Source organism: Nuphar pumila, chromosome 1, assembly GCF_984573655.1.
Source record: "Nuphar pumila chromosome 1, dmNupPumi1.hap1.1, whole genome shotgun sequence".
NCBI lineage: Eukaryota > Viridiplantae > Streptophyta > Magnoliopsida > Nymphaeales > Nymphaeaceae > Nuphar > Nuphar pumila.
This window is the reverse complement of record NC_143249.1, coordinates 24,232,503-24,376,681: the sequence shown is the minus strand read 5'-3', so window position 1 is coordinate 24,376,681 and position 144,179 is coordinate 24,232,503. Positions and strand designations below refer to the sequence as shown.

Sequence of the window (144,179 nt, the reverse complement as noted above, 5' to 3'; positions counted from 1 at the left end):
TTGTACATTAGTTTAGGCTTTTCCATTCCCATGGTGGCTTGACCAGTGTTATTTAAACTAGAATAAGAAGGATGATGCAAGGAGTAAAAATATGGTCGTGATGGATCAAAGATGATGCAAAAGTACATGGATCTGTTCAAAGTTCAAAGTGGAGTGAATGGCTTTTACTCGAAGCTTGAGATTAAAGATGCATAGTTGCCCTCAGCAGGACAGTGACCACTTTGTTAGGAATATACACCAGGGACGGTCCATAATTTCACCCCTAGGCATCGATTTAGTGGCAATAATATAATATTTGTATACTTGAGTCCTTTATATGTGCTTGCCTATTATGAATACCTTGTGATCTTCATTGCATGTACTGGTTATAAGATAGTTTATAGGCAGGACATTAGCTCCAAAACTATATTATATATAATAACATTGAGAGGTGCTGCCAAATCTGTCATCAAGGACATGGGAACTGCCTTGTGTTTTCTCTCAATCTTCTCTTCCTTCTCCATTCTCTTCTTCTCTCTTGGCATTTGTTATATACTTTTTTTTATTATGGCATTTATTATATACTTGAGATGATGAATAAAACACAAGTCCAACCTTAAAAAAGAGTTTTGACTCCTTACTCAATTTGCTTATTGCATTATCTAACATTTAAGTAGTCAAAAGAGCTAGTCAGAGCCTAGGCACCAGTCTTCCAAAAGGCTTAATTGACATCTAGACAGGACTAGTTGCAAATAAAAAAACAGAAAAATCAAAAACCAAAAATTTATAATAAATTCTTAAAATAGAAACTACATATTCAACATAATTTATGAAGATAAATAACTGAAACTAAAAAAACACATAATTCAGAAACAAAGTGAAATAATTAAAACATAATTACATGTCTAACATTCAAATCATTTAAACAAATATTTGTTTAGCCACATTGCCATTGCCTAGACTTACAAAAGAACAGCCATTTAAAATAAAACTAAATAACTTAATATTTTAAAATACATAACCTGTTTTAAATATTATAAATATATTCAAAATATCAACCTTGGTGCACCCAACCTAGGTACTCGCTTAGGCACGTAGGCAGTAGACTTGTGCTTGGATAGCCTAGGCAGAATTTTGACTACTAAGCCTAACGTCAATAGTACAAGTTATTTTGAATACAGCAACCTCAGTAATTAATCAATATTTCATCAAAAAAATAAAGGCGAGGCTGATGAATGAAAAAGGGTATTCAAAATGGCACAACAAAAGACAAAAGTAATTTGTAATGGTAATGACTTGCTTCAAGGGGGTTATCTGTTTTTATAATTTTAACTTTGTGACCTAGGCTCAATTATAACCTCCTATGGTGTTGCCACTAAGCTCAGTCTAACCAACCACGTACTCTCCAACTAGGTTTATTCGTATGGAAATGGTTTTTGTTACTTTGTTAAAATTGAAAGGCCGATAACCTCGTAGTTATCAGATCCTATGCAGTTGAGATAAGTGGACACTGCATATCTTAACTGCATGGGCCCCACACAAATAAGGCATCAATGACCCTTTTAGAAATGTAGGCTGACATCTCCTACTTGGCCATAAAAGTCAAACTATAATGCAGTGTTTTTCCTCTTACCATTCAGCAGTTTCACTTGCATTTAAATCTAGCAATGAGGTTTGACATGAACAGGCTTATTCATCATAACTAGATAATTTAGACATATCTTAAGCTCATGTTTAACAAACAATCCATCAGGCATGCCTTTTGTCAAGGGGTTAGCAATCATATCAGAAGTAGGCAGATAACCGACTGTAATCTCAGTTTTTTAATCATATCATGAACATAATAATATTTTACTATTATATGCTTGCTTTTAGAGATATCTGCTCCACTTTTCATCAAACTAATAGCAACTTGGTTATCACAGTAAACTTATATTGTCCGTCAGCTATCCAGCTTCAAATCCTTAATAAGCACATTATCCAAACAGCAAATATAGCAGTCATATTGCATGATACATATTTTACTTAATTAATATGTTGAGCTACACATCCTTATTTCTTGCAAGACCAAGAAATTGCACATTCTTAAATAGAAAAATGTAACCTAAAGCATATTTGATGTCATCCTTGTTACCAGAAAAATCAACATCAAATCATTTAATTAATTCTAAATATGCCTAATAGCAAAATCAGCATCAAACCATTTAAGTATTTGGTTAATAAATCTTGTCTAACTTAGACATAAAAGTCTAGATTTTTTGTCCCATGTAATCTTTATTTCAAGAACATAGAATGTCTTTCCCATGTCCTTCATTTCACATTGTGAACCTAACTACGTCTTGGTTTTGACAATTATATCATTGTCATTTCCAGTCAGGAGTATATAACCAACATAAAGAGATAAATTTTTCTCCCATTCTTCCAGACATATACACATTGGTCAAGTATATTAGCCACATAGCCAATATTAGCCTACATTTCCAAAATGGCCATAGTGTCTCACCTATGAGGGGCCCATACAATTAAGATAAGTAATGCTCACTTATCTACACTGCATAGGATCCGATAACTATGAGGTTATCGACTATCAAATTTTAATAAAATAATCAAAAACAATTTTCAATATGGATAGACCCAATTGAATAGTGCATGGATAAGGGGGAGCCAATTACACTGGGCTTATCAACAACACTAAAAAAGGTTATAAATTGAACTCAGGTCACAAAGTGAAAACATAAAAAACAGTTAATCCCTTTGAGGCAATCCATTTACCATTACAAATTTACTTTCATCTTTTCCTGCTCCATTCTGCATACCCCTTTACATCCTATCAGTGGTACACCATCTAAAAAAAACAAGGAAGCAGCTGATTTTAATGTGCAAGAGGTGTGACAAATTATTCTATTCCTTTTTTTAGGAAAGCATTTGCCTTAATACATTGATATTCCAGTTTGCATCAAATCAAGTGAGAGCATCAACTTTTTTCTTTTTTTATTGGCAAGCTGGGTTTACGCAAACCCTGACCAATTACAACTAATGATCAATCAACAGAAATCACAATTTAGGTTTGGGAACCAATCAGGATGTTATCTTTCCATACATGATCCTCCTGAGTGATTTCCAACTGAGCAAGACACCCAACTTTGCATAAGTATACTGCATCAACAAATGCCTACCAGGTAATAAGAACACACCATGTTGTACACAACATTTCACTACACCTTGGAAATGAACTCACCACTTTTAAATTGTAGTACACACTATTTCATGGACGCTTTGGATGATTTTAGACTATAGATTTATCGTCAGTAGATACTAATGACAAGAAGCTATAGGAATGGTACAAGATAAAATCCTTTTCAAGAGCATGACATCAATGTTGGTCGTTTTGTGCTTGACCACATACGTCTTCCATGATATCACATATTGTCATCTCAGTGCAGGCAATGCAACGCTCTCAATTATGCACTTAGAACCAATTGTCCAAGGAGATTATTTATAAATAGTGCTATTTGTATTTCATAAGGATATCATGGTCATTTTATCAACTCAATAAACCTTATTTTCTAACCAATTGCAAAGTTTAAAATTATCACTTGAGAGAAGAAAATACATATACAAACCAAAGTATGATATTTTATTTTCATTTGTGCCACACCTTTAACCCTCACCAAAAATAGAAATAATCCATGTTTTTTCATATTCCTGCTTTGCTAAATTTTGTCGAATTTTGCAGCTTTCCATTTTGTCATATCAATTTACTGGCCCATTATAATTAAAAAGTTATTTCTCTCTAGCCCTAGCATACAGCATCAACTTCTAAATCAATAGAAATAACCAATGTTTTTTTCTTATTCCTGATGAGCTAAATTTTGTCAATTTTCACATCTTTCCATTTTGTCATACCAATTTAGTGGCCCACTTCCCTTCAAATTCTACTTTCTCTACTAGCCCTAACATACAGCACCAACATCTAATTCAATAGAAATAACCAATATTTTTTTCCTATTTCTATTTTTTGTCGATTTTCACAGCTTTCCATTTTGTCATATCAAATTTACCGGGCCCTTATAATTCAAAATTTAGTTTCCTCTACTCGCCCTAACATACAGCATCAACTTCTAAGTTCTAACTCAAACAACTTCAAGCAACCAGAAACAACAACATCCGAACCCCTTCAGTAGCTTGCTTCCATCACAAAACCCAATTCCGAGATATCAGTTCATATAACGGAGAAAATTTAAAACTTCAAAACCCTAATGAGTAAATAGCTGTGCTTCAATCGAATTCTAGGCCATAATTTCTTGAAACCGAGGCTTGCAAATTCCTAAGGAATACAAGTTTGAAGAAGTGAACTATAGGGCATGTTCATCATCATCATCATAGCAGATCTTCGTTTTCTCCTCCTTACTTTTAGCGCACCACTTACACCCGAACAAGGGGAAAATCGTGACAAATAAAACGCCTAAAGAACAAAATCGAACAAAAGAAGGATAAGGAAAGGAATCCCTACCGGCGTAGGCGACTTTCCGATCAAGATGAAGAGAAGACTCGTCGACGAGCTTGACCTTGAGATCTTGCGACCGGAGGATTCTGGCCACGATCGAAGCTGCGGTCGATTTCCCGCTTCACGGCTGGCCGCACATCACAACGAGCGCCATCGGTCGAGATCTCTCCCAAAGAAATTATGGCGTCAACAGACGAGATTCCCGGCGACGCCCAAACGTCTCACAGGAAGGCGGGAAGGAATTTGAGTTTACGCAAGCGGAGTCGCGGGAGCAGTGTTATTTACACGCGACTCTGCGAGGTTTAAATAAGCCCAGAATTTGCGTGAAAACTACGAAGATGCCCTAAATATTAGGAAGCGGATTATGTGTTTGGAAATCGAAGAACAGCCAGAAATTTCCCGGATTTCTAAAGTTCTTATGGATTTTCCAAAAGAATCAGAAAATCGGGCATATAAAATTTACTTAACGTTCAATTAAAAAAAAAAAGAAAAATAAAAAAAAATATTCAAAAATAGAACAATACCAAGAAAATGATGGTATAGTCCTAGGGATGTAAACTATTAGGATTCAGATCAGATGTGGCCAATATCATATTCGACTAATGGGATGTTGTCTAGATAGATCGGGATTAGGATGATAAAAAGGTCATATTAGATTTTTTTTTTTTTTACATGTAAGCGGATTTGGATACCAATCAAATTTGGATATCTGTCAGATTTGGCAGGGAAAAAACAAAACCATATCTGCATCCAATTATAATAAGATATAGTTTTGGCTTATCAAATGCAACTAAACGGAATTGAATTCTGTCACATTGGTAGGTTTTCTCTGAGAGATCAGTCATGCTAGAAATTAAGGGGAGAGAGAGTGTGTTTGTGGGTGTGCTCTCCTTGGTATCTACTCATGGGATGGTCACCAACTGCGGCTCCGCTTTTCTGCTGGAGCAGTTAGTGCACGTCACCTTGTGTTGGGATGTTGCAAGTTCGAATCTCAATGGTATATGATTGTATAATTGGCAGGGGTCGGCCTAACCCCAGCTTTCTCTTTCTGAAAAAAAAAACTCATCTTGTTTGCTACGTAAACAAATATGTTAAACTATACATTTTTTATGGCAAAGGGAAAATCTCATGTCAATAAAATTTTGATTTCTTAAAAAAAAAAAAAATCAGCACGTATAAAACTTTGAAAATTCATGAAAATCTAAAAATATAAAAATACACAAAAAAAAGTGCTTGAATTGAACAGATTCTAATGTTTTACAGATAAAAAGAACAGCTAGATGGGATTACCTTGAAGAAGTGTCAAGCAAAATGCAAAGGAAATATAAAAGAGGGAAGAGCGAACCAAAGCAGCCATGGATAGATGGGTTGATGAGGGCAAGGGCGTGGAGTATTTATCAATGTTGTCAGTATCGGTATTGGACTTGAATAGTTGGGCGGCCGATTCAGCTGTATGGGTCGATACCGATACTCAGCTGAATCGTTCTGTATCGGCCCAAAAATAATAAAAAATGATTGTGTGTCAATCATAGTGTGGCACGTGTTGAAACTATTAAAATAATTTTAAAAAAAATGGTACTTTTTATATCTATTAAAAAATGGCCGATTCAGGCCTGCAGCATATCGAAATTCTGCTGATACAATGGGTATTGGCTGATACGATGCGTAAGTCGTAACGGTCGATACGCACAGATACTAATAACATAAGAGCCAAGCAAAATGCAAAGCAAAGCAGCCATGGATAGATGGGTTGATGCTATGGGAGAGGAGGGCAAGGGAGTGGGGTATTCATTGTTGAACAAGTACGTATGAGAAGAAGTAGGCAATTCTTGATTCATTGCAGGGATGCATCACATACCTTTCTCACCTGGGAGCATACATGATGTGTGGCAAGATTACACCCTGATTTTTTTTCTACGTTAGCCAAAGTTGATAAAGCATGTCAAGAAGAAATCAAATCTTTCCATGCATAGGTTGAAGGATTGATGCAAGAGCGGAGTAGAAGACCCGAGGTCCATAAGGAGCGTTTGGATCCACTTTGATCATTTGGATCATTTTTATGATCTTAGATATGATGTTCATATTTTTAATAGATTAGTTATATTAAGAAGAATTTTATATTTTTAGGAGTTTATCATATTAGGTAGTTTATTTAGATTGAGATTTGGGAGACCTCATCTATAAAAAGATTAAAAGGCAGTCAATTTCAAAGTTGAATTTCAGAAATTGTTATTTCTAGTTTATTCTAATTGTCTTCTATTTTAGTTCATTTTCAGCAATTTTCTAGTATTTTCTTTAAATTTCTTGTTTTTTCTATGGAATGTTTTTCTTCGCGTATATGGAATAAATTTTTTTCTTAAGGAAATTGTTTTTTGGAGAGTTGATATTATCAGTTATTGGTGGGATCCTATCCCAAAACTAGCTCGAGTTCTTGACGAGGAGGAGATCACAATTTTGCAACCATGTCACAGGGACACGGTAGGGCCATGTGTTTAGTGAACGTGTCAAGTCACGTGGACATGCCATACCAAAGGCTATGACACGTCCAACATTATCTTACAATTTTGAAAATTGTTTTGAATAATATTTTTCTTTTCAATGGCTAAATAATAAAAAGTGCACTTGCAGACTCTACCCTTTTTTTTTTAAAGGCAAGCTGGGGTTTGGCAGACCCCACCAGTTATTATTCAACATACCACTGGGGTTTGAACCTGCAACGTCCCACCACAATGAGACGTGCACTGACAGCTCCTACCAACCATGCGGAGCACCGTTGGTCAGGAATAAGTCATGAACATCACCAAGTTGAAGGAACGTCATGAGTTCAAAACCCACGATGCCTGACCCTTGCTGCAAGACTAAAGTTGGGTGTATCTCAGGTGGGTAAAGGAGACCAGAGTTTTTTACACCTACGAGTCTCATTGGTGAGGTTGTTTTCCATGATCATATAATAATAATAATAATAAATGTGCCCTCGTGTCATAATTTATAAAAGATTGCATAATCGTCATGCTTGGCATTCTCGAAACTCCGTATCGGATCGGCTACTTACAACAGGCGAGTCAAGTTTTTTTTCACTCAAATTATTAAAATTAATCATAAACATAGAAATTAAATACCCATCCTACTTAAAGGTAATCAATCCCGTCTAGCTGTTTCTTTTCTGTTTATATGGTTATTCCCTTCTACCATAATGCACTGGAGGCAGTTCAATTCTTAATCACTTTTTTGTGAATTTTTATATATTTTTTATTTTTTCATGAATTTTTTAAGTTTTATACGTTCTGGTGTTTTCAGAATTTTTTAAGAAATAGAATTTTTTATTGACATGAGATTTTCTCGTTGCCAGAAAAAATGTTTGGTTTAACATATTTGTTCCCGTAGCAAACAAGATAAATAATTCGTATGTTTATTATATAGTTTTAATATGTAAAACGTATGATGTTAGATTTTTGAATGCTGAATTTAGCTAAACAGGAGTCATACTTAGGAAAAATTTGTTCTTTTTGTCTTAATAATAGTTTAGGGTTTTAGGCTATTTAATTGTTGTTGGGTGGGTTTATAATTTCTATGTTTATGACTTAATTTTAATAATTTAAGTGAAAAAAACCTTAACTCGCCTGAGTCACCAAGTTGCTAGTCGATCCAATACCGAGTTCCCAGAATGCCAACCATGACAATTATGCAATCTTTTATAAATTAGGACATGAGGACATAATTGTTATTATTATTAGATGATGATCGATCAGTAGCGGCGACTCTTTTCCAACGAGGAAAAAAACTCGCCGCTATTGATCAAGCAATAACAGCAAGGTTTTTGTTGCCGCTAATTGATAGCTAATAGCAAAGACATAAATATCTTATTGTTATTACTTTACTACGGCCATGAATCTCAACACTATTAGTTTTATTAATAACGATGAGCTAAATATCCCTTAGAATGCCTTGCCCTTGCACACATATCGTCATTAAAGACATATATATATATATAAGGGCGAGATTCTCTAGTTGTTAGATATTGTCATTAAAATACTTTAACGATAAGAATATTGAGTTGTTGTAGATCAATAACGATGAGATATTACTCTCGATGTTATAGGGTTTTACTCTATAATGACGAGATTCTTTGGCCATTAGATATTATCGTTAAAATACTTTAATGACTATATTTAACGGCAAGAAGATCTCGTTGTTATAGATCAATAACGGCGAGATCTAGCTCTTTCCATTATCGGTTTTAACGACGACAATTATGTTGCCATTATAGAGTGATTTCTATTTAAAAGGCCCAACCGACTCTTTTTATAATTCTCTCTCTCCCTCTTCTTCTTGTTGTAACCATCATACCCTACCACCCCATTTGCCAAACCTTATCATTGTCGTTGTTCACCGAGCAACCCCTCCTTTTCATGTATGTCTCTCTAACTCACTCTCTCTCTCCATATCTGAAGCCCTCTCTCTCTCTCGACTTGACCCAACAAAAACTCATATTCTAAATGTATTTGTGAGTTCTGAAGCTTGTATAAGGTTGTATCCTGGTCATTTTTTAGTAACCAATTGACTGAATGTGGTTTTTACAAGTAAGCATAAGGTTTGGTGAATTTGAAGTGTTTTTTAGGGAATGTTTGTGACAGTAGACTATTCTTGGGTGTTTTTTGGCTATGGGTTTTGGTTATATGCACTTTCTTGCTAAGTTTTTGGCTTGATAATTCAGTATACTCAGTTTGCAGCATACTTGGCATGTTTTGACCTAATTTTGTGTTTCTTGGCCCTCAAATCAAGTGTCAATAAATTGCATTTCTATTTTACTGTGATTTTGAATAGGTGTTCTAGTTTGTTTGAACCCTAATTTGGTGTTTCTCGGCCCTCAAATCAAGTGTCTGGTTTGTTGTGTTTGTTGATTTCACAAATCAACAAACACAAATGTGAAAATGTTTAGAGTGAACTATGTTCTACTAGTTGCAGCTCTAGCCTTGGTGTCCCGCTCTCTATCCTATATTGTGGTATGGTTTATTGATTATAGTTTGTTGTGTTTGTTAGTGATATATAACTAGTGTGTTTGTTGATCCAATTTAAGTTACATCCGATTTAGCTCAATGGTGATATTGGGGCAAAGGACCACCAATTATAAAAAAGGGCTTAGAAGAAAATAATAAGAGTGTTAATGTAAGATTTGGAGATGCAGGGTATCGATTCTTGTACCCCCAACAATTATTATTCAATGTACATCTGGGGTTTTGAACCTTCATATTGTTTGGGTTGGGTTTGAGTTGACTCGAACATTATTTGGGTCAGTATTTTTTATGCCCATACCTAATCATTCGAGATTAGGGATAATTTATAAATTGGCACTTTGTTTTTTGGGGAAAATAAAAATATACTTGCATTTTAAAATTTTTTAAAATGCATCTCAATTTTGTTGTGGTTAATAAAAAATTCATGGTTGTATCATCCAGTATGATATTATTAAGAAAATTGTTTTAGAAACCATAAATGTTTCAATTTCTTAAAAAACTAGTCCAATAACTAGTGAAAACTCATTTATATGTATTATAAGTGTTAAACTTGTTCATATTACTAATATTGTACATGGAAAAAGCAATTATTAATACAAAAAACACTATTTTCATAAAGATTTTCAATTATTATGATAAAAACAAAATACAAATGATTAATCGAATGTGCATATTTAACTATCGTGTGTTTTTATTTGTAAATGCCACTGATCAAAGATTCTCTTGTTGAATATAGTGGGTCACCATCTATGAATATGGATCAATCATGGATACATATTTACGGCAGAAGTTTTGAACCTTATACATCTGAAATTAATTGATTCATTGAAGCGTCACGTGATCATGTTGATTCCGTTGATAGAATATGATGACCATGTCGAGACTGCAAGAATAAAAATTATAAAGTTCTAATATTGATCAAATTATACTTGATTGAACGTGGTTCTACCATGAAATATATTCAATCTCATGTGAGTGTGACCCAAACCCACGTAGATGTAGTGCATGTACATTATGATGAAAGCGAGAATACGATAGAGGTTCATGATCAGGTTGAATAAATTTTGAACAATATTATTATAGGAACAACATCGGATTCAATTCCAAACGATGAAGGCAAACACAGACCCCTTCAAGACTTAATGAATAATGCTTAGAGTGATCTATATTCAAGTTGTACAAAGTTAACAAAACTAGCTTTCATTCTCTGTTATATATCAAATCAATGAACAATTAGAGTAACAAATTGTTCGACATGCTGATTAATTTGTTGAAAGAGGCTTGCCCGAGTGAAAAAGATTGTCGAACTCTTACTATGAGGCAAATAAATTTGTGAATCGTATCGGTTTTGATTATGTGAAGATAAATGTATGCGTGAATAACTATGTGATTCTTTTGGAGGAGCATTAGAAGAAAGAAATATGCCTAAAATGAAATGTTTCAAGATGAAAACCACACAAAGGCAAAAGAATGAAAGTTTTTCAAAAAGTGTTACAATATTTTCCCGTAAAGTCAAGGTTTCAATGCTTTTTCATGTCAACGAAAACAACATCAAATATGAGGTGGCACAAGACAATGAGAACATACTAATTCATCCATTAGATTTTATATTGTGAAAGAGTTTACCAAAAAATATATATTATTCTTGGCAGAATCTCGCAATGTCCGTCTCGACTTGGCAAGCGAGAGTTTCAATCCATTAAGAAATATGAGCATGTCATATAACATATGGCTCGTAGTATTATTGTTGTATAATCTGCCCCTATGAATGTGTATGAAGGATCCTTTTATACAGCTTTCCCTACTCATTCATAAACTAAAGGCACCTGAAAATAAAATAGATGCTTACTTGCAACCGTTAATCAAAGATTTGCAAGAGTTATATGATGAAAGCATTAACACGTACGTCACATAAACTATAAAGATATTTTAGATGTGAGCGGCGGTAATGTGAACTATCAATATTTTTTTAGCACATGTCAACTTATCAAGGTAGTCTACGAAGAGAAAGCTTGTGTATTCAGTTTACAACGTTGATACAAGGTCAGATAGTTTAAAGTTTGGCAAGAAGTATTACATGACACACTGTTGATTCTTACCAAAAGATCACTCATGGTATTATTAAAAGGAGCTTGATGATAAAGTGGAATTTAGAGAGCCACAAAATAAATTATCTAGAGGTGAACTAGATATACAGTTAAGTAACATTATTGTTGATTTTGGAAAAATATGAGTTAGTGAAAAAAGAAAAAAACGTGGTGACAATAAATGATATCTAAATTAATATATATATATATATATATATTACTATCATATTGGTCATTACTGAAGCTAAGATACAACTAAGATGTGATGCATGTTAAGAATAATATATGTAATAATATCTCATATACACTACTCGATATGAAGGAAAAACAAAGGACAATGAAAATGCATGGAAAGATTTAAGACTCAAAAGGATACATCATCACTTGCACTTTGAGAGAAGCGATGCAACACCGAAGAAACTACATGCATAATACACATTTTTTATCATATATAAATTATATATATATATATATATTACTATCATATTGGTCATTACTGAAGCTAAGATACAACTTAGATGTGATGCATGTTAAGAAGAATATATGTAATAATATCTCATATACACTACTCGATATGAAGGAAAAACAAAGGACAATGAAAGTGCATGGAAAGATTTAAGACTCAAAAAGATACATCATCACCCGCACTTTGAGAGAAATGATGCAACACCGAAGAAACTACATGCATAATACACATTTTTTAGTACGCATAAGAAGAAGTTTCTTGACTGGTTAAAGGATGTGAAAATTTTTGACGGCTACACATCTAACATTGAGCGATGCATAAATATAAACGATGCTAAATTTTTGGGAATAAAGAGTTATAATAGTCACATCTTCTTCCAATGCCTACTTCCTATTGCAGTTCGCGGATATCTAAAAAAAGCAGTCAACATGCCTTTAATCTGTACGAGTGATATGTTTATACTGTTGTGTGCAAGGACATTGAGAACATATGCTTTAATGAAGATGAAAAATATTTGAGTAATCTTATGTGCTTTGAAGAAGATATTTTCACTCATATTTTTTACCATCACGATGCACTTAGTCATTCATCTACTACATGAGGCCAAACTTGTTAGACCATAATAATATTGTTGGATGTATCTGATCAAGAGATTTTTTAGTAAATTAAAGTGAACTGTGAAAAACAAAGCACAAGCAGAAGCTTTCATTGCTAATGCATATATTTCAATAGAATGTGTGACATTTTGTTCAATATATTTTAGTGGTATTGATATTAGATTTAACCAGCGGGATCGGCATGATGACAAGCCTAGCACGACAAGGACATCCGATTTATTTGTATTGTCACATGACATCCGCATAAAAGTTGGAGGTGATTTACCACTTGTACTTTTATATTCAGAATATGCGAGAGCTCATCAGTATATACTGGACAACTGCGTTGAATGTGAGTCATATCTAAGGAAATACAAACAAATAATTCACATCTTATGCAACAATGTTGAGGAAGCTATAATTCAACACGACCAGGAATTTGCAAGATGGTTTCTACAAAATCATGAGGATGGTTCTCCAAAATTATAAATTCTCGTAAGAGGACCTGAGCGTGAATCACAATTCTATCAAACTTGTGATGTGAATAAAATAAATTTGTGTACATTGTCTTACGTTAAAGACCATAGTTCTCATAATCGTAGAGTAATGGTTACGTGTGAAGGCGATATAGGGAAGCCTGATGTAGACTATTATGATATTTTAAAAGATATTATCAAATTTAAGTGTATATAGCGAAATTGAGTGTATTCATTTAAATATAATTGATTTGATAATTGGTATATATGTAAGGACAAATACTTTACATGTGCCAAGATGTCTCACCCAACATACTAGGATAATTCTTTTATTTTAGCCTCTCAAGCTATGTAAGTATTTTATATTAGAGATCCCATAAAGTGCAAAATACATATAGTGCAAAAGATAATACAAAAAAAAGTGTACAAGATTCTATCATCTTCATTTGAACGGAATAAAGAGCAGGACAACGATGTGTATTAGGATAACGATTGCAGAGGGGTTGATTCATTACCTCTCCAACACCATCGACAAAGATCCTATGATGTTACACGAAGATGATTAATAAATATTCTGATGCATAATTTCATGAAAGATAAATAGTGCAACAAAATTCAAATATCACCATAACTAGACCCACTTTTGTACATCAGAAGCAAATAAAACAACAAAAGGCTTTAGTAACTATCAAGCTTTACATGTTCTCATACCTCTAAAGGTATCATACGAGGGTAAGTTTATTATTCTCTAAGAATATATATATGTTTTATATAATATAGTGCTAAATATGTTTGATCTAATAGATTCTTAATTTGCTTGTTGCAGACTTGAATGGATCGACAAGAACCGATGACGAGTGTGTTCTGTAAACTAGTGAATTATTTTTGTACCTTCAAAAATATCATACAAGGGTAAATTTCTTATTCCCTAAGTTTATTTTTTTTATATATTATAGTGCTAATTATGTTTGATCTATAGATTCTTAATTTGTTGTTCACAGGCTGATTTATGTAATTATTAAAAGTGTATATATTTTTTGCAAACTTGAAGAGGATGTGGAGAGTGTAAGGGGTTTATATTCAAAGTGTGTTTGTTGCAGACTTGGAAGGGATATAGTGGGTTTGTATTTTTGAAGTTTATTTAAAGTTTTTGTTTAATATATGTTTGAAGAGAATGTTTAAGGATGTAGTGTGTACTAATTTGAAGTGTATTTGTTGTATACTTGAAGAGGATGTAGTGAGTTTGTATTAGAAGTGTGTTTGTTGCAAGCTTGAAGAGGATGTGGGAATGGGGTGTATTTGAAGTGTGTTTATTGCGAGATTGAAGAGGATGTAGGAGATTTATATTTTTTAAGTGTATGTATATTTTTTGAAGTGTATATATGTTTTTTAAGTGTATTTGAAGTTTTTGTTGAATGTATGTTTAAAGTGAATGCTCGAGAATGTAGTGAGTTTGTATTAGAAGTGTGTTTATTGCAGGCTCGAAGATGATGTTGGGTGGGTTGTATTTGAAGTGTGTTTGTTGAAGGCTTGGAGAGGATGTAGTGAGTTTTTATTTTTGAAGTATATTTGATAATTTTGTCGAATGTTTGTTTGAAGTGAATGTTTGAGGATGTATGTTTGAAGTGTATATATATTTTTTGAAGTGTATTTCAAGTTTTTGTTGAATATATGTTTGAAGTGAATGTTTGAGGATGTATGTTTGAAGTTGAATGTTTGAAGATGTATGTTTGTGGATGTATATTTGAAGTGTATATAAAGTTTTTGTTCAATGTATGTTTCATTTGCATGTTTATAGCCTATAACGGTGACATTTTTATGTCACCATTATAGGCGAAATCCTTGTCTCACCATTATAACCTATAACAATGAGTAGTTCTCCTTCTTATAGCACACAACAATGAGTTAATGTTGGTCGTTATATGCTATAACGATAAGAAAGAATGATATAACCTATAGGTAGCATATAACGGCGAGCCAAAGATCTCACACTTATTAGGTATCACGCTGTTAAAACAACTTTGTCATTATAAACTACCTCACCGCTATTAGTGTTTCTAGTTTCAATGAGATTTTTTGTTGGTATTGGTTTAGTCTTTAATAGTGACCTATAAATGTTGTCATTATTGACAAACATAGGCCATTTTTTGCCAATGACATATCGATGAGAAATAGAGCAATGGCGGTGAGAACAACAACTGCTATTGACATTCATCCTTATAGTGATCATGAAAAGCAACCTCACTAGTGAATCTCATAGGTGTAAAAAACCCTGGTCTCCTTTACCCACTGGAGATACACCCAACTTTAGTCTCGCAACTAAGGTCATGCATCATGGGTTTTGAACTTATGACGTCCCTTAAACTTGGTGATGTTCATGACTTATTCTTGACCAACGGAGGCTCCGCATGGTTGGTAGGAGTTGTCAATTCACGTCTCATTATGGTGGGACTTTGTAGGTTCAAACCCCAATGGTACATTGAATGATAATTGGTGGGTGTCTGCTTAACTTCAGCTTGATTCATGCGCACACCAAAAGTTTGAAAGTTTGCAAATTCACACCAAAGTTTGTACTTGGGTTAATCAAATTGCCCCAATCATGAGTTAACGTTGGATTGTTTTTGGGTTAACACTAACTTATGTTTTAAAATCACTATTTTACCCTTTTCTAGAAGTTTGACCATTGGACCGTTTAAAATGATACTTGAATTCATGACCTCTTTAACATAATACAAAATACTAACTACTATACCAAATACACAAATATTGACAATTCAAACAAAAAATTTATAGAATTATATGTAAATTCCAAGAAACAAATCAACCGCTAATAATTAAGGATGGTAGTGGACCCGGGGAAATGGGACCTCGCCCCATTTGGACCAAGGATAAAGGACATGAAGCGAGGATGGAGGCTGGGATGAAGGTTAAAAGCAAAACTCGTATGGGGATGGAGGTGGGGATGAAGTTTAAAATCAAAACTTGTGCGGGGATGAAGGTTAAAATTAAAACTCGTGCTGGGATGGAGGCGGGGATGGACTTACACTTTCCCCCGCCCCACCCCGATCCCTGCCCTACCTCGCCTCGTCTCGTCTCGTCCCCAATCCTTCTAAGGGATGGCAAAGAACTAAGGAAAAATGGGTCCTCGCCCCCGTTTGGATTGGGGATGGAGGACATGAAACGAGGATGAAGGCGGGGGTGGAGACTAAAATCCAAACCCATGCGGGGATGATGGCGGGGATAGAGATCCAGATTTTGAGTCAGGGCAGGGGTGGACACCTTGTCCCCTGCCCCCGCCCTAGTCCATTGCCACCCCTACGAATAATTCAATCGAGTCTATGTTTCGTATGCATAAAGTTTCAAGTTTCTTAACATAGAATTGATTGTGTTATTAGTGGGTTCAATCATTGTTATGTTGATAGGTTTTAGGACGGTCAATGGGTATGATACTCGACCCATCAAAATCTACCCAAACTCGATAAAATAATAAATTGTTGGGTTCAGGTTTTGCCAAGTCATGATCAAGCATAGCAAACACGGACCTAAATGGTGGTTCAGGTCATTATTGTTTGATTGGCTTGCTGAAATTTATACATGGTTATAAGAGTTTTTTAAAAATTGTTAATTAATAAGTATTTGGTGTAGTGATTAAGATCATCTTTTATCTTAAAGAGGTTACTAGTTCAAGCATCATTGCAAACATTAATTATTTTTTACATTAAATACATTCTATTGACAACCTTACAGTCAAACTTGTAAAATAAGGATAAATTAGTAATTTTTACTCACGAGTTGTAAGGGTAAAATGATAATTTTTAAATGAGTTAGTGTTAACCCAAGAACAACCCAATATTAATTTATGATTGAAGATTTTTTATTAACCCAAGTAAAAACTTTGGTATGAATTTGCAAACTTTTAAACTTTTGGTGTGCTCATGAATTAGACTAAAAAGTTTGAGAGGTATTTGAAATTTTTTCTTAAAAAAAAAAGAATGGGCCGAGTCTTTCAGTGCACTTTTTATTATTTAGCCATTGAAAAGGAAAAATATTATTCAAAACAATTTTTAAAATTATAAGTTAATGTTGAACGTGTCATATATAGCCTTTGATATGGCATGTCCACGTGACTTGACACGTTCACTAAACACATGGCCCTATATGCCGTGTCCCTGTGACATGGTTACAAAATTGTGACCTCCTCCTTGGCAAGAACTCAAGCTAGTTTTATGTAATAGGATCCACCAATAACCAACAATATCAACTCCCCAAAAATAATTTCCTTAAGAAAGAAAAACATTCCAAGTGCATAGAATGCCTACTTTTAAAAAAATAATGAATCATAAATAAATATTTAAATGAAAATTATGGTTTATGGAAAGGTTTTGCTTTTATATGACTGAGAGTTCCTTAACCTCTTCTCCTCATCGATATGGGACCATTCCTCCTATCAGGTTTTATTCATGCATAGCTAAAAAAAGACATAGTTTTGCTCTTTATAGAAGCACCATTTAATGCTCTCTATTTCTCATAAATGTCATACAATTAGTGTTTTGTTCCATTTCAAAAAGAAGAAAAATTATAAAGTTTTCCTGAATGGTGGATGAGTCCCACATCCATCAGGAAAGAAAAGTAATGCCCATGGCAAAAAATCTAGGGGGAAGGGTACGGGCCCCACATAACAACCGTAGGTATGGCAGGCTGAGTCAGTGCGATCAGGTCTTTATGCCAGGACCCAGGTGCAGTTTCTTCGGGTTATAAATTCAAAAAAAAAAAAATCATGAAAAAAGTATAATTAAGATCCTTCATCCATTACATGACACACAATTTGATCTTTCTCGGTCTGACATCACCTAATCCAGGTAAGTGTTAGTTTCGGCATATCTCAGGCAGAGTCTTCAAAACCGAGCCCAACTAGTTTCAGGCCTAGCCCACCCTGATAATTATCGGGTCGGCTTTTGGTGGCCAGAATATGTAGCAGGCCTCTTGAGCCCTAACAGGTCGCAAATTGGTCCAGGCTGGGCCGAGCTGATACCCACCCCTACTCAAAATGCATGTTTGGATGTTGAAGAGCATTGTTGAATTTCTTGCTCTTTGTCACCTTATACAATACCTATGCAAAAAAAATGTTCGTGATATGGTACTTAGTCATGATATTTCAATGGCCAAGTTTGTCCCCCAAATTGCAATTTTTTCAAATACTGCTTATTTTAAAATATCACCCTTTTATCATGAGTAATGTGATTAAAAACATGCATTATAATTTTTTATATTTTTAATGCAATTCCTAGTACTCTCTCTCTCTCTCTCTCTCTCTCTCTCTCTCTCTCTCTATATATATATATATATATATATATATATATATATATATATATATATAGCAAGTAGTGGTTGGTAATGGGCTGGCCTGACCCACCAATGGGACAGGCTGATGAGGCTGAGCCTGGTCAGGCTGGTCTATTCCTGCATGCTCAGCCTATGACCCGCCATTAGGCCTATGGACCTTATTGGGCAGGGCCAGCTCGTGATAAATAAATAAATATTATGATTAGTAATTTTTTTTTGAAAGGCAAACTGGGGTTAAGGCTTAAGCAGACCCCTACCAGTTATACAACTACACCATTGGGTTTTGAACCTGCAACGTCCCAACACAAGGTGACATGCAATATCTTCTCCTGCCAGACAAGGGGAGCCTCTGTTGGTCAATCAATATTATTAATGTATATTATACACCCATATATATGTATATATATATAATTATTTATTTATTTATATTTATATTTTCACACACCGTGTAGATTAGTGGCTGCTACAATCAATTGCAATCGGCTTAGCAAAATTCATTTTTCGTGGTTTCACTACAACAAAGCAGTAGATTAGCGACGACCACATTCCGTCGCTAACATGGTTATCGACGGATTAGCGACAACGAGGCGACAGTATGCTTACGTCGCGAATATTTTGACGCTAACTGGCGACGGAATTATTCCGTCGCCAGGTCCATCGCTAATTGCGACGGAATAACGAGCGTTATATTCCGTCGCCAATCCGCCGGTACTAAACGGCGACCACGGCTTAGCGACGGATTTACTTCCGTCGCTATGCCATTGCTAGATTAATATGAATAGCGATGGATGATTCTGTCGCTAATCCGTCGCAAACACGAAAAAAAATAAAAAAAAAATTATTTGAAAATTATATACCGAGCAATTTCTATTTCCTGTACAATTTATATTTCCTGTAAATAAAAAACAAACCACAAAAAAAATTTCATATAACAAGAATCTACAACAATTAATCGTTCCACCTTAAAATTAAGAAGTTTAATTATTTACAATTCAACAATTACAATTAGGAAACATGAAAAAAATAGAACTTCTTCAACACAGTCCTCTAATCATCGCCAAGATTTTGTGCGTCTTCTTGTTCATTGTCTTTATTTGTCTCTTCAGCTCCACTACGCTGATTATCGCTAGCAGCCTACACAAGAAAAGAACAGTCAGTATTGATAAACAAAATATAATGAAATAAATTACACACTATATGTGATTCTATCATGTGCTCATGTGTGATCTAAGGCAGACAAAAAGTTTTATATATATATATATATATATATATATATATATATATATATATATATATATATATATGATTCTATCATGCTCATATGTGTGCTAAGGCAGTCAAAAAATTGAATATGTGATTATAGCATGTTCATATGTGTTCTAAGGCATCTAGAAAAACTCTATATGTGATTCTACCATGCTCAGATGTGCTTTAAGGCAGGCAAAAAACTATATATGTGATTCGATCATGCTCGTATGTGTGCTAAGGCAGTCAAAAAATTGAATATGTGAATATAACATGCTCATATGTGCTCTAAGGCAGGCAAAGCAAAAAAATTTATATGTGATTCTATCATAAATGATATATAGCATGTTCATATGTGTTCTAAGGCAGTAAAAAAACTCTATATGTTATTATAGCATGCTCATATGTGTGCTAAGGCAGTCAAAAAACTGAATATGTGATTATAACATGCTCATATGTGTTCTTAGGCAGTCAAAAAACTGAATATGTGATTATAGCATGCTCATATGTGTTCTAATGCAGTCAAAAAAACTTTATATGTGATTCTATGATGCTCATATGTGTTCTTAGGCAGACAAAAAAACTTTATATGTGATTATAGCATGCTCATATGTGCTCTAATGCAATAAAAAAACTCTATATGTTATTATAGCATGCTCATATGTGCTTTAAGGCAGTCAAAAAACTGAATATGTGATTATAACATGCTCATATGTGTTTTTAGGCAGTCAAAAAACTGAATATGTGATTATAGCATGCTCATATGTGTTCTAATGCAGTCAAAAAAACTTTATATGTGATTCTATCATGCTCATATGTGTTCTTAGGCAGACAAAAAAACTTTATATGTGATTATAGCATGCTTATATGTGCTCTAATGCAATAAAAAAACTCTATATGTTATTATAGCATGCTCATATGTGCTCTAAGGCAGTCAAAAAACTGAATATGTGATTATAACATGCTCATATGTGTTCTTAGGCAGTCAAAAAACTGAATATGTGATTATAGCATGCTCATATGTGGTCTAAGGCAGACAAAAAACTGAATATGTGATTATACCTGAGAGGGACCTAGAATCGAAGATCCCCTATCCTGAACAGCGGCCTTGATCTCATTTCGGAGAAAGGGGGCGACGGTGTATTAGAAGTAGTTATTCAGTGATTCATTAATGATCTGACGTACATCATCACCGGAAAGAATAGTTGGCTGCTTGGAGCTTATGTCGGCGCAAGAAGTCGGTGAGCCGTAACTGGAAGAACCAATAACTGTTGAAGTGTTCATATTACTCTCAAACCCGAACACGCGACCTTTTTTGGGTTCACCTGCTGCAGTCACCCATGCTGTAGGATCAAATGATGGATGCTGAGTAGCGTCATCGCCATATCGCTCTACCATCTGTTGCTCATATGCCTCCTACAAAATAATGTTTAAAGTATTCATTAATAATTAATGATAACATTATGATAACTTGCATATATATTGCAATGATTATTAATAGAATTAATACATACCGTTGTCGTTCTCGCCTTCTTTAATACGAAGACTCCCGTGGTCTTCCGTTTATGTGTTTCTACAAACACATCCTTATATGGTACACTGCCTCCTTTTTCTGCTTCCTGCGAAGTTAAATGACAAAAGATTTAGTACACAAGTTTGCAACAATACTTATAAAATTAATATTATATATTGATGAGTTACCATTTTCTTTAGGTGGCTCCCAAATGTCTTAGATCCACCTGTGTGTAGATGGACTTCGGGCATCTTCGATCGATTTTGTGCAGCCTTCGCAGAGCGATTTCTAAATGCATCTCCCGCCCACTTATCGCACATTTCATCCCAGTAATCTCTCCTGATAGTAATAGGACCATGGCCCTTCCACAGTAATGGATCATCTACTACTCCAGATGCTTTTTTTGCTGCAGTCTTCATAGTGTGCAGCATGTCTGCAAATCGATTGGCAGCCACCTTCTGCCACACCTTCCTTGCATCATTTTCTTCCACCGTAGTTGCGAAGCGATTCGAAGCTTACAAATATATTCAGAAAGTTAGTAAACATTGCTTAAATAAATTAAATATGAAACACATTAACTATGAGGAACAACTGTATACCATGAATGAGAACCACAATCTGTCTAACACCTCCTTTGGGTACTCTTTCCATTGAGCAACTGGTCCTGGTAGATGTTGAAGAAGTGAATTCCTAATCTCCCGTACTACTTCTTGTGGCTCAAATCTCGTGCTGCACATGAATTGTTACACAGTAAATATCAATATAAAATATTTAAAACATATGCAATAATTGAAAACAAAATACTTACGGTCGATTATCGATATACACTATTCGAATGAGTCTTCTTGTGCCAGCCTGAGAAGACCCTGTTTTCTGTGTTGGCTGTTGACTTGTGTGATCAACTGGTGTAGGTGGGCCGTGTACAGGCGCAACATCATCTGTAAAAAAATACATTAGAATTTCTCAGAATGCGCATTTGAACTAATCAAGCATCCAATTAGTTATATGATATACCTATCACAGGAGCCCGTGAAGATGAAGGTTGAGCCTGGCTACTACTGGATGAGCGACCACTATAACCTCCATGAACCATATTCTAACAAATAACATATGTCATACAATACATTCAAATAATTCACATCAAGTATTACAATGCATTCAAGTCATTCACATCAAGCATTGCAATGCATTCAAATAATTCAAATCATTCACATCAAGTATTGCACTAATTCAAATCATTCATTGCATAAATTATAATACATTCAGATAATTGAAATCATTCACATCAAGTATTACAATGCATTCGAATCATTCATATCAAGTATTACAATACATTCAAATAAAATTTTTAATCATTCACACCAAGTATTGCAATACAACTCACATCAAGTATTACAATGCATTTAAATAGAGGTTTGTAGTATAAGATTTTGCTCACTAGCTTGAGAATTCTTCCTCGTCACTAGTTTGACTTTCTTCTTCTTCTTCTTCATTGTTTGCCCATCCACTTGGTACATCATTTGGATCACATTCCTCTATGAATGTTTCATCGGCCAATGGAGATATGACATGCATATCATGCGCAACATCGTGACCATAAGCGAAGTCATAGACATCATCTGATTGATAGTAATCACTGTCTTCAGCTAACTCATCTTCCTGTAACTGATCATACTCGAGGTATAGTTTGGATTTCACCTTGCAAACTGCCCACCATTCATTTCTATCTGACTTTTTTATACTCGGATATGAAGTATAATAAACATGTTGAGCTTGCGAGGCTAATATGAATGGTTCATATGTTCCAAACCTGGATTTATGATTCACCTCCACAATGCCTGAAGCTTTGTCGAGTCTTGTTGCAGTTGGATCAAACCAATGACACTTGAATATCGTAACCCTGTTATTCATGCTTAAGTAAGTCAACTCCATTATTTCCTCTATAACACCGTAGTAATCATGTTCATTTTCACCGTAGCTGCTACCCTTGACACACACGCCACTATTTATCGTTGATTTGTTTATATCATAGTCTTTTGTATGGAATCGATAACTATTTACGATATACCCGTTGTAGCATTGCACAACTTTGGTCGGACCATTTTCTAAATCACATATTCCTTGATCTTTAACATCACCATGGCGAACCTACGCACAGACCTAAACAATGATTGTGATCACGATCAATTAAGTAACTTAGTGTTGTTTATAAGTACAAAATTTATGTTAGCTTCTTTACCAACTGTTTCAACCACTCCACAAACTTAGTTTCACGTTCTTTTTGTACTTCTGCATCAGTAAGATGTGAAACTTCGCTTTGCAACTCCAGATCAAATCGTCTGCAAACAATAAATACTTATATTACCAAGCTATGTATCCACATATAGAATATAAAAGGATTTATAATTGAGTTGCATATACATATACTTACTCGATGTATGAGTCGATCGCTGAGCAATTAAAAAGAATATAGATGTGTGCTGCATCTTGCTCTCGATCTGTCAATAGCCTTGATCGACAACTACCAAATGCATGCCCAAGTGGTTGAAATATCGACAGCTTGTCAGCTACAGTTACTTGTTCTCCATCATCGTTACGGGGCGGGCATGTGTAACGTGTTGGAATATGAGGTTCGAAGTACATAGATGAGAAATTTGAAATCTCTTTTAAAGTGTACGCCTCACAAATAGAGCCTTCTACTCTTGCTTTATTACGAACCTTTTTTTTTAGGTCGAACATGCATCTGACAAGAATATACATTTCAAATTTTAAATATCTGTCATTAAAGAGACAAATATAAAAAAACATATACCTTTCAAATGGGTACATCCATCGATATTGCACAGGGCCACCAACCCTTAGTTCATATGGCAGATGTATGATCAAATGTTCCATAACATCGAAAAATGCTGGCGGAAATATCTTTTCTAACAGACAAACAGTGGTGATGACAGAGTCCTCGAGATTCTTTATATCTGATACAACGACCTCCGATGCGCACAATGTTCTGAAAAATCCGCTCAACTCAGACAATACCCCCCATATAGATTTGTCTAACATATCATGGAATGCTAGGGGTATCAATCGTTGCATAAAGATATGACAATCATGGCTCTTCAACCCATATAACTGTTCATCGTCAATCTTCACAGCTCGAACAATGTTAGAGACATATCCATCTGGAAATCTCAGTTGTTTCAACCATTGACATACATATTTTATTTGATCAGGTCCGAGCACGTACTTCGCCTTTGGTTTCAGTACTTTGCTATTATACTCTTTGAGTTTCAATTCTGGTCTTTTACATATTAATTTTAAATCCATACGGGCCTTCGAATTATCCTTCGTTTTTCCTTTAATATTCATTACTGTATTGAACACATTATCAAACACATTTTTCTCTACATGCATCATATCCAAATTATGTCATATCAATAGGGTCGACCAATACGGTAGTTCCCAAAAAATAGATTTTTTCGTCCAATTGTGATCCTTCCCAAATCCACGGAAGGGTGTAGGACTGCGGGCATCTGTTAATACATCTGGAAAGTATCACAATCTTCTTAGAATCTCTATGCCGGACAATCTTGAGGAGGGACCTTCCGTTTCAGTTGTGTCTGCTTTAAATGCATTCTTTTGACGTCGGAACGGATGATCGCTGGGTAGAAATCGATGATGACACTCAAACCAGCAAGGCTTTCTTCCATGCCTCAATTTAAAAGCTTTAGAATCCTCCATGCAGTACGGACAAGCCAACCTCCCATGTGTGCTCCAACCAGATAACATACCATATGCAGGGAAGTCACTGATTGTCCATAGAACAACGGCCTTCATGTTGAAATTTTGTTTTTTGTGGGCATCATACGTGGTAACACCGTCATCCCACAGTACTTTTAGTTCATCAATCAATGGCCTTAGATATACATCAAGATTTTGGCCAGGTGAGGTCAGACCAGGGATCAACAGAGACAAGAAAAGATTTGGACATTTCATACACAAGCTTGGTGGAAGGTTGTATGGAGTTACAAATACTGGCCAGCATGAGTATGGAGTTGATCTACCCCCAAATGGATTAAATCCATCTGTATATAGACCGAGTCTAACATTTCGCACTTCCATTGCGAAGTTCTGATGAGTACGATCAAAGTGCTTCCAATCTTCAGCATCAACAGGATGCATGATCTTGTTTTCATCGTGTTGAACTTTATTTGCATGCCATCTCATGTGTTTAGCTGTTCTTGAAGACATATACAATCGCTACAATCTAGGAGTGATAGGAAAGTAGCGAAGCGACTTGTATGAAACTTCTTTTGATCTCGTGCTACCATTGCCTCTTGTCTTTGACTTGAACCGAGGATGCCCACATGACGGGTATGATATGTCGTTTTCCTGATCCTTGAAATACAATATGCAGTGATTTGGACAAGCATCAATCTTTTTGTAACCCATACCTAGAGCGTTGACCATAACTTTCGTACGATAGAAATTTTGTGGCAATTTCTCATCTTTGGGCAACATACTCTTCACAATCATGCACAAACGGTCAAAACATGATTGACTCAAATTATACTCAGACTTCAAATTTATTAGTTGAAGAACTGCAGACAAAATAGTGTGACTCTCACAACCGTTCCAAAGTGGCTCATCAGCATCTCTAAGTAAATCATAAAATCTACTAGCTGCATCGTTTGGTGATTCTTCATCTACGGCAGTTCTTACATCACTAGAACTCATAGCAGAACTCAGTTCTATTCCTGCGGCATCAAATATCAAATCCGTATATGGATTATCGTGCACCACATTCACCCGTGCATCAAAATCGTTTCTAAATTCTTCTCCATGAAACATCCAGTTCTGATAATCACTCACAAAACCCTTCCTGTATAGGTGATGTCTAACGCTATGAGGTTCTACAAATCGATTATTCTTACAAATCTTGTAGGGACACCTAATCTAACCTGTAGGATCCATTGTACTGACACTTGCCGTTGCAAATTCAATAAAACTGTCAACACCATCCATATATTCATGCGATAACTCATTGTCCACTATCCTACGGTACATTCATTCACGGTTTGCAGTCATTCTGTCGTATGATGTTACGAATAGTATCCTAACGAATTAAAAAAAAACAATCAGAATGCTACGATGAAGAAAATATCAAATTTATCATGCAATATACTATGTCAAACAATACCAAGAATTTTGATGCATGCATTGATAACTTAATATTTTCATGTGCAAACTATTAATGACACAATACAATCATTTGAAACATGCTTTTATTATAAAATTTCACATGGAAGTCAAAATCAAATTGAAAGTAACTACATGCAAGCATGAATACAATTACATCAAACATTGCAATACATCATAATCATTCATATCAAACAAATGGCAAACATGTACCTGCAGCAAACACACTTCAATATCTCACTAACTACTACCATGCTTAGCATGGACTCCGTACTCCAAAAATAAGAACACTTCCATATTCCTACATTAAAATCATGCTCAGCATGATCTTCGAACTCCAACAAAGCAACCCTAAATATCAACAACTAAGTGAGTGTGTGAACAATAAAGTGTTACATCTAATAAATTAAATAACATGTGATACGCCTGCATCACTTACTCACCACGGGTATTTACCCAATTTGCATTGTTTCTGTCATTTACTTACCACGGGTGGCGGGGCACAAGCGAGTTCCATTGAGAAATCTGCATAAAAAAAATAATGTTTTAAAATGAAGTCACCATGAAAAAAAACCCTTTCAAACTTAGGACAATAGGATCCTGCCAACTCATCCTTGGGCGGATATGGATCCACGAATATCATATTTGTAGGAATTGTGACTAAATTTGCTAATGGGCAACGCCGTTTGAAAAATGAGGTGTGGAGGGGCCTCGCTGAGCATTCAACAGGGCTCAGCTCTTGTGGAAGATTAGTTGAGGTGGCTCTGACGATTGGAGGCACATGTAGGTGACTTCGATGAGGCTCCGACGGACATGGGAGATGCTCAGGAGGCTGTGGATGGAGAGGTGTGAGGGTTGAACTCGAGCGCAACGAAGGAGAGGGTGCAATGGGAAAGGGCTTTTCCTTGCCGGGGTCGACCTCCTCACGGAGTCGAGCGCCTGCCGGGGTCGAGCGCCTGCCGGGGTCGACCCTCTACCGGGGTCGACCCCCTGCCGGACATGACAAGGGGTTGACCCCCTGTCGGACACGGCAGGGGGTCGACCCCCGGCCTCACACGGCAGGGGGTCGACCCCCGGCTGGACACAGCAGGGGGTCGACCCCCTACCGGGGTTGACCGCCTGCCGGAGTCGACCCCCTGCCGGAAAACACAGGGGGTTGACCCCCAATCCATTTCACGGTGGGGGCCCGGAAATACCTGCGGTTGCTCCGGGCGGCGGAAGGTTGATGGAGATCGACTTCCAGCGAACGATGGGGGCCGACAGAGAGGTCGACGGGGATGGATAGAGCGACAGGAGGGAGAGGGCGGCGGGCGGGAGCAGCGAAAGGAGAAAGGAAAAAGAGGGCTGGGATTAGAGGTAATGCGACATTTCGAGACGGCTTAGCGACGGATTAATTCCGTCGCTAAGCCATCGTAATTCAAAAAACGAAAAAGGCGACAAAAAATATTCCGTCGCCTAGGCCGTCGCTATTTTGCGACGGAATTTTAGCCATCGCAATTCCGTCGCTAACTACCGTATTTATTGCGACAAAATATTCTCTCGCACAATCCGTCGCTACGTAGCGACGGATTTTGCGAGGGAATATAATCTGTCGCTAGTTTCGTAAAATTCTCCAAATATAGCGACGGATTCATTTCTCTCGTTAATCCGTCGCTAAGTAGCGACGATATAACTCCGTCGCTAATCAACTATTTTTTTGTAGTGTTTTTTACATCTAACCTCGTAGGTGTGATACGATGCACATGCCCCCTTTAGTAGGGACCTACTTTTGGATTGTTGGAATCTAATATGTATATAGGTTTTGCTTATGATGAAAAAATCAATGGCCATAAGTTTACCAATTTTTTTATTCAAAACTTATTCTTCATCATAAAACACGATCCAAGGACCAATTCTCACTAAATCTACCATGCTGAATACATCAATAACATACATTCAGGCAAAACAGTTTGCATCATGAAATATGAACCCAATCATTAGTATTATTAATTGTAGCAAACATATATATATATATATATATAGAGAGAGAGAGAGAGAGAGAGAGAGTAATAATACGGTGCTCTCACCTACTAGAAATCATAGTTGTAGGTTGCATCTTCTCAACCGGACCTTATAGATGTACTTAACAGAGTTTATTTGATAGGAATCATGTTTTGGATCATGCTTTTTATACATCAAAATATAATTTTGTTAAGTCATGAAATTTTGAAACATTGTGAGCTGTTGAAGATCATAAAAAACCTACATGCATGCCATAATCACATGATCCAAAACTCATTTTCCACTGAATAATAATTGTAGATCATATCTATAGGATCTGATCAACCAAAAACACTCAAATTTTAAAAATTTGAAGCAGCTATTAGGTGAAAGTAAGTGCTTTGAGAGCACCTTAACATTACTAATATATATATATATATATATATATATATATATATATATATATATATATATATATATATATATATATATATTGGCTACTATAATTAATGAATGTTGGGAACTAATGAGCTAGAAATCATAGCTGCAAGTTGTATCGATTCAATCTAACTACATAGATATGTTCAACATAGTTTTTTTGATAAGGATCAAACCTTGAACCGTGCTTATCTAATGTAAAAATATGATATTTTGAGTTATGAAATTTTGGCATATTATGACCGGTTGATTTTTGAACTCCTTTAAAAAGCTAACTACGTATCATAATCACATGATTCAAAACAAGTTTATTACTAAACAAACCATGTAGATCACACCCATAATATTTGATCTACTAAAATTTAACTTTTTTTTAATTAAAAAGTGTTTTCTACTTATTAATTCATACCTTTCTTAATAACCAATATTAAACCATATATTAATATTAGCTACTAATGAAAGTACCAAACTAATGAGCTAAAAATCATAGGTGCAAGTTGTATCACTCAAACTAACCTCATAGATGTGTTCAACATGGTTTGTTTGCAAGATCAAACCTTGAATAATATATATATATATATATATATATATATATATATATATATATATATATATATATATATATATATATATATATATAGAGAGAGAGAGAGAGAGAGAGAGAGAGAGAGAGAGAGAGAGAGAGTAATGGACTGCAGGCTAAATGAGTTTTTCAGCTTTTTCAGTGCTTTTTATGCGGTTCCAACCTTATGAATGTGTTGAGCATGGTTGATTTACTAAGAATCCATACCTGAATCATGTGTTTTGGATGAAAAAATGATGTTTGGAACCTTGAAAATTTACAAAGATTTTGGACCATTGATTTTTTGAACTTTATAAAAATTCACCCATGTGTCGTGGTGTATGTTGCTTACTGATGATATTGTTTTGATTGATGAGTCTAGAGCTGGGGTTAATGCTAAGTTAGAATTATGGAGACAGACATTGGAAGCAAGATGTTTTACGTTGAGTAAGAGTAAGACAAAATACATGGAATGTCGGTTTAGTAAGCAACACAGTAGTGATGAGAGTGTAGTGAAGCTTGGCGAGCAAGAAATATTGGTGGATGACTGCTTCAAATATTTGAGATCTATCATTCGAAATGTTGGAGAAGATGGAGATGTAAACCATAGGATAAAGGTTGGGTGGATAAAATGGAAAAGTGCAACTGGAGTACTGTGCGATCGTAGAATGTCTTTGCGGTTGAAGGGAAAGTTTTATAGGACGTCAATTAGGCCCGCTTTATTATATGGTACAAAATGTCGGGCTGCCAAGAGGCATTAAAAAAATGAGTGTAGCTGAGATGCGTATGCTTCGATGGATGTGTGAAAATACAATAAAAGATAAGATTCGAAATGAGGAGATACGTATAAGAAGGTAGGCGTTGCATCTATTGAAAATAAGATAAGAGAAAATCATTTACGGTGGTTTGGACATATTCGGCGAAGGCCTAATGATGCTCCAGTTAGAAGGATGGACAAATAGAAAAATATATTAGTCAAAAGAGGTCGAGGTAGGCCTAAGAAGAGTTGAATGGAGATGATAGAAAAGGATATGAATGCTTTGATCCTCACCGAGGACATAGCATTGGATAGAAATGATTGGAGGAGAAAGGATTCATGTGGAGGACCCAAAATGATATTTTTTTGGTTCATATCGCCGACCCCAATTGTTTTGGGATGAAGGCGTAGTAGTTGTTGTTGTTGTTGTGTGTTGGGATCAAATGATTCAAGAGCTGATCCCTATAAAATCAAATACATAGATAGGCTCAAAATTTAAAAATAAAATGAAAAAAGCCCAATAAACCTATTTAGCATGCTGTTTAGCACCGACCCATTACTCCCCCCCTATCTCTCTCTCTCTCTCTCTCTCTCTCTATATATATATATATATATATATATATATATATAGAGAGAGAGAGAGAGAGAGAGAGAGAGAGGCAAATGTAAGAGGGGTGGGATGGAAGGGGCACATAAAAGCCAAGGATCATGTCTTATGCCACAAGTTAAGGATTGAGCTTATAAAAAATAGAACCAGTGAAAGGATCGGTGATCATTGTCGGCCCTTGGTGTTTCTTTGTCCACATTATTTATTGCAGATACCTTTCTCAACCCCCATCACTCGTATAACATCGACTGCCCCCACTGGTTGCTGTCTTCATCCTTGCCCACAAACATTTGTTGTCTATCGTGGCCAGACGACCACCCAGCACTATAAAATTGTTTCAAATAAAAGATGTCACCAGAAAGTGGGGTGCTAAATAAATGGAGGACAGAAACACACAGTGCCTTTCTCTCTCTGGAGTTATTTCTACCCGTGTTCATTTAATACGTACTTTGGTTAAAGGTGCAGAACTCCGCAGCCTCTCAATCACTAGCAGCAGGGCACCAAAGATTTCCGCAGCAAAGTTAGAGAGAGCGAGATGCCAAATTGCCAATCATTATTTTTTTTTTATCATGGTTTTATTCTTAGAGTGATTCTGCCAACCTGCGTATTGGAATCTGATAATCAAAGAGTCGATTCCTATAAAATCAAGCATGTCCAAATGTTCAGATTTAATAAAAACATAAAAAAATCCTTCAAAAACCCGGTAGGCTGACGAGCAGCTAGAAAATTTGTAGGCAGATACCACCTACTATATATATATATATATATATATAGAGAGAGAGAGAGTTTCTTTTTTTTCCTTCTGATGAACAATACATAAAAGGTGAAACTCCTTTTGCTAAACATTTGTTTGGGAATTTTTTAGATTACCATGATACAGTGATGGCCACACTCAATGATTAAGAACTTGAGTACTGTACACCTGACTCGTGGACAGCTTTCTTCCTTACGTTGCAATCTACAATCTAGTTGGAGAAGATTGTGAATATGAGGCACATTTTTTGAAATGCATGGAACCTGACCAAGGCCTGAACCCAAGAACACTAATTGCCCAGAAAAGGGCACAATTATGTCACATGGACACAGATGCGAAAGTGGACAATAGAGAGATATATGACACGAATACACAATTTTCTTGAAAAAAAAAGGATATGGGGTCAGATTTTTTCAATGTCTAATTGATAAAAATATAGTTTTGACATTCTAGTATATGAAACCATATTTATTATTAAAACTAACACTAACTATAACACAATGATGAATGTATTATATGGTGTCACTTGACGTGTCGTGTCCCACAAACACGGGAATCTTTATAGCGTGTGCTGGCATGGCAACCCATTAGTGGCCTAACAGAAAATGCTGTGAACTCAGTTACTGGTAAAATATCCCATTCAATATTTATTGAAGTATGGATGTTAAATGGTTTTCAAGTTGGTGTGGGTCACTACCAAAAGAAAAGGTAAAGAGGAAAGGCAAATGAGCAATTTAGCTGTCCAAATCTTTGAGATGACATGCACACTAATAATGAAAGAGATAGCAGTTTTGATACTAGGTAACTACCATGGTGAAATCATTGCATCTAATGGATGGCCATTGTATGTGGGGTTCAAATCACACTAAGAGGGGCCTTCAATCTTTTAGAGGGGTAAGCCCTCAGAGTTTTATGCTGCCAGGACAGTGATCATAAGTACAGCAAGCAGAACCAGTACTGGAATTAGATCTATGATCCTGGGGTGGTTTATCCGAGTAAAAAAAAAAAACTTAAAGAGGCTTTGTGCTAGAGTTTTGGTTGTCACACCAATTAGACCATTTTAAAGAAGTTACAATAGCAAGACCTACTTTAGCTGGCCATAATTTGATTTACCACGGATTATGTAGACTTATTTGAGCTTTTTGATCAGTGGGAAACCTTTGGTACGTACGGGTGTCACATGCAAGACCAAGTTAGTGATAGGGATGGCAGTGGACCGGGGCCTTGGCTCCGTTTGGACCGGGGATGGAGGACATGAAATGGTGATGAAGGCAGGAATGAAAGTTAAAATCAAAACCCGTGCTGGGATGGAGGAGGGGATGGATTTACGCTTTCCCCGCCTCAACCCATCCTCGATCCCTGTTAGTAAAATAACTAAAATGCCTTTATGGATGGCAGTGGATGGGGAGAAACGGGCCCCACCCCACCTCGCCCCGTTTAGACCGGGGATGGAGGTGGAGGTTAAAATCAAAACCCATGCGAGGATGAAGGCAGAGATGGAGGGCAAAATTTTGAGAAGGGGCGGGAGTGAAAAACCTTGTCCCCTGCTTCTGCTCCGGTCCATTTCCATCCCTAATTCGTGAACTCTAACAACATCATGAAGCTTGATCATGCACATTCTTTAGCTGGTGCCAAACATACCATCTACTCGGAATACTGTATTATTATATCGATATTTATCAAATGATACCCAAGGAGCCCTTAATCAATAATTAAATAGAGAAGTAATAGAAAGGTACAAAATTAGCTATTTTATTTTATAACTTTAGTAAGATACGTTCCATTAGAATTGAGCATCCCTGTCTCCTTAGTGTTCTAATTCAGTTGAAACGACAATGGTGTTGGCAATGAATTATTTAACTTAAGGTTTTGTTTTGCTGCGTAGCGACAAGTGAGATTAAAGTTTATTTAGAATAAATAATGTCCAGGCACTGTGGGATAGTTGAGTTAATGAAAGAAAAAAAGACAATGCATTGGAATGATAAAAGACTAGGGCTGGTAAACGAGCTGCATTAGACAAGCTTCAAGTGTTCAAGCTTTGCTCATTCTTGTGACGAGCCAAGCCGAGTTCAAGCCGATTATCAGTCCTAGTTAAACGAGCCAAGTTCTAACTGGCTTGTTTATAGAAAAAATGTATTGTTTTGGAGCTGGTAGAAATATAATTACAAAAAAAACTACATGTAAAATATATTTCTTTTTACCCAAACAACTTATACAAGTTGAGCTGAGCCTAATACCTATTATTCATATTCAGCTTCCTGACCCTATTTTATGAGTTTGATTCGTTTGAACGAGCTCTTTTCGAATGAGCCGAACCACTCATGGCTTGGCCGTTTCTCAACCCTAAAAAAAAAGGGTCATGAAAGAGAAAATAGGAAAGGAAGATGGATTAGTTGAGAATATTAGAAACCCTTCTTCTATTCATTAGATTATTCTCTCCTAAAAAGAATAGCCTACTATTTTAAAATTTGTGAGTCCAGCTTGTTGGAGGAAAAAGGAAGACTAACCCCACTAGCATCATAGTGTCACTCAATTGACAGGTATCAAAAAGAAATGATCAAAAAATAAAATTGTAAATGCCAACTGCAACCATCACACCCAGAGTCCATACAATGAAAAATTTTAGGTCACATTCTTGTGCTTATGCTGGTTCGACTCATGTGGGTCAGATGAAAAGAGCCCAAAAAAAAAAAAACTATTATTTGCAACTTTAGTTTGCAGCATTTTTTCTGTTATGGGAGGTCTTATTAAATATGCAAGCCTTTATAAGCGAGGTGAGTTTTAACCTTTTTGGGTTCTTTCCAAAAGAGCTTCCATAAAATGAAATGATCTCAACCCTTTTAGAAAAACCAGCACGCCAATAAGTCTCACCACGTTTAATAAGACCTTTCATAAACAAAAAATTACAAAGACACCTCACGGCAAAAAATGACAGTCATTTTTATTAATTTTTTTGTCTAAACTTGTAAATATTATATAAAGGAACACAATAAGAGACTAAAACCCTAAACTCTAAACCTCAAACATTATCTTTTTTTTTTGAAAGGTAAGCTGGGGTTAGGCAGACCCCTACCAGATATCTCTTAAGCCCCATGTGGCAGAGGGATTCGAACCTGGGCCTTCAGCTTGGCACAGGACCCCGCTTACCACATGGGATACCACCTTGTTTTTGGACAAAACAATTACAAAGTCTGAATCCAGCTGTTTTTTTTTTGTTTGGTATGGCACCATTGATAGAAGTAACTCAATCGTATGAACTAACAATATGTGAAATTTTGTATGCACTAAGATGTTTTAGTTTTTTAATTTCTCCTTACTGATGTGATCTACATGCTTGATTGTACACAATTTGACCACATCATGTACACTTTATGCTTAATTTCACCTTTTTAAACATTATCTTGTCCATAAAATAAAATATAAAAGCATAAAGTGCACATGATGTGGTGAAAATGTGCCATCAACACCACATAATGCTTACAAAATAACCTAATAGTGTATTAAACTTGTAAAAGCGTCTATGTAAAGATTTGGAATGAACCCAAGTGTTTGTATTTTCATATTATGATTCCGATAGCTGGGGTTAGGTAGACCCCTACCAGTTATACAACCATACCATTGGGATTCGAACTTGCAACGGCCCAACACAAGGTGACGTGCACCAACTGTTCTGCCAGACAAGCAGAGCCCCCCTTTGGTATTTTCATGTTATAATTACCAAAGCAAAAAAAGCTAGTGTTCAAGATATGCATTAATGCGTGATGCATATAGAAAGAATAAAGCAAGGCACATAACTATTATGCCAAAAAACGTTAGTTCAAGCTTTATCATCTCAATTTGACCATATAGAGGTGTTAAACATGATTTATTTGCTAAAGACCAAACCTTGAATCATGTTATTTTGATCTAAAAATATTTTTTTTTATGTCATAAAATTTCAATGCATTATAGGCCATCGATTTTTAAAGTCCTAAAAAAACCTGCTTATATATCAAAATCACATGATTATTTTTTTTCTACTAAACAAACCTTGTAAATCACATTTATAAAGCTAGATCTACAAAAAAAAAAAGAAAATAAAAAACATATAGAAAAATAATTTATATTCAATAGTTCGCTACCTTCAATAGCATCAAATATTAATCGTTCATGTAGTAACAATAGAAAAGCATACACAAAATAAAACAGGAAAAAGATGATTTGCATGAGTTGTTTAGTAATGGATGGAGGTCATAGGGGTTATCATTTGAGATCTCGTGTTTCCTCAAATAAAGGCTACAGAGAAGGTGGGGGTTTCATGAATGAGTGTGAGACCGGTGGGTGGTTACATCTGCTTGCATGTGACAACTTATGCAGGGGCATTAGGAAGCAGAATAAACAAATCCCCTCTTTTCGCTCTACTGAGAGAGGAAAAGGTGGGCATTGAGAGAAAAAATAAAGAAAAAAAAATCCCTCCTTTTCGGAGAGAGAGAGAGAGAGAGAGAGACATCATTCCACAGCACAGTGAGATGAAAACCATCACTCGCACAGGAGGGGAAGTCTAGTGGATTTCTGTTCTGCCCTTGTAAAGAATGCCAGGCGCGCCATTCTTTGCATCTCTTTTCATGACCACCATGATGTAGGTAACTTTGTTCTTTATATATGAATTTTTTGTTTGTAACTACTTCTACAATAATTTGGTCACCTCTTAATGGATACCCACTTAGTTTTTTTTTTTTGAGATACTTTTGGTTTTTGTGTTTTTTCTATGCTTGAACCTGGCAATTTTTTTCTCAATATTTTGGGCTGAAATCTCTCTCTCTCTCTCTCTCTCTCTCTCTCTCTCTCTCGCTGAATGGAGTTTTGATGTAGGGTTCAACTTTTTATAGAAAAATGTAAATTGTGTTTCTTTTGATGCATGTGTACTGTGGATGCTTGCTTTGGGGGATTTGACTATGTGGTAGAAAAATAAAAAAGAAAGAGTGACAAATTTGCTTTATTTCTCTTTTTATCCTTTTTGGTTGGCACATATGCTTTTATTGTAACCATCACTGGGCCCTTGGGTTTTAGAGAATGACCCCAATGGAAGCACATATACTCCCTCATCTTTGCATCTTTTATTCTTTTCCTCCTTTTCCTTTCCCTTTTTCTCCTCATTTTGTGGACGTTTGCTGGAGAAGCAAAACATATTCCCTTGTGAAAAATCACTAAATTGATAACCCTTCTGCTATTGACAAAGGTGGCAAATCATGGTACCTAAAATGCTAGTTTGAGCATTTTGAATGTATATATTATATGTATATTCCTTGTCCAGAGTTTGTTCGTGGGTTACAAGAATATGTCCTTCCTTGTTAGATAATGTAAAGTGCAGCTTTGCTTTTATCTTTTGTCTGTATTATATGAGGGAAGCAGTTGCCGAGATACCCATATTAGGCAGTCCATCCTGGTTCAGTAAATGACTGAAAGACTGTTTATTAAGAATAAAATAGTTAGATGCATTTTAAATGATAGAAAATTCTTTCTAAGCTGTATCACAAAATACCCAGAAAGAAGACTCAGAACCTATGAGATGAATGAGATGGTTGGTTGTAGGTAGAACTTAAGTGCTGAGGGTTGCGTCAAGGTAAGCTTAGTTTCTGTCTCAGACAGAGTTATTATGTTGTTGACTGAGTTTTCTAAATGGAGCTCCTGTGCCTTTTCAAGTAATATAAAATATTGCTTTTTTAGCAGTGTGTGTATCAGCAATTCTCTAGGTAGCTTGTTTTGGCTATATATATAGTTCTTTAATTTGTTTCATATAGTGCAAATATTGGTGTCTCTGTTACTTTTGTGAAACATGACCTATGATCTGGTGTTGTATTTGTAGTCGAAAATAATGCTAGTGTATACTTAAAATTATATATATATATATATATATATATATAGTTCTTTAATTTGTTTCATATAATGCAACTATAGGTGTCTCTGTTACTTTTGTGAAACATGACCTATGATTGGTGTTGTATTTGTAGTCGAAAATAATGCTAGTGTATACCTAAAATAATATCTGATTCAGTCAGCAACGTTCTTTTTTGTTTTTTTCCTTTTTGTCATAAATGGAAGCGTTGTTTAAGATAATTTTTGACGCTATGAAAATAAGGCTCAGAATGGATTTCTGAAGTTTGTGTTTTCTGAAAAACACTGAACTAAAGTCTTGGTGAATATACTTGGGATGATTGGTGACTGTTCTTCCCTTGACTATATATGCATATGCATCTGACAAAAGTTGATGGCTCCTTTTGGCAGGTTATTCTAATCATTAAAATGGAAAAGTGAGGAATCAATGAGGTTGATCTTCTTCATCCAGCCTGCAGGTCTGCCGTGTGCTCCTCTCGTGCGCTATGGCTTGTTGCTTTTTGGAAAACAACTTTCAAATCATGGCACTGATGGTCCTTGCGTTGTAGATATGTAAGATCTCAAATTCTGTTTTTCTCCCTTTATTTTATGCATACCAAGGTCCTTAAATTGTTGCTTGGGGGATTTTCCCACATTCCTGTCAACTTTGGATGCCATATTTTATGCTCTACATTTGCAGCCTTTTATCCTTTCTATGCACTTGAGCAGCCTTTTTTCTTTGTGAGACATGGGACACTGAGGAAAATCCCATGCTTTATCTCATATTATTACCCAAATGGCCTTGGCTTTGTGAGAAATTGTGGAACACCATTAGGGCATGATCTTTTCACATTGTCCAATCTGTCATTCAGAAAAAAGGATTATTCACTTTGTACGTGATTTGGCAATGAAGCATGCCAATAATAATGTAAGTTGCTCAGTTGTTGGTAGTTCTGACAAGAACTTGTACACTTCAAGAAAATTTCCAAGGGTAAGTGAATTATATGTCTTGTTTTTTTTTTTCAGGAAAAGCATATTTGACAAGTTGGTTTCTTTAACTTCACTTTCTTCTTTCCTCCTTATGTTAGTTGTTGTTTTGTTGCCTCTCAGTTGCTAGACTTGTATTGTGATATTTGTACGTTTTTCTGAGCCTAACTTGGATGATCTTCTTCAACAGCCTTTGTTGTAGCATGCTTTTTGCTATGCATTTTTGTTGTTTGATTAATTTGGGGGCATTGGCGATGATTCATTTAATCTGTTCCCATAACACCATAATGCTCAAAACTGTTATTTTTAGATGTTGAGCTCAAATGTAACTGGTAGTCAGAAGATTCAACTTAGCTTCAAGCTCAATCAGGGAAAGTTGTGCGGAAGAATAAGGCTGAGTTTGTCTATTTTTGTACTGCATGACTGGCTTTGTAACTTATTTTCTTTGGATTCTCAGCTGAGTTCTAGGCTACAGTTACATAGTTGTTAAACGAAACTGAGCTGCCCCAATGGGTTATCAGAAAACTGCATGTCACGTGAAATTCATGGGTATTGTGAACTGATTTATATATGCTTTGGGTGCTTAATTTTCATAATTACCAGACTTATCCATGTTTACTTGTTCATCAATAGTACTGAATTTTCCTATTCTCCTTGAAGCTCAGCCGCTCTCAACTAAGGTGTTGAATACATGACTTTAGATCTCTTGTCTAGTATGTAATTAGTTATTTTATGTAATGGCTCAGGTGAAGGAAGGAATATATTCTTGGCTTGATTCACAAGTATAGAGTGAAGGGGATGATTTAGAGGTGCAAGGAAGATGTATACTTTATATTCCAACTTCTTCCCGATGACTCCATAAATGAAAATTGCAGCTCCATATTGATGAAAGCTCCGCAGATTCATGAGAACCTATAATTTCAGTTGCATCCATATATGATTGCTTCTGCAGTAGGCTTTTAGGGAAGGGGCCTTTGCTTGTGCCAAATTTTAACTGCTGTTCGAAGAAAACCAGCTTCTTAGTGAGCAACATGAATGAGCTCAGATCAGAAAGTCCAAAGCCGTGGAGTAACAGCCCAGATGCAGGTGTATTAGAAAGTGCCAGTCAGGAGGCTCCATGGAAGAATTTTGGCAGCTCCATAAATGCTCTTTCTTTTGGTTTCGTTGCCACAGCCATATTAATATCAATGTTTCTCATCATGGCAATCTTTGAACATTTGCTCCGACCAAGAACAGCATTTTCTAGAAATGCTGCTGATAGATCCCTAGATTCTACTCCTTCGAGGACTCAAATGCATTTTCTGGGAAAACTTGGTCACTCATGCACTGTAAGACCCTTCTTTCATTAACTTCATTTTATGTGTCTATATTCTTCTAAAAGTTAAAGTTACCATGTGTAGATAGTTCATTGTTTACGTTGAGATTGTCATGTTGAACATACAAGCGAACATGACATGAGCCGTCTTTCTTAGATGTGGCGCTTGCAAAATGGGCTAAACTAAGATGCTATAACTTGGTATCTTTTGAGGACTGGGTTTCTTAGGCGTGCCAATTACAAAATGGGTAGACTAAACAACTGTGTGGTATGTATACACAGTATTGTGCTATCCATATCTTAAAAGAAAAGGTTTACTTGCAAAATGAGCTTAGACCAAATGAATATAGTGGTACATTAAACTGGAAGATTCTTTCACTCCCTTTTCTTTAGGTTTGATTTTTTCCTTTTTTTTTTGGAATTGCTTTCTGATTGCTTCTGAGTAATGCTAAAGATGGATTCAAGATCTAACAATCAGTATTCAAAAGAATTCACCACGCATGCAGTCTTGGGACTACATTTGATTTTGTATGTCCTATGTGTGCGGGACTGCTAACTTTCGTGTTATAGGTGATTATTGGTGCATATTTGTTCTAGCTAGTTGAGCATCATATTCTGTGACTGTTATTTGATAGTATTTATCCAGCTGTTGATTGGGTGCCTGAGTGCATGTATCCAAGTGAACCATATATTTGCTCATGCCAGTTTCGTCCAGTCTGGTAGGGCAGGCAGTCACCTTGACAAGTAGCACCTGCGTAGGCACGTGTGTGTGTGTGTATAGAGAGAGAGAGAGCCTTTTCAAAATGATCGGAGTTTAGGCGTCTAAGTTGCCTTCCCTTTAGTTCTTCCTCAGAGTTTTGTTTTACAGAAGTTTTATTTTGAGATTATATGTTCTAGCTTGTTCAACTCAAGACAGTCCACTCTCACATTCATTAAGGTGAGAGAAACCACATCTCTGAGGCATTCTACTGCTAAAATCTGCTTGTTTTATCCCTATCTAGGCTGCTTTTGCTGATAGCTCAAGCGTATGGCTTGTGGACTGTCTATAGTGACTTCTGAATGGGGTGTGATCATCTTTAAAAGTCTTTAGATAATAAAATTGCATGATAATCATAATACAGTTCCATGAATGTAAATATTTGTTTACAGAACATGGAAAGAAAATCATGTCTTCTTATTTATTTCTTCAATGAGATGCAGCAAGAATTAGGGAGAATCACACAAAGGCCGATAATTAACAATTGCTACTTGTAGTAACTATTTATGGTATGTGCAATTTAAACAGTTTCCACATGCTCATGGAACTAACAGCTCACAACCTCATATAATCTACACTTATGCTTATAAATGAAAATACTGATATCATTTGGGGAAGCTATGCAAAATTTCATACAGTTTTCTAGTCTAATTATTCTAGAACTTGGTCGTTGGTGCCCCCTTCTTTCACAAATGTTTCTCTTGGTAGGGAGACTTGTTCGAGGAATTCATGTTTTTGGATGTTGTTACAAGCATGGAAAAGGCTGAAAATGGTTTATGAAAAGATTGCTTTTTGTTTTTTGCTGAGGCTGGTCCTAATAAAACATAGAACAAAAACAAGGAACCCTCTATGGTTCTTTTTTCGCTTTCTTATTTTCTATGCAGCTTGTACCTGCCGTCACTTTTTTTTGTCAGTTTCATGTGTAACCTTGTTATGTTTATTTTATTATTCTTTTATTCTTTCTATATGATAAATTTATTACTTAGGTGACTCACCTTGATCAGGCATTATTAAGATGTATTTCTTCTTTGTCTAAATGCTCTTGTCATTGTCATTGTCATTGTTTGTGCACCATCTTATTCATTTGCATATGTAAAAGGATCAAACTTTTTGGTCTGCACTCTGCAAGCTGGTGTTGGGCTAGTGACCCCACCATGCGACCTGGGTCTGAGTGCAGATCTGGTGCCGAGCTAGGTCTAACCACTAGTCCAACCTGTATATGAGAAAATGAGTGAATTTGTGACAAGCAAAGAAGCGAGGAAGAATTTTGAAGAATAAGATGAGGGTTGGTTTGATTGGCAGATATGCATAGGATTACAATCAAAAGAAACAATTCCTCGTGCTAAGCTATAGGTTTAACATGTCATAAACATGAAGATGGGAACAAGTCAAAGCATGCCCATGGCTCATCTTCTTTGATATGTTAAAGTCTTTTTTAATGCTTAGACATTTAATTTCAGGTCCTTTATGCAAGTTTGTATAGGTCCTTTATGCAATTTTGTATTTGATTGTATGGGCTTATTTGCATCCAAATCATGTCCATGTGCAAATTGATCATCCATTGCATATCGACATTGCAATTTTGGACTCACACTAGTATGGATCTTATGCATTATGACTTTCATCTATATGAAGACTTAAAAAGTTTCTTTTTTAGCATCTCCGTATTACCAGTGTGCTTGATCTTTCATCTAAAGACCTCTTTAATCATTGGTAATTTGGATTAGATTCTACTTTGTTACACTACCAATAGCTTTTATGGCAGAACATGTGTGGTGATATCCTATCTTCTTCTTCTGGCCATCTCCTAAACATTAATAAAGGTTTTCTATGGGCCAAAAGCTCTAGAAGAATGTTGGTAACCGCATTGCATGTGTACTCCCCAATAGCTGTTATTGCTTGTATACTCGTTTAATTGATCACTTGTTATGTTTTCTCATATGAAAAACATATCTTGGGTTCTCAGCTACTAAAATGGTTTACTTGTTTTCTCGTTATGAAAAAAAGGCCTTATTTCATGCCAAATTATATAGTCTGCTCAACCCTCCTATAATATGCTTCTTGGCTAGCTGAATCGGAATTAGACACTCTAAGCTGACTAGCAGCCTACTGGAGGTCGTCTTAGTTGCCATGAATCACCTCTGATAGAGAAGTGCCTCTTATCTTCAGAAACTAGCAAATTACATCAGTTCAAGCACTGAAACCAAATCCTTTTATTTGGCACTCCTTCTCTCACCTTAAATAAGTGCATTTTTTATTCCTCCACAAAAGTATTCTATTGTTTTCTCTATTCTAATTAGAGCCATCGATCCTGCTATTCTTCATTTACTCTCAAACATATTTTTTATGCAAGAAATCTATTGGGCTCGTCTAAATGAGCTGTGTGTGAACAGCAGGTGCCAACAACGTACCCGGCAGATTATTCTGTCTTGATGCCAGGACAGCAGGTTCCTACTTTCATAGCTCAGCCAGCTCCTCTTCCTTGCCCTCGAGAAGGTGCTTCTTTTCCTTCTCATGATCGAGGACTTACTTTTGTGTAGATTGCAAGCATGCTTGTATTGCATCTGTGCACATATATGTAGAGAAAGAGAGATTATTTGCAGAAGCAATGGAAAATCCAAATTTTCTCAGGCTGCTTCAAGTTGTTTTGATGCATATGATATTGTCACCATGAGAAACTACTCTTTGTGCAAATGGAATACTTGTGATGAAATTTTATGGCATTTGGACCCACAAAAAGATCTTATGAACTACTTTAGAGGTATTCACCTTTTTCCATTTGAGTGAGTGCTAATACCAATTCAAGTGATTCGACATAATGCAACCAATCATAGGCTTCATACAGAGAAAATGATGTCATTCTTGCAAAAGGTTGCAGGGTGAGAAATGAGCCTTATGCTAAAGTAAATCATACCTGGTGAGGTTCCCTTTGAGGAGCCTAGAGGAAGTGTGTCTGTGTGGTGGTCAGAAAATCAGTTTCTGAATCCGAATCCGGCCAACTTGGATCGAATTGAATTGTTTTTTCTTAATTGGCCTATTTAAAATTGTTTTTTTAAGCCTGCAAGAGCTCCACTCATCTGTAGGGATGTAAACAGAACGGCTTTGGGTCTGGTACCCGATGGAACTGAACCCGTTTACTCAGGTTTGGTAGGAAACTTAGGAACTGTTTAATAATTGGATTCTAGTTTGGTTTTGTGTTTTGCATTCAAACCTGAATCCGACAACCTGGAACCCAATTAAAACCCCACCCGATTAAATGATGGGTTTTAAGCTAGTAGGTTTTGGGTTTAGTTTTATCTAATTTCATCCAAACCTGAATCAGTAACCAAACCCGATTAAGTCAGACTTGGAAATGCCTAAACCCGACCCGAGTCTGACCCATTTACATCCCTACTCATCTGGTAGGGGTGACTCCTGAACATCACCAAGCTGAAGGGATGTCATGAGTTTGAAATCCACTGGTGCAATGTCCCTTACCAGGCTGAAGATGGGTGTGCTCCCTGGTGGACAAGGGGTTCTTAGAATCTTAAGGTTTTTACACCAATGAGACTGCGAGCCACTACAGTTTGTGCATATGATAGGACCACCCAAAGTTAGACTCTGTTGCCGAGGTGGTTTTCTTCAGTTATCCAAAAATATTATTATTTTTCAATAGTGCATGAAAATTGTAAAAAGGTAAAAAAGAAATTAGGAATGAAAGAAATGATGATTTATAGGGTTTGATAAAATTTTAAAATATGAATTTAATGTTAAATAATATAATAGTGAACAAATATCATCAATATCACAAAAATAAAAGCAATAACGATTCTGGCTGATTTTTCAATTGAATCAGTGAGATGCCAATTTTTTCACTGACTTGGGACTAATTTTGATCATCAGCTGGAAGTTCTTGGCTATGAGTCAATATACTTCACCAGTGCTTGTGTTGAGAGTAAAGCTAGTTTAAGTGAATCATCCTCTGATGTGAAAAAATACAAACAAGGTTGCAGGAGGGACCTCAAGGGTTTTACCAACCGGAGGGCAGTCAATGTGCCGTTGGTGATGGAAAGGTTTTCCCTTGGTCTAGCAAAAAAAAACTTCGCAAAGAACTTTTGGATGCATTGACTTGTCTGGAAAAGGTGTGAGGCGTGATCTAGCACTGAAGCTGAGTACTTAGCAAAGTATTCAGCTCACTGGATGCATCATGCATCCTAGGGCCTACTGTCTCCATGACCCTGCTGTCTTAAAAAATGCTCAAATGACTGCTTGAGTTGCTTTTTTTTTTATGACGAGGAACCCTCGCCGAAGTGCGAAAAAACCCTAGGTGCTCTAGATAACTTTTAACCTTTTTTTATAATCGGATATGGTGTTGGCTTACCAAATCCAAATAAATGGAGTGGTATTCATTCAGATATCAGATAAAATCCAAACCGTTGACATCCCTAGCTGCCCCTCCAAAGTTGTCTAAGAATCTGTTCACAAAATTTTCAAACATGTCACCACTTAGAGCTGCAAAAGGATCAGATACAATCTGATATCTGATCCAAATCTGACACATTATTTCCACACTCAAATTCTTTCAATAAGATCCAAATGTGGGTTCAGACTGACGGTTTATAACTTGGTAATAGCTTGGACAGCCGGAGAGACTCTTTCTTCACAAGTAGAGTTCCATCACCATTTACTTAGAATTTCATGATGCTGCTGGAGTCTACAGCATCGTTGCTTGAATCGTATGTAAATATTTATTCTCAGTTGTAATTGAAACCAAGGCAATTATAAATGGAAATCAAGTTACTGTTAGCCGCAAAATGCGAACATCCCATGTCAATTTCATCAAAAATAAAATAAGAATCAGAACTAGGACCATCGGAAAAATGGCTACACACAAATAAGATCATCTCCCATAACACAAACACCATATATCTATGTCGGCTTAAGAGCAAAATTTTACACCTTAATTGGCACCTAGGCGAGACTAGGCATCAACTAAGGACTCAGAAAATTATTTTTATCAAAGAATAAGCATTTTATTACAAATTCTAAATTAATAAAAATAAGTATATGATACAATTAAAATGAAGCCATATGAAGAAGAAATTCAGCATAAATAATACAAGAATATAAATATGCCATAAAAGAATTAAAAATAGCATAAACAAATGCTCTTGATAAACCACCGGGAGCTCCGCTTGTCTGGTAGGAGCAGCTGGTGCACGCCACCTTGTGTTGGGACGTTGCAAGTTTGAATCCCAATGGTATCGGTGTATAACTGATAAGGGTCTGCCTAGCCCCAGCTTGCCTATAAAAAAAATGCTCTTGATGATATTAAATAAATTGCTACTCCCTAATATACACTCTACGATGTACAAAAGGCTATGATTGGGAACCTCGTTTTGGGAGTTGAGACTGGTGTTGGGAGTGGAGATGGGCCATTTTCAACTACATCCTCACAAGGATGTTGTTGACAACTCCAGCCGCATCTCCATTTTCATCAACACTCCTATCACCCCTCTCATCTCCTCACCAACACCGGCTCCCAAACAGTGTAAATTGGACAAATTCATGCGTTAACAAGGGGGAGAAGGGGCCGAGGAGGAGGAGGAGAAGAAGAAGATAATGATGATGTTGACGATGCAGTGGGTGTGGAAGGGAAGAAGAAAAGGTGTGGGGAGGAAGAGGAGGAGAAGGGGTACAAAAGAAGGATGAAGGGATCCAGGGAGGAGGGAGAAGAAAAATGTGTGTGAGAGAGAGAGTTTGGGTTTTAATACCCCCCTCCTCTCGGTATATATGTTCTAAAAATGGGCATTTATATTCTAACAACTAGTCAAGGTCGACCTAGTCTGTCGAGTAGAGCCCAGCCAACTAGGAGGCCTTCACATAGATTGACTAGGAGCCTAGTTGACCGGCTGGGTGCGATTTTGATTGCAAAAATCCAAGATTGTTCCACCCTGGCAGTTTCATTTGTTCCTTTCAAACTCCATGGTCTCTGCAAAAGTACACCTACAAAAAGTAAAAACAAGGTAGCTCAATAACCCAAAAGGTTTCATTTCCTGTGGAAGGAAGATAGGCATACATATGCTAATTATTCATTTTTCTACCTTCAAGGCATAAAAAAGAAAGGTACTGTTGAAAAGAAAGAGAAACAAAAATGATTGAATTTTACACCATCCACAGAAAGGCTCTTTTTATATCACCCTTACTGATTACCAGAAAATGCCAACCATGCAAACATGCCTCTTCTGTGTGAAGGACTAAACTGCCCACTGCTTATAAAGAACAAGAAAGAGGCCTCATCCTCACCAAAATAAATCTAGAGACCCGTAACACTACCACAAACATGGTATTATGGTTACCCTCATCACATGTATAGTTCAGTTTCAAACTCAATTTGCAATTCTATATTTTCCAAATAATAACTTTGCTACGTAAGGAACAGATTTGGATGAAAAGTGAAGAAAAAGAATTGCATAATGCCTGCTGTAGACAAAAATTCTTAATGACAAGATGCAAAACCAACTGAGTTTAAGCAGAAGGGAAAAAAAAGAGGGATATTGATACCTCAGCAAAAGAGGAGAGAATCTTAAGAAGCCATCATAAGAATACCGAATCCCATCTGACCAACAAAACCACAGTGACTATGCAATGTTTGCAGACAGGTCAGTTCACAGTTTTTCCACTATACACAATCAAGGTAAACATGCTTTGTAGATCCATTCATTTGCAGCACCACTCACCAGGTTGCATGACCCATCAACATCTCTGAAACCTCTCATGAGTAACAGGTTCTATGTAACGACCCGAACCGGGGCCTCTCGAGCCCGGGTTCGTGGACGCTAATTCTCATAGGGAAATTTTCAAAACAACCTCGAAAACCATGCCAGAATTTCTTTTTTCTTTTATATATATAGCAAGGTTTACATAACCATCAAGTTCATTTATTTAACACCAACACAATTATCAATGTCCATCCGAGAAAAATGATCAAATACATGACAATAACATAAAATAAAATGTATAAATAAAAGCAAAGTACTTCAAGTACTTCTAGATCCACCAGTAGCTGAGTCCAAGTCCTCACGTCAAGTCCTTCTGCCTGCAGTTGCTCTTGAACCTGCAGTTGTAACCAAACGGAGGTGAGTCTATAACTCAGTAAGTTCTCACTTACAAAATAAGATACAACTGTTACAACTTAAATGAGCTTTAAGCTCCTATTCTTAGTTTAGTTCGCTAACTAAGCACACATGTTTATGTATTTTATCCCCCTTTACTGATTCTCTTTCCTCATTTTCAAAGTACACTTTCTCAATGTCGTACTCTACATTAATCGGCTATTCCGAAAATAGCTTCCTGGGACGTAGCAACTCATGTAGACAACTCCAGAGTCTACGATATTGGCCAAATATATGAACCACTCACCACAACATAGTCCAAACCGGCCCACACTATAAACTTACAATCGTTGTAGCTTTGCTCACCGGTTGAAAGTCGGGAGCCCAAAAATGCTCATCAGTAGCTAGTTGAAGAACCCGAGAGGCTATACCTGCTATGCCTACCCCCAAGATTTGTGATTCATGCTACATTCTACATATGCCTAATATGCAATGTTTTTAACTCCTAAGGGTTACCCAAAAACTTCTCAACAATCACAGGCACTAGTGAGATACAAATACCTCAAACAAAGCCCTAAACCATGTCCTTCCTAGTAGAGTCCTTCATTATTCTCTATGTTGTTACCCTATGTGCATTATTTCATTTTTCTTTCATTTATCAGTGTTGATGTTTTATATAATATCAAATGTATGTTCATTAACTACGTTTAGCATGTAATCAGAAATACAATTCTTAGCTCTAAGGATAACCATCCATCACAGAGGCACATCATCAATTCGTCACGTCACGATACTTACAATACCCCTTCCAAGGTATAAACGTGACATCCTCAAAATAAATCATATTCTGAGAACCTTGAAACTCTACTTTCTTTCTCAAATTCAAGCATTCATTTTCGCAACATATTAATATATCAGAAGATCATCTTTATTTTCACCATATGGTACATTCATGATATGGGTCATATCATCTTATGACATTTTGCATAACGTGATCAAGTACTAAAAATAAACATGTAATGTGTGTCACAATCTTTATGCATCTTACTGAAAACATCAAAAATATTGATTCCTAAGCATTTCATTCAGTTGATCTACTCAAAACATGAAATCACTAACATACTTATAACATATGGAATTACACAACAAGACGCATACACGAACAAGCATGTATTTTATTTATCTAGAGAGAAATTTACAAATGTTCACTTACCTGAATCACTTAAATCTCAAACTAAAGAACAATCTTAGTCTTCCTGCAAATCCTGATCTGAAATGAGCAGAAATCTCAACAATTACTAAAATATCATTAAAGTCCCATTGTGTGTAAAATTATAAAAATACCCCTAATCCTCCTTGCCAAACTCTAATTTCGCATTATCAGAGTTTGTCATCTTACCCCATGCCAATGGATCCTTCTTGAGAAGAGAAGTTCAGAGATCCAAAAATCACATGAATCTGATATCGGAGTGAAGAGTTATGCCTGATTTACTAAATGGGTATAATAAGGACAAAACAGTCTTTTTTACCTTTCACACGGATCGGAATCAAGGTAACGAGATTCTTGAGAGATTCAAATTACCCTCATAATCTGATCCTCAAATTCTGGATCAGATTTGACCCGAATCTGAATCTTAAGTATCCGACTAAAAACAAGTATATATGTATTTTGTTTGTACTCTTTGACCAACCTGTAAGGAGTGATTTCCTGTACATGAGAGGTTGGGGGATTAGGTTGAAACCCCAACCCCTTATGTTCATACTTTTATCCTCTCTTTTTTTGACACATTCTAGATTCATTGAACTTAGCCCAGACTCAACCTAACCCGTGCTCTGTTCCAAATTGAACCCACTTAAAACTGAACCTAACCCCGACCCATCCAGAGCTGAATTCATAAAACCTAACTCACACTCGGTTCGGTCTAGGTTTTGTCCAAACTGGATCTTCTTGATTCGGTTTCGGATCCAGATCTAATTCTATTTGATATAGATCTCAAACTTTAAACAGAGATCCGACCTCTGATTCTGATACTGGATCCAGATCTGGTACCATAGATCCGAATCTAGTTTATTCTGGGTTTGGTACAAAGTGGTATCAATAGACAATTAAGTTAGATTTGGGTTCGAATTAGACCCAACTGGATCTACTTATGATTGGTCCTACTGAATCCAAACTTGTTTCGATCTAATTTGGTCCCATTAGATCCAAACTCAATCTGTTCTAGTTGGGTCCATCATATCCAAACCAGACTTGTTTGGTCCACTGGATATGAACGAGATATGTTCTAAGTTTGGTGACTGGTCCAACCAGATCCAACTCATGATGGGAAACCGAGACAGTCACTATCTCGGTTTTCACCATACATATCTAATATATATATCACATATGTAATTTTTTATTATTATATTATTTTATTATTTTTAAAGCCTTTACTGACTCAGTCTGTTACCGACAGACCCGACTAGGTCCGGAGTGCGCCCAGACTAAGTCGGTCGGGTACAGACCATCCCGCCTCAGTCTGGTTGCTCCCAGACCGAGTGGGTTGTCCGACTCTGTCTAGTTTAGCCCCCGGACCGAGTCGATTTGACCCCCCCCCCCCCTTTTTTCTAAACTGAGACAGGGGCCCGAGGCCCCACTCTCTTTTTCTCTGGCTAATTGCCACCGGCAGTCACTCTCTTTTTCTCTGACCAATTGCCACCGGCAGTGACTGCCGGTGGCTGAGGCGGGTGCCTCCCCTGCATCCCTCCTCTCTCACCTAAGGGTCTTGTCGGCAATAATGGTTGCCGACGGCGAGGGAGGGCAGAAGGAGGCGTCTCCTTCTGCTCTTCCTTCTAGGAGGGCGGTAGGGACAGGGTCATCCCCCGTCCCTATCTGTATTTCATCCGGCGGGCAGCAACCCGCCCGAACCCTTGTCTCACAGGGACGGCAGGGACAAAGGCTCGTCCCTCAGCTCCCTCATTCCTTTAAGCATTTAACGTGGGGAGAGGAGAAGGGCCTCTCCTTACCTAACCCAGCCGAACTAGGTGGGATCGAGCCCACCTGGTCAGCTAATGAGGTATTACATTCTATAAACTGCAAGTTTTCTACAAAATGCAGCACATCACAATCTTCTCCTCATCCAAATGAGATTAATGTTCAGCACATTGTTCATGCCTGCACTTTGCATGAGTCTAAGACTTCAAGTGAGATCATGTCTCAAATACATGCCAATGATTGAGCACCCCAACTGTTACTGATAACTCATTCCCACCTTTCCACCCTCATAACCCAATAATGGGTACAAACCTGCCCCCAAATCCATAAAATTCACCAATCTCAATCCGAACACTTTGAAAACACCAAGTCAGACCCTGACCAATCAACCTAGATTGAGCCTACTCAAATTTGGGCAAAAACTAAGTTCCAACCGGATTGGGTCAAAACCAGACCCTTATCACTGTGCTTAGAATTAGATTGAATATAAACTAGACCTATTACCAACAAAATTTGTTCCAGAACCTTATCCAACCCATTTTAGGTTGGATTACTAATTAAATATACCTTTATATGGCCAAATGGCCTATCATATCCAACCCAAACCTATCATTCTACTTGTCTAAACCAAAACCAGAACCAAATCAACATGAACACAAACCCAACCTAATTTGTACCCAATGTAACTTCAAACCTATCCAAACATCATCTTATCCACCTAACCCAACCCAAAACCAAACCATAATATTGGAAAAATAAGTCCTATAGTTGACATTCTCATTTTGATCCGAGACCCGCTCTTATAGAGGTCAAATTAAGATGACCTACTACTTCCAAAACAGTTCAAACTTCAACAAGCTGTTGCACATCTAAATCGAGACTCTCCTGGACACAACTTACATGGAAAATCTGCAGATTCACTTCATGATCTAGATGATAAGGCATGTTGGCATGAGACCAACCAGAACTTGTAAAGTGAAAAGGGGAAAGATTCATAGAGTGCATGAATAACTATGGCCTCAATCTTGAGTTCTTGGGTCCTTCTCAACTCAAGTAACTGCTCTGGACAGGCACAATGGAGGGTTTCTCAAGTGGCATCTAATTCTATAGAATTGAAAAGGTATTCTTATTTCTATTTGGCATCGAGTACCAGCACAGGCATAGTGGGCCAAGTTGCAGAGAAATCGCAAGCGCCAAGGTTTGGAGAAGATTTGCACATTGGCAAAATTGTGGCAATTAATGCAAGTAAAATTCTTCTTTTCTAGTCATGCTCTGCATGCCTACAGCCAGTATATTCTACTTCAGCAAAGCTCAAAGCCCATTAATGAGTTCAAATCCATTGCCTTGCTCTCAACATCTAGATTCGGAAGACCAAGCAACAAATCAATAACTATTTTTTGGTGAGTTTAGTTGTGCCACAATTATTTCTTTAAATCAAACCTTTAGTATGTAATAACAATTGAAAGAAAATTGAAGCAAAAGGTAATGTACATTTTTTTAATGGGGCACATCCACTTGACCCAACCATGGGAGGAATCTCTAATAATTACATGGACTTCAAACCCAACCATGTATACTCAAATCCCAAGCTTTTGTCAAGGGTTCTGGACTGCATTTAATGCCAGGTCGAGGGCCTAAGCAACAAAATGAAAATCAGTGTTTCCAATGTTACAAGATTAGACACTTGGCAACTTAGCCTCCAACTCTCAACAACAATGTTTATCTAGTTGATACAGATCATGTTGAGGATGAGGTTGGACCACAGTAATACCAAGGATCCGGCGTCCAACTGACGCCCAAGGGTGTCATCAGTCTCTTATGACCAGTAGCAACTCACAAGCCAAGTTCTGGACAGCTAATATATATATATATATATATATATATATATATATATATATATATATATAATGGTCTATTTAAAAAGGAAGCAATTTCATCGTTTGTGAAGAAAAATAGAAACCGTTTCCTTTGTATTTATTCCTTGGGAGGACATCTCGAATTTGACAACCAAATTCCCTTTCTTCTTTCTTCTTTCTTCTTTCTTCTTTCTTCTTTCTTCTTTCTTCTGTGTGTAGTTTCTTTGTACAGTACAGCCTGGTTCATACCAAGTATATAAACATCATTCTTCTTGTAAAATCACACTCTATTGATGTAACTCTGTAACGATCGGTCATTACCATTCAGTAAACCTCGATCCTTGAAGCAATACTATCATACTTCTATTGTTTATAGTTCAATTTCTCAAACATGGAATCCTAACAAAGTAATTTTTCATCTATTTCAGACGCAGGATACTGGTTTCCTTTCATAAATAATTTAAGAAATATTAATCCCCAGACCAGTTAAAATATTCCTGCCGTGATTCAAGATTTCTAGCCAAACCAAACAAAAAAAATCAGAATAAGAAATTATAATCAAAGGGGGAAAACATACGAAAAAGAAGTATAAAATCTTAAATGATCCAAAAATTTGTGAACTTTTTATACGTGTGAGCCAGATAGACAAGCCAGAAACGTATGATAAACCTAAAATTAAGAAACTTTAGATCGTCAATCCTGACCCTAAATTCTTACCAACTAAAATTCTAAATTCCTCAAACGTGCAAATTGTAAACCTAATCAACAAATAAAAAGAAAGATTCTAAGTAATTAACAACTGAACAAAAAATCGGAAGGATACAATCTGCAGATAAAATCATCACAAAGATAATCTAAAAAAGAAAAAATCGCAATTCCTAAAGAAACAAAACAAGCTACAAACCACGAGAAAAAGAAAAAGACGGATAGAAACCCGAATCGTCCATATCAAAGTAAAAAAATCATGATCGCAACCAGTAACAAAAAACATAAAACATAGCGCAAAGAACTCACGTACACATCACGAATCGATCAACGCGACGAGCTACAGCATCCGTTGCCGTGCCTCTCGTTTGAGAGATCGCCCCCGCAACTCTCCTCTTCCTCGTCGCTCACGTCCTCGTCGAACGATTTCTGCTTATGGAAGATGCAGCATTTCTTCGAGCTCTTCCTCTGGAGGAACTCGTTGTCGACGGTGCCTTCCTTCCAGGTGACCTTCTTCGACCGCCGGTTCAGGCGGAGGACGACCGTTTGCTGTTGCTTCAGACGAGCGCTAGGGTTAGGGTTTTCCTCAAGAACTATCGTGGAGGATCCAAATCCCGCCGGACGGATAGAACTTTGAGCCATGAAAATCCGAGACGATCGGTCGGAATCTTTGCCGGGAGGAGATTTTTCCGGTCGGATGTCAACTTCTCTGGTTCGGTACGACATGGAAGGAGAGGAGAGCTTATATAGTAGAATGTTTCAATAGATCGGATCTCGGAATAGACCCGTTAAACCCAAAACCGATACCGTGTGTTTTTTTTATTTTTTTAATGAAGACGAACCCTCGCCGAGAACCAGGTCACTTACTGAGCCCACCTCATTGCAAGATAAACCCGGGTGAGGTCACGGACACCCATTTGTTTTTTTAATGAAGACGAACCCTGACCGAGAACCAGGTCACTTACTGAGCCCACCTCATTGCAAGATAAACCCGGCGAGGTCACGGACACCCAAGCCCTTACAGAGCCCACAAATTGCCCTGAATCGTTTCGCCAACCATTCAGGTGAATCAGCAGCTGATACGGATTCTCAAGTGAATTGTAACAATTAAAAAATATTTCAGCTGGAATTAGGGGTGTCTATCTGGTCGGGTTGGCGGGTCAGAATACCTCAACAAGAACATGACTCATTTATTAAACAGGTTGGATGTGGCAAACACGAACACAACCCATCCATTTATTAAATGGTTAACTCGACACGACACGATTAACTCGTTTAATAAACGGGACAGGTCTACACGACATGACAACCCATTTATTAAATGGGTCAACTCCAAAATATATACATTTTTGTTTATGACTTGGTTTGGTTCAGAACTATTGGTCAAATAGGAGTTAGGGTTAGATAAGTTAATATATATATAAATGGGTTGCGGGTTGACGGTTCGTGTAAACAAGTTGACCCGTCCACCTGTTTATTAAACGAGTCAAACGGGTTGACGGGTTGACATACCCCTAACACGAACACGACTCGTTTAATAAACGGGTTAAGCAGGGCGACCCATTTACGACACAAACCCATCTAAGCCAAACCCTAACCCGGCTAAGATGAGGGTTGGGGGGTCAGGTCAGATTTTGTCACCCCTGACTGGAATGGGCGTTTTGGCAGCTGCTTTGCCAGCTACCACATCCAAATTCATCTATTAGTGGAAATAGAAAGGATAGAGAGCCCTACATTCCATCTCAAATACATAAACCCCCATCCTAATGCAGAGGTTTCGAACAGGACCGCCATGGGCGTTTGACCAAGCCTCGGGAACACCAAATGTATACACGTCCATCAAGCCCTTTATGTCAATCAGAACATGACACGTGTTAAAACTATTAAAATAATATTACAAAACAATTTCCAGTATTTTTTTTATATTTATTAAAAAATAGTTATCATATCAATTTTCTGCCAATAAGTTACGTATGCCCACCGATACTGACAACATTGTTTGAGACCTAGCGCCCGTTTGTTTCATTCTCACCAACGGCAAGGCTTTCCACGAGAAGGAATATGAATTTCTAAAAAATTCTGCCAATTTGAGCTAAGGGAAGTACGTAAGGATTGAGAGGTGGTGAGAAAAACTAGAGCCCTCTTGTGCCAGCCATGGTTGACCCACCCTTACGGCTCCCATGAGGATCTAACTTTCAAAAGCCAATAGGGTCATCACACATCAGTAGGGATGGTAGTGGACAAGGTCTCCACCCCTACCCCGTCTCAAAATCCTGCCTTCCCTCAATGACTTCATCCTCATTTTATGTCCTCCATCCTCGTGGGGCATAGCCCTGTTTCCTCTCGGTCCATTGCCATCCCTAAAGAAGGATTGAGGATGGGACGGGGCAGAGCGAGGTGGGGCAGAGGAACACATAAGTCCATTTTTGTCTGCCTCCCCACATGAGTTTTGATTTTAACTTTCACCCCCGCCTCAATCCCTATTTCATGTCCTCCGTCCCTGGTTGAAACGGGGCAAGGCAGGGCGGGCCCCCATTTCCGGTGGTCCATCAGTGAAAGTAAAAAGTATAAATATGTGGCAGTGGTTTCGCTTGGTACTCGGTCGAGTGGACTGGTTAAGACCGGTTCAATCCGAGTCTTCACTGAGTAATGGTTGAAAACGAGTTGACCGGTTTCAAACCGGCGAGTCTGCCAACTATGATGCCGGCATAACACTTTTCCACCACAAAGATTTAGGCTCTGTTTGTGTGCCATGGAAAGTTTGGGTTTTTCGCATAAACACATGCCCGTCGATGCATTTTCATTGGGCCCACAGCGGTCCAATTCAGCGCTTTCTCATGAAAGTTGCATGAAACAAATGAGTCCTTATCGATCAGGATGTCCTTTGCTAAAGGTGGTGTATTCTTGGATAAGAGATCTCAAAGATTTTACCAATTAGAGACTTGAACCCAGTTCTAGAATTTGAACTTAAAAAATCTCTTGATTTCATATTCAACGTTTGAATACCTCGGTTCTCATTGTGGATCTATGTCAAAATCAATGCTGGATTCTGACCAAGGTATTAATACTGTCACGGGCTTAGAAGCAAAGGCTCCCACAAGATAGCAGGTAACAAAAAGGTGAAAACATGACGGTCCAAAACAAACACTCTCCTAAAAAGACAAAGACATGATTAAAATAATTACCACCGCCGGGTTGCCTGAGAGGCCAGCAAGGTTGTTGTGAGGGTGCTGAGATGAAAGCACCCGATCAAACCTTGCTGTTGCATGGGTGTGTCCATAGCTTTTAGAAGCAGGCTAGGTAAGGCAAGGTGGTCGTGGGGCTTCACTCATGGTTTTCTTTGCTTTATTGAGGGTTCCTCATTAAAAAAATCACATATCCAAAATACTAATGGAGATTAAAATTGGCTCTCCCTTATTGTTAATCTTAATAAAAAAAAGACCTTCTTTCTTCATCACGACAAGTTTATCATTTTCTTAAACGTCGTTCACATTAAAGACACCGGGTCAGGTTGAGTGTAGTATCCAACCAATTTCTACCCGTAGCTAGGTATGACTCAACTTGTGTTTTAAGACCCTTTCTTTAATTGAACTTAAAATTTAGACCCAACTCCGATGAGATTTGATCTGAGTTTAGTTTAAGCTTAGGGCTACCGAGACGGCCGACCTTCGACTTAACACAGGACCCGCTGACCACATGAGTAACCACTATGGTGGTAATTTGGACCTGATTTGCATGTACCATTACACAGGACTAGGGGTGTCAACGGGACCGGTTTGGTATGTAACCTAGTGTGACCAAATTCAGATTTGATTTGAGATGCTGGTATCAGGTCCAGACTTGGGTCAAGTCCGACTTATTACAAGAAAAGATCATACTCGAATCCTATAAGGATTACATGAACCAGACCCGGATCATACCCAATAAAATAATAAGTTTTTTTTATATCTTTTTTATATTGAAAATTTGTGGATCCCATTTGGAATTCAAGTCGGGCTTAAGTCTGGTAAGAAATTTCACAAACCATACCCGGCTCTATATATTAATCAGACCTTTTAAGTCTGACCTGGAATATAATCGGTTCTCCTTGTTTATCACCAGACCCTATAGGGTTTGGTACGAGCCGGGTCCGGGTCAAACTCGACCCATTGACAGCACTACCCAAGACAAGCAATATCTGCAGGTATTTATGTCAACGTGTCAGATGTAACCCAATATCTGACCCAAATCCGAATCTGGGTTAGTTGGATTCGTCTGCCAAATTTGAATTCAATTAAAAATCAGATTCGGGTCGGTATTAATTTTTCATTGAAACCTGAATCCGAATCAGATTAAAACTCGAATCCGATTAAGTGTAAATATCGAGATTTGGACTAGTCAGATCTGGATTCGGTTTTATCCTTTTACATCTGAATCTGAATCCGATTAAGTTGGATTCAATAATGATTAGATCCAACCCGAACCAGACCCGTTGACGTCCCTACCTCCAAGTCAAAGATGGATCCGGTTCGTGGTGTTTCTAACCCGACTCAGATATCTTCTGTGATACTGACCCTCCCGCGAGCTCGACACCAGAGGGGAATCTCCGTACAATTCCTTGTCGATTATATCGCCACGATATGCATCGCTTCCTCCTCGGATGCTCCCTTCTCTCCCCGGCGGGCTTCGGGCGATAAGTCGCTGCTCCTCGGCGATCTCCCGACGTCATCTCCGTCACCGGAGGTAAGCGAAACGATCCAGACGGTGCACGTTAGCAAATTCCCCGTTCCGTTCCCTCAAATTCTGTCTCTTTTTTAGTTGGTTGTATGGTTAATAGCGTGTTTGGGCGTCTTCTCTTGCGCAAGCCGAAGCATGGCGACTTTTTTTGGGGCAAGAGATAAGCTCACGGAGTTTTACGCTATCAGGACAGTGATCAGAAGTGCGGCAGGCAGAGCCAGTGTGGTTAGGTTTCCGGGTGAAAAGATCAGGTGCATTAAGCGCCTGATCATCTTCCATCTTGGGACAGGGCCTGTCAGTTGTGGAGCCAAGGCCTGATGGAGGGCAATGTGCTTAATGCACACATTTTGTGCTATGTGATTGCACTTGATCCGGACTCGGTGTCCGGGGGCAAGGGTAAGCCCAAGGAGTTTTACGTTGACAGAACAGTGAAGCACGGCAGGCAGAGCCATCGCGGCTAGGTCTCTGGGGCAAGGAGTAAGCCCAAAGAGTTTTACGCGGACAAGACAATAATCCTAAGTATGTCAGGCAAAGCCAGCGCTGTTAGGTCTCTGATCCTGGGGCAGTTTCTCAATGTAAATATTAAAAAATCCAGCGAGAAATTCCAAACAATTTGGAACTCAATTTTTTTTTCTGGTTATATATCAGCAAGACAATAACAGTGAACTAGCCCTTTACCACCCAATCCGATCCAAAATTACTGTTTCATTTTCCCATGGTATAATTTTATTTATGTCTTTTTTTTTTCCTTTCCAGTAGGAGTAACGAGGTTTGCGGAATGGCACATGATAATGGGAACAGCGGCAGCATCACTCGCGTGCTCTTTTGTGGCCCTCATTTTCCTGCTTCACACAATTACACAATTGAGTATCTCAAGAAATATCCTTTTGTGCAGGTATTTCCTCCATTTCAGTTCAATTTTCAGTTTCTTTGTTTTTAATTTTACTACCACAATTTTGTGGTTGAACTGCATATGTCGATGCCCATTGAAATTAGTGAATATTGCTATCCTGCATCTTTCACCGTTAGTACATCAAGCATGAAAAGTTGATAGACAGACTTGATACTTTTTTCCAGAATAAAATTTGAAGAACAAATGGAAAAAATATAGAATACTGAATGTTTTGTATAAACACACAATGCATTATCCTGTATATTGTATAGCATCCAGAGGTACATTGGGCATTTTGAAGTACCCATGTTACATAACACCCAATTTTTGGAGACATGAAAAACCCTATAAACAAATGAAACCACTGAGTTTCTAGACATTGGAATCCGAATTTCGAAAATGCAGGAAGAATGGATAGAAATGAAAAAGATGTGATAGGAAATCTATTGTTTCCAGTAGAACAAGGGAGAAAAAAAATCAGGGCGGGGAAGAGACAATGTATCATACAATTAAATATGGCGTGGAACTCTATTGTGTTGTTAGTCCAATAGAAGAGCATAAACGTCTTTATGATTCATGGGCATAATTCACCATGGTTTCTATGATCTTTGTCACATGGATGCGGCTGCAGATGCGGGGCTATGTCCATAGAGACAAATATCGACAATATCTTGGAAATATTGCAAAAACAAAAGCATTGTAGGCTGCCATTTTAAACTCCAAAATATTGTGATATTTTCATTAAAATGTAAATATCATATTTTTATCATGGTATTACGTTTTTAACAACTATTTTCATGAAAAGATGTGTGATTTTTTTATATACAGTTTTATTTTTATTTTTCTTAAAAAACTGTTTTTTAATTTACTTAAATTTTTGCTTGAATTTTGCCTCAAGAAATGCAAAAAATATAAGAACTTTCCATTTCTCATGAGAATTTGGCTGCCATTATTTTGCTGTTTTCAATGCTTATCACTGTGGATATGACCATTTTATGAAGTTTCCAATACAATTAGTATATAAGGGGATACCAACCAGCGGCCAGCCAATGTGCAGTTTTCCCTAGGCCTAGCCCAAAAAAAAAAGGTATACAAGGGGATATGGAGTGGGAACCAAAATGGAGTATTAGTGTGACATAGTTTTGTCTTTTCCTAATTTAATCAACAAAGCACAAGAAGAGTTGATTGAGAGTTCTTCTCTCAGGTTCATGTTCAAGAGATCTAGATCTATAAATAATGGAGGCAAAAAGAGATTCTTTTCTTGGTGGGATCTAAGATTTAAACTGGTACATAGGAGGAGACTTCTTCATACATTTCTCAAGAGCATTATTTATAATCTATAGTGGGAACGGTTTGGTGGTGAAGTATATGGTTGTCTTTGAGAATTAGAGGTTTCTACTAGCAAAAGCATCATCTACTTGGTATATACCCTGGAATATAAGGTTCTTGGTGAATACAAAGGTCCGCCATACCAAATGATGGTGGGATTTGGTGAATGAAATACTGCTTCACAGGTATCAAGCTGGTCTATGAACCATGACATTGAAGGCCTCCTCTTGCTGGGAAGTAGTCTGGGGTTCTGGAGACATGGTTACATCCAAATGAATAAGGCCATTGTCTCTTACATTGATTAAGGCCATAATTCATGATAGATTCTGCAGGATATCAACACATGTGCTAAGTAGAAATGAGCTGGAACTGGTTTAGTTTGATTTGGCCTTTCTAGAAAAGGAGTTTTGGATTCTTTTCTCTTTACGAGACAAGTACTCGTCATCATAGTCACAAATATTGGTATCAGCTATATCTCGGCAAGGCTATTTATCGCGATATTATTGGTTTGGTGATAAATCTCGGAAAAATCTTGGGGCTTAAAATATATATATATATATAACAAAAATAAGTAAGAAAATATAATATTTAAATAATAAAATACATATATAATAAAAGAAATAATTTAAAAAATGTAAAATAAAAAGACACATTTAAGATGTAAAAAACAAATAAAAACAGTAACAATAATTGATAATATCGCGATATTATTGCGAGAATATTGCGATATTCTCGTGATAATATCGCGATATTTTCAAATTGGCGATATTTTACCTATAATATCATTTGCTGAAAATACAGTGATAATATCACAATATTTTGAAAATATCGCCAATATTTGTGACCATGCTCATCATCTTTCATATTCCTTTCCTTCTTGCTTGAATATGTAAACTTCTTGTTTACTTCAGAAAAACTCACTTTTCCACCTTATGATTTCAGAATTGAATGTGTGAATTCAGTGATTATATAATACCTATTTCCGCAGAATGAAGAAAAAGAAACCTCTTTGATGAGATTCAAATTTCAAGGAAATTAAGGTTTTGAGCAGTATTATTACTTGTAGGTTTAGTGGAGCAGCCTAATTTGTATCCACAAAGTCCTTGTTTGGGAGAATACCTCTTTAAATGAAAATCATTTGTGTTTATCCAACTTTTCTGAGCAAAAATTTTTGCAATATTCACAGGTTGATGTTGTACCTCTTGATGACGTAACTGATGTTATTGAGAATTACCACCTGTGTGTAGTTAAAAATAAGCGTTTGGATTCTGAACTTATTGCTCGGGCAAAGCAGATGAAGTTGATTATGCAGTATGGTGTTGGACTGGAAGGTTGTCCCTGTTTATCATTGTCATTGTTATTACTGGCCACATTTTCTTACTCTGGTGGTTTTTGAGTCTATCTCTCCAACAATCTTCATGTCTTCTGTCAATGTCAGAAAACATAAGTATATACAAATTCTTTCTTTATTCAAACACTTCTTTGTCTGCTAATGACTATACTGATTGTGAAGAATGTGACATGCTGAAGCAACTTGTTTCTATGGTACCTGCAGGTGTTGACATTGAGGTTGCTACTCAGTATGGGATTAAAGTTGCAAGAATCCCAGGAAATGTGACAGGAAACTCTATATCATGTGCAGAACATGCAATATATCTGATGTTAGGTCTTCTACGGAAACAAGTGGGTTTCTTTCATGGTGGTAGCTTATGAACAAGCTCTCATCTGATGCAACCTTTTATTTTGCAGTTCATATAATCTTGTTGAGCTTGCAATATTCTGTGAATATTGTTGAGGATCAATATAATTTACTCTCTAAAGAATATGAAATACCTTGAAACTGATTTTCTGTTGTCAAGGTCTCCTACCCAACCTGCATTAGCGTAACCAATAATAGATTGTCCTACTTGTTTGTGGGTCTTTTTGTAATAATAATTTCCTGCCAACACTGCCTTTTAAATATCATAAGACTCTTTTGAGAGCTTCCATATGAGTGATAGTAAGGGAATGCATGAATTCACAAACTTAATTAACTGCACAAGATATGTTTGGCCTTGTGATAGTGAGATATTGAAGAGCCCTAGCATACTTATATGCTTTTTTGGTTCTTTAGTGGTTTTTCTTCATTCTTTGATATCCTTTTTGTTCATTGCAGAATGTGTATTTATGGGCTCACAATTCACCATATTAAACCTTTTTGAATATATCTATTGCATATTTATGTTGACATAATTTGATTTGGTATTCAGGCTTCTTAATTTCAATGTTAAGAAAATATTGCAGTTCCCTAGATCCTTTTGAAAATTTTCATGTAAAAATCTCTTTATTTCATTTATAAGAATTGTGAAATTTCCTGTAATATTTATATCATCTACGTATATGATCACCATTCTCAAGTAATGAATGATCAATGGTAGCTCTTAGGAATTTTCATTCGGTTAGTGCCTGATGAAAACTCTCAAACCATGTCTGTAGAGAGAGAGAGAGCGAGATTAACTCAAATCAAAAGGTGCAACAAACATTATTCATGGCTCTGATACCATATAAATCTGGTATTAAACCTGCAAATTTCATAAAAGGAGAAGAAAAAAATAGATAAGCAGTTGTGGGACCACCTTAAAAAACATCTGTTTATAGTATACCTTATTAGGGTATTTAATAAAATGTACACACATTTAGATATAAATTACGAGCATACCATTGTTAAATTGTATATATTTATATATATAGAGAGAGATACATATACATATATATTTCATATATATGTCTATGTATCTATCTATTTATATATAAATATATATATATTTTCGTTGTAATACCCTCTAGGGGTATATCTGTCTTTTCATATGTAACACACATATTCACTTGAATATGCTTTTTATTTTTATTCCTTTTCTCTTTTTCTTTTTTGTCTTTTTTTTATTGTTGATTGAGGGGTCCACATTGTAGACGTTGGACCCCTCCAACGTCTATATGAGAGCCCCTCCTTGGGTCCCTTGTTGCCTATAAATAAGGGGTATTTCCCCATTGTATTCTTAAGCTTTGGAGTGCTTTCTCTCTCAATAAAAGATATTTTTTTTATGTCTTTGTGTTCCTTTGTGAGTGTTTCATTGTGCCTTTGTGCACTTATTCTCTTTGTGATTCTTGTTGATGAATCAAGTCATCTTTGAACTTGATATTCTTGAAGATATTTTTGCATGATATCAGAGCAAGGTTTATGAGTAGTGGAAGTGTATGCTATAGTCATCGTGATTGGTGCCTCAAAATCATGCCTACTTTTTTCTTTTCTATTTTGGCGTGGAAGGCTCTTGCAAGATACTTCCCGTTTGATGTGCTTCAAGACAGCAAAAAGAAGACCCATTATGGTAAGTGTTCTAATTGTGAACTCTTTTGTTTCTCATAAAAGCTCCTCAATGGCGAAAAAGGATTCTGATTTTTTCCTCGGATTTAAACTCAACGGGTCAAAATATCATGTTTGAGCCAGTAATATGGAAGCTCATATCAAGGGAAAAGGGCTTTGGGGCTACATCAAAGGTACGGTGCTAGAACCCGAGCAAAAAATTACTATTGTTGAAAAAGGAAAAATAAAAATCCTTGATAGAGTGATAAGAGTGAAAGCTTTTGAAGAGTATAACAAAAAACATGAAGAATGAGAAATGAAAAACTATAAAATTCTTTCATGGATTTTTTTTTTGGTTGAGACTAGAATCAATGCCAATATTTTGAAATTTAAAAAAGCGTCTCAAGCTTGAAAATATCTTGAGAGGTATATGTCGAGAGATTTATCTCACAAATATTACCTCCAAAATGACTATTAGAGAATATTTCGCCGAATTATCATTTATTTGGGATGAGCTTGCTATTCTTGAACCAAAATGGAGTGGAGAAGCCATTGAGCTACGACAAACAATTAGAAGAATATTGATTTTTTAATTTTTTGAATGGGCTTAGACCTGAATTCGAGTAAATAAGATCTTCTCTTTTATCTTCTTTCACTTCTCCACCTCTTGAAGATGTTCTTACTAAGCTAAGTGGAGAAGAAACTCAAATTGGAATGAATAAAACCAATCAAAGTGTTCTAGCTATGCCTTCAACCAAAGATGAGAATGAAGGAGCTTATGTCGTCTCTAGGCCGAGAAATAATTTGCAAACCTATAAGCCTCCTCATTTTAACAAATTTCAAAATCAAAATCAAGGAGTAAGGGAAGAAGGAGGACAAAATGGAAGATGGAATAAAGGAAAGGAGTATGAAAAAATTATTTGTCATTTTTGTAAAGAATCGGGACATATTAAGCCAGTTTGTTCAAAGTGGAAGAAGAAGGTGGCTATGTCTACCACGTTTTAACCACATAAGGAGGAGAATCCATCTACTTCCAACAATGGAGCATTATTTTTAAGTCAAGTCATGGAGGCTCTTCAACCTCTCTTCAAAGGATCCATTTTCGGTACCGCCATATCATCTTCTTCTCCTCCCGGTAAGATTCCTTGGCCTTTAGATTCGGGTGCCTCCTGTCATATGACTTCGAATATTTTTGCACTTTCTGAATATACAAAAAATGTTTTACCTTCTTTTGTTTTAACCGTAAATGGTGCTTATCTTGAAATCAAAGGGGTTGGAAACTTTGAAAAACAAGATTTTTTTATTTCCAAAGTTAGATTTATACCAAAATTAAATTTAAATTTTGCTTTCGGTCTCTCAACTCTAGGTCTGTGGATGTGATGTTAAGTTCTCATCAAATAAATGTTGGGTACAGGATTGCCGGTCTGGGGAGTTGATTGGGAAAGGCTCTAGAAAAGGAGATTTCTACTATATTGAGTTTATACAAATTCTAAAATATTTTTTTTGTAATCTTGCCCAATATAAAGATATAAATGTTTGGCATAAAAGACTTGTGCATCCTAATATCATCAAGCTTTCTTATTTATATTTTGTTAAAGATATTTGTAAAAGTGACTTCACTTGTAATGATTGTATTCTTGGAAAAATGAGAAGTTTGCCTTTTGAACAAAGATCTATGTTCACAACCAAACTATTTGAACTTGTGCATTCGGATGTACGGTGACCGACACCCGTTATATCTAAAGGAGGATTTGCATATTATGTTATTTTTGTTGATGATTATTCTAGATATTGTTGGATATATTTTTTTAAGCGTAAACATAAGGTTTTTGCATCATTTAAGACATATCACATGATGATTAAAAATCAATTTAATGGTAACCTAAAGATTCTTAGGACCGATTCCGGAGGTGAATATCATTCAAATGAATTTAAAAATTATCTTGAAATCTATAAAATTGTTCATAAAAAATCTTGTCTCAAAACACTTCAACAAAATGACCTAGCCAAAAGAAAACATGGGCATATTATTGAAACCACTATAACTTTGCTTATCTCTCAGAACATTCCTAAAAGATTTTGAGCCGAGGCGACTCTTGTATTCGTTTATCTTATAAATCATCTTCCTTCAAAAAATTTAAATAAAATCTCACATTTTGAAACTCTATATAAAAAAGAACCCGACTACAATAGGTTGAGTCTTTGGATGCAAATGTTTTGTTCTTATTGATAAAAATGATAAACTCTCACCAAAAGCTATTCCTTGTGCATTTCTTGGATATTCCGAAACTAAAAAAAGTTTTAGATGTTATGATATTAAAAATGATAAATTATATGTTTCTAAAAATGTAATCTTTTTAGAAAATGTTAGTGGTTTTGAAGAATGTGAACCTCATAAAGATAATGTGGATTATTCTTTTTTATTTGAGTTATTAATAAGAACTGATAATGTTTTTAGTGATGATGAACTGAATGATCTTAGTGATAATGAAAATATAGAAGAGAATAACACCTCTTTTTATCAATCTATTGATCATCCTATCGAAGTAAGAACATTTAGTGACCCTATCACATATACATATAGAGATAGAAGCACTTTTAGAAGTGCAATTGAGAAATATAGTGAATCTAGTGAGCCTACCTTTAGAAATAATCTAAATCCTCGAAGAACCGAAAGAGCTAGAAGAATTCCTTTTAGATTTATATCCTATGAATCCTTCTCACCTAAATATAGAGCGTGCCTTAGCGCCATCCATTCATATGTGAAACCTAAAAACTTTGAAGAAGCCAAGAAATTTGTCGAATGGAGGGAAGCCATGGATAATGAACTTAAAGCCTTTAGAAAAGCTAAAACTTGGGAATTTCAAGATCTACCTCGTGGAAACAAGACAATAGGATGTAGATGGTTTTTTAAGGTCAAGACCGAGAGTGATGGGTCTCTTGAAAGGTATAGAGCCTGTCTAGTTGTCAAAGGGTATAGTCAAGAATATGGAATAGACTACAATGAAACTTTTGCCCCCGTTGCATGTATTGTTACTATTAGGTGTCTTATTACTATTGCTTCAATTAAAAAATGAAATATATATCAAATGGATGTCAAAAATGCCTTTTTAAATGACGACTTAAATGAAAAAGTCTATATGGATGCTCCTTCAGGAATGAATGTTCTTAAAGGTAAAGTTTTTTGCCTACGGAAAGCTCTTTATGGTTTGAAACAAGCTTTCAAAGCTTGGTATAATCAGTTTAATAACTTAATGATAGAAAATAGATTTACCTCATGTTTTACTGACACTGCCTTATTTGTCAAGAAATCCAATGCAGGAATCATGATTTTATTATTATATGTTGATGATATGCTAATTACAGGTGACGATACTAAATGAATTAAGAGTATAAAGTCTATACTAAAAGATAAATTTGAAATGTCAGACTTGAGATTTCTGATATACTTTTTAGGCATTGAAGTTGCCTACTCTCACAGAGGTTATTTCTTATTTCAAACTAAACTTGCATTTGAGATTATTGACAGATAAGAAATTACAGATGATAAAGTTTGTGAAACTTCTGAAGTGGTAGGAACAAAGTTAGAAATCGATACTGGCAACTTGTTGGGTCTTTGATATATCTTACATCACTAGACCTGATATTTCTTATGCCATTCATGTTGCAAGTCAATTCTAGCATGCGCCTACATCAGTTTATATGAGTGCAATACTCCGAATCATCAGATATATAAAGGGATATTTGAATAAGGGAGTATTTTTATCTTCGTCTTTTGAGTTAAATTTAATTGCTTATACTGACTCTCATTGTGGAGGTGATCCAAATAACCGCCATTCCACTACTGGTTTTTGCGTGTTCTTAAGTGAATTATTAATTTCTTGGAGATGCAAGAAGCAACAAAAGGTGTCAATGTCATCTACTAAAGCCGAATATCGAGCCATGACAATTACAACCATGGAGATTGTTTGAATTCGCCAGCTATTGGAAGACATGGGAGTTCATGTTTAAGGGCCTACGAAGTTGTGTTGTGATAAAAAGAGTACAATCTATACTGCAAAAAATCACACATTTCATGAGCGCACTAAGCATATCAAGATGGACTGCCACTATATTAGAGAAGAATATCTGAAGAAAGTTATATATCTACTTTACGTAACATCAAAATATCAATTGGCTGACTTGTTTACTAAGGCGCTCTGTTTTCCTAAATTTAATTTTCTCTTTGGCAAATTTTTGGTCATTAAACCGTAAGTTTGAGGGGGGTGTTAAATTGTATATATATATACATATATACATATATATTTCATATATATGTTTATGTATCTATCTATTTATATATATATATATATATATTTTCGTTGTAATACCTTCTAGGGGTATATCTGTCTTTTTATATGTAACACGCATATTCACTTGAATATGCTTTTTCTTTTTCTTTTCTCTTTTTCTTTTTTGTTTTTTTTATTGTTGATGAAGGGGTCCACATTATAGACGTTGGACCCCTCCAATGGTCATAAATATGACCCTTGGAGGGGCTCCGACGTCTATATGGGAGTCCCTCCTTGGGTCCCTTGTAGCCTATAAATAGGGGTGTTTTCCCATTGTATTCTTAAGCTTTGGAGTGTTTTCTCTCTCAATAAAAGATATTTTTTTCATGCCTTTGTGTATTTGTGCTCCTTTGTGAGTGTTTCATTGTGGACAAAAATAAATAAATAAATAAATAAATAAAGTATACATACACATACACATACACATACATACATACATACATACATACATAAGGGATTTGTCAACAGCCATTTCTTTGCTTTTAGCAGACATTTACAAATTCATTAAATTTTCTTGGCCCTAACAGTTCTCTATGGTTTCTTATATTCTTCTTGCTATGAAGGGTGATTAAATCATTTTGGTAAATGGCACAGTTATTGATTGTAGTGTGAAAATATAAGCAGTCTTTAGTGTTGTATCATGGGAAAATTCCATTTAGGGGCCAACCTTTTACCCTTAATTTCGAAAATGGGCCTCACACTTCTGAATTTCTGAATATAGGCCTGTTTTCCTGGAAACTGCCAAACAAAAGCCTACCTTTATTATTGTCTATTAACTCGGGTTAAATCATAAGTCAAATTACAACGGTAATCTTTAATTAACAGTTCACAATCTTTACCCTTTTCTTTCTTATGAGGATGAATGAGTATCTCTCAATTTCAAAGGACAATATAGGAAACCACACATTTTCAGAGAGGATGGATGTTGACTTAAGGTCCCTATTTGACAATTTCCTTGAAAACTATGGCCCATAACAGGAATTTCAGAAAACTGAGGCCCGTTTTTTGGAATTTGGTCAAAAGGTTGGCCCCTAAATGGAATTTGCCTTTGTATCTTTTGTAAAATCACTGAAGTTTCCTTTATGATGGCAATTTATGTGAGGCACCACCCTGGTACTTCTGAATTTGTTAAGATCAAGCAATTTGGTTTATTTGTTGATATCCACTGAAAATGTGGTGGACGTTAACAATTGCGACATTCATGTGCTTGCTTGTATATGTTTTCATATTCTGAATATGTATATGCATGAAATGTAGACTAGTTTGAGTGGTGGTTGTATGTTTGAAAAGATGCTAAGGTATTCGTAATGAATCATCAGATCACTTTTAAGGAAACCGGTTAACATTTTCTTCACCTTCTCTTTTCTTGTAACTTGTTTTTTTCTTTTCCCAACTATGAAGTTGGTTTTCATCTAATATTGCAGAAACAAATGGAATGGGCAGTAAATCAAAAGGTGTTAGGAGAGCCAGTTGGGGAAACACTTTTTGGGAAAACGGTGTGAACCTACTGCTTGCAAGTATCTGTGTTGTATTTTTGCTTTTGATTTTTACATTAGTGTACTTTTATTTTTTTTACTTAATTAGCATGTTATATTCACTGTAATGTCCTTTGTGCATTTTATATAAAAGTTTTAGTTGCTTATGCTTTCATATTGAATTTCTTTCATGTTTTGATGGTGCAAAGCCATATTATTCAGGAAACCTGTTTTCTAGAAAAATTCATTATGTTTTGGTTTTTCATTATCCCTAAATATGATCCAGAACATTGCTTATATTGAAAAATAAGCCTACATCAATTTCATAAAGAGTGATACATTATGGCCTCTGGGAATAGTAACCTCTCTGTGTTCTCTCTTTCTTCAATATTTATTGGTCTGCTGATCACCACTTTTGCTGGTTTTGGCAACCCGCTTCTGATGTGCATGGGTTGATACAAGATGCTATGATCTCTATAGTCCATTATTAATGGTTAATGGTGGATTTGATAATGAAAACAAAGTTTAGTTCACCATCACTGGAAATTGCTGTCATATCCACCTTGTAGAGCTCCCTTACTCTATGGCCACTGATATCCACTTAATTCCTTGCAGGATTGCACTTTGATGAGTAGAATCACAGAAACTAAGATTATCTGTGGTCATGGTCAATGTCACACTACACAAACTTGAATGTTCTACTTTCATGGTCAAGGAGGTTTGAGACTTTGAGTTGATAATTGCCTTGTTCCTTGTATCATTCTCTAGTCGAGTCCATAATCAGTTGGTGCTTGAAGAAGCTGATTGAGATCCCACTTTTGGGATATATATATTACATTTGCTGTAAAAAATAGTTTAAATAGTTCTTTTATTTCCTTTTGTTTTTCTTATTTTTTATTTAGTGTAGCTAGGGATTACTAGCTGTTAGGACTAGTCTAACCTCTAGTATTTAGCCTAATGGCTAGTTGTAGGCTTTCCTTTGTATATATATTGGGTATCTCATGCATTTTTGTGCATTTGAATATTAATAAAAATAATGTTTTTCACATTGTGAGTTTACACATCAATGAGTACTTTCAAATGATCAATACCGCTACTACTTAGGTCCTTTGGGCCATAGCAGTGATTCCATTGTAAAACTTGAAGTAATAAGGCTTAATGCATCTGTTTTTTTTTTTCAAGAAAAAGTGTATCTTAAAACATGAGAGGCAAGATGAATTAAAGCATGAAAGAAAGAAGGGTCAATGCCCATTATAATTTGTTGTCAATATGATCTCACTTATATTGAGAATTTGTTACATGAATATTGCAATGATGACAAGGTTCACAGGTGTGGTAGCTTAAGGCATGTAATGAGAAAATTATTCAAAAATGCGCCACTTACTGTTTTATTCTTTTTGTACGTTCATTCATAAACTTTTGGTAAATGTTATGAACCTTCTGTCTTTAATGATAAACATAATATCTTCCATTCTGCAGGTCCTCATCCTTGGATATGGGAATATTGGTGTTGATCTTGCCACACGTTTGCGAGCATTTGGTGTCAAAATTCTTGCAACGAAACGACAATGGAGCTCTAATTCACTTGATTCTATCAGCAACTATGGTATTTATAGAGAATTCAATTCTTCAGCATCTTCTTCCATACAAAGGATTTTTTCTTGGAATTAGTTATTTGAGGAAATGTTATCTCATGGACTCAAACAATAAGTCTTCTGTATTGAGTTTGACCCTTGATGCTGGTGATGCCTCAGTGGATAAGAAGGGCATGCTGGAGAATATATATGACTTTGCTGCTGATGCTGACATAGTTGTTGTTTGCATGGCATTGAATAAAGAAACGGTTTGTCTACCCACACTTTGCTTTCTTAGACCAAAGAATATTTGTTCTGCCTTTAGACAATAATATCATGCACTTAGTTCTGAAAGAAACTAACTGGAAATTCAGGTGGGTATAGTGGACAAGAAGTTCCTCTCTTCAATGAAAAAGGTTTGTTCTTTACATAAATTATCATACATTTTGAAGTCATTGACTTGGTTGATATGTTTTTTATTTTGTTATCAATGCATGTCATACCTGACGGGTACCTTAGATTTGGAGAAAATTGCAAGAATTTTTTAATGCTGTTATGCTTTTTCTTGAATATTCTCCCTCATTCTGAAATTGAAATGTGCAGAAAATTTTCCTTCTTTTTTCACTCAGTCTGTTATAACCATCATACTGAGACTTGTTATACAGTTATACTGGTCAAACATCATGTGTTGTAAGGGATGTGAAGTACAAGATCTATATTTGAATATTCATCTACCTTAACATAAGGGGGAATAAGGGAACATTTGTAAATGGATCCCATGATTCTGCTTTCACTTTCTTATTGCAGAAATATGAAATCATTCCATTCAAGGTCCCACATAAATGGTTTTCCTAACAACTGTTACGAGGGTTGGGAAATGAACCTGTGCTAAATTGCAGATGAGTACATGATAATAGAATTATTTTCCCCATGTACACATTCCATTTTTTGCAAGTGGGAGTACAGCTTTGAGTGCATAACTGCAGTTTTCATGAATACATGTGGCTTACCTTGAAGTTAATATTTCAGTGTTCTCTTTTCCCATTTTCAATGTGCATTTGCACATACAAGCTCTAAAATGGCTTTGAACAGCTTAGTCTCTTTATACTGTGAATTATTCGCACCATCATGTTTATGATAAGGAATTAAGGATGATCACTTTTTACCCATGTAATAATGCTCTCATTTAGAGCTTAAACAAAATTTAGTTAGCCATAGATTTTGGGAGCCTTTTGTCATGCCTTCAGTTTTACTTAGCTGAAGTGAGATGATTAATGTTGGGTTCCATTAAAGAAATGAACTGAAATCTGAAATAATTTATATTGATTTTAATTGTTCTTAAACTTGGTCTGGTGCCATTATAGATTTCTAGTAATTGTTGTGTAATAATCTAGTGGCTTGCAGCCATGCCTACTATACCAGGTGGATTGCTTGACAAGAAAACCTTTAGGTGGTAATTTTCTGGTGGGATTAAATGTTATTCCTCTACTTAAACTGTCAAATTGAGGAACTTTACTAATTGTGGAGGATCTCGTAACTCTGTTAGTGCAAGTGATGTACCTTTCTATCATTAACAAACGATTGTTTTATCTCAAGGGAGCTATTCTAGTCAATGTTGCTCGTGGTGGTCTCCTGGACTATGAAGCTGTTAAATCTTATCTTGAATCTGGTCATTTGGGTGGTCTGGGGATTGATGTTGCATGGACTGAGCCATTCGATCCAGAGAATCCGATTCTCAAGCATTCCAATATGCTGATCACGCCTCATATTGCTGGGGTTACCGAATATTCCTACAGATCTATGGCACAGGTACTTTGAGCTGATCTCCTTTTATTATTTGAAAGCATTTGTTAGGTACATTACCGAACATAGATTTATGTAGTTCGTTGAATATTTCCATGTATTTTGACACACCCTGAGATAAGATGCTTAGCTGTAATCTCAGTGCCGTGAGTGGACTGCTCATGCAAGTTGTGTAATACTTTCATGTGGTCCACGAGGATCGACCAAAATTCTGTCTCCTCTCTTGCACCCCTGACCCTTTTCTTTCTCTTTCAGATCTTCTGTATCTGTATTTTCTGGACCTTATCATAGTTTCAGCATGCTTGCTATGTTTCAGTTGCTGTTTGAGTGACCCATATTAATTATTATAAAGTCATTTCATTGTTGAAACAAATCTCGGAAAAGTAATGTTCTTGAAAATGTTAGAAAGCAAAGCATGAAGGGAAACAGAAAAGAGAAAAGAAAGCCCAAACACAACAAGCCAAACTTATCATTAAGGTTTAAAGTATAATTGATAGAACAAGAATGAGAAGAAAACCGAGTTGCATCATTTTTCATTGCCAGAAGTTGCTCGTTGTGGGAATAGAACTCTTCATCTTCTCTTTTTTTGTTCTTTTTCATCTTCATCTATGTTGATGGCTTCATTGGTAACTGGAAGTTCCACTTCATGTATAGAAACCTCTAGAAAAATGATGGATTTAGGGATAGACAAACTTAGCACTGACCTTTCAAGTTTAATCGAGAGAACAAGGGTGACGAAAAAATTGAATTGCATCATTTGTCGTTGCCAAGAAAAGTTGCTCACCATGAGAATAGACCTCTTCGTTTCTTTTATTTTTCTCATCATCTATATGGGTGGCTTCATGCCTAACCGGAAATTCCCCTTCATGCATAGAAATAGAGGGCCAGTTCTACCGAAACAGTATGGATTTAGGGGTCTTCATTTCTTTTGGAGCTGAGATTGATCAATTGAGGATAAGCTGATCCTTAATCACCAAATTATGGAATTGAAACATTCTGATGACTGCAAGAGTGCTGGAGCCCTTTCACTACTAAGATCTTACTACTTGTTCCAGTAGAGCTTTCTTCCATTGCTAACATTTCTTCTGACAGGTTTTTTACGCTACCAGCTATAACTACATTACCCGATCTTCGGTTGGTTGCTATTTGGTTAAATTTTTTGTTGCTGTTATTTGTTTTTGTTTATGTCCCTCCCATTCTACCTGGCTCTTACAGTACTGGTGTTGTAGTGATTTATAAGGGCCTGTTTGATCGCACGTCCTGTCCGCGTGGGACGCTTAGAATGCACATCCGCTCCTTCCTGGGTACATTATTTTACTGTAACGAAGGAACAAAATAAAAAAAAAGGCATTGTCGGGGCGGGGGGGAGGGGGGGTATACCCCCGACACGATGTTGTCAGTATCGGTATCGGCCCTGAATCGTTTGGCCAACGATTCAGGTGGATCGACCGATACCGATTCTCAAGTGAATCATTCTGAATCGGCTAAAATAATTAAAAAATATTTCGTGTTAATCAGAACGTGACACGTTAAAAACTTAAAACCATTAAAATAATATCAATAAATTATTTTAAGCATTTTTTTACATTTATTAAAAAATAGCTGATTCAGGTTAGTATCGTATCTATTTTCTGCCGATATGATACGTATCAGCCGATACTGACAACATTGCCCCGACATCCTCTCTGATGCCTCTCTCTCTCAAGCATGTGTTAATTATAGGGAAGGAATGATTTTAGTGCATGTTTTGCTAATGATCGTCCTGGTGCAGGTTGTTGGCGATTGTGCTCTTCAATTGCATGCTGGGACACCATTGACTGGACTAGAGTTTGTCAACTGAAGAGCAAGAATCTTTAGCAATTGTGGAAATTTATTTGATGTCGAGTTTAGGAGCAGCGTGGTGCTCAAAATTGAATTGTGCATTCTCCATTATTGAACATTTAATTAGAAAGCATAACGTTGTGGGAATATGACCCACATGGTTCTTCTGGAAATTATCAAAATCCTAGATGAAATACTTAATGGAGGTACTCATTGAAATACCTCCAATTATTTTCTTAAATAAATCAGGAATTCTGCTGTTCTTAAGAGTCACTTGCTAAGGCTAGCAACAGATTTACCAGTGCTGGGTATGATTCAATTTCAACCTCAATCTGCATTTCTTGGATGTGGAGCTAAACAGGCAGAACTGGATTCATGCTTGTGACTTCTTAGAGGTATTGCATCGCCCAAAATTTCATGACACATTCTGTATTACCTACATACTTCGATTTTGCTAACCATATTAGAATCAGGATTAGGTTTGAGGTATTCCATCTTGATCTCGATTTGAAACCTATAAATGGTTGATCAGGTTGGATTAGGATCGATTCTGATCCATGAATGAACCTGACTAATGGCTCCTTTGCAACTGGTAGTTAGGTAAGAATTGAAGATTTGTTTTGGATCACAGTCAGACCCTTTAGGCAATGGTTGTTTGAGAGAGATTTTGAGGAGGTATTTGACGAATTGAGGGAGTTAGGCTCTATTTCAAGAATTACAAGAATTGATAGATTTCACTTTTCCAATTCCTTAAACTTCCTCTGAGGCCTAAACTTCAAAATATATTCAGGATTTTGTTAGATTTGAAAAATCTTACAACAGGTGTATTTAGGTCTGGTGAAAGAGACGAGCATATCATATTTGGCTAATAAAGAGGTCGTTCGAACTCGTGAAATAGGCAGCCGGTGTGAATACATTTTTCATGTATTTATATCATAGTGTAGGTGCTAAGCGTTTGGTGTGCAAGCAATAAGTTTAGAGTTCAAAACCGCTAGCTTACAGCTTTGAAACAATATATTTATTTTGTGAAAAAAGCCAATTTGAGCTTGGCTCACTTGATTTAGTGGCCAAGTTTTATTGTTTTCAATTTTAAAGAGTTTATTTAGTTATTTTTTTGTTAATGAGCTTACTTCAACTCATTTAACAATGGCTCGCCATGAGCTTGAGGCCGGCTCGGCTCACCACAAGAATGAGCTAAGCTTGAACACCCTCTGTTCGTTCCTTCGGCTTGTTTATCAGGACTGATGTATTTTGGGAATCTTTCAAAGATTATGCAGACACGCCATAGTTCTATGAACTGCTGAAGTACAAATTGCTTGATCAAGCTTCTAATGGGTTTAGGTTCAGGGAGATCTTAAAATATATGTAAGACCATTTTGTTGTACGTTGTTGCAAACGTACAACAAAATGGTTCCCAAACAGAGGCTTAATACACCCGGATTTGAGCCTAGACACTAGGATCTCAGATCGGTGGATTTCTGGTCAGACTGCTATAGATGAAGATGTCAATCGATCAGATTTTTGTCTGATATCTGACCAAATCCAACTTTGTTTAATCAGTTTTGGTGAGCCAAAACCATACCTGATTATAAGCAGATGCAGATTTGGTTTTGATGTTTTGCTATCGAATTTGAGATATCTAGATTTGATGGATATCTGAATACGATTACAATGCAAAAAAACAGATTTAATATGCGTTTTTGGCCATCCAGATCTGATTCCAATTCCGAATTTGTTTAACCAACATCCAATTAATCGGATTGGGTAATAGGCCACATCCGACCCGGATTCAAACCATTTACATTCTAAGCGATAGAGGTCAAAATGCATACTAGACTTGTGCCCGAAATCGGGCTAGAAATCCAAGGATTTGTTTTACTTTGGGGATCTTAGATTTAAGGGCCAAAGTCACATCAGGCATGGGTCCATCTGCGTGTGTCCGGGGTCTCTAGGTGTATTCAAACCAAAGTTGTCAGTATCGGTATCGGCCCTGAATAGTTTGGCCAACGATTCAGGTGAATCGGTTTGATTCTCAAGTGAGTTGTTCTGAATCAGCTAAAATAAATAAATAAATAAATAAATAATGTTTTGTGTCAATCAGAACGTGACACGTGTTACCCCCCCATTAAAGTATTATTGAAAAATTAATTTTAAGCATTTATTAAAAAATAACTGATTCAAGTTAGTATCGTATCATTTTTTTGCCCGATACAGGCCGATGCAACATTGATTCAAACACACCTGTGGGCTGTCGTGTTCTGGCTCTTGGTCAGATCAGCCCATATATGTAAATCACTCGGACTCGAAACGATGGACCCGGATCTAGACCTGATGGGAATAAGCAGGGTCTAGACTGGTCCCACTTGTACCATGCCTAAAATCCAAGCATTTATCATGAAGCGTGCAAATGAAGAAGAAAAGCAGCTGAGAGAGAGAGAGAGAGAGAGAGAGAGAGAGAGAGAGAGAGAGAGAGAGAGAGATGTTTATGTAGAATACAAGTAACTTGTGTGCATATGCACACACATGCAAAATATCTTCTAGTGTTTATTGCTTGATTACAAGATACAAAAGGACACTCAACAAGCAATTCTTATTCTATTTTGCTTGCAGTTTAAGATAAAAATTGGAAGATTGCTACTGTAAGGAATGCATATGAAACGACTCCAACTTCACCCCCAACCCCTACAAAAAAAAATATTTCAATTATTCCATGGTGCAAATTTGATTCCCATCTAGGGATGTCAATGGATTGGGTTTGGGTTGGATATCTGACTGAATCCAGATCCAATTAATAACTGAATTTTGGATTCAGTATGCAGCTTTGCATCCGAATCTGACGGACAATCTTGCCCGATTATAAATAAAATATATCCAATTAGACAATCAGATCTGGATTTGGTATAACTTTTTTCGCATCCAATTCCAAATCCGAATCCGAATCTTATTAGGCTAGATTCACTTAGATCGGATTCAGCAATGCCTAGATCCGAACCATTTATATTCCTATTCCCATGTGGCTGAAGGACAGGTGCCACGCAGCTTTTTATGGAATCAAGTAAAACTCTGGACAATCATGTCCTATTTATGTGCCTTGATCCACACTCAATTGGATCTTATTGGACAATCTGTATTCTGTTCTAGACCCAGTTTGCCATGAGCGGGATGCCAATGGGTCCAAGCTCTAACTTGAGGCGAACCTAAATCAGGCCCAGATTGTCAGAACTGAATAGTATGAATTTGAATCTGGGTTGTATCTGGAACAGGTATGACGGGTCTATTCAGATCCAGAACAAAACTGGATAAGAAAAATATAACTGGATCTCCGTAGGAATCAGGTCTAATGCAGCCCATTTCAAGTTGATCAGATACCCGGACCAAAACTGATCGTTTGACATCACTATACATAACCACCCGGACCTCTAAAGAATCCAGATCTGAGTTTCATATCTTGTAAGACTGAGAATGGACTTGGGTCAAGAACCAGCCAATGGATCACTTGGCTGGGTAGGAGTGCAAGTTGGGCTCTTGGCATTATCCAGACATGCCCCTAATGCACTTCAAATCATGCTCACAAATGCTGCCAATATTTTCAAAATATTGTGATATTAATGGGAGATATTTACAAGCAGTTAAAATGCAGATTATATGTTGTGGTTTTATCAATCCTTTATACATTTTCTAGCTTTTCAATATTTTTTATGTTTTTATTATTTTAGAATTATTAATCAGTAATATGCCAACTACCAAGATATTCTTCTCATGTTCTAAAAAACCAAAAACTCTGATTTGTCATGTGATTTGTGACTATGCTTCAAAATTCTCAAGGCAACTAAAATTTTGGGCTCTTAAAGGAACTTTGGCCAAGGGTGTGTAGTGCAAGAAAAGGGATCTAGTGATCCATAACCATTGCCACAACGGCCAAGTATGTCCTATGATCCATCCAAGAGCATTGATAATTTGAGAAGGGTGTAAGTGGGTCCAATATCCGACACAATAGGGATCCATTCAATTCAGGCAGGGTCCAAAATGATGGTAGAAATGGATGTTGTCAATGCTCAACGGACCATAGTCCAGACCCAAACCAAAATCAGAATATCTTTGCATGGCTCCATACATTTACAGAACAAACTCTTTTAACTTCACTTGATATTTATCGGCCTGTCCATATGGCCGGGCCCAGATAAATCATGTTTATATTAATTTTTTATAACAAATAAATAAATAAAGACATACAAATATGCATATGTTTAAAATACATTATAACTTATTTTTAAAATATACAACTAAATAACTAAAGTAAATAAATACTCTTTTATGTGGCTTAATATATATTTAAATTAAGACATAATGGTCCATTCTTATGGGCAGGCCTAGATTATGTTAATTTTTATAATAAATACAATGAATAATCACATAGAAAAATGTATGCATTTTAAACACATTTTGTTGAGAACATTATGCATAAGACTGGCTAGGGGTGGCCATTGGACCGAGTGGCTCGACGGGCTGTTAGGTACCTGATTGTATGAAGTCGGGCTCGGGTTGCATTTTGCAGTTTGAGCCTGATTAAACTCAGGCCGGACCCAACCCAATTACATAATCTGGCTAAATTTGGGCCAGGCCCATTTTCAAAATGCACAGGGCCCAACAAGCTCAACCTGTTAATTGGTTTGGGCCTAAATGGCCCAGCCCGACCCAAGTCTGAATATAAGTGGGTCAGACCGGGCTCGGGCCTAAATATGAGTTGTGCCTATCGGGCTCATATAGGGCCCTCATCGTGCCGGCCTGGCCCGATGGCCACTCCTAGGTCTGTTCACATACGTTTTTATTTTTTATTTTTTATTTTTTATTTTTTATATCCAATAAAAAAGGAGAGATGAATGATTTATGGAGATACTTTAGGAGAGAGATATTCTCAAAGTTTAATAGAGAGAGAGAGAGTTATATATGGAAATTCAAAAGTTTTCAAAAAATTAAAAGATGCCATGTAAGTAAGCTCTTTTTTTTAAGAAACTATTATAAAAAAGGACAAACGAATTTTTTAATGACATTGTCAGAAAACATGGCAAGAATGTTAATTTAGAAAAAGTAACGAAGCATTTAATTTTTTGACACCTACTACCTTACTTCTGATTTTATAATATTTAATAATTTAAGATAATAAATATTTAGGATTTAGGATAAGATTAAGATAAAGAATCAAATGTTGGCATGGACGACCCTCTTTGCTGCATTTATATTATTTATTTATGATTATGGTTTTGGTCTGACCAATGTCACAAATCCAGGCAACACTTTAAAAATATCATGGCTTAAATAATCTGGAAAAACTATTTTCCAAAAAATATTGCGTATTATAGGTGGGAGCTAACGTGGGGGAGGGATGGAAAGGCGCTTTCTTTGTGCTCAAAACAAGATCTCATACACACACACCTCCACTTTTGTTGGATTTCCACATCTTTTTAGTTATAGGTTCAACCCTCCAATTTTGATCAGCCCCCAATGACCCATGCACCCACCTATCTTGCATTTCCCAATGACATAGCATACAGACAGAGAGAGAGAGATGTTGCAGAGGGCAGCCAGCAACGCGTATTCATGGTGGTGGGCGAGCCACATCAGGACCAAGCAGTCGAATTGGCTGGAACAGAGCCTTGACGGTAATCGCATTATCATTTTTAATCATTGGACGTGTAGTTTCAATCTGTTGGTTGATCTTCATTCAGGCATTGCCTTTCTAGTTTTAAATGAAAATGGTCTAACCAAATATGGTGAGACAATCGTATATCGGTTAAAACAACCAGACTCTGAAAATCAATGTGGTAGTCTTTAGATCACAAGATCGCATCTTCTTCTTTGAGTAAAAGGAGGCGTGCTTCAAGCATTCTAAATTCTAATGGACATGAAATTCCAACATAGTAAATACTTTTACATGTTTTTTGGTAGATATTAGAGCAGGTTGCTGATACATTCTTGCTATACATAGGGAATGAACAAGTGGGTTTGTTACGAATTCGTATCATTTCTTTTTGTTACGTAGATTTGCCCAACAGATGCAATGTTAGCATAAGGACTGAGAACTCTATTTTGGTTCTGTTTTTTCCTGAACAAAACAATGCATGTTTCTCAAGTCACTAATAGATCATTTATTTAGTCATAGTGACTAGAACAGAGCAATGCAATATATATATATATATATATATATATATATATATATATATATATATATATATATGATTCCTCACAGAGTTTGTTGTATTTTATGTTAACATGAATCAAGAATGAATTAAAAAAATAAAAATTGAACTCTTACAATTAAAATAAAGATCTGCATCGGGTACGCAGATATGGAGATGAACGTGAAGTCCATGCTAAAACTCATTGAACAGGATGGCGATTCCTTTGCCCAACGCGCAGAGATGTATTACAAAAAGAGACCAGAGTTGATCCACTTTGTAGAAGAGTTCTATAGAGGATACAGAGCATTAGCAGAAAGATATGATCACATCTCAGGTGATTTGCACAATGCCCGCAGTACCATTGCAACCGTCTTTCCAGACCAAGTCCCTATTGCTACTGATAATGAAGATCCTTGCAAAGAGAAAGTTGCCCAAGTGGTTGATCCCCCTGAATCGAATGATGGGCTATCAAAAAAACCACCACCACCACCACCACCATCACTAGCTAAAAGATTAGACTCAAATGTTTCAAAGAAGACTACAACCAGCGATTCCGAGAATTCAAAACCTGAGATCGATAAAGCAACAGCCCAGAAAGAGGTAAATAAGCTTCAGAAAGAGATACTGGTTTTACAGACGGAGAAAGAATTCATCAAAAGCTCGTATGAAACAGGGTTAGCAAAATACTGGGAGGTAGAGAACCATATTTTGGAGCTGCAGGCCAAGGTTTGCTGCTTACAAGAAGACCATGGACTTGGTAGTAGCATTGAAGGTGAAGAAGAACAGACTTTAATGGCGGCCACAGCATTGAAATCCTGTGAACAAATGCTTGGCAGTTTACAGGAAAAGCAGCAGAAGACAATGGCAGAAGCCGAGATTGAAGCAGAAAGAATTAAGAGAATGGAGGAGAAGTTGAAACTTCTCAAGGATAAATTCCTCAAGCACCAGCCAGATAATCATAAACATAGTGATGAACCAAGAGTTGCACATCAGGCTGCTAAAACATTGGAAGAAGAAGTGTGCAATCTAAAGAAGGAGAAGATTGAATATCAAGCAATCTGCCAAAAAATTGTGAAACATTTGGAAACAGATGCCGATGATTCTCAGAGATTTCCTGAATTAAGTCAACTGATTGATGAGCTTGTAAGCAAAGTTGTTACTCTTGAAGCAGAGGTTTCCTCCCAGAATGTACAGATGATGAGGCTGAAATCAGAAACAGATCAGCTGCAAGAGCACTTGCAAAGCTTGCAAGAAGATAACCTGTCGCTCATGGATGACTCCAAGACCATGAATAACAGAATAAAAGATATAGAAGAGGAATTGCAGGGGATTCAAGATCTTAATCATCGCATTGAGGAACAGAAAGCCCAGCTTCAAGCTCACCTCGCAGAAGCATGCTGCAATCTTGGTGATCTGACCGAGAAAATGAAAAGCCAGCAGAATAATAATGAAGGTGAAAACTCTGTTTCAGTTCGATCACAGAGTGATGAAGCTGTTGAACTTCGAGAAGAAAAAGATACAAATGAATCTCTAACTACAGAAAGTCAAGAGGAGAGAGATGTTGAGAGCAAAAAGAAAAAAGAAAGCAAGCTGCAAGAGGAAATTAAAGAATCCAGTTCTGAATTTGTGAAGAACCAAACAAAAGTAGAAGCAAGCAAGGAGCAAGAGGAATCCAAAGAAATCAGTGCTGAATTTGTTGAGAACAAAACAAAAATAGAAGCAAACAAGCTTCAAGAGGAAGCTAAGGAACCCAGTTCTGATTTTGCTGTAGTAGTTAAAGACAGTGGAGTTGAAGAACAAACCAATTCAGAATTTTCTGCTGAAGTTAAACATGAGGTGGAATCAAAAGCAGATACTGAGAATACCTCTTCTGGTAGTGCTTTCCAAAATTTGTGCTTAGAATTAGTCAGCACACAAGCTTGGCAGAGATTTTTAGAGGGAATGGAGGATAAAGAGAAGACATTGTTGATAGAGTATACATCTGTTCTTCAGAATTACAAGGAAACAAAGAGAAAACTTTCTGAACTGGAGAATCAAAACCAGGACAATCTTGCAGAAAAAATGACAAAAATTAGGTTGCTGGAGAAAACAAGTGCTCACAAAGATGCAGAAATCCAATCATTAAAACAGAAGCTGAGCATTCTACAAGTAGATTCTGAACATCTGGACACCAAATTTATCCAAGGCAATAATTTCGCAGAGAGTGAACCCTACAGGTTGAATGGTTCCAGCATACTGGCAGCTTTGGATGGCTTAGATCATCAGCGTGTTGAACCTTTTGAAGATCAGAGCACTAGAAATGCTAGAATCAGGGAATCAACCCCAACAGAAAAAGAGATCAAAATGGTGTTCAGCGATGATTCTGGTCCTGCTTCTGCCATGGAAGAGAAATTCAGAAGAGAAATTGATGCTTTGCTGGAAGAGAATTTAGAGTTCTGGTTGAGATTCAGTGCCTCGTTCCATCAGATACAGAAATTTCAAACTGCAGTTCAAGAGTCTCAAGTGGAGTTGTTGAAATTAAGAAAGGAAAAAAACAGGGAGGAGGGTGGTAACAATTCTACATCCACCAATCATAATCAGAGCACAAAATCCAGTGTGGAGGCAATTCAAAAGCAGTTGAGGGAGTTGCAGGGCGAAGTGTTGATATGGACAGAGCAGAATGCTCTGCTCAAAGTTGAATTAAAGCATCGATTTTCATCACTTTGCAACATTATGGAAGAACTATCACAAGTAACAAAAATAAACTCCAAGAATGATGGAGTTGACCTAACGGATTATCAGGCAGCAAAATTTCAGGGTGAGGTTCTAAATATGCAACAAGAAAATAACAAGGTTGCAGATGAACTACAGGCTGGTCTGGATCATGTTAAAGGGCTTCAATTGGAAATTGAGAAAACTCTGCTGAAATTGAAAGAGAACTTTGGATTATCAGAAAGCAAACACCACCACCATAATCATATTCATTATATGAGGCAATCTCTGAGTCGGACAAGAGTTCCATTGCGAACCTTCATCTTTGGCAACAAGCCCAAAAAGCCTTCTTTGTTTTCTTGCATGAGTCCAGCACTGCAGAAACAATATAGTGACTTAAGATTAGCAAGAAGAATATAGTTCTCATTTTACCTTTTTGTGGCTTCATTGCTTATAATTTGGATTGGCTAGGTTCTTTATACTTTTTTTTTTCTTTTTGCTCTTTTCCTAGTGTTCTGGCTCAGTTATCTTGGCCTACAAAGTTGCTTGTGTGGCTCAAAGGGTCCTATTTCGTAGAAAGCAGAGCTTATATTTTTACCGTAGTGCCTATAAATAAGCTTCAATTTAAAAATCTGAAACACGGAATTTGAAATTTGTATGGCATTAATTGACCTCAATGTTGAGGAATGGAATTGAAATCAAGAATATCAGATGCTCGTGAGCTTTTTCGGAAGGTACTTTGTGGAAATACTCCAGACCCTCAGTTGAATAGAAAGGGATAGAGAGATTTGAAGTATATTCAGATAATTCTTGTCATTGCAATTGATTGAAATTGTATGAAGAACAGAGGTTGATCAAAGACATGCAAAAGTATCACTTTTCTTCAAGCTGATACTTGTATACTTGTTTGTTTTTTTTATCTTTTCCTTCCCAGTGCAAGAGCACTGTAATTTAACCTGATGACCTAGCATAAATATCAGGGAGAGTTCTTATGATCGTATTACAGGCTCTTAGTTGAGGAGAAGGATAAACGAGAGATTTGAAATATGTATGTACTGGATGCTTATTGCAGAAAAGACTGCAAATTGCATTAAAAACAGAGGTCACTCAGAAACATGGTAAATTATTGCTTCTCCTCAAGGTGATGCTTGCCTCTTGCGGCCACACCACACAATTTCCTCCAAAGATCTGATACAAAATTTCCTCGGTGGATCCATGGACAATGACATGTACAGATGTTCCTTTAAATTGTAAGTGACATTGTCATCATGCAGTCGTTCTTCAGCTTTGTGTTGTCTTATCAAAAGCTCACATGACAAACAAAGGCTATATAGTACATTAGTGCATCAATTTTTTGGGGGGGGGATAATATTGAAGTGCACTTTTTTTTTTAATAATGATAATCAAGCTGGGGAATGAATCCATTCTTTGATGTAATAGAAGGTGCAATGAAAATAAACTGCTAACCTTAAATGTTAAACTGGAAACTAAATTAAACGAAGCATCGGATGATCAGAGGAATTGCCTTCCTTCACTACAAACTTGCACCAGCTCTGCGAGCATGAGCGTCCGGAAGTTCTCATTGGATACTCCCGCAGGTCGGAAGGCAGCCCGGGAAGGAGGCAGTATTTTTGGTTTTTCCCTGCACAAATCATAACACTAAGTTACCCGACATGTAGTCAAACAAGATAGCTGGAGTGGTTTTCAGTGATTAACACTCGTCCTCAACACTTCTCTTGCTTAATGATATCCAGATATTTCATTTATCTTCTTCCCACTCTTTGGATTATAAAAATATTTGTACTTTTGATCGTGGATATTAGACTAAGAGCCTAACTACCACCATCCTTTATCAGCTTATAGAATAATACATCCATTTCATACTTCAACTTTCAGAGCGGCCAGAACTTCAGAACTCCTAAAAGCTGATCTATAATGCCTTAGAGTGGTGCATACTTATAATCATTTTATATATTGACCTTATGCACTGTTTCTTTTTTCTCCTCCAGTGATGAAGAACCTGATCCACGTATGCCAAGTTGCATCAATTTTTGTTTCACAGCTCCTAATGGTAGGACTACCCACTATTTAACCCCTTATAAGTGACTGGTTTCAAACCCACATTCATTTCAAACTCCATTATTATGGGGTTTGATAAAGTTTCTTTTTAACACATACTAATTGTAAAAACGAAGGCCTTTGATGCTCAAGAACCCTGTTGCTGCAATGATGTGCAATGAAGATATAATGAAAAATGATACTATATGGCAAAAATGATACATTTTAAGAAACGCTCCGCAATTTACCAAATCTGCCAAATGGACAATTTCGTAAGTTCTTATTTTTTTCTGAACACGTTTACCCCATGCTGATTTTTGCAAGTCACAACGTTAAAAATTGATGGTCCCATGAAACTCGTCAACAAAATCGCATGTGAGGTTGCGATATTCCAAAAAAAATTGTGAAATTCTAAAACACTTGCAAAACTTGGTGACGAGTATCGCAAGAGTTGCGGAGGTTCTTACCTTGCGAAATTCCGAAAGAGTATCACATGAAGTTTTGCAAAATTTTGAAAGAGTATCACATAAAGTACTGCCAAATTAAGAAAATCTTACTGAAGTCTAATATTGCAAAATTTCTTATTCGCATAGCTTGTATTGTCAAATTATTTTTTCTTGTAAAATTCTGTCCTATATAAATAACGCTTCGTTTCTCAACCCCTTTTTTCATCCAAATTCCCTATTTTTGCAACCCTAGATTTCTTGTAGTCCCCCAACCGGTGGTCTCCAATCATTCTGACAATCTTCCAATGACATTTAGGTAAATATTTTGGCGGTTGTCGACTTTGTAAAAATCCCTCATATTCAAAAGTTCATCAGCAGTGGTTCACCGATGGTGACCAAACCTCAAATTTCAGCCCCCCTTCAACGAATATTTTGGTGAATCTCTTGCGAATATTTCAGTAAAAAACATCGACTTCATCGGCATCCCTTAATCGAGTTTTTTTTTTGGTATAGTTACTAACGACTAGCTTTTTTGGTGAATAGATTTTCATTGTTGTTTTTTCGATAAAAACTTTTTTAAAATTGGTTGTATGTGTCAGTTGCATCCCTCGACTGACTTGTTTTTTGCATGTATATTATCCAGTTTAATCGGGGGTTTTCGGTGTGTAGAACATTGCATCTGAGTTTCCTCAAATTTTTTTATTTTTGCATGTAAATTATCTAGTTTATTGTTGTTATCATAGGAAGTAAGTTTTTTATTATGCGATGACACCAAATAAGAGAAAAAACACATAAAAAAGGCCTGTCATCACAAAGAAGAAAATAAAAAGGCAGAATGAGTTATTTGGGCTTTAAGGATTTGGTTGTTACGCGGTGTTTCATGAGACTTGTCTTGATGAGTACAATAGGCTTGCCACTCCAATAGAGAGGGATCCTGCTCCATCACAAAAAAAATTGGTTGTCAGATCTTGTTCACAAAAAATACAGCCTCAATGATTTGCAACATAGAAATTTGTGCTCATCTAAGCATTTTTAAGCACTTTCAACAGATCAGTTGCTAAAAATTTCAAACCGGCTCATAAGTCTTATTGATTCTAAAAGAAAAGTTGATGAGATTGCAACCAAATATTTGTCTCCCATCCTAGAGGCATTGAAGGAGGGGGAGGGGGACTCATTGGTAAATTAGTTTAAGCCATTGGCTCACGGTGAGGTTGTTGCCAACCTTGATGGAGACAAGGCCACTTGTGGTGGTAGTGGCGAGATAGAGCTAGAGGCCACATGTAGTGGTAGTGGCGAATTGAAGGAGAGTAGTCGCCCAGATGTGGAGGAGAGTGAGTTGGGGTTGAGGCAATTGTAGAGGATCCTCAGGTAGAAGATGTGATTATGGGCTCCATAGAGGTAGAGGAGAGCAATGTTGAGCTATATAATGCAAAGGAGGTTCCTCCTCTTCCTCTTTTGGCGAGAGTGCATGTTTTGCATAGGAGGTTACAACAACAAACAATGTCTGGCACTGAGGGACAAGTACTTTTTTACATTTATTTTGTATATAACTGTCACTTGATGTTAGATCATCTATTTAAAATATGTTTGATTTTTTATATTACATCCATGTAAATCAAAAGTATAGCACTATAAGTTATAGTTGTTCAGTACTACAATAAAAACACACACATATGCATCATGCATAGCCATGTGTTTATTTGTGTGTTTATGTACTTGCATTTTAATTAGTTAAAATGTTATAACTACTGAATATGTGTATGTCAGTGCAACAACTACATCAGCCTCACCCCCACATTCCTCGATTTTTCTGGCACAAACCACAATTGTGGTTTTTAGCACTAACGGATTCTCATGTGGATTTGTTTGATCGGATGCATTTTTTAAAATTCTTTGAGATCACCCCATGAAACATCAGCCATAATCTCATAGATTCTATTATGTAGTTTTGGAGTTCATCTTCAAACGCATCCATCTTTAGAGACATTAAGATGATAATTATATTGCAGGACAAGTGATTGGATGTCACCGGAGAGAATTCAAGGATTTGGGTCGTGTCCTTATAGATGCGGATGATGAGGCATGAGACGGTGTTAAGATCAAGTTATCATGGTTGAGGAACTACCATGACCCCACATTGAGTTCTGGTGGGAACCTAGTGTTGACTTTTAGAGAGAAGGGCAAAAAGAATCCACATAACGACATCAAAGTATTTTTGCTCTACTTTTTTAGTGTATGCTTATTCATCAACTTAGGTGGAAAGACGATCCATGGATCGTACTTAGGATTATTGCAACCATTGACTTTCATCAATGAATATGTATAGGGAGCTATCGTTCTTGCACATATGTATGTAGGTTTGTCAGAGTATACGACCACCAAAAACATATTGCAGGCATTTTGGTTTTATTAGAGGTATTCATTCTTTCATGTTTTCTATTTGATATTTTTTGGCATTCGTTATCTATAAATTATTAATGTGGTACCAATCTTTATATTGATCATTATAGGTTTGGATATGGGAGCACATATCCATTGGAAGTCCATTGAGACGTAACCCTTTCTTTGAATTTTCATGTGTTGTAATGTGGAGACAAACACATGACAATGAGGATAGAAATGATCAAAGCGGGTTGTGTCTTAATATCAATACGATGCCTTGTATAATACAATTACAGAACATCACCAAAGCACATGTAAGTTTGTTTATTATTTTGTTGGAGATATTCATGATGTTTGTTACATTTTAGGTAATGTGATGCCCTTACGTAGATGCGATAGATGAGGACTGTGAGGATGTGATTGTGCATATGAGAGACCTTGCAAGAAGTGACATTTGGTCGCACAACATGAACAAAGTTGAGCGACAACTAGCCCGCCGAGTGGTTCGATAGATTAACATTATTGAGCGAACACCCTGTTGCCCTAGAGTAGTTAGTAAAACAATCCAGTACACAAAGAAGGACAAGAAAAAAAATTGCCTCACTTTGTTTGAATATGAACTGAAAGACTGGTATGACAGTGAGAAAGACATCAATAGAAAATTCATGGCAGATGCATACAGAGATAAAGAGGGAGATAAGGTCCACATTAAGGAGAAAGTTGGGGCTACAACAAGTACTACATGAGCAGATGTAAAAATATCTCATTTAAGAAAAGAAGTTGTCATGTTGAGGGAGATGCTTAACTCTCAAGGTGCTCTTATTACTAATTTGCAAAATTACATCAAGAAACTACTAAAACAATGAATTTTGTGATGTACATCATTAAACTTTATATATTATTGAAATTTGTTATATACATTAATTAAACTTTATATATTATTGAATTTTGTTATGTACATTAAGTGAACTTTTTATGTGTATGAGGTGATGAAGTTGTTTATTAATGAGTTGTGTATATAACTGAGAATGAAATTGTTTGATTCTTGTTTTTTAAGGAGGATAAATTATGTATATAATAGAGAATGAAGTTGTTTGATTTTTTTTTTTTTGATATGTGTTGTTTATGTAACAGGTAATTGATTTTTTTTAGTCACTTCAATTATGTATAATGTGTATATAACATGGAATGAACATGTGTTTGCAATAGGTGACTTTTCTCACCAGCAAGAAATTTTGCAAGGTACGTGCAAATTTTTATTCATTCCTTTCTGATTTAAAAAGAATGAACAAAAATTTGCACGTACCATGTGAAATTATTTTCTAATTTAAAAAGAATGAACTAAAATTTGCATGTACCTTATGAAATTCCTTTCTCATTTGAAAATAATGAAAGAAAATTTGCATGTACCTTGTTGGAGGTGTTCATTCTTTTATTGAAAATTCAGATGTACCTTGTGAAATTCAACTATGATTGAGTTAGAATGTTGTTCATTGCATGGATGAATGACATGAAATCCAACCATGATTGGGTTAGAATATCGCTCATTACATGGATGAATGGTATGAGAGTAAACCCTAAAGGTAATCCATCAGAAGTACCCTTGACCTGAACTTGCACATGGCTGGCAGGGCAATAAAATAAAATTGAAAATACCCTAATTAACTACAAAAACACAAAAAGAGGGTCATTGGCTCTTTGCTTCATTATATACACAATTCATTCTCATAAATAAATCAATCACCTGTTATAAATAGATAAATACATAGTACCTTATCCACATTCATTGTCAATACATAATACTCTATCCACGTTCATAGTTTAAAATCTGCATAGTCATCCACATGGTCCATATTATATATACAACCATTAGCAAACAATACCCATGATTTCCCAGAGCTCCTGTAATCTCTCATCGTCATTCAACACCTCATTGTCTGATGTCGTCTCTACATCATCAAGTGCAAAGGCATCTTTCAACTTAAAATCTTTATCAAGTTTTATTGTTGTAAGCTCAACCTTATTTTTCTTCCACTCCTCACAGACGATCTTCCTTTCATGTTTATAGACCTTTATCAATCGATGCCTAACTGCAGTTATATCAACCTGAAAAAATGACCCTTAGTAAACATGCAACAAATATAAAAAAAAAAATTCAACATGAGCATGATGTACTTGTGTGAAATTTAATAGTTCCCCTAATCCTAAGTATTTCATATACAAAAGAAAATCTAAAATAGTAGTGCAGTTCAAATTTTATGTTATGTAAGTATATACTTTGTCACATTCATAGAACAAATACAACAAATGGTTGGGCTCCCAGTATGTGAGTGCCCTGTCTCGATGCAAGGGAGTTTTGAGCATTTGCTGTGAATTTCAATGCTTACTGATTAGCTTATATTAAAAAAGAAAAAAAAAGAACCATTACTTTATATAATCATAAAAAGTACAGGGTCATGTAAATGGTCTTCGGCAGATCGGTTCCTTCTATCAGTTTTTTGATATGAAAACTACTAAGTCTAAATATGAATCTTTCTAGGTATTATATCAAATAGGTAAATACACTCATGCTATTTTTAAAAAAATCTACATATGATTATAATAAACAAACACACCTAAAAAAACTTGTAATATACTTACTCCACTGACCAAAAAAAATCTTCAAAAAATAGTAGCATTTCACTATATTTTGGCTTCGTCAGATCCTCTTCAGTCTCAACTACCACAATCGTGTCGAGTGATTGGTCATTGACTCATTTGCTTGCACTGTGTTTAGACATCGCGAGCTACCTATGATTTAAATAGCAGACATTATACTTTGCATATAATAGAAAAATAGAGCATTTAATTGAAAAAAATATTATGTAAACTACAAAGGTTTCCTAGGGTAACCCAATATCTGAAAAATAAAGTTCAATAAGTGTATTCGGCAGATAAAAAGTTCAACATTTTCATGAAGATTTGTAAATTAAAAAGAAAAACAAACTTATATGCAATTAGTTTTATGTGAAAAGAAAAAAATAAGTTGATCAAATGCATGCACTCTAATGGTCTTTGTATTTCATTAGGCACATAAATATCAAGATCCTTTTTCTCTCTAATATACAAAAGTCAATTCTCCCTTAAACTTAGTATTCCATTGTACAATCATAATTTGGTCAAATGCATGTGTTCTAATGGCTAGAAGACTTTCATGTTCTTTAGAAATGATGCTTTAATTAAAGAAAAAATTATAAAATCATGAAATATTTCATTCATGAGAAAGTTTCATGGTCAAATGGCAGAAGAGATTATTCAAATGAAGAATTAACATGTCAATATCTGCATTGCATCTCTCTTCATGTGGCAACATGCTACTTAAAGACAACATAATTATGCAATATTTTTATATGCTATTGTTGACAAAACCACTGAATATTGACAAACAACAGACAACAATAAGTAACTATATGTGAAAAACCCTAAACGGTAAATTCGGTGACAATATTACATATTTACATAGGGTACATCTACAATAATAAAACATACATAATAAGTCCACAACAACAATCAAACAAAAAGAAAAGAAAGCTACGTTGTAAAGATATAGAAAAAAAATAATAAAACAATAAATATATTGTATGAAACTCGCCTTAATAACTAACCAAAAAGTGGAGAAGAAGGATAACACAAACTTGTACAAGGTGGAGCGAACAACTTCCACAGGAATCGCCGGAAGGGATGGGGTTCTAGAGGAAGGAGGAGGATGATTGGGGTTACTGTTCTTTTCAAATACAAACGAGAAAAAGAAACCTAAACACACATTTATATGTGACAAAATTTTGCAAGAAAAGGGAATTTCACAATGCAGGTGTGATGCAAGTAAGAAATTTCACAATATCGGACTTTCACAATTTTTTAGAATTTTGCAATACTTTATGCGATACTCGTCCATAATTTTGAAATTATCAAACTTTCACAAAATTTATGTTTTTTGCAGGTGATCACGGGAAACTCGTTACAAGTTTCATAATTTTTTTTAGAAATTTGCAATCTTTTTTGAAAAATCGCAACCTCAAATGATATTTTGTTGACAAGTTCCATGGGCATATTATTTTAGTGTCATGACGTGCAAAAATTGTAAATTTGCACCTGTGAGGGATAAAAGTATACAGAAAAAATTGAGAACCTGCAAAATTGTCCATTTGATGGATTTGGTAAATTGTGGGATATTTTTTAAAATATGTTATTTTTGTCGAACATTACGCTCATTTTCCGAAGATATAATATAGAAGGTGACCTGAAGAGGTGCAGTGCGTAGGATGTGGCATATACAAGTTGAAATTAGAGTCAAGTGAATGGATTTGTCATCTTGGAAAACAAAGCCAATGCAGGGAGGCCATGTTTGGCAACTTAGAAAGCATATTTCTGAGAAAATGTTTTTCCATGATTTCTTGATAGAGAAAACCATTTCCTGGAAGTCATCGCTTTTCGGCTTACAAAGGCTCTATATCCATGCCAAGCCATGCAACTGATTCTCAATGCCATGCGACTCTGTTGTCGCATTGCTCTTGTTGAGTGGATCTGGTCAGGTTAGCCAAGATACTGCATTATGTGGGACATGCTCTGATTGGGTACAGACTTATAGCTCAAGACCGAAAATGCAAGCTATGGTTAGGCAAACCCCCACTAGTTACACAACATACCATTGGGTTTTGAACTTGCAACCACTACAAGAAAAATGCTAATTAGCGACAGAAATTTGCCAGAAAAAAATCTATCGCCAATTTGCGACGAATTAGCGAAAGAAAAATATTCATCGCTTAAATTTTGTTTATTTATGAAATTCGCGAAGAAAAATATTCTGTTGGTAATCCATCGCTAATTAGCAATGGAATTTATTATGTCTCAATATCCATCGCAACTTAGCAACGGATCGACGATAAAACTTTTTTGTCGCTACGCCGTCGCCAAGTAGTGACGACCTAGCGATGAAATTCGCCTGTCACAAATCTGTCGATAATTTCCTCATAAATCCCTAATTTGAACCGCTTTCTTTCTCTTTTCTATTTCATCTTCGCCACCCGTCGCATTTCATCTTTGTCGCCCGTCGCGCCACGCCCGACGCCAGTCGCTTGATGCCAGATGCCTTCGGCTCAGGTAACCCCCCGACTCCCCTGTCTCTTTCCTTTTTTCGCAGATCATTTCCTTTTTCGCCAGGGAGGGGTCGAGCCTCCCTGTCTCTCTGTCTTACGGGATGCGAGGGAGGGCCTCAGACCCCTCCCTAAGCTTTTTTCGTCAGAGAGGGGCCGAGCCCCCTCCCCGTCTTACGGGATGCGCGGAAGGGGCTCGACCCCCTCCCCCTTTTTTTTGCCAGGGAGGGGTCGAGCCCCCTCTCTGTTTTTTTTTCACCAGGGAGGAGCCGAGCCCCCTCCCTTTTTTTTTCTCCAGGGAGGGGCTGAGTCCCCTCCCTGTCTTACGGGATGCCCGTGAGGGGCTCGCCCCCCTCCCCTTTTTTTCGCCAGGGAGGGGCCGAGCCCTCTCCCTGTTTTTTTTTTTGCCAGGAGGGGCTGAGTCCCCTCCCTGTCTCCCTATCTTACGGGATGCGAGGGAGGGGCTCGGCCCCCTCCCCTGTTTTTTTTTTCGCCAGGGAGGGGACAAGCCCCCTCCCTTTTTTTTCATTAGGGAGGCCCTCTCTGTCTTACGGAATAAGAGAGAGGGGCTGAGCCCCATCATTTGTTTTCGCCAGGGAGGGGCCGAGCCCCCTCCCTATCTTACAGGATGCAAGGGAGGGACTCTGACCCCTCCCTGTTTCCTTTTTCCAGGTAGGGGTCGAGACTCCGCCCTGTATTATTTTGTATATTTGTGCTTCGCAGGTACGTTGCTGAGCTAATTGCGCGATGCTTAGTGCTAAGCATCGCATGCCGCTAAAAATGCAATGCAAAAAGAAATAAAAAAAAAATGCAAAGGCAAAAGCAATTCAAATCGGGTAAATACCCGTGGTGAGTAAGTGATGCAAGCGCATCACATGTTATTTAATTTATTGGATGCAACACATTTCTGTTCACACACTCACTTAGTTATGGATATATAGGACTGCTTTGATGGAGTTTGGAGATCATGCTGAGCATGATTTTAATGTATGAGAATATAAGTGTTCTTATTTTTTTAGTATGAATTCTATGCTAGGCTTGTTAGTAGTTAGCAGAATATTGGAATGTGTTTGCTGCAGGTACATGTTTGACATTATTTTGATATGAATGATTTGAATGTATTGCAATGTTTGATGTGCCTGTATCCATGCTTGCATAAAGTTATTTTTTATTTGATTATGCCTTCCATGTGAAATTGTTTCATGAAAACATGCTTCAAATGAATTTATCATTTTATGGAATGTGATTTCATATTTCTAAATATCCTCGTGATGTGTATAAATATGATGTGATGGTGTTACACAAAAAAAATTATGCATTAATTGAAACAAAAAATTACTCACAAACAATCACCAAACAAGAATTAATAGATAAATTAGATATTTTTTTCATCATAGCATTATTAAGATTCTCTTTTAACTGGTGATGATAATATCTATAACATTATAGGACAAAATGGTTGCAAATCGTGAATGGATGTACTGTAGGATAGTTGATAATGAAGTATCACATAAATATATGGATGGTGTTGACAGTTTTATTGAATTCACAACGGCAAGTGTCAGTACAGTGGATCTCACTGGTCGGATCAGATGCCCTTGCACGATGTGTAAGAACAACCAATTTGTAGAATCTCATGGCGTTAGACATCACCTATAGAGGAAGGGTTTTGTTAGTGATTATCAGAATTGAACACTTCATGGTGAAGAATTTTAGAATAATTTTGATGCACAGGTGGATGTGGTGCACAATAATTCATATGTGGATTTGATATTTGATGCCGTAGGACCAGAAATTGGTTTTGCTATAAGAAATATTGATGCACCAACTGGGGCAGAGGAAAAAGCAACAAACGATGCAGCTAGTAGATTTTATGACTTACTTAGAGATGTTGATGAGCCATTGTGGAATGGTTGCGAGAGTCACACTATCTTGTCTGCAGTTCTTCAACTATTGAATTTGAAGTCAGAGTATAATTTGAGTCAATCATGTTTTGACCGTCTGTGCTCTATTGTGAAGAGTATGTTACCCAAAGATGAGAAATTGCTACAAAATCTCTACCATGCGAAGGTTATAGTCAATGCTCTAGGTATGGGGTATCAAAATATAGATTCTTATCCAAATCATTGCATGTTGTATTTCAAAGATCAAGAAAATAGCAGATCATGTCCATCATGTGGACATCCTCGATTCAAGCCAAAGACAACGGGAAATGATAGCACAAGGTTAAAAGAAGTGTTATATAAGTCACTCTGCTACTTTCCACTTACCCCTAGATTGCAACGACTGTATATGTCTCCGAGGACAGCTAAACAAATGATATGACATGCAAATAAAGTTCGACATGATGAAGACAAGATCACGCATCCTGTTGACGTAGAAGCTTGGAGGCACTTTGATCGTACTCATCAGAACTTCGCAATGAAAGTGAGAAATGTTAGGCTATATTTATGTACAGATGAATTTAACCCATTTGAGAGATAATCAACCACATACTCGTGTTAGCCGGTATATGTCACCCTATACAACCTTCCTCCAAGTTTGTGTATGAAGCATCAAAATCTTTTCTTGTCTCTATTGATCCTTGGTCTGACTTCTCCGGGCCAAAATCTTGATGTATATTTAAGGTCATTGATTAATGAATTGAAAATACTGTGGGATGACGGTGTTTTCACGTACGATGCCCACAAAAAATAAAACTTCAATATGAAGGTTGTTGTTCTATGGACAATCAGTGACTTCCCTGCATATGGTATGTTATCTTGTTGGATCACACATGGGAGGTTGGCATGTCCGTACTGCATGGAGGATACAAAATATTTTAGATTGATGCATGGAAGAAAACAGTGCTGGTTTGATTGTCACCATCGATTTCTACCCAATGACCATCCGTTCTGACGACAAAAGAATGTGTTTCAAGCAGACACAACTGAAATGGAAGGTCTACCCACAAGGTTGTCTGACATAGAGATTTTAAGAAGATTGTGATACTTTCCATGTGAACTGATAGATGCCCGTAAGCCGACACCCTTCCTTGGATTTGAGAAGGATCACAATTGGACAAAGAAATCTATATTTTGGAAACTACCATATTGGCCGACCTTATTGATACAACATAATTTGGATGTCAGGCATGTGGAGAAAAATGCTTTCAATACAGTAATGAATGTGAAAGAAAAAATGAAGGATAATACGAAGGCTCGTATGAAATTAAAAGTAATATGTAAAAGACCAAAATTGAAACTCAAAGAGTACAATGACAAAGTACTGAAACCAAAGGCAAGGTACATGCTTGGACTAGATCAAGTAAAGCAGGTATGTCAATAGTTGAGACAATTGAGATTTCCAGATGGATACATCTCTAACATTGCTCGGGCTGTAAAGATAGACGAGAGACAGTTATATGGGTTGAAGAGCCTTGATTGTCATGTCATTATGCAATGATTGATACCCCTAGCATTACATGAAATGTTAGACAAACCTATATGGGCGGTATTGTCTGAGTTGAGTAGATTTTTTAGAACATCGTGCACATCAAAAGTTGTAGTATCTGAGGTAAAGAATCTCGAGGATTCTGTCGTCATTACTATTTGTCAGCTAGAGAAGCTTTTTCCACCAGCATTTTTTGATGTTATGGAACATGTGATCATACGTTTTCCATATGAACTAAGGGTTGGTGGTCCTGTGCAATATCGGTGGATGTACCCATTTGAAAGATATTTTTTTATATTTTTTTTCAATACTATTAAGAAATTTATTGTAATCCGAGATGTGTATTATTGACAGATGTATGTTTGACCTCAAAAAAAAGGTTCAGAATAAAGCAAGATTAGAGGGCTCTATTTATGAGGCGTACACTTTAGAAGAAATTTTAAATTTCTCATTTATGTACTTTGAACCTCACATTCCAACACACTATACATGTCCACCTCGTAATGATGATGGAGAATAATTTATTGTAACTGACAAATTATCAATATTTCAACCACTTGGGTATGCATTTGGCAGTTGTCGGTCAAGACTCTTGGAAGATCGAGAGCAAGACGCAACACAAATCTATATCCTTTTTAATTGCTCAACAATCAACCCATATATCGATTAAGTATACTTAATATGTAACACTAAATTCTATATGTACGTACATAGTTCGGTAATATAAGTATTTGTTAAGTGCAGACGATTTGATTTGGAGTTGCGAAGAAAACTTTCACATCTCACTGATGCAGAAGTACAGAAAGAACGTGAAAATAAGTTTGTGGCATGGTTAAAAGAGTTGGTAAGGATGATGGTATACATTCTTTTCGTGTAAACAACAATAAGATACTTAATTGGTCGTGATCACAGTCAATGTTTATGCTTGTAGGTCCGCCATGGTGATGTTAAAGATCAAGAAATATGTGATTTATAAAATGGTCCGACCAAAGTTGTGCAATGTTACAATGGGTACATCGTAAATGGTTATCGATTCCATACAAAAAACTACGGTATCAACAAGTCAACGATGAATAGTGGCGTGTGCGTCAAGGGTAGCAACTATGGTAAAAATGATTTGAATGTATTGAAATGTATTACAATGATTTAAATGATTTGAAGGTATTGCAATGTTTGAATGTATTGCATGAAGTTATTTTCGATTTGATTATGCATCTTCGATAGGTATAGAGTTATGTTTTGAATGTATTATAACGTGTTTGAATTATTTGAATGTACTGCAATATTTGAATGCCATGCGTGAAGTTTTTTTCAATTTGATTATGTATCCATGAAGATATAAAGTTGTGTAATTGATCCAATTGTTTTGCAAGTTAAGGATAAGTTATCCATGATTAGCAAGTGATGGCATATCTTATGTTTTAATGTATTGCAATATATGACGTGAATGATTTGAATGTATTGAAATGTATTGCAATGATTTGAAGGTATTGCAATGTTTGAATATATTGCATGGCATTTTTTATTTGTTAGAATATGGTTCGTGGAGGTCACAATCGTCAAGCACCCAGTGGTAGCTAGTCTCAACCTTTATCTTCACGGGCTGCTTCGATATGTATATCATTTAAATAATTATATACTTGATTAGTTTAAATATGCATTGTGTGAATTTCTAACTCATTGTTCTGTAGGTGATGTTTCGCTTACACATGACCCACCTACACCAGCTACGCATACACATCACGAGATAATGCCGGATGTAGGGTTTTCTCAGTGTGACACACGATGACTAATTCAAATAGTATATATCGATAGTCGACTGTAAGTATTTCATTGTCACTTGTCCAATACTTATCTTATAAATAGTGTATATTGACAGTCGATTGTTAATGTGTATAAATTCATGTGCAGTGCGAGGTTTGAGCAATAAGGAGTAATACGAGAAATTAGGAAGTCACTACTGCAGCATCTTCCAGGACCAGTAGTACAATGGAAAGAGTACCTGATGGAGGTGTTGGAAAGATTACTGTCCTCATTCATGGTATGAAATTGTTTATCATAACTAATGTATTTCATATTTATGTGTGCTAACTTTCTGAAAGTATTTGTAGGTTTCTCATCGCTTCGCGACTGCGAACGAGGAGAAAGACGCGAGGGTAGTGTGGCAAAAGATGGTTGTCAATCGATTTGTCGACATGCTGCACAATATGAAGACTGCAACAAAAAAAGTAGCGGGTGGGATAGATGATCTACTGCAGTAAAAGGGCCATGGGCCTTCTACTATCAGAAGAGATTATTGGGAGGGCATATGCGATAAGTGGGCAAGCAATGAATTTTGAAATCGCTTAGTAAAGGCTGCACAAAATCGAGCGAAGATGCCTAATGCCCATCTACACACAAGTGGATCTAGGACTTTTGGGAGCCACCAAAAGAAAATGGTAACTCATCAATATATATATATATAGTTATGCATACTTATTAATCAATTTTTTTATCATTTAACATTGCAGAAAGTAGAAAAATGAGACATTGTGCCTTACAAGTATGTATTTGTTGAAACACATAAACGTAAGAGCACGGGAGATTTTGTATCAGAGAAAGCGAGAGTGACATCGATATGTGTTTATTGTATTAATAAACATTGTAATATACAAGTTACTATGAATTACGTTATCATAAACATTGTAATTCTTAATTCTTAATTCATATTCTAATCATTACTTTGCAGGAGTCATACGAGCAGCAAATGGTACGGCGATATGGCGATTACTCCACTCAGCATCTGTCTTTTGATCCTGCAGCATGGGTGACTGCAACTGGTAAACCCAAAAAGGGTCGTGTGTTCGGGTTTGGGAGTAACATGAACACCACACCAGTCGTTGCCTCCTACAGCCACGACTCTCAGAGTTCTCTCGCCAGCATCAACTTCTAACGTTTGATTGACCCTGCTATGTCTTGGAATGGTGTTTGTCAGCGTCTTGAGGATAAAATACAATACTTTTTAAATGAAGTCATTCCCAACATTGTCCGTAATGAGTTATGCAACTTTTTTTAGGACAGGGAAACTTCGTTTGCATTCAACATGAGCTCCAGTGCTTGTCGGGTATAAAGATTCATGTCATTTGTTTCATGTCGTTAGATTTCAAGCTAGTATATGCACGATTAAATACATATATGCATGATTGCTCCACTATGAATTTTTTTGACACCTTATAACACATATATGCATGATTGATTCACTATACAATTTTTATGACACTCTTATAACACATATACGCATGATTGAATCACTATAAAAGTTTTTTTACAACCTTACAATACATATATGCATGATTTCATCACTATAAAATTTTCTTAGTGCCTTATAACACATATATGCATGATTTAATCACTATAAAAGTTTTTTAACAATCTTAAAACACATACAAGCATGCTTTCATCACTATGACAACCTTAAAACACATATGAGCCTAATATTAGCATATATGAAAGTTTTTAATGTCTTATAACAAATATATGCATGATTGAATCATTATAAATTTTTTTGACTGCCTTAGAAAATGATACGCACGATTGAATCACATATAAAGTTTTTTGACTGCCTTAAAACACATATAAGCATGATTGAATCACTATAACATTTTTTGACTGCCTTAGAACATGATACACATGATTGAATCACATATAAAGTTTTTTTACTGCCTTAGAACACATGAGCATGATTGAATCACTATGAAAGTTTTTTTATTGCCTTATAATACATATAGGCATGATATTAGCATATATGAAAGTTTTTTGACTGCCTTATAACACATATATGCATGATTGAATCAATATAAAAGTTGTTTGACAACCTTAGAACACATATATGCATGATTGAATTAATATGCAAGTTTTTTGACAACCTTAGAACACATATATGCATGATTGAATTAATATGCAAGTTTTTTGACAACCTTAGAACACATATATGCATGATTGAATCACTATGAAATTGTTTTATTGCCTTAGAACACATATGCATGATTGAATTACTATAAAATTTTTCTTAGAACACATTTATCCATGATTGAATCAATATGCAAGTTTTTTTACTGCTTTAGAACACATATGAGCATGATTGAATCACTATGAAAGTTTTTTGACAACATTAGAATACATATAAGCATGATTTCTTCACTATGGAAGTTTTTTGACTGTCTTGTAACACATATATGCATGATTGTGATACATAACACATTTATTTGACAACCTTATAAACCATATATGCATAAGTGAATCACTGTGACATTCTTTGACAACCTTAGAACACATATTTGCATGATTGAATCACTATAAATTTTTTTCCATACTTAGAACACATATTTGAATTCTGTTAATGTCTTTCAGTTTATTGCTAGTCTATGTATCATTCGGCCATTTACTTTGTTGCATTAGATTAGGTGCATTGCATGTAATTTATTTCATTATATTTTGTTTATAAATACTAACATTTTGGTTCTCTTGTAGGATGCTGGAGATGATCAGCGTAGAGGAGCTGATGAAGGCATGGAGGGAGGGGCAGATCGAGAAAATGAAGAGGATGATGCCCAAAATCTTGGCGAGGATTAGATTCGTTTATTTAATTTGTTTGACGTACTTGTAACTAATTATAACTTGGCAAGGACTGTATTTGGTTGTTAAAGTTTGCTTAACTTAGAACTTGTGTTAAATTTGTTTCACCTGTATATGTATTTTTTAAGTGTACTTTTTTTTATAAGTAGGTTATATGAATTGTATAACAAAAAAAATTTCTCGAGTTTCAAAACATTTAAAAAAATTTATTAAATTTTTTATTAAAAATTAGTGACGGATAATAGTCGTCGCCAATTTGAAGCAGTCGTTGGTTTGTGATGGAATTTAAGCTGTCGCTAATGGCCATCACCAAATTTGTGATGGACATTAGCGACGGATATGTATCCCTCGTTAAATAGTAGTGACGGATTAAATTCCGTCGCATAACCAAATCAGTCTCTAATTAGCGACGAGCATGATCCGTTGCTAAGCCGTCGTTACTTAGTGACGGATTGATGACAGATAAATTTTGTCATAGTTTAGCGACTAGGGTTATGCGATGGACACTATCTGTCGTGAATCTGTCGCTAACGTATTTAGCGACGGATAGTGTTCGTCGCTAATATGCATTTTTCTTGTAGTGAATGTCCCAACACATGGTGACGTGCACTCACAGCTCCTACCAATCAAGCGAAGCCCCTCGTTGGTGGAGCCCGATTAATTTATGCTTATAAATAAACCAAACATGAAGATGACAACTACAGGTACAATTTCCATTATATATCAAGTAATTTCAAGACCATCTTGGATTTACAATAGAGGTGCCTTTATATATATATATATATATATATATATATATATATATAGAGAGAGAGAGAGAGAGAGAGAGAGAGAGTGGTAGCTGTCTGACCACTTTCGTGTCTGACCAAAACCGACACGTGCTGAGCATCCATCGTGCGATGCCATGGATGCTCATCGAAAAAATCCTGCTGAAACACCTTTAGCAGCGATAAAAAAAGTCTGTGCTAAAGGTCTGGCACTTTTAGCGGCGACTCTTGTCGCTGCTAAAAGTCCCGCTGAGACTTTTAGTGGTGACTTTTTTGTTGCGCTAAAGGTGTTTCAGTGGGATTTTACCATTGAGCGCGATGGACGCTCAGAGCGGGTCCGTTTTGGTCAGGTACAAAAGTGGTCAGGCAGCTACCACTTCTCGTGTGTATATATAAAGGCACACAGGGGATAAACCCGTGGGATTTGAACTTGTAACCATCTGCCTATCTCATTTGACCCAAGAAGAGAATTCTTGCTAAGGAGAATTTTCGCAAGGCCCACATTACATAGTAGAACTAAAGCTTCATATTGCTTAATTCTCGAATTAACCGAGACAAATTGTCTTTCATAGTGCGAAATTTTGTTGTCATTCTGATGTGTGGAAACAAGAATTCCTGTGAAAGTGGGGAATTGTGGGTCTCTTAGTGTGTGTTTGATACACCGGACAAACGCTGTGTGTGATGCCGCCTGGTGTTGTTTGTCTGGCACTCACCATTCACCGTCTGTAACGCGTTGCATGGATGCTGTTTGTGCTGTCCGAAAAAACTACATTGTGGCATATCAAACGCCAGACAGCGCCTGGGCAGGGACTGGTCTGCCCCGCCCAAGCTTATCCTGCAAGTCAAACACTCCCTTAGAGTTGATGTAATTCTATATTCATCGAAATTTTAAGAAGTCTCATTAATGAAGATTTATTTTTACATTGTAGGCTTTACTGAAGCCAACTAAAGTTGGATTTAACCAAGGGGGGCTCTGCTTGTCTGGTAGGAGCAGCTAGTGCACGTCACCTTGTGTTGGGACGTTGCAGGTTCAAAACCCAATGGTATGTTGTGTAACTGGTGGGGTCTGCCTAACCCCAGCTAGACTTTTTTTTTAAAAAGTTGGATTTAGTACGGTCAAACATCTGGCTCAAACCCATATAACTTGCACCCTTGCCATCAAAGTGGCCATTTTATGGTTATCTCAAAACCAATATTGGCAGTTACGTAGCACCCACAGATGTAAAATATTAAATCGGGTTTTGATGCACAGACACTAGAAGCCCTTATCATTTCTAAATCCCATTAGCTTTACTCTTGTCAAACAGAATCATTCGTAAATCTCGTTTAGGCTTGCAAACTCATCTCAAACTCATTTGCTTGGTAGGTCAAGGTCTAAAAAATAACCTATAAACTTTATAAAATTTAAATACTATAAAGAATATTATCAATCCACTATAAGATATCCACCTATAATTGTAATTAAATATAAAAATTTATTACTTTATTTTATAAGAAACAATCACACATATCTTTTTTTTTTTATTTAAAACAATCATAGCAATGAGAGAAGTTATCCACTTTTATATATGATCCATATGACATTCAATTTAAATATGCAAATAAAATCCTAATAATCAAATCAATATTCTAAGTTAATATATATAAAATATCTAAACTTATTTAGATGGATCAAATTTTAAGTAATAAACATTTGAAATTAGAAACAAATATGTTATTATAATCAACAATTATAAATATAAATTTAGGGAAGATTAAAAATAAGATCCTGCATATTTAAATAAGCAATCGAATCTGTCAAAACAAAAGACATTTGATTGTCATGCAATTTTAGACACGAAAGAGGAGAAATTTGCTTTTGGCTTAAAATGACAATATTTAGAGAATTGAATATTCCAACACATCAAAAATCACTAAATTATTATATTCAATTGGACTTTCACAATCTAACTATGTGAAGAGCTATCTAATTTTGTGTATGATCTAACTTAAATATATATATAAAATTTAAATACAAATTTGAATAAACAATATACATAAATCAATAATAACATCAAGAATGAGATAAAAAGAAAGCATACCATGGATTTGAAAACTTCAGCTGGTAAAAGGTACAAGGCTAGATCAACTTACTTTAACTTAAACTACCATCAAAAGAGAATCAGGCTCAAGTTTTTGTATTCACCTTAGGTTTAAGAGTACATCGAATGGGGCGGTCTTGAGCTTGTCTTTTGGCTACACGACACAAGGCTACCCAGAAGATTTTTTTCATTTCTCTTCCTTGAAGTGAGACCTTTTATTTATAGAATATAGGGACTTCAGTCTTCTATTAAGAAAAAGAGTCTCAATTGATGCTAATATCTAATTATACTTTCTTAATTAACAAGGTCATTCTCATTAGGTAATATTTTTAATTAAAATAAAATGCTAAAAGTTGTAAAGATTTTAGGAATAAAAAAAATAAAATTTAACAAACATAACAGTTATGAAAACATATCTCAAAAGCAATATTTACAAAAAACTTATTTAAAAAATCACAATTTTGACTCAATATATGCGCATTTGCTATTATACTAACTTGGACCACATTAAAAATGTAATAGAAGTCTGACCTTAATGCGCTTACACTAGTTACCATTATAATCATCAAAAAGCTTTTTTCACCCAACACATAGACATACGATACCAATGTAGGATACATTGATTGTCTAAAACTAAAGTTCATGCAGTCAATCTTATCTTGAAGGCTACTAAAAAGTATAGTTATTAATCATTGTCTCTCAATAGGGCTACCTGTGGCCACACATATCAAATTGCCTAACTAGTAAAGAGGCAATGTCGAGCCTATTACAAGCATGTGTGCCACATGCTTCATGGTCTTTACTGGGTCCTCAGATAATTTTCACATATTGACGTCTTGAGTAGATCTATTGAAAGTCTCATCTTCAAGAGACCTACTGCAGAAAAGGAATAAGATACATTGCATTAGCCCAACTCACTCAGGGTTATATTCCTAACTTTATTTATGAGACATCAAAGTTTTAAGGTCAAAGTTTTTTTAATGTCCAAATTGACACTAACTTATATAAGTTTTTAGGTGAGCTCATAATGCAACAAAAACAAGTAAAATCATGATTAGATTTTGCATAAGCCATAGTTGCATGCAATATCAAAACAACAATTCATATACATAATTATGGCAACATGAAGGTGCTCGGCAAGCTGAGCCACGAGCATATGAGTATAATGAGCCAAGCATGAACAGAAGGTGCTTGGCTCCACTTCACTCGTTTAGCTTGTTAATAATTTAGTTGTTGGCCAATTGGTTTCCTCTTGCATTTGAAAGTGAGAGATGGGTTCCATTCTCATCTTTACATAATGTATTGACCAATAAAAAATTTGATTTTTTTTTTCATTTACACTACTGGTCAAATGTTGGAGATCATATCAGCTCACCATGAGCCGAGCCTGAGCCTTTAATGAGCCAAGCCAAAGCAGCCTAGACTCAGCTTGTACCAAATCTGCTTTAAATCCTCGTGTTAGACCTTTGCCGCTCAGCCTCTTGTAGTCATCAAACTATCAGATATGATTTTAACTGTAGTAGATTTAGGAGTGGGCAACAGCTCGGTAGGCCCGCATGCCGGCTCCACCTGACCTGCTATGAGCTATGGACCTTCACTTTGGACTCTGCCTCGGCCGAACCAGGCTTCTGGCTCAGCCCGTTTTAAACCAGATTACCAGAGTTCTTATAATCATATTTGCTTTTCTTGACGAGTGGGAAGTGTTGGAAAACTAGCTTTCTTTTATGGCTCGTTTGCATGTCATGGAAGGGGAAGCCACGGCACCTCTTCCATGGTTTCCTTCCACCCCCCACCCCCCACCCCCCACCCCCCACACACACACACACAACGGGAACACTTTTCTAGGAAAAGGGAGGTCATGCATGTAGGCATGCACACGAGCAGAGCCTGGGCTGTTCGAACTTGGCTCGCTTTAAAATGCATGTGTTCAAGCTCGGCTCGTGCTCATAGCTGAGCTTGAACAGCATTGTCCGGACTCAACTTTGCAGAGAGAGAAAGTTTCATGGCATGAAAAAATTCCAGCTCAACACCTGCTGGGATAGTGTCCAAGGCCCTAACCATTACGGAAACATCTTTCCAAATTTATTTTGCAAATATTATATATATACATTCTTATGTGAGCCTTGTCAAGCTTTTTGAGCTTAATCGAGCTCAACAACTTGATCAAGCTCGGCTCGTTTATCCACACCGAGCCTGGACTTGTGTTCAAGCTTGGCTCTTTTTTTTTTTTGAACCAGTTCGAGCTGAGCTTAAACAGGTCAAGCCCGAGCTAGCTCGGATCGTTGTGCATCCCTACCTGCATGTATTTCTGCACACCCGTCGAAGCAAATCTGCGTTCTCATGTTTGCTTGCACAATTTGGGCCCCACAAAAATGCACACCCGTCGATGCATTTCCGTGGAAAGCACCAACTTTCCGTGACAAGCAAACGGGCCCTTAGTGAAAAGTGCCTACTCGCTTCTTTTGCTTCCTAATTGATTCATTTGCACAGTTCTTATAGCTTCCCTCGTAAGGGTTTCTTATTCATTTCCACTGCCACTTCCTACTTTTTACAATCACGACACGATATATCCCACTTTCCACTTCATATTATTTTTTTTAATGCACACCTTCTCGCTTTCGCTCGTTATATTTGCTTCCCACATCCATTCGGTATCCTGGTAACTATGGCCCTTGCAGCTCGCACAGTAAAACAATTTATTAGACCTGACCCAAGTCTCCAGCAACCATGAGGCTATCCAGTTTTGCCACCACAAAGAGAAACAGGAAAAAGCAAAAGATACTGGAGTGCACCATATAGCTTGTTGTTCTTCTACACTGAATCAAGACAGAGACCGTGACCGCCAATTCCCCCTCCACACACACACACATAGAGAGAGACAGAGAGTTTCAGTATCTTACCTTGGCTCCCCTTGCTATTGCGGTATAAGCCTCTCTCTCTCTCTCTCTCTCTCTCTCCTAAGGAAAAAATCCCCATTTCATCAACTGCATATTGGCGGTCTCCAGTTGGTAAAACCCCGCCCACTGGAAACTAAATCAAGCTTCGACCTTGTGGCAAGGGATGCCACACATGGGTTTCAAACTTATGATGTCCTGTCAACTTAGTGCCATTCACAGGTCGGCCCTACCAGATGAGCCCCTTGTGGGCTCTCTCTTTCTCTCTCTTAACTGATCAGATTTTTTAATTTTTATGAGATTTTTTACTCCATTTTTTTTTTAAAAAGAGCAAGTTTTCCCCACTGTATGAAGCCGTAACCGTCTGAATAACTGAAAGACATGAGATCCGGCAATCAGACAACATATCCGTGGGAACTAGGGTTCAAGATGCAAAGCACACACGACTAACAAAATCTCATGACAAACTTGAAGATCAAAACGTATTACTTTAGGAAGCATAATTTCAAGAAAAAGAATATCTTAATCGCAACGAGAAACCGGAATAGAATATCTCAACAGTTTGCATGGAAACAAAAACTCAACCGAGCAAAAAAACATTGCCTTCATCAACTTTCTTATGCTTTCAGCTGTCCGTAAAACTTGGCCTTCTCCTCTATTGTCTGGAAACGACCATGGCCAAACTTGGACTAGGTGTCGATGAATTTGAGCTTGATCTCTTCCATGGCCACACACGAAGTCTGCTTCAGCAATGATTGATGGAGTGTCACCACGCACTTCTTAGGACCGATACAGCACCACTTGATGAGAATGTAATCGTCCTTCACCACACCATAGTGAGGGAATCCCAATAGGTGTTATATCCTTCTCGGTCCTGCACACAAAGATAAGAAACTGACTCTTGCCCGCACAAAAGATGGAAACTAGAAGAGGCAACCATAGCTAGCAGAAGCTTCCCAAACCTCGAATCTAAAACTGTGAGAAACTTGGAAAATGAGAAATTAACTTGCCGTGATATTGTGTCTTTCTCCCATTAAAATAATGGCACTTTATTTCTTAAACTTTATGTTTTTATTACAAAATCAGCATATAACAATTGCCTTCGTTAAAATCACCCACAGGTTTCATTTTTCTGTCATATTCTACTGGCTTCTATTGTATATTGCTCGTTTCATTCATGCTTAACGCAACACTTCATGCTTCACGCAACAATTCTCAGAGCTGCATCATACTCGGGTAACTATGAGCAGAAGCAAGGAAAAAAACCAAGCCATTGATAAAGAAACAAACCTGCCAAACTCAGTGATGGCGGTATGAGATTCCTGTCAAGCCTTGCCCAGCTTGTAGATCTTTTTGTTCAGTTCTGTGCGGTGGTGATATCCATTCTGACCAGCCCTAGCAACGGTGAAAGAGACCCTAGCTGGTGCCAAACACCAATACAAGCCACCTTGCAAAGTCTACGGTGAGTCTTGCAAGGGAGGTGGGTAACACCCCAATGAGTGACAACTCCCTCGTACCCCTTTCCCTTGGTGACACTGATAATATCAATCATCTCATCTTTCTGGAAAACAGCATCCATAGGGATTTGTTTCTCAAAGAACTTGTAAGCAGAATCAACCTTCTCGGCCACTGTTCCACCGTTCACTTGGATCTCCATCAAGTGAGCTTTCTTCTGTTTCAGGCCCTTCATTTTCCTTATATGCAGGATTGTAAGGGAGCTTTCAAGTAAGTTACATAGCTGGTTATCATAAAAAGAGAATCAAAAGAAACAAAAAAAAGAGAAGAAATTATAACGTGTAATCTAGGAACTGCAATAGAACTAAATAGCCACTATGATGACAAGGAAACTAAATTGTACCCGAGTGTGAGCCAGGACACGGACAACAGATGCATACTTTTTCATTTTCTCCACCTCAGCTTCAATCTCCTTCTTACCAGTTGCACTCTCATACTACTTTGAGTACTTAGTAAATGCCTTCTTCTTGGACTTGTACCAGTTGTAGAATCTCCTCATTACCTCTTCGCCCAAGTGTTGTGCCCAAACTGTGTTCAATGTAAACAACTCCAACAACAATCATCGGAGTTTCAATTACAGTCACTGCCTCACAAGTTTCCTTCTTATGAAGCTCTATGACAAGAATTAACACTCATAAGAAATGATAATTATTTGACAACACATTCCTTTTCAGAATTGCACCAGAAAATGTTTGACAGACAAAATCTAAACACATGATAAAACTCGAGTTTGTAAGCTTAACATGCAAATATAAGCTGATACAATTATAAAGGAAAAAAAAAAGAATTTGACCACAAATGATCATTAAAAAATTATCTATAAACTAGATAATGGGAAATGGTGAAATGGAGCTGAAAATATAGTTGGGAAATATCACATCACGACTTTAACCTGTGGATTGAAAAAACTCTAAGCAGAAGCATATAAATACTGGAGCATGACTTTAAGATGATTCCAAGTTTCAACTACCATGTTAGTTGAGGTCAGAGACTACTTACATGTGCACGCTTTCTCCTGTTTCCCAAAAGGTTTAACAGACTATTAATCAAAAACTATGTAAACTAAACCCTGCCTCCCCTTCCCACAAAAGGTGCTATTTCAGAAAAGATAACTAAACCAAGATAAACTGCAATTGGCAAAACTGAAAGAAGACTGCAAAATAAGATTTTTTTTAAAGCCATGGTGGGGGATGATCTGAACACAAGATTTGGTTAAAACAGAATGACTACACAATCTAATATTAACATTAGAAACAAGTCTAACTAACAATGAAGCAAAACAACAATAACGTAACCAGTTTGAGGATTAATGAACTTACTTGATCCAGGCTTGTCCACATCCCTGACAATGTGGGTCATTCCAGCCTTATATCCAAGGAAGGCAGTAAGATGGCATGGCTTGCTTGGATCATCTCTTGGGAAAGACTTCACTGAAGCATTTCATAGATACAGAAAAACAAGAATAAAACAGTAAATCCGAGAATTATTAATGTCATGACCAAACAATTAAAGAAAAGAACAGCAAAATATGATGCAATTCCTTAGGGCATGTTAGGTTGGATCACATGAGATTCACTCTCATTTGAATGAGCAAGTGAATATCATTTGTATAAGCAGCCGAACATAAAAAATAAGCTGTGAGAAAGTGAATCTCATTTGCCTTTGCAAATGAGTCACTTTTTAATTTGCTTGAGATTCTGAATCACATGAGACCCCATACGATTCTGAATCACGTGATTCTGAATCATGCTTTGAAAGAAGCAGCCGAACGTACCCTTAGAGTACAATCAGCTTATCTGTTGTGGAACACATTAATAGTAAGCATCGAATTTGTAAACAAGCAATGGACAAGAAAAAGTTCACAGTTGTTTTGGTCCGGATGCAAACAAAATACTTCTATAGCAGAGAACTTGAATATATTAATGCATGCAGACGTGACAAGAAAGTTAGTGTTTAATAGAAAGAGGATATGATTTGACATTCAAGAAGTTATAAATAAGCCAAGGTCATGAATCTTGAATTCAAGGATCTTTGGCATATGGAAGAAACTAAATGAGGAAGACATGCTGAAATAAAGACCAAACAATAAGAAAATATAAACACTCCAGGGCATCTATTTACCTAATAAAAAAAATAACAGTACAGCAACATGTGCCCTTTCCTCGTTGGGTGGTTCAAATGATGCAAAGAAGACAATCCACACAAAAGAAACTGGGATACCAATGAAAACACCAACCACAACCTGAACTGGTTTCATATCAGTTTTAAGCATCGCATATGATTTCCCAACATTACCAAAAAAGGTGTCAAAGGCACACACCATGTATGGCCATGGAAACCTACCAATGGTGGTACCTTGATCTAGTCAACCAGGAAACCTACTTAAGAATGTTGCCCAACCCATCTGGATTATACCATGGATAACACCGACTTAACAGGTAGGGGTGGCAATTGGGTCGGGTCGGCGGGTCAGCATACCTCAACACGAACCCGACCCGTTTATTAAACGGGTCGGCTGTGGCAAACACGAACCCAACCCATTTATTAAACGGGTAACCCGACACAACATGGTTAATCCGTTTAATAAACGGGCCGGGTCGGGTAAACGGGTTGGCGGGCAGGTCGGGGTCGGGTAAACGGGTTGGCGGGCGGGTTGGCAGGTCGGGTTCGGGTAAACGGGTTGACCCGCCCGCCTAACCTGTTTATTAAACGGGTCAGCCGGGTTGGCGGGTTGGCATATCCCTAACACGAACCCGACCCGTTTAATAAACGGGTTAGGCGGGTCGACCTGTTTACGACACGAACCCGTTTAAGTCAAACCCGAACCCGGCTAAGAAGCGGGTTGGCAGGTCGTGTCAGATTTTGCCACCCCTACTAACAGGGCACCGCAACCGCGTCGCACCTGTACATTTGGACACAGCTTCCTTTGTGTCAAGTGAAGTCAACTACACTGAGGTCCATTTTTGTCCAAAAATAGATTCAGTTTACTCTAGCCAAGTCCAGTTTTATCTATATTATATATATAAATACATAAATGCACACACATACACCTAGTGTTACCTTAAAACTGTTAAAAATTATATATATATATATATATATATATATATATTGCGAGAGAGAGAGAGTAGAGCATAGCTGCTTGATGAATAGGTGCTTGAGCACCTACTTAATCAAGCTGACCGTCCATCGCGGGCTTGATGGATGGCCAGCAGGAAAAAAACGGCTAAAACAATGCTTTTGGTGCAAAAATGAGTGGAAAAGACCTTTTAGCGGCGCTCAAAAAGTGCCGCTAAAGGTAAAAGGAACGTGTGCGTCCCTGTGGCCTTTAGTGGTGCTTTTTGTGCACAGCTAAAGGTAGTTTTTGCAGAAAAAAAACTCATTTTTGATGAGTTTTATTTTTTTTTTGGAGTCTGTCCATCAACGCGCATGATGGACGGTCAGGGCGCTCAAGTAGGTGCTCAGACACCTACTCTCTCTCTCTCTCTCTCTCTCTCTCTCTCTCTCTCTATATATATATATATATATATATATATATATATATATATATATATATGAATACCCTCACTGCAGCCCGCAGCCAAGTTTTTTTAAAGTGCCACATCAACACATCTGCACCTGTATCGGCACCTGTGACATAGCATGGAAATCATAAAGGTAAGGTGATGATGCTTCAACAGTGGCATCGTTATAACATTTCCGGACATATCAATCAATAAATAAATCACACAGCATACCATAGTCATTTCCCTCAGCCACTCTCCAGTCAACTTGACTATGGCTAGGGAAGAACTGAAGCATGAAAAATAGTATACGAGGAAAAAAAATCATCCCATATGAATTTGAATCAACAAAACAAACTAATCTTCATGTAACAAGGCATCAAAGACACCACAAGAAAGCTCTCTGAGATGGAACTGCAAACCAGAACCCAATGCAAGAGCTATACTTAAAGTTCTCAGACAAGCCAAATTCCTATATAAGCCTCAGTCACACACTGATCAAAAGCTTAAATCTCAAGAACCAGGTTTCCTTTTTGTGCACACTCTTTATTTCAGATCAATACCACTAGAATTTTGGGATTACCTGTATGTTCCATAACTAGGATGGATCTAAGTAACCTGATACAACTCACAAAAGAAGTAGACAAGATTGAGAAATTGTTGTGCTTGGGCAAAAAAGGAAAATGAAACAATTAGCAGAAACATATTCTCTAACATGGTTCAATCTGTGATATCGGCAAGGAAAATAAGCAAAAAACTACACATGTTTAACTCAGATGTGATGGAAAATACCATAGTTATGTAGTCAAAGGCAGCAACTAGGCGCCTAGTCGCCCGAGGCGCAGGTCCAGTGCCTAGTCAACTGTGTCTAGGCGCTGGACCATGTGTCTTTTTTGGTTAAAAAAGAATACAAATGGGGGGTTGGGGTTTAAAAACCTTAAGCCCCCCTTGCTAACCCATTTTCCGCCTCTCTCTCCTTTTCTCCCCTGTTTTTTATTCCTCTTCTCTTCTTCTTGCTCCCTCTTTGTTCTTCCCACCTTCTTCTCTGCCCTCAACTTCTTCCTTTTTCACTTCTTCTTCCCTCCACTTCACTCTTCTTGCTCGCCCTCTTCTTCTTCTTCTCGCCCTCTCTCCTGCTTCTTCTCTGCCCTCCCCTTCCATTTTCTCATCTCCTTTTCCCCTCTTCTTCTTCTTCTTTGCCTAATAGAAAAAGAGGAAAACAGAGATGATGAATATATATATTCTTTTGAATGCACCATTTTGTGTATATGGATTCTACCATGGAGGTCAACGATAGACAATAACTCCCCCCCCCCCCCAAAACACAGCTTACAACTTCCATCGTACCCTGCTCTCCAAAGAGCAACTCTTATCAAAACAAAAGGAGATGGGTTGGAATCCCATTCTAAGGATTATATTTTACTGTTTATATAATCCATGTTTCTTCGAGTGCATGATTATGTTAAAGACTTAAAGCATGACTTTTTTCTTGCTTGTTTACTACATATATACATATGCATTGACAGTTGTGTGGTTTGTAACGTTTGTTTATTCAATTGTTCTTAATTATTTTTTTAAGTAGGTTACGTAACATAATGGTTTTATAATGTTTTGACATATTTTTTGTTTATTGCTTATTGTTGATTGATTTTATGTTGCATACATGTTTATTATTAATTTTAGTAGTTTATTTGCATATTTTGTGTATTTTTTATTTTTGAATTTTTTTTAAAAACACAACTAAGTTATTAGTGTTAATAAAAAACACACCTAATTTTTGAGAAATGTTAAAAATACCAATAAGCTTTTCTATGGTTAATTAAAAAGCTCAAACTTTACTTCTGCCAAAGTTGCCATAAGATTGTATGCTGTAATTATCCTTTTGACCTTCAATAACTGAGTGGATGCTTCAGTTAATCTCCATCAAAACTTTGGAAGTAAATGTCGCCATCAGTGTCATTAAAAACGCGCCTCAAGGCGCAAAAAACACGTATCGCCTCAACGTGAGGGGTTTATGCCTTGAGGCGCATGTGTAAAGCGCAAAAGGCCCGAGGCGTGCGCCTCATAGGCCTTGAGGCACGCTTCAGGATGAGGCGTATACACCTTGATGCATTTGGTCAAACCAAAATTTAGGGCTTAAACAAAGCACCCCCGTTCCTAAATTTTGATTCTTGTTTTTTCTCACGCCTCACTCGCTCTAGTTTTTTCTTCACAACAGTCTCTCTCTCTCTCTCTCTCTCTCTCTCTCTCTCTCTCTCTCGTGGTGGAGCTCCGAAACAAATACACTCTCTCATCACTGGGTTTTTTCTCACACGTAGTCTCTTTCTCTCTCATTTTTTCTCACGCAGCCTCTCACTCGTTTTTTTCTCACGCAACCTCTCTCTCTGGTGTTTTTCTCACACAGCCTCTCTCTCTCTCTCTCGTCTCTCACAACAATCTCTCTCGTGGTGGAGCCCGAAAATAGATACTCTCTCTCTTGTCTCTTATTTTTTTCGCACACGAAGTCTCTTTCTCTCTCATTTTTTCTGACAAAGTCTCATTAAGTATTTTTTTCTCACGCAGCCTCTCTCTCTCTCGTCTCTCACAACAGTCTCTCTCGTGGTCGAGCCCGAAAATAGGTACTCTTCCTTTCATATTTTTTGATCGATTCTAATTCTAATTTTTGAGAATCATGATTCTCATTTGGCTGCCAATAGAAGCTAATGATGTGCAACCATTTTTTTTCTGTTCTTTTTAATGCTCAAGTATAAAAACATGAGAAAAAATGTCATTTTTTTTGTTTTTTGGTTGGACCCTGTAATCGTAATAAGTTTGTTGCAAACTCTATAGATGCCTGTATTTTCGTTAATTTGCATATTGTTTTTTTCACCATTTCTAATAAAAAATACCTATATTTTTTTTATAAAGCCTCTATTGATGATCGATTGGGGTTTGTATTAAGACATAATGTAATAAGTAGCAGTGCAGCCTTGCATTTAAAAAAAGAAAAAAAAGAAAAGAAAAGTTGCAGTTAGACTTACCCTTACCGTTATACAATCATATTCCATTGAGATCGAACTTGCAATATTTCAACAGAAGGTGACTAGACCTAACTGTTTGATGCAGATCATTTTAGATTTATTTTAGAGTTTAGAGTTTTTAGATCTTAGTATTAGGATATTGAATCTATCCAAAATTAAAAAATAAGATTAAGGTTTTATTTTTATATAAATGTTTGTTATATGTTGAGGGAGTTTGTTGATGAATAAAAATTATTATTTTTTTTGAATTTATGCATTATTTTTCTTGAGTTTTGATTGTTCTAGCTTTCATAGCATAATTTTGGTTATATAATTATTTTTCAAGATATTTAATTAGTTTTCAAGTTATTTAATTAGTTTTCAAGTTATATATGTTGATTCTTATTTAATATGAATTTTAATTTTTGTGTTAATATATATTTTCTTATATGCATTTTTGCAGTTGAACAATGAGAAAAGATGCAGGATGAGATCATAGATTTAAAGTTCTAAATCCTACTAAAGATTCCAAACTCGTAGGACATGTAATTTGCAATTACTATCATAAAGAGACTAAAGAATGCATCTATAGGTTAAAACATCGCTTAACTGGCACAAAACATGGTGTAAGCATGTGCGAAGCGGTTCCACCTGATGTGAAAAGATTTTTTCAGAATTATCTAAGGGATCAGAAGCAAAAGAAACAAAGAGGAAGAACAAAACAAGTTGAAAATCAGGAGTATTTATTTTGGATCATCAACAAGCGATAATGTGAACAAAGAAACCAGTGGATCATACAATGATGCAAAAAAAGCATAAGTAATCCCATTGACCTCTTTGTGAACAAAGAAGTACGACAAACCACAATAAACACTGCTTTCAAAAAGGATGAAAGAAAAAACGTATGTCGTGCCATTGGTAAAAAAAAATTTATTCAAATGCGCTATCATTTAATCTTTGCAACAATCCATATTTTGGTGCAAAGGTAGAAGCTATTGTAGATTAGGGGCGAGGGTTCAAACCGCCTTCTTATCACGAGATCAGAACCTGTATTTTGAATGACGAGGTAGATTGTACTCATGAAATTTTAAAAGAATTCAAAAAAGAATCGCCTAAGGTTGGTTGCAGCATTATAACAGATGGTTAGATAGATGGAAAATGAATAAACTTAATTAATTTTCTTGTGAACAATTCATTTGGAACAACATTTTTGAATACTGTTGACATCAGCAACATGGAAAAAACTGGTGCAAATTTGTGTAAGTTGTTTGAAGAAGTTGGTGAAAGTAATGTAGTGCAATTCATTACAGATAATGTACCAAATTATGTAACAGTTGAAATATGTTAACAACAGAAAAAGCATGTTTTTGGATACCATATGCGGCGCATTGCTTAGATCTTATATTAGAAGATATTGGAAAGATATCAAATTTTAAAGATACAGTAGAAAAGGCAAAAAAATTATAAGATATATCTATAGTCATGCATGGGTATTAAATTTGATACAAAAAATCACAAAGAAGAAAGAACTTCTACGGCCAGCCGTCACTCGTTTTGCCATAACATATCTCACGCTTTATAGTATTGGATGTTATAAGAAAGAGCTGAAGTCGATGTTCTTGTCTTCAAATTTTAGATCATCTAATTATTATAAGAAATCTTATGCTAAGAACATTTCTTATATTATTCTTAATGATCATAAGTTTTGAACTGCCATATCATATGCAATTAAAGCTACACTGCCTCTCGTGAAAGTAGTGCGATTAGTGGATGCAGATGAGCCTGCTATGAGATTTTTGTACGAGGCAATGGATAGAGCAAAGAAGAAAATTACTTCAAACCTTGATAAGGTTGAAAAAAAATATAAACCTATTTGGGATATCATTGATAGACGATAGGACTTGCAACTTCATAAGCCTTTGCATGCAGCTGCCTATTATTTAAATCCTCATTTTCACTATACTGACAATTTCAACCTGAATGGAAAAGTTATGAGTGACTTTTAAGATTGTGTTAAAAAATTGGTTTATGATGCAACTGTTCGGTTGAAAATTACAACACAAATCGATGCATTTAAAAAGGCAAAGAAGTTGTTTGGTAGATAGGCAATTGTTACAACAAAAAATTTAAAAGCCCCGGTAAGTTTGCACTTATGTTATTATTTGTTAATATTTTTTTATATTTTTTGTTAATTATAACATTCTTAATATTTTTATCAATATTTTATTGTTTTATTTGAATGCAGTTGATGGGTGGAGTTCATTTGGGCACGAAAATCTTGAGTTGATGAATTTTGAAATTCGAATTCTAAGTTTGACATGCAATGCATTGGGTTGTGAGAGGAATTAGAGTACTTTCTCATTGGTATGTGACTTTGTATTTTATTTTTAAAATACATTTTTATAAGTGTAATTATCTTATAATTGATTATCAATTATTTGAAATTATAGGTGCATACAAAACGAAGGAATAGACTTGAACAAGAAAAAATGAATGCATTGGTTTTTGTAATGTACAATATGAAATTAAGAGAGAGAAATATGACGAGAAGGGTTACCAAAGACCTTATATGTCTAGATCATATAGACTCAGACGATGAGTGGATTGTGGAGAAGGAAGATCCAGTGTTGCTTAGTGATCTCAATTGATTGGAGGATTTATAATTGGATCTGAACTTCGACATAAATGTCATTGTGCATGTGGCTATTAAAAAAGTCACGTCACCTTATGATTCATAAAGTGGTTCTAGGTAAGACAGGTCTTCAAGAGATAGAGGTAAAGCTATATTTCTTTTACCTTGGTACAAATATAAATGTATTTTTTTAATTACATAAAATAAGTATTTAATACATGATTTTTTATTGAAAGAAAAAAAAATAAAAGAAGTGACAGACGATGTGGAGGAAGAAAGTGCAGACGATGAAGAGTCAGAGAATGAAGATGAAGGAGAACTTATTTATATGGATTCCTTGTATGATGACATTGAAGACTTAGATATTGATGATAACGAGACACAAGAAGAGCCTAGGCCCTAATTCATATCATAGAGTTATGGCAATTTATATGTTTTTTGGGGTCTTTCATTTGCAATTGTGAATGTTAAGACTCTCATTTTGAAGAGTTTTGGACAAATACATCAGCATGTGATTGTTAATGCTGACATGCATTTTCTAATTGTGACATAATGTTGTTAATGCTAATATGCATTTTATTATTAATGTCAATTTTTTATTGAATGAATGCTCATATTTTATTTCTTAGATACTTACATAAATCAAATTGTTGTATTAATGTTATTTTTACATGTTAATCTCATATTTTTTCAATATTTATTTGAGACTTTTTATTTTTTGTTGGTTGTTGCTTCGTCAATAAAGTATTTTTTATTTATTTATAATTTTAGATATTTTTTATAATTTTTTTAAGTTTTAAAAAAATTGAGTTTTGGTGGAGCACCTTGCTACGCTTCAATGCTTTTCACAACATTGTTGCAGCCTCTACCATCGCCACCTCTTCTCTCCTTTCCTATTACCACTATCACCACTAACCATTTTTTTTATTTTTCGTTGCTGCCCATTACCACCACCTTTTTTAGCACCAACCGTCCCCACTTTCTTCTCCTTCCTACCATCATCACCATTTCTTCCTTCTCTCATAATTTTCTATCCATCCACCACCAATGTTTTCATTTCTTCCAAATATTTTTTTTTGAGTGAGTGATGGAACAAATAGTTGAAGAAACAAAGGTCCTCATGAAGAGATAAAACAATACTGAACAAATTAAACTGCTAAATGGCAAACAGTGTTGTGAAAAGCGTTGAGGCGTAGCGAGGCGGTCCACCAAAATCTGAGGCGAGGCATAAAGCATAAGCCTAAAAAAAAAACTAAACTTTAAAAAATATCTAAAATCATAAATAAATAAAAAATACTTTTTTAATGAAGCAACAACCAATAAAAAATAAAAAAAATCTCAAATAAATACTGAAAAAATATGAGATTAACATATAAAAGTAACATTAATGCAACAACTTGATCTATGTATGAAATAAAATATGGGCATTCATTCAATAAAAAATTAACATTAACAACAAAATGCAAATTAGCATTATCATATCATAATTAGAAAATCCATGTTAGCATTAACAACCAAATGTTAAAATATTTGTCAAAAACTCTTTAAAATGAGAGTCTTAACATTCACAATTGCAAATGAAAGACCGAAAAAAACATATAAATGCCCATAGCTCTATGATATGAATTAGGGCCTAGGCTCTTCTTGTGTCTCATCATCATCAATATCTAAGTCTTCAATATCATCATCTGAAGAATCCATATAAATAGGTTCTCTTTCATCTTCATTCTCTGATTCTTCATCTTCTACACTTTCTTCCTCCACATCCTTGGTCACTTCTTTTGCTTTTCTTTTTCTTCAATAAAAAATCATGTATTAAATATTTATTTTATGTAATTCAAAAAATACATTTATATTTATACCAAGGTAAAAGGAATATAGTTTTACCTCTATCTCTTAAAGACTTGTCTTGCCTAAAACCACTTTATGAATAATGAGGTGAAGTGACTTTTTCAATAGGCACATGCTCAATGGCATTTATGTTGAAGTTCGGATCCAACCATGAATCTTCCAACCAATTGGGATCACTAAGCAACACTGGATCTTCTTTTTCCACAATCTACTCATCGTTTGATTCTATATGATCTAGACATATAGGGTCTTTAGTAGCCCTCCTCCTCATATTTCTCTCTCTTAATTTTATATTGTACATTACAAAAATCAATGCATTCATCTTCTCTTGTTCAAGTCTATTCCTCTGTTTTGTATGCACCTATAATTTCAAATCGTTGATAATCAATTATAAGATAATTACACTTATAAAATTGTATTTTAAAAATAAAATACAAAGTCACAAACCAATGAAAAAGTACTCCAATTTCTCTCAGATCCCAATGCATTGCACGTCAAACTTAAAATTCAAATTTCAAAATTCATCAACTCAAAATTTTTGAGCCCAAATGAACACCAATCAGCAGCATTCAAATAAAACAATAAAAATATTAAGAATATCATAATTAACAAAATAATCAAAAAAATATTAACAAATAACAACATAATTGCAAACGGACTTTTTAATTTTTTTGTTGTAACAACTGCCTGTCTATAAAACAAACCATTTGCCTTTTTAAATGCATCGATTTGTGTTGTAATTTTCAACCGAACAGTTGCATCAGAAACCAATTTTCAACACAAACATAAAAGGCACTCATAACTTTTTCATCCAGGTTGAAGTCGTTAGCATAATGAAAATAAGGATTTAAATAATAGGCAGATGCATGCAAAAGCTTATGAAGTTGCAAGTTTCATCGTCTATCAATGATATTCCAAATAGGTTTATATTTTTTTTCAACCTTGTCAAGGTTTGAAGCAATTTCCTCATTTGCTCTATCCATTGCCTCGTACAAAAATCCCATAGCAGGCTAATCTGCATCCACTAATCGCAGCACTTTAACGAAAGACAGTGTAGCTTTAATTGCATATGATATGGCAGCTCAAAACTTATGATCATTAAGAACAATATAAGAAATGTTCTTAACATCAGATTTCTTATAGTAATTAGATGATCTAAAATTTGAAGACAAGAACATCGACTTCAACTCTTTCTTATAACATCCAATACTACAAAGCGTGAGATATGTTATGGTAAAACGAGTGACGACTGGACGCAGAAGTTCTTTCTTCTTTGTGAACTTTTTCATCAAATTTAATACACATGCATGACTATAAATATATCTTGTGATTTTTTTTACCTTTTCTACTATATCTTTAAAATTTGATATCTTTCCAATATCTTCTAATATAAGATCTAAGCAATGCGCCACATATGGTGTCCAAAAACATGTTTTTTCTACTGTTAATATATTCTCAGCTGCTACATAATTTGGTATATTATCTGTAATGAATTGCACCACATTACTTTCACCAACTTCTTTAACAACTTCTTCAAACAACTTACACAAATTTGCACCAGTTTTTTCATGTCGCTGATGTCAACGGACTTCAAAAATATTGTTCCAGATTAGTTGTTCACAAGAAAATTAATTAAGTATCTTCCTTTTTCATCTATCCAACCATCTTTCATAAAGTTGCAACCAACCTTTGGTCATTCCTTTTTTAATTCTTTTAAAATTTCATGAATACAATCTACCTCATCCTTCAGAATCTATGTTCTGATCTCGTGATAAGAAGGCGGTTTGAACCCTCGCCCATAATTTGCAATAGCTTCTACCTTTGCACCAAAATATGGACTGTTGCAAAGATTAAATGATAGGGCATTTGAATTAAAAAAGCCTTCAATGGCACGACATACGATTTTTCTTTTATCCCTTTTGAAAGCAGTGTTTATTGTGGTTTGTCGTACTTCTTTGTTCACAAAGAGGTCCATGGGATTACCTGTGCTTTTTTTGCATCACTACATGATCAATTGGTTTCTTTGTTCACATTATTGTCTGTTGATGATCCAAAATAAACACTCCTCCCGATTTCCAACTTGTTTTGTTCTTCCTCTTGTTTCTTTTGCTTCTGATCTCTTAGATGATTCTGAAAAAAAAAATCTTTTTATATCAAGTGGAACCTCTTCGTACATGCCATGTTTTGTGTCAGGTAAGTGATGCTTTAACCTATAGATGCCTCATATAAACTCTTTATGATAATAATTGCAAATTACATGTTTTACGAGTTTAGAATCTTTAGTGAGATTTGGAACTTTAACTCCATGATCTCATCCTACATCTTTTCTCATTGTTCAACTGCAAAAATGCATATAAGAAAATATATATTAACACAAAAATTTAGATTCATATTCAATAAAAATCAACATATATAACTTGAAAACTAATTAAATAACTTGAAAACTAATTACCTAACTTGAAAACTAATTAAATAACTTGAAAACTAATTATATAACCAAAATTATGCTATGAAAGCCAGAACAATCAAAACTCAAGAAAAATAATGCATAAATTCAAGAAAAATAATAAATTTTATTCATCAACAAACTCTCTCCCTGTATAACAAGTATTTATAAAAAAATAAAACCTTAATCTTAATTTTTAATTTTTTATTTTGGATAGATCCAATATCCTAATACAAATATCGAAAAACTCTAAACTCTAAAATAAATATAAAATGATCTGCATCAAACAGTTAGGGCAAGTCACCTTATATTGAAACATTGCAAGTTCAATCCCAATGGAATATGATTGTATAACTATAAGGGTCTGTCTAACTGTAGTTTTCTTTCTTTTAAAAAAAAAAATGCAAGGTTGTATTGCTACTTATTACCTTTTGTCTTAATACAAACCACAACTGATCATCAATAGAGGCTTTACAAAAAAAATTCAGGCATTTTTTTATAAAAAATGGTGAAAAAATAATATGCAGATTAACGAAAATGCAGGCATGCACAAAGTTTGCAGCAAATTACTGCAATGACTACAGAGTCCAGCCAAAAAACAGCTGAAAAAATGGCATTTTTTCTCATATATTTTTATACTTAAGCATTAAAAAAACAAGAAAAAAAATTATTGAACATCATCAGCTTCTATTGGCAGCCAAATGAGAATCGTGATTCCCAAAAATTAGAATTAGAATCTATCAAAAAAATATGAGAGGGAGAGTACATGTTTTCGGGCTCGACCGCGAGAGAGACTGTTGTGAGAGATGAGAGAGAGACTGTTGTGAGAGATGAGAGAGAAAGGTTGCGTGAGAAAAAATGAGAGAGAGGCTGCGTGAGAAAAAAATAACTTATTAATAAGGTTGCGTGAGAAAAAAAATGAGAGAAAGAGACTGTGCATGAGAAAAAATGAGAGACAAGAGAGAGAGAGTACATGTTTTTAGGCTCCACCACGAGAGAGAGACTGATGTGAGAGACGAGAGAGAGAGGCCGTGTGAGAAGAAAACCAAAGAGAGAGGCTACGTGAGAAAAAAATGAGAGAGAGGCTGCGTGAGAAAAAATGAGAGAGAAAGACACTACGTGTGAGAAAAAAAACAGAGATGAGAGAGAGCGTACTTGTTTCGGGGCTCCACCACGAGAGAGAGAGAGAGAGAATGTTGTGAGAGCCAAGAGAGAATGCTGTGAGAAAAAAATAAGAGAGAGAGGCGTGAGAAAAAAATGATAATAAAAAAATAAAGGGTTTAAGCCCTAAATTTTGGTCAAATGAAGGTCAAATGCATCGAGGCGTACACGCCTCATCCTGAGGCGCGCCTCACCTCGAGGCGAGGCATGCTTTTTGCGCCTTGAGACGCATTTTTAATAACACTGGGTGGCAGAAAGGATAAGATTTAGTTGGCTGTAGTGGTGGCAGAGAGAGAGAGAGAGAAGGTGGGGGTGGGGGTTAAATTAGCAAATTTATGTTCGAAACTCAACTTGGGTTTATGTCAACCCAAGTTAAACGAACAGAAACAGACATATGTTTAAAGGAACATAAATTTAGGTGTGTTTTTAACATTTTTCAAAACTTAGGTATGTTTTTTATCAATACTAATAACTTAGGTGTGTTTGTGACAATTTTTCTTTATTTTTTTAATTGGGTGCTTTTTTAAGGGCTCACCGCCTACCACTTTTGACTACATAGAGAAGAACCAACCAAGGAAGAAGAAAAACGAGAGAAAACCCGTGAAATTTATTGCAAAAAAAATGACGAAGATGAAACGAAGAGCATAAATTAGTACAATGGCTCCCGTTCGTGATATCGTCAAGCAAAACAAACAAAGTATACACAAACAAAATATACACATCTCGCTCAGAGTTCATTGAAAGCGTCAGCATAAATGCACAAACCAAACAAGGAGAAGGGAGAAGATATCCACACGATTTATCACATAAAAACGACGGAAGCAAAACGATTGGCAGAAATGTGTTCCCTTCCTTAGTTTCTATTTGTCAAAACAGCAAGGAAAATGAAAAAAACCTATATGCATTTGCACTCAGAGATGATGGAAGACAACAGCATGAATAGAATAATCCACCAAGGAGAAAGAAGAAGAGCTAGATAAAAACGAAATTCACAAAATGTATCGTATATAAACGATCAAATGAAACGACTACACGTTCCCTTCAACGGCTTCAATTCGCGACATCAACAAGGAAAAAAATCTGAGCAGGTTTCCCCTCAGAGACGACGGAAACAGATCCAGTAAAAGGAAGAAGAATCAACCAAGCAATGAGAATAAGATGCAGACGACGTAGAGAAAATAAAGATTTTGGTAGTCTTGAGATTTCACCTTTGCCGCGGTGGCGAGAGGCCCTCTTACCCGGGAGGAACCCAAGAGAGCCATGCCTCGGGTGATCAAACTTCCTGTGAGACATCTTCTCTCTCCCTCTCCCTCTCCCTCTCCCTTCCTCTCAGGGAAAGAGAGAGACGTGAGAGAGGAAACCCCTAGGGTGTTTTTTCTCTCAATAGTTTTAGGGTGACATGGTTCGGGTCATGATGAACCCGATGTTAGATCCGAAAAATGCTCTGGATCCGGATTATACTTGGATTTCGCAGTAGAATCTGGGGTCTAGATATGGTGTGAAACCCTGTGCCTAGGGGGTGTCAATGGGTCTGATCTGGTTGGGTCCCACATTGAAAATCTGCAGATCTTAATCGAAACTTTATTTTGAAAGGCATTAATAGGAACTTTATTGAAACCTGGGTATGGTATGAAATTTCACAAATCATACTCTCCATATTTTAATAGGATCATTTAGGTCCGACCTGGATTCTAATCGCTTCCTTCTTTATCACCAAACCCTGACCCTATGGGGCTCGGATCAAACTTGAGGTATTGAAACCCTGCCTAAGAGGCCATGACCGGGCATAACCTAATAGGCCATGACCCGGTATTTGTTTTATTATAATTCTAACTAACATATATTTGCTTAATGTTTATTATATTAAAGCACAGCCGTTCAGTTTAATAGCTTATGTACATAGCTAAATTGAAAAATGGGCTGGGTTCTTGCTTAAATATCTCAATTTTGAGTAGTTATAACACCATTTATTATGTGGGATGAGGTTCATTAAACCTTTCTTTGAGGGCTTGTTTGGTGGCTTGTCCAAGATTGGATGAAACTAATGAACAAAACAATCATAACAATTGTAATCAATCCAACCTTTGGTGGCTTGTTTACTAAAGTTATATTCCTTATGCTCAAGGTTTGTTTTGTGCCGTGGAGACAATTTGGTCACACATGGATAATGGGTTGGATAACATGTTTATTATTGATTTTAACTTCGGATGTCGATCTCGGATTGGATATAAAAAGTAAAAAATATTTAACATTTTGGATAATTTGATAAAAAATAAGAATTCATATTTTTTTGATATATAAATGCTTTAATTGGTCATGTTTGATATAATTAGGAAAGTTTGTCAAAAAATTATGGATTTTAGCCTCAAATATGGATCTCAAATTGGATCCAAGTATAAAAAAAATTTAAATTTTTGGGTAATTTGAGAAAAAATATGAATTCATATTTTTTATATACAAATGCAAAAACCATAAATAAATCATAAAACCCTAAAAATGCAAGAAACTAAATAAGAAATAAAGCAAAAAAACTCCTAAACTACAAGAAAAATAAACCAAACTGGATCCAAGTACAAAAAAAATGTTTAAATTTTGGGTAATTTGAGAAAAAAATAAGAATTCATATTTTTTATACAAATGCAAAAACAATAAATAAATCATAAAACCCTAAAAATGCAAGAAACTAAAACCCTCAAATATGGAACTCAAATTGGATCCAAGTACAAAAAAAATGTTTAAATTTTGGGTAATTTGAGAAAATAACAAGAATTCATATTTGTTATATACAAATACAAAAACCATAAATAAATCATAAAACCCTAAAAATGCAAGAAACTAAATAAAAAATAAACCAAAAAAACTCCTAAACTACAAGAAAAATAAACCATAAAATCAAAGAAACCATAAATAAATCATAAAATTAAATATAAAAAGCACTAATTCAAACCCTAATAAAATTAAATATAGAATTTTGATTCAAAACCCTAATCAAAGAAAAAAAGTCCTAATCATATTAAAGATCTAAAACCCTAATTACAGATATTTGATTTAAAGTCCTAATCAATAAAAATCAAATCAATAAAAATCAATGAAAAAAAAAAACTTGATCAATAAAAATCAAAGAAAAGCCTCTTATAAATTAAAATCAAATATCATAAATAAATCATAAAACCCTAAAATATAAAATAATAAATAATAAATAAACCAAAAACCCTAAACTAAGAGAAAAAAATCATAAAATCAAAGAAACCATAAATAAACTATGAAATTAAATGTAAAAAACACTATTTCAAACCCTGATGAAAGAAGATCAAAGAAAAACAATCACAATCAAATCAAATAAAATTTCTAAGCAAAATACGTATAAAAAGCCCTAATTAAAAACAATTGATTCAAAACCTTAATCAAAGAAAATAACTCCTAATAAAAGTAAGTATTTAGAACCTTAATTAAAGATATTTGAGTCAAAGCCCTAATCAAATAAAAGGAAAGCCCTACTAAATTAAATAACAAAATTTCATAATTAAAGATATTTGATTCAAAGCCCTAATCAATGACGATAAAAAAAAACTAATCAATGAAAATCAAAGGAAAAACTTAATCAATCAAAATCAAATAAAAAACCTTAATTATTTAGAAGATTTAACCTAATCAAAGAAAAAAACTTTAAAAAGAAGAAGAAGAAGAAGAAGAGCTATGAATGAAAAATGAAGAACGAAGAAGAAAGGGGAGAGACCAAGTGATAGAGAGAGAGGAATGAAAAGGGAAAGAAAGAAGAAAAGATGGAGAGACAGAGAGCTCCTCTCCAGCCTCTCTACTGGCCTCATTGTCGGCTGATGCATAGGAGAGAGAGAGAGAGAGGGTCAGGGTTAGACCCTCCTTCACCCGATATTTTTTTTAAAGTATGTTTCCCCATTCTTATTCTCGACATAATAGGGGAAATGGAACAATGAAATATGGTTCCAAAGTTGTGACGAACATGCTCCAATGTTTGGGCGACCGCATGATTTGTGGTCGCGCCATCCCAAATCACGCAATGGACGGGCTACCAAACAAGCCCCCAAGGAATAGTGGAACAAATTTTTCCAAAGTAGTTGAATATTATCAAGAATCATTATGAGTCTGGTTTTATGCCACAAAGATCAATAATGGGAAGGCATTTGTCGTTAAGGGCACTTGAATAGAACAAAATATACTTGTGTGTGGTTCACATAAACATGAAGAAAGCTTGTGATATGGTCAATGTTGTCAGTATTGTTGTGAATCGGCTGATTCATATATGAAACTAAGTTGATTCTGCTTTTTTAATAAATTTTAAAATAATTTTAATATTTTTCTTGATGCATGTCATTTTCTGATTAAAAATCGACTGATTCGGTTCATAATAAGAATCGATTGGTTCTCTGAATAAGTTCAGGGTCCGATAGGAAGGAACGAACGGGATTTCCACTTTCACATCTAAGCAAGAGGCCTGAGTGAGGGAAAAAGAGATACTCTCTTTATTAGGTAAATATGTAAGTCATGTCAAGGAAGAGAAGAGATGATTTAGCTTTCATTGTTTAGAGAAAAAATTCCCATACATAGGCAGTTCTAGCATCTATTAGAAGGTTGACCATTACTTTATTCCTTCGTGGCCATAAATAACTCTTCTGTTAGATTATGACAACATTGGATATGATGACAAGATCCAAAAAAAACTAGGTGAGGGTTGTACTTGTATAATTGAGAGTAGCGGCTGAGCCTGAGCAATCTTGACTCGACAAGTTCAAACTCTACTCAGGCTTGTCTCAAGCTTGAACCAACCACATAGACAAGCCTAAGCAGGGTTTGAACTTGTCGAGCTGAGATTGCTCAGGCTCAGCAAATTCATGATCCAATGGTTGATTCCTAGCAAATTCACCATGCCAAGCACATCCACATGGTTGGACTTGCAAAAAAAGTGTTGGAAATTCTCATGCTTCTAGTTCTCATATTCTAGTGACTCACTAGAATATGAAAACTGAAAATATGAGAACTAATGTGTGAACCATGGTTTTCATGAACTTTTTGTCCTTTTTTCTTGAATCTAGCCGTACAGATGTAATCTACATGTTTGGTTTTATAAGTATCTGCTCTTATAAAACCTATAAATGAGCTAGTCAATGATTAGCACTTAACATAGGCAGCTCTGGACCATTTGGCCATCAATGATGAGCCCTTAAAATGCTAAACAATTTTAGTCCAAGACAAAATTATAGAAATGACAAAAAAAGGTTTAAATGGGGTTTAGATTGTCCCCAATACTAAAGGCAAGGTCAAGGTTAGACTAAATCAAACCAAAGTTAAGAAGACCAAGACATGCAACCGACCTTGTTGCTCCAAGTCAAGTTGTGCTGGCCTGACATGATTTAATTCAAATCTAAATCTAGGTTCAGGTAAATCCAAATCCAAAATTAGGGTTTAAGACCAAAGCCCAATTGACAAGCCCCCTAAGGGCCTTGCCTAATAAAGTGACTAAATAATACAAATCTTATGGTGGCACTCTATAATGATCAATTGGGACTCAACGTTTTCGAGAAGGGTATGGTTTCCCTTCAAAGCCAAAATTTAGGAAAAATATGGGCAACGGGTGAACAAGGGGGCTAAGTTCTTTATAATTTCCAGACAATAACATAACAATCCTTCTCAAATTTAAAAATTATGAAAGAAAATATATAAGAGGTTATTTATGAAGATACAATGCACAAATGATGTACATTCTGAGTTTGAATCTTCATATTAGTACTACTTAATCATAGTTAGCATGTGATCTCAATAGTTGATCTTTGAATTAAGAATCCTGATTGATTATAGTGTCTATTCATACATTGAAGCTGCACATTAAAAGTCCTAAGCAGTATTTCAAATCTATGTGTCTTAGGGACAAGCTCAAAACTCATAGAAGATGACCTTGACCTTCACACTTATATTGTTTCAAGTGCTTGATATTAAAAATGAAGCCAATGAATCTCATTAAGAATTAAATTTACACTGAACCTTTGACTCATAAGTTTTAATTGCTTGATATTAAAAATGAGATAAGGATGTGTTCAACCAATTATTCCAAAAAAATGGACCCTTCAATTATGTTTTTTTGATGTGTATGTCAGGCTTTTTAGGAATTGAAAAATCAATGGCTTACAGTATATTGAATTTTTAATCACATTAAAAAATATAACCCAAGTGTTGATTCCTACTATTTTAACCAGGTTAGGTTTAGATTTGGTCGAAACAATCAATCCCTATAAGTTTCAATTAGGTGGTTTAAAACCTCAAAGAGTAGCCAATATTTCCCCCTATATAATATGTTAAATATTGTAATATCCTCTCTCTCTCTCTCTCTCTCTTATAGCAACTGGTAATTAGAAATGTTGAGCGAGAATCTAGTAAACAAAAAAGAGTTTGGCCAACCTTAGATGTCAGCTGATCAGTTATGGGTGGGGTTTGTATTTGATACCTGACCTGACCGAACCTGAACCCGAATTTCTGGTGGAATGGGTATAAAAAGTGACAGCCCAAAGTAATATTTGGGTCAACTCAAACCCGACTTGAGCAATATGCAGGCCGGGTTAGGTTATGATTTTTGCCAGGTACCCAACACAACCAAGGTTTTTGTTGAGTACTTGATCTGACCTGAGTGTTTTATATGTATTTTTAGTGTAAATAAACTTATAAATTATATGGTTTTATGTTTTAGATTTTATTTTTCATGACTTGATAAAATCTGAAATTGACATTTTGTTATTTGGGCGAGTCTGGGTACACCCATGATGGGTCAGGTACCCCACTTGTAGACAACCATATAGCTAATGCTACCAGGTAGTGTTGACACTCAAAAAACTTTGAGTTCCCAACCAACATAAATGTTGGCCCCATCACAATAGAGTCACCTACTCACCGAAAATGGGATAGTTTAAAGATTTTGGATGTGAACTTGAATTATCATCGCATGCAAGGAGCGAGATACTTCATAAATGACCTTTTGGTATAAGGTTGATTGATACTTTGGGCACATTCTATGAGAAAATTATTTCAAAAATCAAGAGAGACATGTTTGTATAAACCTCATGAAGAGCTCAAAAACCCTTCATAAATATTTTGATTTTTTTTTTTTGCCTTCAAAGTGACATTTTGCCAAATGACTTCTTCAAAAAGTAAAGTTTTCAAGCTTTCCAACCAAAACAAAAATCACTTTAATCCAACATCAGAGTCAAAAGTTATAAACAAAACAAGCTTAAGTTTCAAGAAAATGATTTTGTAAAGTAAAGCTCACTTGCAACTCATTTTTTACCAACTAAATGGCCAAATTTATTTTTTTGCCTAAAACAAATTTTGTATAAGAGGATGTCAGCTTTTCAATGCTTTAAATTGTGTATTAATTCGACACACAGTCACAGAGTTATGATTGAAGCACCGAGGATAGGACAAGCTAGGAAACATGTTGGCAAATCTATGACTTACCGACATTACACTATGTGAGCAAATCTCTTGTGTGGGAAAGACAATTTCCTTAGCCATTTCAAGGCGAAGAAAGCATGGGTGGGGTGGAGTCCCAAGCCTATAAATAGGCTTCATTTAGTCTTCCCAAGCCATTTCAAGCTCATTTAAACTCAAGAAAAGCTTCAAGAGCTCTCTTAAATACTCAAGTTCCTTTAAAAATAGTTTCGAAATTGTGGGTTTTCAAGATTTTGGGTAGAGAAAATCCCTGTAGTTCCTCTCTCTCTATCTCTCTTTCATCCAACTAAAGATCAATCTACGCATCCTTTGTCTTTTGGGGAGGGGGCCCGAGCTAAATTTTAAACATTTCTTAAATTTTCATTAAAATTTCAATTTCATATATATTTGATTGCTTTCTTGGGGTTTTTTTCTAAATATTTTGGTTTTCTTCGGTTTCTTTTCCAAAAAAACTTTTTCCTTGGATTTTTCATTTCAAGAACTTTGCTCTAATGTAGAAAAACCCCTTTTCAGTAGGATTTCACCATAAAAAATTCAAGACATTATCACCATGTTGGATCATCGTGAGGAGGGGTTAGAGTTTTCAAGAAACCAAGTGTGTCTCTCTCAATCTCTTGTACTTTTTTTTCTTTTTCTTTTTCTTTTTCTTTTTCTTGAGAAATTTAGTTCTTTACTTACATTCTAATTGTAACTCCGCCTATGTATAACTGTTTAGTTATACAGTGTCGATCCCAAGCCCGGATAAAGGAGGAGGGTTGCGATAGGCCAGTGACAGTCAGCATAAAAACTTAGTCATACCCTATGAACATGAACCAATATGAGAATTTTGTTGGGGTGTTCCCCACTGAGCGATGCGTTGTACTCTATAGGCCCGAAGGCAGTGATAAATGGGCAAGGGTTGCTAGATCGTCGCCCAGAACTGACGTGTCACACCGGCGCCCGGGTGTGGTGTCAAATAGGCAAGGGTTCCCTCACTTTGTTGGACGAGTGGGGGTAAAGAAGTTAGTCCAAGACCATAAAATTAGGTTATCCACTTGGAACATAGGGTCTTTAACTGATAAGTTGGTAGAGTTAGTAGATGTTATGTGTAGGGAAAAGATTGATATTTTATGTTTACAAGAGACCAAATGGGTAGGTGAGAAAGCAAAAGTGATAGAACCTTGGGGATATAAGATTTGGTATACAGGAATAAATAGGAGTAGGAATGGAGTAGGGATTGTTATGAGTCGTGAGTTTATAGATAATGTAGTTGAGGTCCGTAGGAAGGGTGATAGGATTTTACTTATTAAATTAGTATTAGGTACGGATATTATTAATATTATTAGTGTTTATGCACCTCAAGTAGGTTTAGATGATTCCATTAAGCGTCAATTTTGGGAAGATTTAGATGGAGTAGTACAAGGGATATCTTATGGAGAAAAGTTTTTCATCGACGGTGACCTTAATGGACATGTAGGCATTAGTAGGGATGCATTTGAGAGTATTCATGGAGGCTATGGTATAGGAGAAAGAAACGAAAGTGGAGAAAGGATTTTAGATTTTGGTTTGTCCTATGATATGATCTTAGCAAACACTTGGTTTAGGAAGAGGGAGTCTCACTTAGTAACATTTAAAAGTGGGACTAATACGAGTAAGATAGATTTTTTCCTACTTAGAAAGAGAGATAGGGGTTGTTGCATCGATTGTAAGGTTATACCGAGAGAAAGTGTAGCTATACAACATAGAGTCTTAATTTTAGATCTTAGAATTAGACAATGCCGCAAAAAGGATAGACATAAGATATATCCTAGAATTAAATGGTGGGCACTGAAAGAAGCTAAACAAGGAATGTTTGTAGAGCAGGTAGTTAAGGAAGTTGATTGGTGTCTTGAGGATGATTTAGAATCAATGTGGAATAAGATTGCAGGTGGCATGAGAAAGGTGGCGAAGGAGGCATTGGGTGAGTCTAAAGGCGGAGCATCGCTAGGTAAGGATACATCATGGTGGAATGAGGACGTCAAATTAGTTATTAAGGTTAAAAGAGAGTGTTATAGAAATCTAAGTAAGAGTTGTGATAATGAGAATTTGGAGAAGTATATGATAGCAAAGAAAGAAGCTAAAAAAGTAGTTCAAAACGCAAGGGATAAGGTATATAAGAAGGTTTATGACAAGTTGGATACCAATGAGGGCGAGAATGATATTTATATGCTTGCAAAGATGCAAGATAAAAAATTGAGGGATTTGGGTATGATTAGATGTATCAAAGATGAAACGCAAAAGGTTTTAGTCAAAGATGAGAAGATTAAGGAGAGATGAAAAAAATATTTTGATAAGCTATCTAATAGAAGTCATGCTCAGGATCTTGGAGACTTCTTCATTCCTTTTCATGTGATGAATCGTGACTTCATACGCAAGATTCAAAAGAACGAAATCGCAGAGGCTTTGAAGAAAATGAAATCAAGAAGGGCAGTTGGCCCAGATGGTATACCTATCGAGGCTTGAAAATGCTTGGGAGAGAAAGATTTAGAATGATTGACAAATCTTTTTAAAAAGATTTGGCAGACAAATAAGATGCCTGGTGAGTAGAGGAAGAGTACTTTGGTGCCTCTATATAAGAATAAGGGTGATATACAAGATTGCACAAACTATCGTGGTATAAAACTCATGAGTCATACTCTGAAACTTTGGGAGAGGGTGATTGAGTCTAGGTTGAGGAAAATTGTCATGATATCGAAGAATCAATTTGGTTTTATGCCTAGAAGATCAACTATAAAAGCTATGCATCTTCTTAGACAACTTATTGAGAGATGTAGAGAGATGAACAAAGATTTGCATATGGTTTTTATTGATTTGAAGAAGGCATACGATAGAGTACCTAAGTACGTTCTCTGGTGGACAATGATGAAGAAAGGTGTTTCTCTCAAGTACATTAGTATAATTAAAGATATGTATGAAGGAGTAGTAACCAATGTCCGCACTTGTGGAGGGGTGCAAACTAATTTTCCTATAACGGTTGGGTTACATCAAGGATCTGCTTTAAGCCCTTTCCTATTTGCTACAGTGGTGGATGAGCTTACAAGATCAATTCAAGAAAATGTGTCGTGGTGTATGTTGTTTGTTGATGATATTGTTTTGATCGATGAGTCTAGAGCTGGGGTTAATGCTAAGTTAGAATTATGAAGACAGACATTGGAAGCAAGAGGTTTTAAGTTGAGTAAGAGTAAGACAAAATATATGGAATGTCGGTTTAGTAAGCAACGAAGTAGTGATGGGAGTGTACTGAAGCTTGGTGAGCAAGAAATACCGGTGGATGATTGTTTCAAATATTTGGGATCTATCATTCAAAAAGTATGAAGAAATTGATGGAGATGTAAATCATAGGATAAAGGTTGGGTGGATGAAATGGAAAAGTACAACTGAAGTGTTATGCGATCGTAGAATGCCATTGCGGTTGAAGGAAAAATTTCATGGAACGACTATTAGGCTCGCATTACTATATGGTACGGAATGTTGTGCTGCCAAGAGACATCATATTCAAAAAATGAGTGTAGCTGAGATGCGTATGCTTAGATGGATGTGTGGAAATTAAAAGATAAGATTCAGAACGAGGAGATACGTAAGAAGGTAGGCGTTGCACCTATTGAAAATAAGATAAGAGAGAATAGTTTACGGTGGTTTGGACATATTCGGTGAAGGCCTAATGATGCTCCAGTTAGAAGGATGGAGAAATTGAAAAATATATTAGTTAAAAGAGGTCGGGGTAGGCCTAGGAAGACTTGGATGAAGATGATAGGAAAGGATATGAATGCTTTGAACCTCATCGAGGACATGGCATTGGATATAAATGATTGGAGGAGAAGGATTCGTGTGGAAGACCCATAATGATTTTCTTCTTTGGTTCATATCTCCGACCCCAATTGTTTTGGGACGAAGGCGTAATTGTTGTACTTACATTCTATTTGTAAAATACACTTTTTTGGATTCTATTTTGCTTGGACGAGTCCATCATCTAAGCTTACCTTATAGGTGCATTCTCGAGGTTCAAGAAAGCTCAAAAACTAATTTTTTGGGGTAAAAGATCTAAACCTTTATTGAATTAACCCTTATCATTTGAGAAGGAAAGGTTCAATATTGAGCGGGCAGATCCCATCATCTTTAAAAACGGAGGTGAGTTTTATCATCTTTTTTTAAACACTTCAAAAATATTTTCAAACCTTGTTGGTAAAATTATTAAGAGCCAGATTCCTTTATAAAGTTAGAAACCATGCACTCAATACAAAAGTATTAATAAAGCTAGAATCTACTAAAAAACTAATAAATAAAACACTAACATGCTATTATAACAACACAAGTTGCATTTTTTTTGTCTGCCAACCATTTGGCAAATTACCAACTCGTGAGGCAGTGTGGTCTATGGGCCCCACCCGGGATTTTCCTTGCTCCTTTGAGGGTTTCTCGTCATAAAAAAGAAAAAGACAATAATCACCTTCACTATTTTCCTAAGAATCCTCAACATTTTGCTGACGCCTGCATATCTCTCTCTCTCGTCCTGCTTGTTTGCCCAGTGATTGACTGATTCATGACTTGCATGGGTTCGGCTACTATGCTTTAAAGTGCAGCTAATTATATGTGTATGGTTTTTCAAGTCTGCTGTCATCATCTTCTGTTAGTTCGGTCCTCGTGTGTTGTGAAAATAATTAACAGGAAAAAGAAGTACATTAAAGGAGTCCGATCGGGTGCAATATCATTGCACAAAAATTGTGCATTAAGCACCCGATAGCCCTCCATCAGGTCTTGGGTCTCACACCTGACAGGCCCTGTCCTCAAGATGGAGGGTGATCAGGTGCTTAGTGCACAAATATTTGTGCAATCACGGATTAAAGAAACAAAAGTTTTTAAAATCAGCCCCAACATCAATCACGATCTTGAGTAGGGTGTCAATGGGTCGGGTTTGGTTAGGCCCAGGTGGAACTGAACCTGGCCTTAAATTTCGGGTATGATATCGGGTCTGGACCTGAGTCTAATCACACCCACCATAAGAGAAATCATACTTGGACTGGATAAGAACTACATGAACCAGACCCAGGCCATACCCGATAAAACAGTATTTTTTATCATTTTTGCATTGAAAAAATGCTGGTCATAATCAGAACTCAGGTCGGCTCGGGTCTGGTATAAAATTTCACAAACTATACCTGGGTCTATATATTAATCGGACCGGACCTGGGTCTTAGTTGGATCTTCTTATTTATCACCATACCCGGACCTTATAGGGTTTGGTATGGGTCGGGTCTGGGCAAACTGACACCCCTAATCTTGAGGCACACAATGGGTCCCGGTCCGACCAGATCTTGATTGGGTCTAGAAAAACTAGCGCATATCCTGAATGGTGCAAGGTAGGGGTGGCAATCATCTCGGGTTGGCGGGTCGACCCGACGGGTTGGCAGGTCAGCATACCTCAACCCGAACCCGACCCGTTTATTAAACGGGTCGGCTGTGGCAAACACGAACCCGACCCGTTTAATAAACGGGTAACCCAACACGACCCGCCAACCCATTTAATAAATGGGTTGGGTCGGGTAAACAGGTTCTCAGGTTCGCGGGTCGGGTTGGCGGGTCGGCGGGTTGACCCCGCCTAACCCGTTTATTAAACGGGTCAGCCGGGTTGGCATACCCCCAACCCGAACCCGACCTGTTTAATAAACGGGTTACGCGGGTCGACCCGTTTATTAAATGGGTTGGCTTAAGCCCAACCCGAACCCGCCTAAGAGGCGGGTTGGCGGGTCGTGTCAGGTTTTGCCACCCCTAGTGCAGGGTAGGGTAAAAAAATCTTCTCTGGACCACACCCTTTGACATCTCTCTCTCTCTCATTGGACCAATAATTGTAGCATTGCTTTCAACCTTCAATGAAGTTGGTGGTTGGGATATTGGGTCGTTTTCAAGGCATATGTAGCACCAGATGATGATTTGGTGGAACTCATTACTGTTGAGTTAGTAGGACCACTAATGCCCTGTGGATATCAATTAGCATGAGGTGATGTGGAGTATGGATCAAACCTTAAATGGGTCAAGTCTACGTCTAGCCATTACTTTTTCTTATTTTTGGCAATGCCCACCATTAATTAGTTTTTTTTTTTCCTTTTTGGGGTTAAAAGAAGCATGTGTGTATAGTCTAGTGAAAATGTGCATAGGGTTGCCAACGGGGGCTCCCCTTGTCTGGTAGGTGCAGCTAGTTCACGTTACCTTGTGTTGGGACGTTGCAAGTTCAAATCCTAATGGTATCGTTGTATGACTGGTATGGGTCAGCCTTTAAAAAAAAGAAAAAGAAAATGTGCATGGGGGTGTCAATGAATGCAATCCATCATCAAGTAAGTTGAATCGTACGGACGGATTCAGCATGGTTCATCTAGTGCAGATAATGTTGTATTTTTTTTGAATAATTTATAAATGTTGTATTTTTTTTTTGAATAATTTATATGTAAAAAACGTCTTTCTTTTAATTGTTGAATTTCGGTACTATATAGACCAGTCATTTTAATCCTTGTTTAAAATACAGTTTAAAAATTTCCTTAAAAAAAACCTCAAAAAGAAAAAAAGAAAGAGAAAATGTGCATAGGGTGTCAATGAAAGCAATCCATCATCAAGTAAATTGGATCCTACGGACGGATTCAGCATGGCTCATCTAGTGCAGATAATGTTTTGTGTTTTTTTTGAATAATTTATATGTAAAAAGGGTCATTCTTTTAATTGTTGAATTTCAATACTATATAGACCAGTCATTTTAATCCTTGTTTAGAATACAGTTTAAAATTTTACTTGAAAAAAATCCTCAAAAAGAATACAGTTTAAAAATTAAAGTTTACCATTTAAGAGTATGTTACATAGAAAATGTGATAAACCAATATATACAGCCAAATTTACTAGAAATGAATGAGCATATATTTTGTGTTGTGTTTTTTGTCAAATAATTCACATGTAAAAAGGTTTTCTTTTAATTGTTGAATTTTGGCACTATATATACCGATAATTTAAATCATTGTTTAGAATATGGTTTAAAATTTAAGTTTACTATTTAAGAGTATCTTACATAGTAGATGTGATAAATCAATATATACAGCCAGATTTGCCAGAAATGAATGAGCAAATATTGTGGTTGTGTTTTTTGTCAAATAATTCATATGTAAAAAAGGCTTTTTTTAATTATTGAATTTTGGCACTATATATACCAGTCATTTTAAACATTGTTTAGAATATGGTTTTAAAATTAAGTTTACCAATTAATAGTATGTTACATAGTAAATGTGATAAACCAATATATACAGCCAGATTTACTAGAAATAAATGAACAAATACTGTGGTTGTGTTTTTTGTCCAATAATTCATATGTAAAAATGTTTTCTTTTAACTGTTTAATTTAGGTACCATACAGACCAGTCATTTTAATCCTTATTTAGAATATGCATTAAGATTTAAGTTTTCCATTTAAGAGTATGTTACATGGTAAAGGCCATAAACCAATATATACAGCCAGATTTACTTGAAATGAATGAGCAAACATTGTGGTGCACCCCCCCCCCACACACACACACATATATATATATATTATAGTGTCAGAGGGAGAGAGATTCAATATTCTAAAGCAACTTGATGGATTACATAGAGGAAACGACATCTTAACATCAATCAATTGAGATATTATACAAAGAAGCATATTGCCTTCCAACCCATCCCTTTAATAATTCATACTAGCTAGACAGCATGGAAGTACACGAACACCTTATTTTCTTAATGGCTTGGCAATCCAGTGTCAAATACCTATATAGAAAATACACAAGCAACTCTCGCTTAACCTAGTCATAGGCAGGTTTGGGTTCAAGCTCACAATGCTCTTGTTGAGCATTGACCTCCATTTCTGCTCAACTTTGGAACCCAAGAAAGCTCAGCAGAACCATGACTCTTTCCACTGTATAATCTCTAGCTAGGTGGCTTTACAGATACTGTCAATACTTTGTTTGATTTTGGGTCAGCAAGAGCCTGTGAGTTTGGCATGTAAAAATATGATCAATTCAGATCCCTCTTTGTGGGGAACTCTGATAGCATTTGCACCACTTCTCTCATTGTTGGCCTCTCAACACTGTGCTCTTGGAGGCACAGCATGGCAATGAAGAACATGTGCATGGCTTCCTCCTGGGGCACCTGACCAAGCCTAGCATCAACAATGTCCATCACTTGTTCTTTGGTGCAATTTGTTGCCATCTTAGCCCACTGGACAATGTCCACTCCATCTCCAAACTCCCCCAGTGGGCGTCGCCCAGTGATCAGCTCCAGAAGGACGACACCGAAGCTGTACACGTCGCTCTTCTCGTCGACCTTCAACGTGTATGCATACTCTACATCAACAAATAACATCAATCAAGAAACTGAAATATCACCAAGTTCATAAGATCCATTTTTTCTTATGACTATAGTGGCAACTCTTGTGATAACACCTGACCAAAATCATGAACTCCACACACTTCCAATAAGTTAGAAACTTTGTTTCTGAAATATATAAACTTGGTCGCACTTCAAGTGATGCCAGACACGCTCTAAGTGATTGCAACCCACAGTAACATGGATTGAATTCTAAAAATCACACTTTATGGGATTTCTGAAACAATGAGATTCAGATTTGATGTTTACAGAAGAGCGCCTTTATTAAAAAGAGGAAATAATAATATAAGTATTTAATACATCATGATATATAAAGAGATAGGGGCATATCTGATATTTGTAGCCATAAAGATAAAGCAATCTTCACAAAGATCCAAAAACATGCTCTCATTTTCAAATCATTGAAGAGTGCACGGTTTTTCATTAACAATTTAATGACAGACTTTGTGTGTCAGATCCTTGACAGCACAGGATTCTGTTGACCTGAATCCTTTATGTAACTTAACGTTCTGATGGAAGAAAGATGACCATTTTGCTTTTCACTGAGCTAATTAAGGTACCAACTCTTGTGAGGAAGCAAATAAGTAGCTATGTAAAACATGGTGTCCAAAACAAGTCAATATAGCGCCTGAATCAGGAAAGAACTCGGCAATATGTATTGCATCCAGCGACTTGAGTCTAAATTTTGTTAGCTTTATTTGATGCAATTCATGAATTCCAGTGGAATTTGAACTTTCATGACATCAGAAAGACAATGACTTGGACTATCATGGTATGAAAAGACTGCAACCTAGAGCCCATCTTAATACAGACAAAGGCACTTTCTGCTGTCACTTAGAGTGTGACCAAGTCATACTCATGACCCAGTCTTCTGCATTATATAATGGCCACATTCCTGAAGCCCCATGTCAATATTACTGGTAAAACAAAATATTCAAGAACAGTTTCATGAACTCCACTGTTGCTAATGAAGAACACTAGAGTTCATGACTTTAGTCCTAGCTACTTTGATGGCAGAAGACAGAAACAGTAACGTTATGAAGCCAACTGAAGTTGCGCTTTTGGCCGATGTATATCCAGAAAATAAAATCAACCCAATGGGAAAAGACAAGGAGAAAATTGTTACCTGGTGCAATGTAGCCATATGAGCCAACGACTGCCGACATACTCTCTAGTGTGCCACCATCATACAAAAACTTTGCCAACCCAAAATCTGCAACATGGGCTTCAAAGTTAGAGTCCAAAAGTATGTTATTAGACTTCACATCTCTATGGATGATGAGGGGTGAGCAATCATGATGCAGATAGCATAGCCCTTGAGCTGATTCCACAGCAATCTTGTATCTCAAATCCCATCCCAGAAAAGCACCCCTTTTCCCATGTAAAACTTCACCCAGGCTCCCATTCCCCATGTACTCATACACTAGTAGATTGCTCTCTTTGTTGGAACAAAATGCTAGCAATCTAACTATGTTTCGGTGCCTGATGTTACCCAGAGTTTGAATCTCAGCAGTAAAGCCATGGTCATTATGATTACCAATGCCCATTAGTCTTTTTACTGCAATATCTTCACCACTGGGCATTGTACCATGATAGACAGTTCCTGCCCCTCCTCTCCCTATTATGTTGGAGTCTTTTAGACACTCAAGTATGTTGTCCATACTGAATTCAAGTTTCTGGAAAGCAGTTATCTTCCATTTATGCGCATTGCTTCTTCTAACAGCTCTGGCTCTGATAATGGCACAGACGGCAAAAACCATCAAGCAGATCAGCAAGCCAAGTGCTACCACCAACTTGAAATCCCTGGCAGCATTCCGAGGTTTGCCGGAGACTTTCGTGAAATTGCACGGATTGAGGACTGATCCACACAGCAGTGGGTTCCCGGCAAAGGAAGTTGCATTGAAATAGGCAAATTGGCCAGACTCTGGTACTCTGCCAGAGAAGTTGTTAAAGGAAAAATCAGCAACAGTCAGGCTTCTCATTGATCCGATTGATTTCGGAATGGACTCACTGAGGTGGTTGCGTGAGACGTTTAGGTAATTAAGGATCGGAATTCTGCAAATGTCTTCTGGAATTTGGCCTGTCAGCTGATTCTGACTAAGGTCTAAATAGTTAAGCATGGAGCAGTTACCAATCTCAGGTGGAATCAGGCCTGAAAAGGAGTTCTTACTGAAATCAAGCTTTATTGCATGCTTTAATTCACCGATTTCCTCCGGAATCTCCCTTGAAAAACGGTTGTTGCTGAGGAGGAGCATTTGCAGAGTTGAGAAATTTGCGATGGAGGATGGCAGGGGTCCTGAGAGTCGATTGTTGGAGAGGTTCAACTGGCCCAATTTTGTAGGCTTTGTTGCTGTGGTGCTATCGCTGTTCTCAGAAACAACTCCAGAGAGATAGTTGTTCTGCAACTCCACTAGAGTTAGCTCAGGCAAGTAAAGAAAACCAAGAGGGATACTCCCATTCAAGTAATTCTCTCCCATCCTTACTCTACTAAGGCTTAAGCACCTGCCTAAACTCTCTGGCATTGGGCCAAAAAGGAAGTTGTTCAACAGAATCAGTACTCTCAGCTGATTACCAGAGCAGAGGTTATCAGGTATCAGACCAGTAAGCTTATTGGTAGACAGGTCCAGTATTTGAAGCTTCCCATTCTGGCCTAGTTTCTCTGGGATCACCCCTGTGAAATTGTTCTCCCACAGACCTAAAGTTTCCAAATTAGGCAGTTCAGCAATGAAATCAGGTATCGAACCATGCAATCTATTCATGAACAGATTGAGAAGGCTAAGCTCTCTGAGCTCATGAAACTCATTGGGGATCTCACCAGTGAGTGCATTGTTCGAAAGGTCAAGAGACACTAATCTTGTCAAGTTTCCTAGCCTACTAGGGATCGAACCGGAAAGGAGATTGGTATGAAGAAAAATTGTGTCAAGCAATTGCAGATTTCCCAATTGGGCTGGGATCTCTCCTTCCAGACCACAACTAGAAAGGTCAAGATGAACAAGATTGATCAAGCTAACAAACTCTTTGGGTATTCCGCCTTCAAAATCATTGTAATAACCCAAATAGAGTTCTTTGAGATTTGTCAGTTTTCCTAGCTCACCTGGTATTCTTCCACGCAGATCGTTCCCGGCTAGCGAGAGGTACTCCAATTCACTGAAACCACCGTAACTTGGAGGGATGCTTCCATAGAAATAATTCCCTCCAAGGTCTAGGTACCTCAAATGTGAAGAGTTTAAAATACCCAGTGGAAGAGATCCAGTCAGGTTGTTGTTATAAGCATCTAGAACTTCCAACCGCTTCAATTTGGAGAAGTCCCATTCAATAGTCCCATTGAACATGTTGTTGGATATATTCAATGACTTGAGTGCAGTAAGTGAGCTGATTTCAGCAGGAACCTCACCAGAGAAACTGTTTCCAGCAAGAGAGAGGTTGATCAGGCGATCTAAGCCGGATATTTTAGGGGAGACAGAACCTGAAAGATTGTAATTTGATATGTCAAGAGAGACCACCCGGCCGAATTCACACCGAATTCCGACCCACGAACAAACTGAACTAAGATTGGATTCATCCCAGCTGTTCAAAGCCGGGTCGGGGTCAGCAAACTCATGCTTCAGAGCCAACAGAACAGCAGCGTCACTTGAATATGATGGTAATGAAGATGAAGCAAAAGAAGAAGAGACAATGAAGGGAATGAATGCCAGAGCAAGAACTGAAACCATCCTTTTTATCCTTCTTTCTTTCAGGTGGAAATGGGTGATGGTGATTTGGTGAGAACAGATAGAATTGAAGGGAAATGAAGTCTAAATGCAAGATCAAGAGAAGATTTATATAAAGAGAGGGAGAAAAGAGATGGGAATCTGTGAAACTTCAATGGAGTGTGGTCTTTACAACAGATCAGCATCTTTAGGGAGTCTTGATATTCAAGGAAGACCACCCTTTTCTTTTGTTCTTGGAACAAGAAGGGTCCTGCTGATTTTTTTTTCCCCTCCCCTTCCTTTCTTCTTTTCTGGTGTGAACTTTGAAAGAAAAATCACAATGGTGTTATTGAGGTGTGAGTGGGTTTTCTTTAGACTAAACAAAGGGAGGAGAGAAGAAGGAAAAGCAGCTGGTTTGAAGGGAAAAAGCCGTTGAGTAACAGAAATTTAAAGTGGAAATTAAGAAAGTTAAAGCAGGCCCTCATCTTTCACAGTGACAAAAGCGCCCCTCAGTCATTCAAACAATGACAAAAACAGCTGCCCCCCCCCCGGAGGGTGAGAAATATAAAAATACAGTGTGAAACACGAGAAATAAACAAAGAAAAGGAAAAGCAAACCTGGCTCTACTCTTTGGGTATGACTGCAACTAAAAAGGTTTTGGTCAAAGTTCAAAAGCTGGACCAAGCCAGTGTCTAGTCCCCAGCCTCACTCAGTCCAGTTAGGGACTCGTGATTACTCGATGTGGGCTCAATCAACTACCTCAATTCTATATGAATATGCATTCCATTGCGGGATAAGAGCAAACTACTTTTTGAGTATGTTTTCTGGCTAGATGTTTGTCCAAGTTCATGGAGTTGAAGTTGAAGTTGAGGGTGACCAAGTAGATAAGTTGATATCAATTTTTCTATTAGTGTGAAGAAACCACCTCTATGGTTTAGACATTCCATTACTGGATAAGAGGTGTAAAACTTCATAATCACTACCTCTCTCTACTAATCGAGGTTAGTTTCTAGCTTAAGCTTTGGGATGAAGGACACTCATCCTGATCAGTACTGAACTCTCGACCTCCTTCAACTTGAAAGGCCTTAAGCCAAGGCACCTAGTCAGGTGTACAGAGGCTTTTTGTGCAAGTTCATATCTAGATAATGTATTTGCGATCATCAACCTTGAATTTAAATTTAAGCTTGTTTTATCCCATTAAAAAATGTGCAGTAAATGCTTTTATTTTTATTGCTCTTTTTTTAAATTCAAAATGACTATTAATGATAAAGTAATGAGCCATGAAAGGGACAGAGTTGGCATGAAGGGTTGCAACCCGGGCAGATTGACTTGAGCTGGCCTATGCTAGGCAGTCAATGTGTTTTAATACATCAGTGTCATCATTTGCCTACTTGCAGGACATCAATGCAATCCTGATAACCATCCAATCTAAAGTTAAAAAGAAGTTTCCTGGTTAGTTCCTTAAATTTGAAGAATGATTGC

General features: G+C 36.4%; 3 protein-coding genes, 2 long non-coding RNA genes and 2 pseudogenes across 8 annotated transcripts; 3 read left to right on the top strand and 4 right to left on the bottom strand.

Annotated features, from left to right (window-relative positions):
• The window catches only part of LOC149848380 (protein KTI12 homolog), a 23,368-nt pseudogene extending 18,728 nt beyond the window's left edge, over positions 1-4,640 (bottom strand).
• A 31,267-nt stretch (positions 4,641-35,907) lies between these two features.
• Positions 35,908-43,166, top strand: LOC149848379 (uncharacterized). 2 transcript variants are annotated; one of them, XR_016432767.1, is made up of 4 exons: positions 35,908-36,139; positions 37,786-37,947; positions 39,108-39,689; positions 42,830-43,166. It is a non-coding gene; the product is annotated as an uncharacterized LOC149848379 (long non-coding RNA). The 2 variants fall into 2 exon arrangements; XR_016432766.1 differs by having other exon boundaries at positions 42,827-43,166.
• Positions 43,167-47,293: 4,127 nt separating this feature from the next.
• LOC149848378 (uncharacterized) lies at positions 47,294-53,777 on the bottom strand. Of its 2 annotated transcripts, none has more exons than XR_016432761.1 (2): positions 53,372-53,777; positions 47,294-47,529 (listed from the first exon to the last, which is right to left on the bottom strand). It is a non-coding gene; the product is annotated as an uncharacterized LOC149848378 (long non-coding RNA). The 2 variants fall into 2 exon arrangements; XR_016432765.1 differs by having other exon boundaries at positions 53,376-53,777.
• Positions 53,778-57,712: 3,935 nt separating this feature from the next.
• Positions 57,713-74,575, top strand: LOC149848377 (D-isomer specific 2-hydroxyacid dehydrogenase family protein). Its single transcript, XM_090011332.1, has 10 exons — positions 57,713-57,784; positions 58,535-58,673; positions 61,186-61,330; positions 61,555-61,682; positions 69,095-69,166; positions 70,625-70,751; positions 70,900-70,988; positions 71,094-71,135; positions 72,316-72,528; positions 74,294-74,575. The coding sequence occupies exons 2-10, from the start codon at positions 58,557-58,559 to the stop codon at positions 74,360-74,362; spliced, it is 1,002 nt and encodes a 333-aa protein (XP_089867458.1). The 5' UTR covers positions 57,713-57,784; positions 58,535-58,556; the 3' UTR covers positions 74,363-74,575.
• Positions 74,576-80,690: 6,115 nt separating this feature from the next.
• On the top strand, positions 80,691-83,633 carry LOC149848376 (protein NETWORKED 2D-like). Its single transcript, XM_090004186.1, has one exon. It carries the CDS (start codon positions 80,691-80,693, stop codon positions 83,631-83,633), a length of 2,943 nt encoding a protein of 980 aa, XP_089860312.1.
• Positions 83,634-102,616: 18,983 nt separating this feature from the next.
• Positions 102,617-124,418, bottom strand: LOC149848375 (large ribosomal subunit protein uL3-like; annotated as a pseudogene). Its single transcript, XR_016432759.1, has 6 exons — positions 124,332-124,418; positions 109,854-109,964; positions 108,878-109,147; positions 108,310-108,757; positions 107,623-107,893; positions 102,617-102,879 (listed from the first exon to the last, which is right to left on the bottom strand). The product of XR_016432759.1 is annotated as a large ribosomal subunit protein uL3-like (transcript).
• Positions 124,419-138,636: 14,218 nt separating this feature from the next.
• LOC149848374 (uncharacterized) lies at positions 138,637-142,721 on the bottom strand. Its single transcript, XM_090004179.1, has 2 exons — positions 140,135-142,721; positions 138,637-138,965 (listed from the first exon to the last, which is right to left on the bottom strand). The coding sequence occupies exons 1-2, from the start codon at positions 142,719-142,721 to the stop codon at positions 138,637-138,639; spliced, it is 2,916 nt and encodes a 971-aa protein (XP_089860305.1).
• Positions 142,722-144,179: the final 1,458 nt, after the last annotated feature.

What these genes read in the sequence shown, in the direction of transcription:
- LOC149848376 (XM_090004186.1), top strand. Translation starts at nt 80,691, where the DNA reads ATGGAGATGAACGTGAAGTCCATGCTAAAACTCATTGAACAGGATGGC.
- LOC149848377 (XM_090011332.1), top strand. Translation starts at nt 58,557, where the DNA reads ATGGCACATGATAATGGGAACAGCGGCAGCATCACTCGCGTGCTCTTT. An exon ending in AAACACTTTTTGGGAAAACG is followed by an intron (nt 69,167 to 70,624) that starts GTGTGAACCTAC and finishes TCCATTCTGCAG; the next exon opens with GTCCTCATCCTTGGATATGG. An exon ending in TGATTCTATCAGCAACTATG is followed by an intron (nt 70,752 to 70,899) that starts GTATTTATAGAG and finishes GTGATGCCTCAG; the next exon opens with TGGATAAGAAGGGCATGCTG.
- LOC149848374 (XM_090004179.1), bottom strand. Translation starts at nt 142,721, where the DNA reads ATGGTTTCAGTTCTTGCTCTGGCATTCATTCCCTTCATTGTCTCTTCT. An exon ending in ATATGGCTACATTGCACCAG is followed by an intron (nt 138,966 to 140,134) that starts GTAACAATTTTC and finishes TTGTTGATGTAG; the next exon opens with AGTATGCATACACGTTGAAG.